Source organism: Cibotium barometz, chromosome 40 (assembly GCF_041138505.1).
Source record: "Cibotium barometz isolate CiBa-2024 chromosome 40, ASM4113850v1, whole genome shotgun sequence".
Lineage (NCBI taxonomy): Eukaryota > Viridiplantae > Streptophyta > Polypodiopsida > Cyatheales > Cibotiaceae > Cibotium > Cibotium barometz.
Genome location: NC_141085.1, coordinates 42312029 through 42456207, shown reverse-complemented (window position 1 = coordinate 42456207; position 144179 = coordinate 42312029). Strand labels below are relative to the sequence as shown.

Here is a 144179-nt window from a genome sequence, read left to right as displayed (position 1 = left end):
TATAAAACTCTCCAATTTACCATCGGGGTAATGATGGCAACCCTAAAAAGCTAGGTGCAGGGACACCCTCATCTATTGACTTCCATGTAGGGTTGATCAATTTCCCACACCTCATCTTGCTCTTCAAAAATAATCCAAAACATGTGACCATGCTATGCAGTTCCATTCTCCAAATATCCCACAAGGTCTTGTCGACATCTGTCTCCACAACATCCATACTGAATTGTCTTTGTGGCACACATGGGCCCACTCGCTGATTCATTGTTATGGTTAGGTACTCCGGCCTGTGACTATCATTCTCAAGAATAACACCGAGAGTATTCAACATGGGGCGCTTACATCGAATGCTACATTGTTCCCTATGAGAACATGCTGCATCTCATGAGAGTTTATGCATGCCTCTTCCTTTGTTGAATTAACCAAATTATCAAGCTTTTTACTAGAGGTTACAACAATCTCCCCACTGTAAAACTTTGTCTCATATGCCCTCAAGTTGCAAACTAGTTCCCAAGTGCTTTCCTATAAGGAATGCGTTGTAGTTTGAGCTTTGCAAAACTACCAAGGATAAGTCTACACCAATAGCTTCATACAAGGAACTGTGATTTTCAAATCCCACACTTGCTCTCATGCTCTCATGCTTTGCCTCAACCAAATTTGTTGTCAACACCACAAATAACATGTCCTCATTTTGCGTAAGAAACTATGACTCCCAATGGAAGGCCCTAACATTACACCATGCTAGCCAAGATTCCAAGTAAGGAATCTCTCCCTTTACGGCATGATTATTTCTCCAAAATTTTTGCAACTCTTGTTTGCACTGTTTGGTGGCCACATCCGTGGGGGGCTTCTTTCCATTTTCTACACAAAATCTAATGGTCCTCATGAGAGGATGTACATATACATTTCTTTGTGTGATTAAGCATGCTCTATTCCTATTGGAAAACACAAGACCTTGTATGACCTTTTAAGCACCACCATTGTACACAGACCGCATAGTTAGCACTAGCCTTGTCGACCCCCATGAATCCTTGAAACTCTGGAGTTCCAAAGCCACACTTCTTCACCACATTATTCAACATTTTCCAAAACTCAATTTGGGCATACCTATCCTCCACCTTGAACTCACATGTGGCTATTGTCAACAGCTCATGAATGAAAGGGTTATACACATGGGCACCCATTGTACATGGTCAAGGTGAATCCGCATCTCTTGTAGATTTCCATGAGGGCGCATTCTATTGACAAGGTCCAAGCCACTCCCTGGTCTAATAGTAGACATTTTAAATAAAAGTGGTTGTAGTATGGTGTCTAGTTGATTAGGAAATAAAATGTAGTGAATAAATGGTTATCTACATCTGTTTTTTAGATCCAACATTGCATCCAATCCCTTTGCACAAATCGACCTTGCCCTCTTTGCATCCTCTACACACTTTTGAATCCTCCTCTTATCAGAGAGTGGAGTCACTACATCCAGGAGCTCTTTAAGGTCTATGTCTCCAAACTCTACATAATTTATAACCTTATCATCTAACAACATTTGCATAATAATGTCCTGGGCCACAACAACCCCTAATTGTTTAGGAGTAGCAAAAGGATTGAATTATACATGATTTCTAATCTTCTCCTCCACACTTTTTTTTTGTCTTGATGAACCCTCTTCGGAAGGGTGTTCATGAAAACGTGAATGGATATCACATCTTCTGGTAGAAAAATGGTCACTAGGTATGCGGTAGAAGATAACAGCTAGACAAGTCCTTATACACTATGGCATTTGACCACAATGTTTGCGAGACTTCCATGTTCATTGAACACATTCTTTTAAGTATTCCTTTCCATTGTGTCAAGTTAGCGCTCATCATTCTTGCTAAGTATGGGCAATCAAGATTTAAGAATCACATATGACCACCACACCTACTAAGCCTAATGGCGCGAGCAGAACAATCAAATGTGCAAGTAACTGTCCAAACATGTCCATCGTTCTTTTGGTCCATACCAATCATTGTAGAACCTCTTCCACACAGAGGAACTTCAAAGGTAATATATCCATCATATGTAATGGGCAACTCTTCCACTTGAAACACTTCTTTTGCACTACACAGTGCAACATGTAAGCTACTATTCAATGGTAGGTTTCCTATCAAAACCAAGACACTCTGGACAATAGTAATTTGTGCATGTCCTATAGAAACACAATCATCATCAAGAATAATTGGACCTATTCTTGTGCCCTGATCAACAAACACTTTATAGAATGAATGAGCATCTGCATCAAGAATGAAACCATCTTCTCCATTTGCAAGTGTAGCAATTTCTATCTTCACCTTCTCACTACCCAAAGACAATGGTCAAAGTGTGAGGTCAAAGTGTGACAGAGCATCCCAACAACTCAAAGTGCAGAAGAATATCGGCAAGCTTTAGATAACAATATCTTGCCTCATTCATAACAATAAGATTTTGTCTAGGCACATAGCCACAATAAACAGCTATATGCCTAGCCATTCAAAATCCTTCAGTATGCAAGAACAACAAGAAATCACTTGTAATCAAACAAAAGAAAATAAAAATAGTAGACAAGAGGAGCAAATGAATGACTCTTTTGCAACTGGTCCTGAAAGGAAATTAGTTTCATAATTCAACAACTAAATTTTTATTTAATATGTAAAGGATGATGCAAAATTTTTATTTAATATGTAAAGGATGATGCAAAATTCTTGATGGAAGGTTTGAATATCAAGCTATTGAAAACTCATAAAAACTAGCGATAAATCAGAAAAATATTTAAAACATGAGGTCATTTTTTATTTTGAATCACCATAATAAAGTCTGTTAATTATTGACAATAAAGATAATGATTCCACTTTACTTCAATTCATGGGCTTTAAAAATCCCATAAAGTGCATTAATTGATATTTCATTTATGCTCATCCATTAACAATCGTACTAAATATTTGATATTTTTGTTATGACTTTCAGGACAATTAAATCATATCTCTTGTGAAAATGAAAAATATTATTAATACCTCCGTAAAGATAATGAATCCACTTTACTTCAGTAATGGGCTTTAAAAATCCCATAAAGTGCAATAATTGATATTTTATTTATGCTCATTTATTAACGATTGCACCGAATATTTGCTATTTTGTTATGATTTTCAAAACAATTAAATCATATCTTTTGTGAAAATGGAAAATCTCAATGTCAAGGTATATTTTTGGGTGTACTTAAAACCGCCAAGAAGAAAAATCCAAAATGCCATCAAAACAAGTGCTTGCCACCACCACCATATGCTTCCACTATATCTTTTGGCCAATAAGACGTTGATTGGGCAAATCCAAAATGTAGTTAAATTGGCTTCTAAGCATGCATTAGGGGTAGGAAAAGCATAAAATAACCCAAACATGCTTTGCTTTGGCCAACCTTAGAGATTGTTGTTGTGTGGTATCTTCATAGTTTGAATCAACACTTCAATAGGGCACCTTCAATAACCCGCCAAACTTGCTACATTCCCTTTCTCTATCTTCTTCTTGTAGATGCCGATGCCTTCATCACCATCATTGTGAGTGCCATCGCCTTCATCGGCTGGCTTTTCCTTCTCCAAGGTAAGCCAATCTTGCAGTTTGCCATGCTTGAGCAAAGATTCTCGATTCTTTAGTTTTCTTGTTTGCCATGGGTGTGTGTAACAATCCCATTACCATACACAGGTTGCTTCCCAATTTTTCTCCACTCCATGGCCATGGCTATGCCATGGCAATGGCCAAGAGACACAAAGCTGGCAGCTACTACTAAAAGGGTAATGTCTTGGCCATGTCTTTTTGCATGTTAATTCTCTCTGCACCACTTTGGGATTTTTGGTTTGCTCTCTTTAATCTCATAATATATTGTAATATTTTGCAATGTGATAGCTCCTGAGGTTGGAGCATGTGAAGAAACCTTGTGAAGAACATACAGAGAGGTGCCAAAGAATAGTGCTAAGATGGGGGCTGCAGGTGCACAGAAAGCCACTCGCTCCCGTGCATGCAAAAAACTGTGATGAACCTGACTCTGTTATGCCTTGTTTTGTGCAGCCTTGCTCTTGTGCCCTGATTTACTAACTTTGTCTCTTTTGTCTTGTTTTGCTGAATGTATCTCGTTGTGCCTTAAACTGCACAGTGATGTAATGTATCTGATATTTATAATGGAAAATACTTTCGTCTCATATTATTGGCATGAAACTATTCTTGTCAATCACATCATTTAGTTACTCTTTGTTTTTAGCTTGTGTCCTTTTTGATTTGTTGAATAAGTAACTTTCTTGTACAAGGTTAGACAATCTGCAATTTTTGGACCCGCCCTTTGTAAACCAGATACTTAGATGCCAAAAATGGCGAATCGGGAAGGTTAGGCAAATCCAAAGACAACATCTTCAATTCGAAAGGTGGCTTGACCGTTTAATTGTGCGCCTGCATAGAATTAATGCTTATTTGCAATATGTGGACCCATCTGGGGAGGTAATTATCCTTGATTGTTGGTACCCTCTGCCCGGCCCAATATGGGTGCCCAAGCGCTTAGAAGATGAAAGACGGGATCTAGTCCTTGACCTTAATGAGTTAATGGTCAAGGTCGTCACACGAGAGCCAATTTGGTCAACAATCACCTCCCTATAGCCAGGACTTGGTAAAACAACCCATTAATGACAAGCATTACGTGTTCTACTGAAAAGATGCTCACCGATTTTTAGATTGGTGCCTTTGCTTTTTCTATGTTTCATATGGAGTACAAGAAAATTTGCCAAAGTCAATGGCATACTCAAAATGGTGTTTTCATCCGAGAATTCTCGGTTAGCAGGTGTTTATCACAAGAGGACTGTAGTGGCAGTAATTGGCAGGTTCAGAATAAACTGGTATTTTTCAAAAGATTAAATAGATTTTGGCATCTTAACCTAGGATTTGGACCTGAGAACTCTCTAATAAGTGTGTGTCAGAACCTAGAAGGAACTTGGCTGATTGCTCCAAATTTGCAGCACCAAACTACCTTACAACGAGAACTCTTCTTGGAAGAAACATTAAAAGATTGACTATTTTGTAGTAATGGTCATGTAGATCAAGTTACCCACTATACACCTATACATAGTGGGGTCCTCTAAAAGCTCACATGTATCTACATAAAGCTTTATGTTCTGATCCAACAGCCTATCGTACCATACTTGGACAACATGTACAAGCTATACTCCCTCTATAACAACAAAATGCCATGAGGTGATCTCACCACCTATATAGCCAAGAAATACCACAACTTACCCAAATCCTTCATCTCAAACTTCCACTTCAAAAGTGATCTTGTGTGTCAGCATCATCACTCACTAGTGATAATCAAGTTATCCACATAAATGACTAATAGCATGATCCCTTTGTCTATCTTTTTCACATAAAGTGAAAAATCTACATTGGATATGTGAAATCCTCGAATCTTATTTGACCATGATGTGTGTGCCTGCTTCAAGCCATACAAGGCTTTACGTAACTTGCATACAAAATTTGGGTGTGTATCACTCTCATAACCCGGTGGGCTACATTATGTATACTTCTTCTTGCAAATCACTATGCAAGAGAGCATTCTTTATAATCATCTGATGTAAAGATCAACCCTTCATTGTAGCCATAGCAATGTCAGCTCTCACGGTTTTGCCATTCTCACAATTGGACTGAATGCCTCCTCATATTCAATGCCATAAGCTTGTACATAACCCTTGAAAACCAATCTTGCCTTATATCTACTCACTGATCCATTTGAGTTATGCTTAATCTTATACACCAACTTACATCCAATTGCCTTCTTTTCCTTAGACAAAGACACTAACTCCTATGTTGTATTTGTATTCACTATTGCCATCTCCTCATTCATGGCATCTTTCCATGTTTATTTTCAAGTGCTTGCTCAAAACAATTGGACTCTAACTCCTATATTACTTCAGCTATGTAGGCATAATAATGGGTTGTATATCCATCATATCTCAACCTGTCAACAATAGGGTATCTAACCCTCATAGACTTGCGTACACCTAGATCACTGTTAAGTGTCCTCAAAACAAACTTGGTTCTCCTTGCACTAGGAGTAACCACTAACCAAATGCTAAGCTCCACATCAAGGCTTTGCTCAGAGCCACTAGTCACCTTCAGACATATGAGTGACCTACTAGGCACAAAAGGTTGATCTACCTTTTCTTTCCCTTTATGTCTGTCCTCAACCTGCATGACCATGGACTAACATTGGATCCACTGCTTTAGAGGACTCTCTAGGTCCACTAAGCACCTATGATTGCTACTCTACATGTGGGACAACATCATTGCTTCTTGCATCTATATCTTTTGTTTCCTTCATCATTGGTGCATACCAACTACTCATCTCATCAAAGATGTTACTCGCATCTAACGAGTGGTAGGATTATAACATCTATAACCTTTTTGCTCCATCCAACTTTGTTCTCACTTCGTCATCAAGAACATGCACATATGTAATAAATCCAAACACTTTCAAGTGAGACACATCTGATTTTATGTTTATAAACTTCTGTCCAGGCGTCATACCATGAACAACTGTAGTGGGGATCTTGTTCATAATGTAAACTGTAGTTGTTGTTACTTCTATCCAAATATAATATGACATATACTTTTCAGACATCAAGGCACATGCCACTTCTACAATGTGCCTATTTTTTCTTTATGCAACACCATTGTATTACGGAATGTACCTATGTGTGCCTATTTTTCCTTTATACAACACCATTGTATTGCGGAATGTACCTATATGTGAATTGTCTCTTGATTCCTTGCTTTCTCAAGAGATCACTAAACTCGTTTACACCAATTTCTTCCACAAGAGAGGTTGAGAGAAACCGTCCTCATCTGAGGAAGATGTAGCATTGGTTTGAACAACCCTCATATAGCCTTCCGAAACAAAATCAAGGAATAGAAGGGCAACATTAATCACTCACAAAATGGACCTGTCCATGTCATTAATAAACAGAAGGGAATGTCAAAATTGAAGGGTATATAAAGCTAGTCGCAAAACTGAAACAGAAACTAGCCTGCCTAGACTCCAACACCATTGAAACACACCACCAGACAGTAAAATAGTTTTATAGCTACCCGATCGCAATTTATCTCCCACCTTTAAAAAGACCATCTGCCCAATGGGCCCAATGGGCAGGGGAGGTATCTGTAAAAGACCCTTGATCAAAGCAAGGAATATACGCCACCATCAAAACATAACAGACAAGCTGCATGCAGACCTGCACTTGGGTATGATGTTACCACTCTGTTACACCCAAAAGGCTTATTATCTAACAGCAAGGTGCAAATAATCAAAAGGATAAAAAAGACCCTAAGACATTTATAATGAATAAGGAGATGCATATTTGATCTGGCCAGCCAGCCACATCCTTTAACTCAACTGTATCTTTAAATTTAGAAAGGATCAGCCCCTGCAATACAAAACTGCAAAAAATAAAATAAAAAAAAATTGCAGTGCTGATATTGGCATGCCATGATGCCACATTATCAATGTCTAGACCACAAGCTAATGCCACATTACAGTTGCATCAACATCAGAGTTCTGACGTACAAAAGGGAGAGAGACGTTGGTCACAGCTTCAAACTACATCTTTTACACCAACCTAACCTTTTCCCTTTTGTATTGCACCAATATGTAGCCAAATTGATGGGCAGCATTAGAGAGGTGACATACCAGAATGCATGTTATGCAGGAGATTGTGAGCTATATGCTCACGCCTTTCCAAGGACAGCTGAGACCATGGTAAGCGCTCACAACATGTCTCATCATCTTGAATAGGGAAGTAAAGGTCTGGATCAAAGGGCTCGCTGAGTTGCTCACAGATGTTGTGCAACACACAACATGCTCCAAGGATAGCTGGCAGCTCTTGGACCTTGATCTCTGCTCGCTTGGTCAAGTATTGCCATCGCCCTTTCAGCCGACTGAAGGCATTCTTTGCGATCTTGAGGGTCTCTTCCACCCTTTCATTGAAGGCGTGCTGTGTCCATGTAAGGTGATCTTGAACATACGGTGCAAGTAGCCAGTCTAATGGGGGATAGCTTGGACCACCAACAACCCAATCACCATGCAAAAACCCACTGAGCCCCCTTTCATACAGGGCAGACTTTTCTAACACATGTTCATCAGTGTAAGAACCTGGCCAGCCAATGCATACATCTGTAAACAACCCATGAGCCTCCACCACACCCTGGAGAGTAAGGGAATATGAGGTTTTCTGACTCCTTTCGGTGTGTTTTCTGTTGAAGTAGGAGGTGACATTAATCTTGGGCGCAATGATGGGTATGTGGGTGGTATAGATGGCGCCTACAACGTCTGGAATGCCGGTGATGCGCTCGAAGCCTTCTCTGATGGCTTGGGCATGCTCACGGGATGGCCAAAGGATGTATTTCGGCAGCAACACATCATTTATCGCAGTGCAGACCTCAATGACAAGCTTGTGACAAGTCGAGATACCCAGCCCAAAGCGCTTGGAGAGGAGGCGGAGGGGCTCACCTGATGCAAGGCGCCATATGCACACAGCAACACGTTGCCGCACAGGGATTGCCTGGCGCAGCATGGTGTCCTCTTTGGCGACAGCATGACCAATCTCATCACAGAGCTGATCAAAGGTGGTTCGGCTCATTCTGAAGGCCTGGTGAAACTCAGCATCAGGGAAGTCAGGCTCGTTGCATCGGTCCCACCATGCCTGTGATCTGTTCTTCTTCCAAAGCCTTCTCTGCACAGTCTTGGCAACCACAATAGCACCATCAACAGCAGCAGGGTCCAATAAGTGGGCCTTCTTCACTTTGATGTCGTCTTCCTCCTCATCCAACTGTGTCATCTCTACTAACTGTGCGTTCTCTTCCACCATAGCAGCCTCATCTAAGAGTGCACACTCTTCTAGCTCAGCTTTCCCTTCCAAAAAAAGATTCTCTTCATACTCTGTCTTCTGTTCCATCTGCACATTCTCTTGAAAGTCTGCTGTCTCTTCCTGCATCTGACTGTACTTGTAGCCCCTGCCCGTGTCTTTCTGTGAAGAAAAAGCTCCTCAGTGCAGGAAATGGAGCTTCTGAAGGTCAAAAGTCGATCGCCATCCACGAAAACGATGATCCAAGACATCATGCACAAGTAAAAACCCCAATTTGAGAGCAAGAACTCAACACAGCATCATAATCGGAGCCCTAAAACCCTGAAATAGACCCTAATGCACCCCTGAAAACCATAACCCTAACACTTGGGCCTCTGACAACGCAAAGAAACCCTAATCTTGCCGTCAAAGCAACCATAATCGAGACCCTGAAGCTTCACAAAAAAGTTCTAATCCTAGCAATGCCCTGCCTGGAAGCTTTAGTGCTGCACAGAAACCCTAATCAAGCATCAAAACCCTAATCTTGCACAGAAACCCTCATTCTTGTAACATGCAAGCATGTAAAGCAGATTGAAAGACTAGACAAAAGGCTTCAAAATGAGGCAGATGAATACCTTCGGATACAGACTGCGCGGTTGTCCTCCTCGATATCCTTTCACACGCATCGTTTTGGCTTCTCTTAGGTCGGCCCGCTCGCAAGAGTCTGAATCCGAGATTGGAAAAGAAGGTGACTTTCAACATAGGTTATATTAGTACTTAATATTATTATTAATATCAATATTATTAATCATGTTCTTGAACCTACAGCATCTAGACTCACATTTAAGGTGGTACTTAATATTATTATTAATATCAATATTATTAATCATGTTCTTAAATCTACAGCATCTAGACTCACATTTAAGGTGGTTTATTAATGTCTCACCCCTTAGTCCTTGCCGTCCTCATCATTATATAGTCTTGAACTAGTACTCAACCCGTGCGTTGCTGCGGTATGTAAAAGACATTAAGAAGCAAAATGCAGGAATGGAAACCGGAATACAAAAGGTCAAATAAGGAATGGGAGCCAGAATACAAAGGGTCAAATTGATGGGATTTTTTCCTCTTATTTTTTAGAAATCCAAGATTTCTTTTTTCTCTCCTCTCGTTGTGCCTTGGTTGTCCATGGTTAATATGTAATAGATATTAGGATGGTTAAGGAGCCTACTTCACGCGTTATGGAGTTTGGACAATCAATCCATCCCTAATGCAAATGCTAATGGAGCGTAACCCTAGGGTGGAATGATGGGAGGTTTTGAATGGTAAGTAATGGTCACTTTTCTTTTTTTGAGCAATGTAGAATCACACACCCAAAGACTTTGTAGGCAAGCCTTAGCCAACCATGCAACCGATTGTGGGAGTCATAGTGCACATAAGTGGATCACTCAAGCTAGCTATAAAATTGTTTGTGTGAGTTCACACCTTGCAATCTTGCTTCACTACTTCTATGGATAAATTGGTCTTCAAAATATCTTTGAAATTGAGAAAACTTAGGGAGAAAGGAATTTCTTCAAGCAAGGCACCATCCCCAAGAAAGCCTAGGGGGAAAGGAATTTCTTCTAACACAAGGGAGGACAAGCACTTTCGTTTTTAGCATCCCTAGGATAAGTAAAGGTGCCATTTCACACTCTTTAAGCTCAGGGAGGCTATGGACTTAAGGGTGAGCAACACATGGTTCCATTAAATGCCTCTTGAATGGAGATCGTGAATGGAGAGGGGAACACATAGTTATTGCATGTCACACACTAAAAGTAGTGAAATTGGATCATCAATCAATGAAAGCAATTTAGTATGAGAGGGATCCACACTTATATTGCATAGAAGTAACAACCGAAAGGAAAAGAGAGTAGTGTGTGCAAGAATAAAATTCTACCATGGAGCTTGAAAGAGAATGAAAACAAAAATTCTTAAGTATTGGTGGCATTCTACACGCTTGCATTGGTGAAATAAGACCATTATGCTTCTCTTTGTATGTGCGTGTGTGTGTGTGCATGCGTGCATGTGTGTGTGTGTGTGTGTGTGTGTGTGTGTGTGTGTGTGTGTGTGTGTGTGTGTAAATCAAGAATGATGTAAATAAGAGCAAGATAACACTCTAAGGTTGTTGATACAATGATATTTGTCGGGTGAAAATAAAAGTTGTAAGCTCCTTGAAGATGAGCATGAGTTTGAAGGAGACCACTTACTTGCATCCATCCACCACAACAGATATGTAAGAACATGCATGTTAAGATAGGTTATAAATCCAGTTCTTCAGTTCTAAAGATCATTTTTTATCAATCTTGCTCTTAATTTTGATGCAAAGTATTTTGTTCTTTGTGACCAAGAGAGCATGTGTATGTGTGTGTACTCACACACACACACACACACACACACACATATATACATATACAATATACATATACATATAGATATACATATACAATAGATATATATATACATATACATATACAATAGATATACATGTACACATGTGTATATATGTGAATATAAGTGTGTGTATAAGTGTGTATATATATGTGTGTATATATATGTGTGTATATGTATGTATGTATGTGTATGTGTGTGTGTATGTATGTATGTATATATATATATGTGTGTGTGTGTATGTATGTATGCATGTATGTATGTATGTATGCATGTATGCATGCATGTATATATGTATGCTTGTATGTATGTATACATATATGTGTGTGTGTATGTATGTATGTATGTATGTGTGTGTGTATGTATATGTATGTATATACATATACGCCTCCTGGATGATCCTACTTGCCAAATGATTTAACCTTTTTGATCGTTGATTCTTGGATCTTGGTGGCTAACTCTTGGATGATCTCACTTTTCACATGATTTAACCTTTTTGATTTTCCACTCTTGGATCATGGTGATCAGACCTCATTGATCTCACATCTTTGATTGTTGTCTTGGAATCGCCGATTCGTGTATTTAACTTTACAAATCATTAGACCCTTCAAATTGGTTGACCCGACTTTAGATCACCGATTGGACGATCGAACTTTTGAGATTGTTGATTCAAGCTTCTTTTTTTTGCGGGTTCTTATTTTTTACAATTCTTGATATGTTTTTGGGTTTTTATGTTTTTTATCATTCTCAATGAAGGTAGTGACTATACACTTGAACAGGGAGGGTTACATTACATATGTACACATGGACTAGAGTTCAAGGCTTACCATGCATCCAGTTCTAGGTTGCGAGGTATGTGTATAACCCACACACACACACACACACACACACATGCAAGCACATGTATATGTACATACATACATACATATATACATAGCATATATATATATATATATATATATACACACACACACACAGACACACGCATGCATGCACACACACACACACACACACACACACACACACACACACACACACACACACACACACAAAAGCAGGATCTTTCATAGCACAAAACTTTAAAACTCAAATTACACAATAACATCGATAGAGAAGAATACTATATTACCATAGATGGCAAAGCCACACACCCGTGTGCTCCTACGAAGGGAGCTTTGATGGTTGATTTGGAACTGCTAAGACAAAGGCTATATGCTAGTAGAAGCTAGGGAATACACTCACAGTGATGTGACTGATGGATGGGGTTGGCCTTGTATCTTTATAGGCATGTACGTATGTGGGTCAACCCCACCACCACCTACGACATGGCCATGATGAGACCGCATAGGTCCACGATCATATTCGATGCCACCATCCGCACTGTAGAATCGACCCATTAAGACGAGCTAGAAAAAAATGCATAGCACTATGCAGTAGATGTGTCCCACCTCCTACGGCTCCCAGCTCATCTTGGCCTCGTTTGGGGCCCATAATGTCAGGACAAGATATCCAAGAGTAAAGTCTACCTATTCCATGTGGACTATTATGAGATAGTGGTCTAGTCTAGCATATAGCCTATTTAGCAAGGTGCCAAGAAAAATATAAGCAATCTCTAAACCATCTAGCCTCCTAGGCCAGCTTCCCATGGGAATACGGGGATATCGGGGGTTCCCGGGCTACTTAACCATGGCTACTCCTCATAATGGGGGATGTAAAAACATGAGCAAGCCAATACAGTATGAGAGTGGAGTATTGATATCCAACATTTTCATGGGCATATAAGTGGGGTCTACCCTTAGCACTACACATAATTTCTTGCAAATTTATCTATGCAAAGGAAGTCTTTCTACACAACACTAGTAGTAAAGCATTTTTCTAAGTCACATATACATGCATTCAATGGTCATGTGATTCTATCTCTATATCAAACACCAAATTAGCTATCTTTGTAGGGAGAGATGTGCATTACTTGTTGGTAGCTCTCTTGCCTCCTTTATCTTTAGATTTTCTAGTATGATGGCTATTCTTAGTTCATTGAAGGGCGATCATGTTGTTTACTTATTTTTCGCGTATTCCAAAGTCATATGGTACAACACCATTGATGGAGACTTTGTATTATCTAGCCAGGGTAACTCCAAGATGTTATCTTCAAATTCTGTAGCCATTTTACAATATATGCATCCAGAGAAGCTGTTAGCGATAAGAGAAGATAATCATGTATCTTTGAGTCAAGGGAATTGTTAAAGAAATAACGAGCTTAAGACAAACAAGGAGTTTAAGGTGATGGATCAAACGACATTAAAAGATGAGCTCTAGGATAAAAGTTATGAAGGATTTTGTGTATAAGCATGTGAACAAGCTTTAAAAAGTAATAAAATAATAAAAAATAACTTTTTAGAACGTATGGAAAAAGAAAACGAGGGACAAACAATCACATGAGTTGACAAGCCACACAGGTGGGGTGAGCGGCACGTGGTCATGAGTTGACAAGCCACATGATTCAAACCATGGTATGCCAGTGAGAGACACACACACAACCCTCAACACTATATGGCACGGGCATTTATGGAACTGGAGGCATAGGATCGATAGGTCGGATGGCCTATGGGAGTAAGAGTTTGAAAATGGGGCTAGGTTTACTATTTTGGTAAACCATGCCTAATAGAGGCCACTTTTGGGCAGACAATCTGTCACATCACCACGAATCATGCAAGACATACCATAGTTTGCATGTAAACCATTGTTTGAACGGTGCTAGTAAACCAAGGCAAGGGATTTGCATTTCCTTCTCTGCACCTTCTATGTTTTTCGTCCAACATCCGCATTGATTTGTGTTAACTTCTCCGCACCTTCTACCCAGCATTCTACCAATCGACCAAGTGAGATAAGCCCCAAATCTCAATCCTATGCAGCATAGAAATTGGTGTTTACCAAAATAAGTGCTTGTTATATTGTTAGATATGGCATAACTAAGAAAAACTTTACTTGTGAAAGAGGAGGGAAAAGTATACGAGGGACATATGGAGCCTCTAGGGAGGTCAAAGTAGGGATTCTTCTACAAAAGGGGAAACATCAGAAAGAACTCAAGCATATAAGTCCCCTACAAAGCGGCCTAAAAAGCGGGATGAAAAAATCCCTTTTTCCCTTATGTCACCAAGTGGACATTGCCCTCGATCAAACAGTAAAAGAGGCGAATTGTGGATAAGGAGCAGTGTTGAGATATCAAGCTCATCTAGTGAGGCAGTGGACACTGATGACCTGCCTGGGGAATAGGCCCCACACTTACACCACTGGCATGGTTGGTAAGATCATGGGTGATATGCGGCCAATGGGATGACAGGCTGTGTGACAACCATTCTAGAGACTGGCATAGTTATAGCACCAGCTCATTTAGTTGGGTTCACACTATAGAGAACCCTAGTATGTATTTGGTTGAGTACCTTTTCATATTGTGTGTACTCTTATATTTGTATATGGTGTGTTGAGTGTTGTGTGAAGAAGAAGAAGATTTTCAACCTCACCTTGTGTGCTCTCTTTTAGGGTTTTGTGAGTGTGTGTGTGCTTGCAAGAGCTCAAGCTATTCTCCCTTGCACCTTTTCATGGTATCAGAGCGTGGTTCATGCTAAGGGCTGAGCTGCAAGCAAGAGAAGCATAGGAAGCGTTACAAGGATAAGAGCTTCAACTACTCTTCCCTATTTGTGTTGGCGACTACACCCTTGTCGGGAGCTCTACGGGAGGCACCGGCAAACGATCTCTGATTGAGGAGCTTTCTTCGCGGGAGTAAAGCTATAGGGCAACTATACTGTCCTATTGGACTGTTTGTCCTATCAGATTGAAATTTTTTGTGCCAGAAAAGTTATGTATTGGCTCTCTATCAGTATACAAGACACCATGACTGGGCACATACAGGATGCCAAGTCCCCCAACAAGGAGGCGTGGGACACCTTGGTAAAACTCTATGAAATGAATACTAAGGCACGAAAGATGCAGTTGAAGAATGAACTTCATACTGTGGAGAAAAAGAGTATGTCTGTGAGAATGACTATGCATTGAAGATCAAGGGTATTGCATCTATTGGCATTTCAGTAGATGATGATGATAAGGTGGAAGTCTGTCTACGTGGTCTCGGGGCCACAATACAAGGCATTCAAGACGTCTATTCAGACTCGAGAAAACATTCCCAATTTCACAGATTTGGTATCTATGTTGGTTATAGAAGAGAAGAGCTTGGGTGAAGACCAACAGTCTTCACAAAATAAAAACAATTCAGAGCAGCAGACCTTCTACACAAGTTCAGGAAGAGGACGAGGTAGAGGAGGTAGTGGACGCGGCCAAGGAGGTGGATGAACAGGTAATCAGAATTATGGCCAGCAGCAGCAGCAACAACGACAACACGTAGGTGGAAGAGGCCAATTCAGAGGCAAGGGGAGTCAAAGAGGTCGTGGAAATTGGCAAAGGTAGTATAATGATACACGTGGATGCTTTTATTGTGGTAAGCTTGGACATGTGCAGGCAGATTGTTATAAGAAGCAGGCTGACATGTAAAATGGGAAATTACAGCAAAACAACTATGCATCCTCGAGCAAAAACAATGAGGATAATGAAAGGTTGTTTGTTATGCAGCATGTCGTTAATGCCATGTCTAAAAAATGTTGAAGCAGCACATAAAGATGATGTATGGTACGTTGATTTAGGTGCTTCGAACCACATGACAAGTCATGGAGAGTGGTTCAAGGAGATGAAAAACCTTGAAAGACCAGGTTTTGTGGAAACAGGGGATGACACTGCTCATCTAATTGCCCATGTTGGAGATGTGCCATTGTCTCTGCAGGATGGCAAAGTGAAGTACCTTGTAGATGTACTTCATGCTCCGAACATAACAAAGAGTCTGGTTTCAGTTGGCCAGATGATTGAGCAAGGTCCTTTGTAGGTTCGATTTAACCCTGATGGTTGTTATGTTGAAGACTTTAAAGACAAGTGCAGGTTGGTTGCAAAAGGCAACAGAGTTACATTGAATGTAAATATGGCTGAAGTGAGTGCTGCGATGTTTGCAAATGGTTCATGAATTGTTGCAGACACAGACATTTGGCATAAAAGAATTGGACATGTGAATATGCAAAGAATGAAGTCTATGCAGACTAAAGGAATTGTGACAGGGCTGCCAAAGTTTAAAGTTGAAGGTATGCAAAAAATATGTGAAGCATGCCAATTTGGAAAGCAAACAAAGCATGTATTTCCACGTGATAGAAATGTGACCAGAAATGCACTAGATGTTGTGCATTCAGATGTATGAGGTCCTACGAAGACCATGTCTATGGGAGGCTACAAGTATTATGTGACATTTATTGATGACCACACAAGGAAAGTGTGGGTATACTTCATGAAGGAGAAGGGTGAGGTGTTTACTCATTTTCAGAATTTCAAAGTTATGGTTGAAAAGCAAACGGGGAAACATGTAAAGTGCCTAAGGTCAGATGGAGGGGGAGAGTACTTCTCCACTGAGTTCTCTGAATTTTTGAAGAAGAATGGTATTCAGAGATAGTTTACATGCAGATACACTCCGTAGCAAAATGGAGTTGCTGAGCGAAAAAACAGGCACATTGCTGAGATTGCGCGAGCATTGATGGGAGAGAAGAATATGCCAATAGCTATTGGGCTGAGGCTGTTTCTACAACAGTTTACATCATAAACAGGACTGCAACTACAACCATACATGACGTAACTCCAGAGGAGAGGTTTACTGGCAAAAAACCTGATTTGTCTCATCTCTGAAAGTCTTTGGGTGCATTGCATATGTGCATATGCCAGATGAGTTAAGAACTAAGGTGGATCCAAAAGCTGAAAAATGTGTGTTTATTGGGTATTCCCTTGAGCAAAAGGGATACAGGTGTTATAACCCTACTACACGTGAGTTGAGGGTAAGCAAGGATGTTGTTTTTGATGAGATGAGCAGCTGGTATGCTGCTGAAAAAGAAGCTGTTAGGACTGATGTGAGTGGAAATGTGGTTGCATAGAATGCAAGTCAATAATCACAGTCTTTGAGTGGACCAGGAGAGTCCTCATCTAGTGGTTCAGTTGATAGACCATGGAGTGGTTCAGTTGATAGACCATGGAGTGGCAGGCTACGTCATAATACCAGTCCTACAAATGTGATTAGTACATCACATAAAGGCAAAGAGAAAGTGATTGAGCCCCTTAGTATGCCTGACATTTTTGCAGGGCATTCTCTTGTTGGATGGAGAGTCTAGTGGCTCAGAGATGAGCCTTGTGATGAGGATCCTGGGATACCAGCTATGAGAACACTTGGTGTGAAGAAGGCTATGGAAGCCATGAATGCAAAGCTGCGAAGATCTGGGAGAGTGAAGAATCCTGTGCAGAGATTTACCTATGATGGTTATGTGGCACATCACTATGCATACATGGCAAAAGTTGTACAGGTTGTAGAGCCCACATGCATTGATGAGGCTGTTTGAAATGTGTGTTGGGAGAAAGCTATGGATGAGGAGATGGATGCACTATATGGAAATGAGACTTGGGATTTAGTACAATTGCCTGAAGGCAAGAAAGCCATTGGATGCAAGTGGGTGTACAAAGTAAAACATAACAGTGATGGAAGCATAAGCAGGTATAAGGCTAGATTGGTAACCAAAGGATATGCGCAGACATATGGCATTGATTATGAGGAAACTTTCAGCCTAGTTTCCAAGATGGCAATAGTGAGGGTTGTGATAGCAGTGGCTGCGCAAAGCAATGGTCTTTACATCATCAGATGGATGTAAAGAATGCATTCTTGCATGGGGATTTGTAGGAAGAGGTGTATATGTTGCAGCCACCTAGTTATGAGGATGTGAGTCACCCCGAGCATGTTTGCAGGTTGAAGAAAGCCTTATATGGCTTAAAACAAGCACCAAGATCATGGTCTGACAAGATTTCTGAATATCTTGTCACTATTGGCTTTCATGTAGCTAATGCAGATTTCTCGCTGTATGTGAGATACAGTGATAGAGGGGTTGTGCTTGTTGTCATCTATGTAGATGACTTGATCATTACAGGGGACCATGATGCAGAGATCTTTGATGTAAAGATCTTGCTTAGACAGAAATTTGAGATGAAGGATCTAGGGGAGCTCAGATACTACCATTTTGTCAGAGAGAAGGTTTTGGTAAGAGACGTTGACCTTGTTTATGTCAGCACACAAGATCAGGTCGCTGACATCTTCACCAAAGCATTGGGTACAGAGAAGCTCCGCAGATTCAGGGCTTTGCTTGGTGTACATGAGATGGAGTTGAGCTCGAGGGTGAGTGTTGAGATATCGAGCTCATCTAGTGAGGCGGTGGACAATGATGACCCGCCGCCTGGGGGATAGGCCCCCACTGGCATGGTTGGTGAGATCATGGGTGACAAGCTATGTGATAGCCATTCTAGAGACTGGCATAGTTATAGTGCTAGCTCATTTAGTTGGGTTCACACTATAGAGAACCCTCGTATTTGGTTTGAGTACCTTTTCATATTGTGTGTACTCTTATCTTTGTATATGGTGTGTTGAGTGTTGTGTGAAGAAGAAGAAGATTTTCAGCCTCTCAGCTTATGTGCTCTCTTTTAGGGTTTTGTGAGTGTGTGTGTGTGTGCTTGCAATAGCTCAAGCTCTCTTCTCCCCTGCATCTTTTCAAGCAGGAGAAGACGGACAAAGAGTCAGAGAAGAAAGAGGAGGGAAAAGTAGACAAGGGAAATATGGAGCCTCCAAAGAATCAAGGGGAGGTCAAAGTAGGGTAATCTTCTACAAAAGGGGAAACATTAGAAAGAACTCAAGTGTGTGAGTCCCCTACAAAGCAACCTCGAAAGTGGGGTGAGAAAATCCCTTTTTTCCCTACATCACCAAAAGCAACCGATCAAACGGCAAAAGAGGCACACTGTGGATAGGGGCAGGAGGAGATGGACAAAGAGTCAGAGGAGAAAGCCAAAGAGTCTGAGGAGAACAAAAAGTTAGAAGAGAGAGCTTGATGGACAGGGGAGAACAACATGCTACAACAATAGATAAAGTGTTGGTCAAGGAAGATGGACAAAGAGTCTGAGGAGAACAAAGAGTTAGAAGAGACAGCTTGATGGACAGGGGAGAACAACATGCTACAGCAATAGATAAAGTGTTGGTCAAGGAAGAAGTGTAACAGTTGGTAAGATAAAAAATGAAGGATGTGTTGATTCATGAATTGCAAAGAGGTATGCATCAATATACTATACTTTACATAAAATCCTATTAGTCTTTTTTGTGATATTGAATGTAAATTTTGAATGTTTAGGCACAGTGTCCTTATACTAAAGTTCAATTGAGGACGGGAGGATAGCCCTCATTTGCTGAGTAGGTGAGCATTGGCCATCATGTGATGTGCACTTTTTTAAAAGAGCTTGCATGGAGCAACATTTGAAAGCCAAGCATGGCATTACCATAGATGTGCCATGGCAAAAGATGGGGTGGCCGTGTAAGGAGGAGAGATTAGATCTCAATCCTGAGGAGTTCTTGAAATGCTCGAAGGAGCGTTTCTTGGATGTTGATAGGAAATTTTCCAATAACTATAAGAAGTTTGGGAGAGGGCAATATGCAAAGGCAAAATCTTGTTGGGACTTCATTCCACATTTGTGTCAAACGGAGTCAAAGGAGAAGTTTCTAAAGCAGTTTGTGAAGAAAGCAAAGATCAAATACATGTCAGATTTGCCCCTAAAAATCAAGAAGATTAAAGTCAAAATTACCGAGGGCTATACAAAGTGTGTAAGTATACAAAGCATTCCACTCATTACAAAAGTCTTTCCAACCCTTTGATTCTCAATTTCTTGCTTTTCTATGGTTTGCTTTTTCCCACAAAAGGACAAAGTAATAAAGAAAGAGTTATGGAGCATAGCCAATAGGAAAGAGAAAAAGCCATCCACTAGAGAGGGAGAACAAACATGGGTTATTAAGGATGAGAAAGTTTTTGCCATCATTGCATTAGGCCTAAATAAGAACTATATCCATCACACTGTTGAAGCTTGGGACATTCTTGATAAACTCTTTGGAGAAAAAGTCAAACACTCTAAGACTAGCCTTAAAATACAATGCTTTAAATTAAAAATGAAGCCTTCTAACACTTTTCTAGTTTACCTCAATCATATGAAAAGCCTAACATCTCAAGTAGCAGATCTCAAGTAGCAGCTATTGGGGCACCAATAGCTGAAGTGGCAAGCCAAACATGTGTGTGATAATCTATCATCACTAAGCTTACAACCCCCTTCCTCTGCATGTCTTTCAACTTGTGAATGTCTATATGGCAAATCCTTTTATGGCATAAATCAATGTCTAACACTTCTTTGGAAGCTCTAGTTCAAGCTCTAGTTCCTTCCACATGTGTCACAAGAAAGGTATGTTCTTCCATGACATCATCCTTGATGTCATTGTAATTCCCTAATTGGAATCTTTCATCTTCAACGTGTCTTTTCTTTCCATAGGAATCTCTTGCCCAATGTCCTTGTTTTCCACAATAGTTGTATGTATTTATATCATGCATGCCATGTCTTTTTTCATGTCCATGTTTTTCTCTAGTGGATGTTCCTATGCTTCCCCTATGTCCATAATCTTCTTGTTTGAGCATTATCATGATCGATGTATTCGAAACATCTTAAAGTCTTTTCCTAGACCTTATAGGTAAATTTCTACCATTTCACTGCTGTCACCAACTTGATGGACCAATAGTAGTTAGTTAACTGATCACATATGAATTTAATCTTGGCCACATATTCAAATACTGACAAATCTTTCTTTTTGATATATTCAACTCACCATTGAGTTATGTTTTTCTAACTTTCAACACATTTTCAAACACGCAACAATCACCACATCTCTTTAGCAGTCTCATAGTGCTTGATGTGTGGTACCATAGTTTGGCTTTCGACACATCTTTAAACACGCTTGATAACTGTTGCCACATCTCTTTAGAAATCTCACAATGCTTGATGTGTGGTACCATAGTTTGGCTCACTCTCTACAATGATGCTCATGACTCTCATGTCTTTTTGCCTCCATGCCTTCAAATATGCCTTATATTGGCCTTTGTCTTCATGACCTTTAGATTCTACCTATGAACCTAAAGGTCATAGGTAGAATCTAAAGGTCATGAAGACAAAGGCCATGCCTTCAAATATGCCTTATATTGGCCTTTGTCTTCATGACCTTTAGATTCTACCTATGAACCTAAAGGTCATAGGTCATATTCTACCTTTGTCTTCATGACCTTTAGATTCTACCTATGAACCTAAAGGTCTTTTTGCCTCCATGCCTTCAAATATGCCTTATATTGGCCTTTCTCTTCATGACCTTTAGATTCTACCTATGAAGCTAAAGGTCATGAAAGGCGAATCCCCATAGGTTGATCGATTCGAAGCTTGAACTTCCATGTATTGAAGTTTCTTTTATCAAGCTTTTCGAATGTATGTGCTTGCCCTTTGGACATATTTCCATTCATGAGAACAAATTTTTTATGTCGCCCTATGCATGCTAGCGATTATCGCACATTGTTGGCTATTGCACTCTTCTCTTCTCTACGTACCTCCACTACGTCACCCTGTTATGCCGATGCTGCTACCACTTCTATACTAGCTTTGTGTAAGGTTTTGCTTAAGCCTTTGCAAATGTTTTAACACTAGTCTGGTAATAGGACATAAAAGTGTATGTGGACATATTTATGTCCTCATTACTAACTAACTTTATGGAATTATTTATGTCCTCATTACTAACTAGCTTTATGGAATTATTTGGAACACATGGATAGTGAAAACCAAAGGTTTTAATTTTTTATGTCATCAAGTACATACATTGGGATTTTTTGGGATCATATTGGTTGCCTCTAGGCTATTCAATTTCATAAGCATTTATAGGCCAAATTACAATCGTACTGTAGAGTTGATTGCACTATATTTGGATCAAAGGCTTTAATTAGCTAATTTCTCGTTGCTTTCCAAAGCTTTTGGATGTGCTTTGCTTCATAAACATATATGTGGTGTAATACAGTATATCTTAGGCTCAAAAATCAATTAGAACTCCAAAATTTAGGTCTTCATGAAAATTTTAAGGTATTTAGCTCTCTCAAAAAGAATTAACATTAGCTACTCAAACAATCATAGACAAGGACCAAAACTTGCACACACGTTCTATATAATGTTATGCTTTGCTAGTGCATTTTGTGAGAGCCAATCACATATATACCTATCCTTTTAGGCACTTTGTGATAAAAGCTTACAAATCTTGAACCATTTTCATTACTATAGAATAAGAGACCACTTCATACATTTTTTAACATCTCATAAGGCTTTAAGCGGAATATCTAGTCATTTTATATAATAATAACACTATTTTCATAAGTTTCTCACTAGATGATCCAAATATAAGCAAGGATTCATTGTTATCAATGCTATTTTGAAAGTTGAGACCATCACCTTGTTTTTTTAAACTAAATTGAAATGTTTAGATATGTATTCTTGATTGATTGCTTTAGTGGAGACATTCATTTATCTAGTCATTTTATATAATAATAACACTATTTTCATAAGTTTCTCACTAGATGATCCAAATATAAGCAAGGATTCATTGTTATCAATGCTATTTTGAAAGTTGAGACCATCACCTTGTTTTTTTAAACTAAATTGAAATGTTTAGATATGTATTCTTGACTGATTGCTTTAGTGGAGACATTCATTTATTCTTGACTGATTGCTTTAGTGGAGACATTCATTTATTAGTATAACTAAAGTAAATCACCATATAAGCTCACACTATTGTCATGTTTCGGATGTCAAAGATTCAATAACTAAAAAGAGATTCTAAGAAGAAAATATAATTGAATTAATTATTATAGTTATTTTTGTCATGAAAAATCTATCTCTTATCTTCTTTTAAATGCCATGTAAGGGTTATGAGAAATTTATAATGAGTCGATATCATTTTTTTTCTTGCATGTAGAAACCTACTTTGTAAATTAGTAGCCTATTTGGATGATATTATTGGTGCTTTATTAATTATATTTAAGATTATTTTTATCATTTTAATAATTTACCACATTCATGAAGACATGCCTTAGCAAAGAAATGCTAAAATACTACTCCCATTCACAAGATATGAATTTTTTAGCAAACCCCTTAAAAGACATACTTATGTCATGCTGAACTACCAAACTAGTGTTAATGCTTATGATGCCTTTTAGAAACGCTTGTGGTTAAGCGTGCTCTCTCCATACACAAAACCGACGTCGTCTAGGCCAATTGTAGATCCTAACGCACATCTAAACATAGAATGGTGGATTTGCTGAACATGGCCACAAAAATGGGCCAAGGAATGGGCCAAGGAATGGTTAGGGAACTTGGAACTGCCTTGGAATCTAGATCATCCGAGATGAAGCCACATATTATTTCAAAGCTTGTGCAAAAATTATCGGGAGATAGAGACCCGATCCAACATGTAGAGGTCTTTAAGTCTATCTATGAAACATGTGGGCCAGTAAGCGACATAACCATGATGCATGCTTTTTCTTTGATCCTAAAAGGGAAGGCTCACCAATGGTATTGAATACTAAAACCCGAGAATAAAGTCAATTTCACTCAACTTACAAATGTGCTCATACCAAGCTTTGCTCGAAGCGGTGACAGATGGAGTCCTATGGCTCAGCTCTCACAATATCAAGCAAAAGGAAAATGAGTCCATGCGGGATGATGTTTCTCGGCTCAAGCACTTAAATTCAAGATACAAGTTGAGGGAAAGGCTAATTGATGATCATTTTACTGCCTTGCTTCTGAAGAGGAGTCCAAGATCATAAGATGCATGATTATCTAGTGTTAACCCCGAACAACTACTCTAGATACTTATTATAAGCTGGCAATTGAATATGAGGAAAATATGCTTAAGTTACCGAGCCAGAAGACACCAAGGCAGCGTCAATCGTGGCAACATCGCGAGTCTCCAGTCATCAAGACATAGGAACCAAGAGTAAGCAAGTTGGCAATATGACAGTGGAAGAACTCAGTAATGCTACCTTGGAGAAATTAAAAGTCAGGGATGGGAGAGAAGTATCAGGAAATGCTCATCTCTACCCCCGGAGAAAACTGATTTGGTGCTCAATTTGTAGACAAAATCACACGAGCACCAAATGCCCTCACTTAAGACCAAGGCAAGTACTCTATTGTGCTCATTGTCAGAGATTGGGAAACCGACACTGCCATGTGCAGATATCCAAGGGTTCAGCCCTTAGCATAGCTGCCATCACCCAGAGTGCTGCTAGCTTTGCTAGCACCACCAGTGCAAACTAATGTGACTACAAGATAGCCAAATACCTATCTACCAAGAGGGAAGTTTCGAATGCAGAACATGTCACCTTTGTCACCACCTATCCTGCCCCCACAGCCAACACAAGCCAAAATCAACCAAGTGTTGATTGAGGAGCCCTTGGATGAGGGAGAAATCTTGCCGAGAGGTAGAAGTCAATAATGACGAGGAGCCCACGAAGAACACACCAGAGAATTATGTCTTACAGAACAGCATGCCAGTACGAGTGTTTCAAACCACGGTATAATGGAAAGGAAAAGACATAAACTCAACTATGAGAGGGGGACCCATACAATGTTTTCATTGTAATGGACCTCATCGAGTAGCGGAGTGTCCTCTTAAGAATGTGGCTAATGCTGGCCAAGCTCAGCCAGTTGTAGCACAGACCAACATGATACCTACACTTTCATGTGTGAAGTTTGGTGTCGATCATTTGATCAAAGACTGTAGTTCTACTTCTACTTCTAACCACACCACTATCAGGACTATAAGTGTGCAGCCTAGGAATATCACATCACTTAATGTCCTAACATAAGGGACAAACCCAGGAGGTGTTACAACCCCTAAGACTTGAAGAAGAAGAAGAGTGAAAAAAGTGGGCAAGGGGGATACCATGGGCATAATTCAATATGGATCTGAAGAAGATACCATTGACACCGGATCCACCCAATCAAAGGAGGAAGGTGACCAAGTGCCAAAACAGGATGGGCATGCCCAAGAATCTGCAAGAGAGGGACCAACAACCCCTAAGGGGATTGGAGAATATCCAAATGCTGAAGAAGAAATAAGAAAGCTTGAAGAAGCTAAGGCCCTAGTTAAGGAGTGTCAACACAGTCACGAAGATGAGAGCTAACCAAGCTAGGGATACAATGTATCCAAGAACTAAGTTGTGTTAAAGGAAAGGAGATTGGACGTGCCTATTCCAGTCCCAAAAGAATTCAAGGAAGGGACTCAAAGTGACCTTATGGCATGAATGTTTAAGGATCCCTCACTTGCTAGGGAACCTAGAGACATAGGCAGTCTTGTAGTAGCCATACTGTCCACAACTGTCAAAATGCCACTAGGACCATTGCTACGCAACACGTCGATATTGTGGAAAGATGTCAAGGACTAGGTAGAAGGAAGATTGAACCCACTGTCCACTATAGAGGGGGGAGCCAGTCACCTCTGGCAGAGAAAAACCTAGTGCACGAGGAAGAAGGAACACCCAGATTTGTCAAAATACATGTCAACCAATTGGGTCGGTATTATGAGAGTGATGATACGAATGCCACAATTCGAACCCACCACAACAAGTACCAAGTGCTGGCTATCCTGGATGGAGGCGTGGGTGTGAGCATTATTACTAAACAATGTTGGGAAAACTGGGGAAAGCCGAAATTGGAAAGAGCAGATCTAATCATCAAGATGGTAGATGGAATATCCTCAAGACCAATGGGGCTGTTGCAAAACATTAAGCTTAAGGTTTTTTCATTCCGCTACCATCATAGACCCTTCATGAGGGAAGCCAAATTGGTGCATGATTGGGCGTTAGATGAGGCATATGTTCAAAAGGATTCCCAGATTCTGAAAATCAATCTACATACATGGAAGGCACACCCCATGGTAGGTTGAGGAGAATTCATGAGAGAAGAGGAAGAGACATGTACGTTGAATCGGGAAAAATTCCTACCACCTCAGTGCGCATGGTGGATGTGCAACCAATAGAAGAGGAAACATAGGATGAAGCCTCCAACATAGAGGGGTCTGGGTCGCAAGGCTGCAAATAGCACCCAACACCTCAGGAAATGGCGTAAACAAAAGAGGTATATCACTCGACAAAATGCCCTACTACAAAGTAAACCCACTAACACCCAACGGCTAAGATATCTCAAGGTCACTAAGGTGCACGAGGAGTTTTCTAAGAATTCGGGTGAGGATTTGAGTAAGATAACCTTAGAAGAAAAACGAGAGAAAAAGGCTATGCCATAAGAGCTGAAAACGCCTAAACTCACTAAGGTAGGACGTAGAAAATGAAATAAATCTCTCGCTGAAGCTGAGCACAAGGCAAAGAAGGTGATGGCTCGGACGAATGATGAGAAGGCGACAAGCCAAACTTGCTCTCAATAAAGGACCATTTCAAAACATACGCCATTGAGATGAACGAAAGGTGGTCCAATTGACGGGCAAAAAGGGTAAAGGAAGATTGCCAATCCACATCTTACGACGGCCCAGCTAAAGTTAAGGAGGTTGATATTGCAAAGTTAGGAGAGGACACAAAACTGGTCTACATTGCTAAAGACTTAACTTCAGTGGTGGAAGAAGAAGAGCATTGCTCTCTTAAAAGAATTCAAGGACTATTTTGCTTGGAAATACACGGAAATGAAGGGTGTACCACCCGAGGTGGTCCAACACACTATCCCGATCATGGAAGGATCGAGACCATCTAGGCAAAAACCGTATCTCCAGATGAATCTAAAATATGCAGTAATTGTAAAGGAGGAAATTAATAAGCTCACTGCTGTGGATTTCATCTATGAAATCAAGCACTCAGATTGGCTTTCACCAATTGTGATTGTGCTAAAGAAAAATGGAAAATTGAGGGTCTGTGTTGATCTCAAAAAGGTCAATGCAACCACCAGGAAGGACCACTATCCACCACTGATGTATACAGAACATGTATTAGAACGGGTAGTAGCAGGTGAAGAAGCCTACAACTTCTTAGATGGGTTTTCAGGCTCTAATAGGTGTCCATAGCACCAGAAGACTAGCACAAGACGGCCTTCAATATAATGTGGGGGACATATGCTTATAAGGTTATGCCTTTTGGCCTCACCAATGCCAGCAACTTTCCAACAACTGATGTACACGGCCTTCAAGGACTACTTGCAAAAGTGGCTGGTGATATTCATTGACGATCTATGTGCACTCTCACGCTGGTGGTATTCATTGATGATCTATGTGCACTCTCACGCTGGACTAAGCACTTGGCTTGCTTAAGAAAGGTGTTTGAAAGATGTCGATTATATCGTATATCCTTAAACCCTTTAAAGTGTCAATTTTAGGTCAAGCACGGTGTAATCCTAGGGCACATTGTGTCTAAAAATGGCATTTCCACTTATGAGAGCAAGGTAAAATTGATCTTGGAATCATCCCCACCAACCAACTACAAAGGTGTACAACGGTTTATGGGCCATGTTTGGTATTACGCTTCATCATATTCTATGCTAAAATTGCCATGCCATTGTATAAACTACTCATTGTCTTTGAATGGACTGAGGAATGCCAAGAGGCCTATGATAAGTTAAAGAATGCACTGGCTCATCCACCAATCCTAAGACCACCCAACTGGGATCTTGTATTCCACATACACATCGATGCATCAGACTTCGCTATAGGATGCGTATTGGTGCAACTTGGGAAATTCAAATTGGATTACCCGATTTTCTTTGCCAGTATTCAACTAAATGATGCAGAGATAAACTACACCACCACGGAGCGTGAAGGGTTGGCCATGGTTTATGCTGTAAAGGACAACATTACTTGCTAGCCAACAAATTTATATTCATTGTGGACCATCAGGCCCTATTATATCTAGCGAACAAGCCTTGCACCATAGGAATAATCACCCAATGGTTGCTTCTACTCCTGGAATTCGACTTTACGGTCATAATGAGAAAGGAACACATGTTTTGGCAGACAAATTCCTAATGGATAACCGACAAGATGCATTGATGACGATGACCTTCTAGATGCTTGTTTGTTCAAATTTGACATGGTGCATGAGTGGAGTGAGAAAATATTCAACTATCTAGCTCATGGTTTTGCGCAAGATTGACCTTTGAACAAGGATAAAATGTGTCGGCTTATTAAGCTAGCCACACCTTATCAATTGATTGCTGGGGAATTATATAAGTTAGGCAAGGATGATATCCTCAGGAGATGTGTGCGAGAAGATGAGTTTGCCAAGATCTTAGATGAAGCACACATAGGAATAAACAGAGGACATTTTGCGGGAAAAGTTATAGCTCGCAAGGTGCTTCAAGCAAGACTGTGGTGGCCTATATTATTCAGAGACACCATAGAATTTATAAAGAGATGTGAGAAGTGCCAATGATTTGCTATTCCACAACAAAAGGACAAGATGCCACTCACCCCTGTGATTGTGAAACAACCCTTTTGAAAAATGGGGAATTGATTTTATTAGGCCCATTAGTCTAGCACATCCATCCCAAGCACGTTATGTGACCCTGGCTACGTATTATTTCACTAAGTGGGAAGAGGCAAGAGCCTCTAAAAGTGCTGATACTCAAACTACGGCCAAGTTCCTATATGAACAAATCATTTCCAAATTTGGTTGCTCACTTGAATTATTCAGTGAGATCGAGGTTCACATTTCATTAATGAGGTGATTGAACACTTACTTCAGGATTCCTTGTAGTACACTGCAAATCATCACCTTATTAACCACAAGAAAATTACCAAGCCGAGAGCACAAATAAGATATAAAACCTTGGAAGCCAGTCGCATGGATTGGTAACACAAGCTGACTGCAGCACTATGGGCGACGGGATACACTCATTTATGTCTAGCTTATGGCATTGATGCGATAATGCCTATGGAATTTTTAGTTCCCAGCCTGCGAATTGCCATACAAGAAAGGCTCACTGAAAATGCATTGGCTGAAAGGTTGGTTCACTTGGAAAAACTCGATGAAACTCGACTCATTGCCTCGCATGGTCTTATGGTCAAACTACGAAGAAAACACTAGTTTGACCATAACTTGAATCATAAAGAACTGGAAACGGGGGACCTCGTCCACATGTATGGTGTGGGAAGCACCCAAAAAAAAACTAAAATACACAGAGTTAGGGCCTTTTAGAATGTCTGAAATCACCCCTCAAGGGTCAGTTCGCATTGAAACTATCGAAGGGGTAGAAATGGGAGGGTATATGAATGGAAGAAAACTCAAGAAATATTATGGACCCATGACCCAAGAACTTCTCACACAAGAGCATCTCCTAAAACAAAAAAAAGAACTAGTCAAAGAAAAGATCAAACAAGCTCAAATCCCGGATCCACATGTAGTAGCTAGTGTGAGATTCTGAAGTTGACCGTAATCCTCATCGATCAACCAAAAGAAAGAAATGATGGATTTGACGCGCGAATCCACTTTGCTCTGACATAAATAGAGGGCCAACTAAAAGAGGCATGATGCTTTAGTATCATTGCCTAAGGTATCTTCCAAGATACATGCATGTCACGTTTGAAGACATGGTCGACACCAGGTTCTAGACTTCCCACTTAGCATTTCGAAGAACCCTTAAAAAGCTTCAATCCCGCTTCTATAGACACAAGTTCGGTGACCAAGTCTTTTGACCTAGGTAAAGGTTATGAGAACAGAACCTACATCAAGTAAGGGGGGATGTTAATCCCATTTTGGATTAACAAAGATGCTCCTTCAATTGAGAATGTAGGTTTTGAGAACAGAACCTACATCAGGTAGGGGGGATGTTAATCCCATTTTTGATTAACAAAGATGCTCCTTCAATTGAGGATAATAATAAGTATCATGTAAAGACACTATACAAGTTGTACATTTTGAGATACTGGCCACCCAAGGCTTTAATTAGTAAATTTTGGGCGCCCAAGTGCGAATAAGGGATAGTTCTATAAAAGGTGAATTCTCATAAAATGAAATGACACAATCCCCCTTTTTCTTCTTGTTTCAATGTTTTTTGTTTCTTTTTGCATGCCTGCTTCAACATGTCCGTAGTATCTTTTAAGTTTGCTACCATTTATGTAGCCATGCATCTCAATTCCACCAATGGTCTTAATGCAAGATGCAACTCTAAATGGCCCTAACCCTTGCTATTTTTGTTTTTTTCTTTTGGAAGAGCTAACTCCATACATAAGAACAAGGCCTCCCACTTCTAGCTCTTGTGTTATTTGTAACATTAACTGGCTTATCTCCCCAATTCTTAGAGAATTCCTCATGAATTTCAATGGCTTCACACTGACATATCTTAACCATTGTGCATTTGTGGGTCCTCGTTTAATAATCTTATTGCGATTGGCTCGGTAACATTTCTTCTTCAGCCATTTTTGGAATTTCAACCTTGCGCTAAATTGAGGCTTCTTTATTATCCTTAGATTTAGACTCTTGCTCTTTTGAGAGATTTCTCCTAACGGTTCATAGCTAAGGGTCCCATCATACGTATTGTGGTGATTGGCATCTCATCTTCTCATCAGGTTTCACAAACTTTGTTTTAGTTTTTCCCATGACGTCTATTGTGGCTAATATATGCATCTAAGTCTCACAAAATCATCATTCAGAAGAGAAGCATACAAGATGTTCTCTTCCTATGAGACGGTTCTAGTTATTCATGGGTTCACATAGTTGCATCGAGGTGGTTCTCTCTATAGTTTTTGAGTCTTTTCCAAACAACACCTACTATATGGGATGCATTCTCCAAGTTCGCATGCCTGCTTTCAAGATTTGCAAATCCTTCCCCCATAGGTAAATGTGATCCATGGCCCAATCGTGTTGGAATTAGGGTTGCAGGAAAGCACACAAAGCTTGGAGAAGAAGAAGCAAGAATGCACACAACACAAAGTGTATTAGATTGTGTCAATGTACAAAGATAAGTTAGCCCTAGAAGGATGGGCGTATATACAAGCCGGGGGAAAAAACCTCCTAAAGAGAGAAAAAGTGCCCCGGCGGTCCTAAGTGTGTTCACACACATCACTGCCTATATATATATGGCAACAAATCCCCCCTGGGAGTGATGGTGTGAACGAGAGCTGGCACTCATGTATAGGGGAGTGCCATGCCCGAAGTAGATCAGTCCACAAAGGGAAGCAAGCCCAAAGCTTTGCGGAAAGCTTCGAACTTCTCACGAGGAAGCGCCTTTGTGAAAAGATCGGCGAGGTTGTCCTGTGTTGGCACATAGGCCAAGCTGATCTCTCCTGCTGAGAGTCTCTCCCTGACATAGTGATAATGCACCTCAATGTGCTTTGTGCGAGCATGAAAAACTGGGTTTCTCGCAACTGCCAATGCACTCTGACTATCAGTGAAGATAGAGGTGGCAGACTCCTGTCCAACACCCAAGTCAGCCATAAGCCGTCTGAGCCACACACACTCAACCGTAGCTGTGAAAGCTGCCCTGTACTCAGCTTCACAACTAGAAGTGGCCACAGTAGGTTGCTTCTTGCTCAACCAAGATATGCATGAGCTACCGAGCATGAAACAAAAACCACTTGTGGACACTCTTGTGTCATAGCAACCAGCCCAATCTGAGTCCGAAAAAGCATGTAAATCTGGCGGCAATGATCCCCCCTTGGGATAAAACAACCCAAGATGTATGGTGCCACTTAAGTAGCGAAAGATGCGTTTAACTGCCTTCCAATGCTGAGACCCTGGGCTATGCATAAACCTGCTCACCTGTGAGACTGCAAACTGAATGTCCGGCCTCGTAATGCATACATAAATGAGGCAACCAACAGCTGTCTGATAGAGTGTGACATCAAAGTGATCTCCAGCATCATGAAGACTCAACTTCAAACCTGTCTCCATTGGAGTAGCAATAGGCTTGCAGTCTTCAAGGCCAAATCTCCGCAACAATGTCTCAATATACTTTGTCTGACACAAAGCAATACCTCCATCACACTGCTTAAATTGTATCCCCAAATAATGATGCAAATGCCCCAAATCTGACATCTCAAAAGAGGCATTCAAATCAGCCTTAAAATCAGCAATATGACTCTCATTTGGTCCTGTGAGCAGCATGTCATCGACATAGAGAGCAATGATTAGATGTACACCATCCACACGTTTAACATACAAAGTGCTTTCTGTTGGACTATTCTGAAACCCATGTGCAGTCAAATATGCATGTATTTTTTCATACCAAGCTCGTGGAGCTTGCTTTAAACCATATAAAGCCTTTTTTAACCTGCACACTTTGTTTTCCTGCCCTCTTTGAACAAAACCACGAGGCTGCGATACATACACCTCCTCATGCAAATCTCCATTTAAGAACGCAGTCTTTATGTCCAGCTGATGTACATTCCAACCATTATGAGCTGCCAATGCACAAATGCTACGAATGGTAGTCATACGACAAGTGGGAGCAAAGGTCTCATCAAAATCAATGCCCTTTTCTTGAGCATAACCCTTTGCAACAAGTCTAGCCTTATAGCGATCAACACTGCCATCTGGCTTTCGTTTCAACTTAAAAACCCACTTACATCCAATGGCCTTTTTACCAATAGGCAAATCACACAAAGACCATGTACCATTCTTCATTATAGCATTATATTCACTTTGCATTGCAGCCAACCAATTTTCTGAATTTTGTGCCTCATCAAATGAAAGAGGTTCTTCCTCTTCACACATACTAGACACAGCCAAAGCATAACAATCTGATGCATAAGAGGCATGCTGAAAACCTGAACGAGTACGACTAGGCATAGGTGCATCAATCTTACTATCACGCAAGGTTTGCACCAGCCATTTAGGCATACCTCTAGCCTGCTCATTTTCAGCCCTATCCTCATGAATTACATCCTGTAAATCTGCATCAGAAATAGGCTGATCTATGATGTCGTTTGAAATCTGCATAGGCTGAATATTTGCCTCATTAGGACTTACATTTGAATTCCCACCTGTAAACAGAGGCAACAATGTATCAAATACATCCCGTGAGCTCACACCTGTCTCTTTGGTACATGATAACAAAGGCTGCACAGCATCTTCTACAAAAACAACATCTCGACTAATCAAGATACGCTTTGACTGTGGATGATACAATCTGTAACCTTTGCTTTCAGCACTGTAACCAACAAAAATGCATTTGACAGCCTTATCATCCAATTTTCTGCGTTGTTGCACAGGCACTAAAGCATAGGCCAAGCAACCAAAGACACGCAAGTGACCAATAGAAGGCTTCCTGCCATGCCAAGCTTCATATGGAGTAATAGACTGCAAGGCCTTAGTGGGACACCTGTTGAGTACATATGCAGCACACATGACAGCCTCAAGCCAAAACGCATGTGGCAAAGCTTGGCTCTTGACCATACATCGTGCCATCTCCATAAGTGACCTGTTTTTCCTCTCAGCAACACCATTTTGCTGAGGGGTATATGGCACTGTACATTGGTGTTTTATCCCACGACTAGCCAGAAATGCATCAAACTCTTTAGACATGTACTCCCCCCCTCGATCAGTATGGAGGGTGCCCACAGTACAATTGGATACATTTTCAACCATAAGAAAAAACTGTTTGAAGCACAATAACACTTCGGACTTTGCCTTCAGTGGATATACCCATGCATGCCTTGAGTAATCATCAATGAAAGTCACGAAGTACAAGTGTTTACCAAATGATGGAGTTTGCATAGGCCCACATACATCACTATGTACAAGCTGCAATTTGCGAGTGGCCCGCACAGAACCATCCTTTGGAAACGCAGAACGCTGCATTTTGCCCAAAATACAGCCTTCACAAACATGTTTCAGTGGTGCCTCAAGAGGGGGCAATGAAGCAACCATATCAAATTTCTGCAAACGCAGCAAACTAGCAAAGTTCAGATGACCAAAACGAGCATGCCATAGTTTTGCATCTGAAACTGCCTTTTCATCAGAAACTGCATTTGCTGAATCTTCCACACACTTGTCATAAGAATTGAGCCTATACAGCCCACGAAACAAGGTTCCAGATGCAATAATCGTATCACCAAAAGTCAAATCATGAATAGTACATCTGTCATCCACAAATTTGACTACAAATCCAAGTCTAGCAAGCGCAGAGACAGACAATAGATTCTTCTTTATCCCTGGCACATACAAAGCATCTGAAAGTGTGAAAGCGCTGCCATTTGCAGCAGTAAGCATAATTTTACCAACGCCCTTCACTGGGTAAGAAGCATTATTGGCACATGTGACAGTATTCCCATTAGGGACAGCCTCAAGAGAAGTGAACATATCACGATGCGAGGTAATGTGCTTTGTAGCACCACTGTCAAAATACCAAACATGAGAGTCAACAGAAACTGCCAAACATGCATCATGTACAGATGGGTCATACTGGCAATACATGCTAAACGCCCATTCTGTATCCTGCACAACATTTGCAGAATCTGCATTTGTAGAAGCATCCGCTATTGTGGCTGCATTTGACTCTTTCTTCTTTGCCTCTTTAGCCTTTAGCTTAGGGCAATTCTTAATGACATGATCATTTGCCTTACAATAGTTGCACCTGGTCTTTTTCTTGCCTTTATCAAGAGCCTTCTCAGACTTATTGTTACTACCTGTGGAAGGAGAAGAAGTTGCAGACCTACTAATAGGAGAAGAAACAGTGGAAGGGGCTGCCTTACCACTTCTTCTCTGCTGCTGGGCAGCAATAAATGCTTGATCAACTGCACGCTGCTTGGCCCTGTTTTGCCTGGACTGCGCTTCTTGCAAGAGCTTGTTGACTAAAGTATCATACTTGACAGCATCAGGTCTGTCCTCATTAAGAAGTCTCCATGTGGAAGCAAAAGTCTGATATGTCTCAGGTAAAGCATCAAGAACAGTCTGCACAAGAGAATGATCAGGAATAATCTCACCTGCAGAAATCAACTGTTCTTTGAGATCTTTAATCTCAGCAAGAAAAACATTCATGTCATCATCTTCTTGCATAATCTTCAATTCTAGCTCTTTACGCAGGTAAGCGATTTTTGCCTCGTTACGACCTGCATACAAACCAGTTAGAATATCCCAAGCCTGTTTTGCTGTTTTAGCTGAACGAATATGTGGGGTGATGTTACGTTTGACAGAAAGTGCAATCAAGGCATGAGCCTGCGCATCTTTACCATCCCAACGAGCTTGTTCAGCAGTGGGTAAAACAGCACCAACAGTAGAGCTGCTAGAACCTGCAACATCCTCAACAGATCCTACATCCACAGAACCTGGACGTACATCCATACCCTGCACAATGTTCCACACTCCTTTTGCAACCAAAACATGCTGCATCATGTATGCCCAAAGTGGGTAGTTGCTGTCTCCATCCAGTTTGTCTTCAGCAGACAACATGCGAAATACATCATTGCTGTTATCAGCCATGGCCACTGACTGAAACTGATGCAAAAGCTGCCTGTAATGAAGCAAAGACTGAATAGAAAACAACTCGCGCTATGTAGCACAGTCCACAATAGAGTACGTATGCCTGTTTTGCAGAAAACTGCACTGTCGAAATTTCTGCAGAAAATGACGAAAACACGTGTGCAGAACTTGAAATGCAAAAACGGAGCCCGAAACGACCTCAGATGCAGAGTATAGGGACCTGCAAGCGCTCGTGAAAACTCACCTCAATCGGAGAACGTGAGTCGGAGGGTGCTGACGGTGTAGCCCTGGGAGCCGATGCCTGCTCTGATACCAATTGTTGGAATTAGGGTTGCAGGAAAGCACACAAAGCTTGGAGAAGAAGAAGCAAGAATGCACACAACACAAAGTGTATTAGATTGTGTCAATGTACAAAGATAAGTTAGCCCTAGAAGGATGGGCGTATATACAAGCCGGGGGAAAAAACCTCCTAAAGAGGGAAAAAGTGCCCCGGCGGTCCTAAGTGTGTTCACACACATCACTGCCTATATATATATGGCAACAAATCGTGTCCTAGCTTGGCACTTCTCATAAAATTTCTCTAAGAATCACATCATATGAATCTGTGTGTCCTATAAAATTCATGACCACAAATGTATGGTAGAAGATAAGACTTTCATCTTTTGTAGAGCTTCTATAGGTCACGACATGGTACCATTAGCCATTTTTACAATTCAAGATTGCTTACAATTTGAGATCACTTAATGCACTTTATCCCCTTGATCAAAAACTTTGTAAGACACACTCAAGCAAGTTACCTTTTATAGCTTAAGGCATATACATCATGTTTAGAAATAAAAAATAACTTAATGCACTTTACCCCCTTGATCAAAAACTTTGTAAGACACACTCAAGCAACTTATACATCACGTTTAGAAAGAAAAAATAACTAAATAAATAAACTGCATGTGAACAACTCTTAATAGAGTCACTTTACACTCTCTTATATTTTAAATTTTCTTTATTTTATGAAAAAACTTTATCCCCTGGTTGAGGTGGATGATGGGTGGGTGTGGCTGGTGTCATGTTGTGTTGAGTTGTTGGGGATGCTGTAGGTGTTTAAGAGGGCATGCGGGTATTGGTGGTGTGAAGAGTAGCTAGTCGACATCGACAAGTTAGGTCACAACTATCAGGGTTGATTTCATCAAGAGGCTAGTTGACGTTGGTAGGTCGGGTTGCAAGGTGTTGCTCAGGCTAGTCGATGTTTGTTTGTTGATGGCGTTTAAACATTACATTGACTTTGGTGGGGCAAGGCAAAGGAGCCTATACGAAGGTGAGGTGTGAGAGCAAAAGGATGAAAGGACCAAATGTGTAAGAGATCAGAGCAAATCAACACAACATGAAATGGATGAATGAGTGTATGTATAATGATGAATGTAATCCAATACAAAAGGCCCTCTGATGTGAGGTGACTCTGAGTAGTAGACCATCGAAGAAGCAATGACAAGGTAGAGCTAAAGCACAATCGATGAGATGAAGGCTCACGTCGATGTGAGGCAAAGGCACTCCTTGAGGTGGTAGATGTCTATAATGGGGGTAGCAGAAGGTGAAGTGGTGCAAACTCTGGTGACGGGTGCTGCAGTACCTGAGGGGTGCAGGCTTTGGTGACAAGGGTGCTATGATACCTGACGGGTGTAGGGCTGGATGTCAAAGGCACACGCTAATGTGAGGCGATGGCTCTCTGAAGGTGAGGTGATGGCTCTCTGAAGGTGAGGTGATGCAAACAAACACAAACCTGCAAATGAGTGGATTGTAGGAGAATCACAGATCTAAAGAACATAGAGGGTTGCTGTCCCGGGCAGATGGTGTGCTGCCGATAGGTGGTAAAGAGAAGAGAGTGCTACTTTCCTGATGTCGTCCAGGTGATGATGAGCAGAAAGGGCTGCTGCCCAAGTCGATGTCGAATGATGAGCAGAGAGGGCCAAGTCGATGGAGAATGATGAGCAGAGAGGGCTATTGTCCCAAGTCGATGGAGAATGATGAGCAGAGAGGGCTGCTATCCCAAGTCGATAGAGAATGAGCAGAGAATGGGTTGTTGTCCCATGGTGTGATGATGATGAGCAGAGAGGGCTACTCTCTGCTCATGGTGTGATGATGATGAGCAGAGAGGGCTACTCTCCCAACGATGTGAGTTGATGAGGAGAGAGGGCTGATGTCCCAACGATGTGAGTTGATGAGGAGAGAGGGCTGATGTCCCAACGATGTGATGATAATGAGGAGAGAGGGCTACTATCCCAATGATGTGAGCTGAAGGAGAAAATGCAGATCTAGTGGACGCAGAGAGGGCTACTGTCCCAAGGAGTGTTGGATGCAGAGAGGGATACTGTCCCAAGGAGTGTTGGAGCAAAAAACTGCAGATATGATGAAGATCCAAGCTACTATCCCAAGGTGTGCTGTAGATCAATGAAGAGGTCCTGGTTACTGTGCAGAGGTAGGCCGACGGAGTAGTAGATGGTGATATTGATGATATGATGTTGTTCTTTTGTGCTGAAAATGAAATGATTCATATATATATGGTGAACCCAGAATAGGGGATGTCGACTAGCAACCCCAACCCATACATATATATGCATCGTTTCATATTCAACAAAAGAACAACATCATATCATCAACATCACCACATGTACTGGTGATGGCCTACCTCTGTAGTAACCAGGACCTCTTTGTTGATCTACAGCACACCTTGGGATAGCAGCATGGATCTTCATCATATTTGTGTTTTTCTCCTGTAGCACTCCTTGGGACAATAGCTCTCTCTACATCCATCAAATCTACATTTTCTCCTACAGCTCACATTGTTAGGATAGTAGCCCTCTCTACTCATCATCATCACACCTTGGGACAACATCCCATTCTTTGCCCATTAACCATTAACTTGGGACAGCAACCCTCTTTGCTCATCATTCTCCATCGACTTGGGATAACATCCCTCTTTTCTCATTATTCTCCATCGACTTGGGATAACATCCCTCTTTTCTCATTATTCTCCATCGACTTGGGACAATAGCCCTCTCTGCTCATCATTCTCCACATCGATTTGGGACAGCAGCCCTCTCTGCTGCTCATCATTCGACATTGACTTGGGATAACATCCCTCTTTTCTCATTATTCTCCATCGACTTGGGACAATAGCCCTCTCTGCTCATCATTCTCCACATCGATTTGGGACAGCAGCCCTCTCTGCTGCTCATCATTCAACATTGACTTGGGATAACATCCCTCTTTTCTCATTATTCTCCATCGACTTGGGACAATAGCCCTCTCTGCTCATCATTCTCCACATTGATTTGGGACAGCAGCCCTCTCTGCTGCTCATCATTCGACATTGACTTGGGATAACATCCCTCTTTTCTCATTATTCTCCATCGACTTGGGACAATAGCCCTCTCTGCTCATCATTCTCCACATCGATTTGGGATAACATCCCTCTTTTCTCATTATTCTCCATCGACTTGGGATAATAGCCCTCTCTGCTCATCATTCTCCACATCGATTTGGGATAACATCCCTCTTTTCTCATTATTCTCCATCGACTTGGGACAATAGCCCTCTCTGCTCATCATTCACCACATCGATTTGGGACAGCAGTCCTCTCTACTGCTCATCATTCAACATTGACTTGGGACAACAACCCTCTCTGCTCATCATCACTTGATGACAACAGACCATCTGCCTGGGACAACAGCCCTCTCTACTCTTCACCATCTACATCGTGAGACGACAACAGACCATCTGCTTGTGGGACAATAGCTAAAAAAGAAAAGATTATCTCTTTCATGTGAGTATGTTTGTTGCATGGATTTCTACGTGAAATGTGGATGCAAGATTATGACAAGATTGGTAACATATTCTAAAGTTGTTGTACAATAAACCAAGGGACATGCCCTCTCGGGGATAACCATTCTGAAGTGATCAATATGGGGAAATGTATTCTCCCACCCAGGGCAAATAACTCTTAAATATTTACGGAGTTAGGGTAATTGCTTATGATGGTTAACCCACCACAACGCAGGGTGAGGGTTCCTTTGAGGATTGTAGACCCGAGCGTGATAGGTTTCATGTTAGTGTAGGTGAGTAAGGGAACATTTCACCTTACTAATATGTGAAAATTTATTGCACAATGATTACAATGCCTAGATTATATGTAATTCGGTGCGTCGAGGAATGTTTTTTTTCTAGATTGTGTTGTAATTCAATTTTATGATAACATATGTATTGTTTTCAAAATGATTTGTTGGCATTAAGGGATAAAGGTACCCATGAACAAAATTAAATTAACGAATTCTATTATGTGATTCATCTATGCCAACAAATGTGCTTAGTAATTAAAAACCTCATAGTTGACCATATCCCAAATATGGAAAGTGGGTGGTGGGGTGGACCCAATTACTTGGGTACTTTCCAAAACAAAAATATACATAAACATTAGGTAAGACTCCCAAGACCATGAATGTATTCATATATCGGATAGTTAAGAATTGGCTCTCGGTTAAGTGATCTTCATAAGAAATATTGGGGTGTTACTTACCATTGAGATCCTTCTCTACCGTGAAGGAACAAAGGGTCTTATAGGCAGTATCAAAGCCATGATAGGAGTAGAGAAAAAATTTAATTGTGACAATTGAATTACACGTACAATCCCATATGAGAATTGATTAAACAATAAAAATACTCAAATTGACCTTCGATCACTTAACAGTCAAAGCAATTGACAAACAGAGAGCTTGGGCAAATCACTTTTTAGACTTCTATTTGAACAAAAGCATCAAGGATGAAGTTTCTATAGTTTCCATGTACTCGCGTGAATGTATACTTGCTAGTAGATTCAAACTTATAGATGCCGAGCTATGCATCCTTTAGATTTTAGAGAAGCTTAGAGTACTAAAATACTTCATATTTACGGGACTCTTTTCCCATATCAAATTGTCATTGCAAAATGGGGAGACTTGTTACGTATCCCAACACATCTATGATCATCACTCAATTCATCCCTAAGAGTAGAGTTTATTGTTGTGGTAGATTTCACCCAGGATCACCTATTCCACAAAAATCTATGCCTTGGATCTTACCAAAAAACCTCCCAAGTTTGTCCTAGGGATAAACAATCTTCAAGAAAGTATTTGTAAATCAACACGTAACCTTGTTTATAAAAAGTGAATATTATCTTTTTCACCTCTTTGGGATTCCTTAAATTGGCATTAAAGTGTGTTCTCTCTTTTCACACCAATAGGATGACGAAGCTGAAAGGAAATTCTTGCTTAAGCAGATGCAACCCTCTTCCTTCTTGGGAGAAGGAAAAGATGTAGAGGCATGAATAGAGTCCATGATCGACTATTTCTCTTTTGTTGGTACTAATGAACCCAACCAATCTATGTTGGCCCATTTTTGACTAATTGGGGATGCTAACTGGATGCCTACTGCTCCCATTTTGTTAAACTCAAGAAGTATGCTCCAACTATGATCTTGGCTGAATCCATTAGCCGATTTGTGCAAGGCTTGAATCCTCCCCTCAACCATCAGCTAGAATCCATGCGGTCGACCAGCCTTAAGGATGCAGTTTTTCAAGCTAAACCTTTAGAAGAAGAACTAAAGGATAAAAATAACAACAACTTTAGGAAGAGACCTTACCCAAATCATCCAATTTAGGGGCGACCCTCTGGATTACCCTTTAATCGTGTGATTCGTGGGGTTAAAATTCATGACCGCTCTTGCCTCACCCGGAGACCCTACACAGAATGACATAGCATGGCAAAGTGGAGTGTGCTACAATTGCCCCATCAACCAGGTCATCGCCGTGTTGAATGCCCTCTTCCACCCAATGTCTCCGAGGATGGAATTTCAGTAGATCCACCAAAGGTACAAGATATAGTGGAATGGCCTCAACCATCCAACATCAAGGAGGTTCGAAGATTTCTCGGGATTACAAGGTGGTACCGTATATTTATTCAGGATTATGCAAAGATAGCCATACCTTTAACTAAACTACTTAAAAAGATAAAAAAATAGTTTGGACCAAGGAGCATCAACAAAATTTTGATAAACTCAAGGTGGCTCTCACAATTGCACCTATCCTTCAATTGCCAATTTTTTATGTAGATTTTGAAGTGGTCATCACACTGATGCTAGTGGATTGGCTATTGGTGGCGTACTCACACAAGAAGGGAAACCATCAGCTTATACTTCAAGGAAACTCAAAGATTATGAGAGAAACTATGCTACTTGCAACCTAGTACTTTTGGCTGTAATTCATACTCTGAAGTTATGGCGACACTACTAGGCAAAAGGTTCATGCTTAGTACCAGATCATAAGAGCTTAAAGTGTATTTTTACTCAATAAGATCTCAACATGAGACAAAGGCATTGGGTAGAGATCTTATCAGAATTTGACTTTGAAATCAAATACAGACAAGGCAAAGAAAATTTAGTTGCAGATGCATTGAGTAGGAAGTCCTTTAATGACTCTATCATGGTGGCAGTGGACAGACTGACAAAAGTAGCCCATTTAATTCCTGAGACAAAAAGACCTTCAAGGCAATCGACATTGCAAAATATTTATCAAGGAGATATTTAAACTACATGGGTTGCCGAAAAGGATTGTTAGTAGGGATACAAAGTTTACTTCTTGGTTTTGGACTGCCCTTTTTTTAGGGGATTGGAACCCAATTAAACTTAAGCACAGCCTATCGTCTAGAATCATATGGTCAAACTGAAAGGGTAAATCAAGTCATTGAAGACATACTCATGGCTTATTGCAATTGCAAACCAAAGCTATGGCTTCATTACCTACCATTGGTAGAATTTGCCTATAATTCAACCCATCACAGGAGTATAGGTATGTCCTTTTTCAAGGCTTTATATGGTCAAGATTGTATAACACCATTAAATTGGTATGACATGGATCAACAAATGAGAGCTATCGAGAAGGAGATCAAGTCTGCCTAGGATAGACAAAAGCATTATGCTGATGCCAGAAGAACTCAACGACTATTCAAAGAAGGAGATATGGTGTTCCTAAGGGTACGTCCAAAAAAAGGCTCTATATCTTTAGGAAAGTACAAAAATATGAGCCCTTGCTATTGTAGGCCTTATGTCATCACCAAAATAATCAATGGACAAGCTTATGAGCTATCGCTACTACCTCATCTAGAAGTCCATAATGTATTCCATGTAAGCATTTTGAAAGCCTATGTATCTAGTCTTGACCATATCCTAGATTATGAGCAAATCATTATGCCATCCCAAAGCACCTTCGAAATTCAACCCGATAGAATCCTTAGTTCTAGAGAAAGGACTCAGAGAAATGGAGTCATAGGAAACATTTATTTAGTGGTGGAAAGACTTTCCAACAACAGAAAATGCTACATGGGAAGATGAGTCTAAGTTGTATCAAGATTTTCCCTACCTACTTTTGAGATAAGAACATCTCAATTTCTTTAAGGGGGGAAGGATGTAAAATTCTACTAAAAACTACACGATTTTTATTTTTAAGATTTATTTTTTAAAATAAAGGAGGCGACGGCTAGCACCAACCACCCCCCCTCCATTTTTTGCTTCTCGACCCACTATGCAAACCATCCCTTGTCTGCCCCTCTCTCTCTCTCCCTCGTCTGTGCAGAGCAGGCAAGTGGGCTATCTACAGAGATGGTAGAGTCATTATCACTGAGCGCCGTCCCAAATAGGGACGCGGGATCTATGAGACCAAAACCCTGGGGTTGGCAGTATGGAGCTACAATGGCATGCTGTGGTCGAATCCAGGAGGCTTGAGCGAGATTCTCACAGAGGCAGGGATGTCATTTTTTATACAGAGACTCATCAGAGCCTTGAGAGGGGCTTACCATGCATAGCTAGGTATAAGTAGGAGTCAGCTTTTCGAGGCGAGACTCGCACATCAGGAGAAGTATGTGGCTCTAAGGGGTAGCTGTCCTTTTTAGATCCCATCTCCGACAGATTCTCAGCATCGTTCCGAAGGACGAGGATGCACGATATCTTTGGGTGCGGCTACTTAGCAGTGACAGAGTCATCCACATTGCTGTGAGTTATTTTGCACCACGCCACTCTCCTTACGTCACATAGCATGGCCAGTCACCGTACTTACCATTATATGAGAATATCATGGAGTTCTCATAGTTGGGGGAAGTCCTCCTGCACGGGGACTTCAACGTGAGGACGGGAAGTCAGCCGGTCCCACTACTCGATCTAGACGACCTTATCAGATTACAGTAGCTGGACATCATCACAGGACCGTGAGGAGGTCAGTGTACGGGAGATATTTCTTAGAGCTGGGAGCTGCACATGGTCTCGTTATCTATAACGGGATGTCCCGATGGCCCTTCTCCGACACCCTGACCTCCTTCCCTCGCTCAGGAGGTACTAGCATTGTGGACTACCTTATGGGATCTCCGGGTTTGGCACACCTTATCCCCGACCCCCATCTCACACTACACTCAGGTCCTCTTTGATCACGAGCTTGACCTTGTTTACTCCAACCACATCTACCGCCAACTCCAGGATGTGGAACCTACTGTCCCCCTATCCACCCTCACAACACAACTCACTACCATACTCCACACATCTGCCCACACTTCTTTTCATCTGCACACAGCGGTCTACCGCCAAGCCACCTTGCGGTTCCATGCCCCAGAACTTTTGGTATGATGACAAATGTTGGGCCACACACTCCCATCTTAAGCATGAGGTACGGATTGGGCAAATCACAAAGCGCCAAGCGCAACGAATTTCTCTCACCTGATGCAAGAAACAGGAGTTCTATGCTCAGAAAGAGGATGAGTTATACCGACTTTTCTTAGGGCCGAACTGCAGAGGCATGGAGGAAACTCCGAGAACATCGCCCTCCCACACTTGCCCAGACACATGGCACTCCTATGCACACTCCCTCTATCATATCCCCCATCAGCCACCCCTACCCCTACCCCCACCACTAGACCCCCGCCCCAGTACCTCCACCTTCTTCACAAAGGGCATGGTCCTCAAGGCCATTCGTAGACTACGCAATGGGTGAGCCCAAGATCATGAGAGGGACTTACTGCCGTCGAGTACATCTGACATGCCCATGATACCCTAGCACCTCTACTAACCTACATGTTCATTAGAGCCCTTTGTGAAGGATTTCCACCCTCTTGGTCCACCAACACCATCACCCCCATCCTCAAAGCCGCCGGAGATCCACTTGATCCTAATAACTACATGACGATCATGATTGGCCACACATTGACCAAACTCTATGGATCAGTGCTAGAGGCAGAGCTTAGTTCATTTGAAGAGAGCCAGGGATGCAGAGTCTCGTGACATGCTGGCTTTCGGAGGAGCTACTCTACCCTTGACCACATCTTCACCCTTCGTGCCATCATCGAGGAGGGAGAGCATGACACCAGAGGATTTACTGCTGCTTTGTGGATTTTTGCAAAGCTTTTGATAATGTACCCCGAGCCCCGCCTCTTACACCATCTACAAGAGATCGGAGTCCCATCTGACATGGTTTGGAGCATCATCACCCTCTATGAGTCTATCATCGAACGAGTGAGAGCCCCAGGAGGTACATCACAGGAGATTTCCAGCACTATTGGGGTGAAACAGGGCTGCTCTCTATCACCCACTCTCTTTGGCCTCTACATTGATGAGATCTCGAGCTTCATTGATGGATTAGGCGAGCTGGTCCCGCACTGGCAGGCATATTGATCCCCATACTACTTTATGTAGATGACATCATCCTCCTCTCTCAGACTCAACCGAAGGGATTCAGAGATAGTTGGATGCCTTACATGACTTTTGCACTCAGCAGGACCTCTATGCTGTTAACCTTGGTAAAACCAAGGTAATGGTCTTCAATACCTCTGGCCCCGTCACATCCAGATTGAGCTTCACATATAGAGGGGATCCTATGGAGATTGTCTCATCCTATGTCTACCTTGGTGTCACTTTCAGTGGCCCGCAGCAATTGCCAGAGTCACGTGGGGATATGCAACCTTGAGCTTACTTGAGCGGCAGTGCTTCCAGGCACATTTCCAAGGCCCAGGACGAAGGGCTAGCTTTTTGACACCCTCATCACACCAGCCTTTATGTATGGAGCAACTTTTTGGGGGCCAGATTTATCCGATGAGGATTGGCAGTAGCAAGTTGAGAGGCCCCAGGTCATGATGTTCTCCCGTATGATCCGCAGCAAACCATCAGTCCCACACTAGATTATCCAGGTAGAGTTTGATGCAGCCCCGCCGATGGTAGTGGAGGCACTCTTCCTCCAGACAGTCACATACCTCCATCGCATTAGCCACATGGATCCCCACAGGTACTCGAGGCTTGCCCTTCCTAGAGTCCTCCAGACAACTAGCACTTGAGGGGCATTCTGGAGTATGGTATACACTAGTTTCCACTTGGTTCTCAGTATATAGGCTCTGCATGGACCGCCTACCCCCCCTTCAGTACAGTTTGGACTCCCCTTTTTTCTCGACTGTCTCACGAGGATACCAACCGGGTTATCCAATCAGATCTTCTTAGCCTCTACACACATTGCACATGGATCACACCCCCGAAGCTCCCCACGAAGATGCACTTTTACAGAGACCACTTCCTCACACTCACTGAGGATGGATTCATCCAGCAACCGGGCTACTTGAGTGTTCACATGTCCCATGCCATGCGGATTGCGATTGGCTAGATACGGGTTTCTTCCCACCACCTGAGAGTGAAGACAGGTAGAGCTGAGTGCATCTTCAGAGCCGGGAAGCTCGTACGAACACCCAGAGAGGAGAGGATATGCCAACTATGCCACACAGAGGTTAAGATGGAGGAGCATTACATATGCCGTCGCTGCCCAGCATACTATGAGATCCGCGGGAGGTTTCACTGTCTATTTCGTGAGGGATTCGGTCCACTCTCTAGGATCATTGACTTCTAGGACCAGCGTTGCCTGGGCCTCTTCCTGCTTGAGCTTCGTAGACACAGGGACACCTTCTTGAGACACAGGCCCTTGCCACCCCGCCCCCTCCCTCCCAGCCAACCATCACCAGTTTCTTCTGGACCCAGGAGGTGGAGGACACCGACACAGTGGATCTTATGGACCCTCCACAAGCTGCTCCGGACCTACCTTGCTCCGAGAGGAGTTACCTCGGACCGAGCCTCTGCACTCCAGCGTACTCGACACCCTCGACCCCCCCGTCGGCCCCACGATCACCTCACCAGCTCAGATCTAAGACATGCTCCACCGCCATCGAGCTACCTTTCCACGTGACATAACTGAGGGAGACCTCTCGCCCATACTCGTTAGCCCCATGCTTGCCATTTTGGAGAGTGGTATACCATCTACTTGAAGCTGAGGTTGCTCCCATGTTTTTATGTTCTCAGTATTCCATGACGAGTTTCCATGGACAGTTTTGTATCACCCTAGTGAGATAGCTATATTTATGTTTTCATTCTGTTTTATTTTCCATTCCATGATGAGATATGTCATGGACATTATTGTATCACTTTGGTCTTATAGGCCCATTGCGTCTTTACTAGACCCTTAATATATCTTTCTTTCTCCCTCTCCCCCCCTCGTTGGACTCTTATCATGGTGGGCCTTCAATATATTTTATTCTTTTTCTTTCCACGCTAGATGATTCACTACGTAGACCCGATTGTCATCTTCTTCCACCACTAGCTTCTCCCCATCGGCCAGCTTAGTTGGTGTTCTCATCTCCTCGTGGTTGAATTTCTATTCTCCTTGTGTTGCCAGTTTTGATCCATTGTCCATGCGCCCTAGTTGCTTGCTCCCCCTCACCCTTCATTTGAGCAGCCACCTCTTGTCATATTTGTGCTCCGCTTAAGCATACCCTCCCTTTATAGCTCCTCACCACCCTTCAGGTACTCTCAGTCTTTGTAGCCTCTTCCATCCCTTTTGGGGCGTATTCCTTCTAGTTCGTCATCCCTTGTAACTCTCTCTGTTCACTTGCCAGCATACTCGCCATCCGTGTCACTCATTCCCTTAACACCTTTTAAGTGAACCCCTCTTAGCCCTTGTTAGCTCACCCTCTCTTTCACCCCACCCCCTCTCTCTCTCTCTCTCCCATGTGGCCTCACGACCTTTCCCTCTCTCTAACCAATCCCCCTCACCATTCACATACTCCCCCTCCCTCGCTCATTCCCTCATCTACTATGGACTTTTCCCTCTAGGAATCTTTGCCTTAATCTCCTCTACACGCTCTCTCAATCTCTAGTCCCTCTCTCCCTCTCCTAGTCTCCTCTCCAACTATTTTCCACCTCTCTTACTCTCTTGCTCCCATACCTCTCTCTCTCACTCAACAATAAATGTCCTTCTCTGTTCCTTCCACTTTTTCTCTCTATTAAGATTTTAAAAATAACTACAACTTAATTATTAGTTGTATATTATGCATAAAGTTTAATGGTGGGAGAATGAATTAAGAGATTAGAGGTTCTATCTTCAAGAAGGTCTCAATATACTCTACCTAAGACCAACTTCAGTATCTAGCTAGATTAGAGATTGCCCTTCCTCACCATTAAAGAATATGTAGATATATACATGGCTTCTCCATGGCACCTTCGTGTTGACCCCCTATTCATGCCAATCAAATAATGAAGGTTCACTGCCAAAGAGTTCCACGAAAGGCGTGCTCAGGACTCCCACTTAATCTATAATTTTCCTTACTTTCGAGCACAACTGCTTTGATACATCAAACCAATAGCAACAATTCATGCTTACGACTATCCATGCATGGTACGCAATTCCAAATCCAGCCATCGTGGCTACTATCACGTTCTTCAAACTCATCATTCTTCTCATTGACATTCAGGATGATTATGGTTATAGCTAAAACAAGGAGGGAATACACTTTAATCTCAACAAAGGGCCCTCAGACAATGGCAGCATGTACTATTGCCACTGCCTACCCTTATACATGTATACAACATTTGAGGACATGATTGACACAAATTTTTGAAGGTCACTCTACTTCCTATGCCACACCCTTCGTGTCCTCCATACAAGAAAGAGCCGCTATTATAAGGAATATCTAGGGCAACAAGCCTTGTGGCAATAGATTCTGAGGACAGAATCTCCAACATGTAGGGGGGAGGGTGTTAACCCCATTTTTGGTTAACTTAGCATCGCTCATTACATAAGAGAAATAAAACAATAAGTGTTATGAAATAACACTCAAAAACATTGTAATTATGAGAAAAGCTGCCTATGCCACAAAACTATATAACTTGGAAGCTTTTCGTTCATCTTTCATTAAGTTTTGGGTGCCCAAGTGTGAATAAGGGCTAGTTGTATAAATAACAACATTCTCATAATACAAGACACAATCCCCCTTTGTGCCAATTTATTCTAGAACTATCTCCTTGCTCTCTTGTGTCTATGGTGAGAGAGAGAGAGTTGAGAGGAGAGAGAGTTACATTCTTCGTGCATGTTCCTATTATGCTTGTATTCTTGAGTGTGAGAGTTGATAGGAGTGAGTGTCCTTGTATGGAGAAAGGCAACCTCATGGTGACAGCTTGAGGATGAGGTAAGAGAGAGAGAGAGAGAGAGAGAGAGAGAGATATTTTAGTTGAAGCTCATGAGTGCCCCACAACAAGACATCTTAGGTATATAAAGACCTTTATGAATGTTAAGAAGAGTTTCTTTTGGCCATTGTGTGAGTGCTTGAGTGAGTGAGTGAGTGTGTGTGTGTGTGTGTGTGTGTGTGTGTGTGTGTGTGTGTGCGCATAAGATGAGATCATTTTCTGTAGAATTGTTTCGACATGAATTGTTCTATCTAGAATCATTTTGGCTAGAATCATTTCTAGAGAAATTATTTTTGAGGAGAATAGTTTTCTAGTAGAATCATTCATAGAGGAGAATCGCTCAAGTAGGATCCTCGATCTTACTAGGATAAAATTCCAAAGGTATAAAAAAAATCAGAAAACAAGTCAATGTAAGGGATTTTGATCATAAGCTCAGACTTTGACTTGCTAAATCTTGGAGAAAAATCATAAAAAATATAAAACCTTTTAAAAATACCAAAACCATTAAAAATTTAAGAAAAATGACAAAAAAAGGTCGTAAAAAATAGAGAAAAATACTAGTATGTCAAAGTAGAGTCCTCACAAGCAATTAGATAGTGGCATGTGAGCCCTGCACCATAGCATGCAAAAGCCCCAAAGTAGTGAAGCATACCCAAGTCCAGAAGCTTACACAAGATAATCGATGTACCAAAGAGATGTGGTGAGAAAACTTAGGTACAGTAAACAATAACAATAGGCAACATGAAAGCCTTTAAAGGAATTTTTGTACAGTTAAAGACACAACAATCAAGTATTCATGTGATGTGATTGATCAATTATTTTAGTCATAAATCTATCACATGCAAGCATAAAAAATTGTATGAACGCTTTGAAAAACAGAAACCAAGTGCACCTATGTAGAAGGCGCCCCATAAGAAGCAAGTAATAGAGCCATAAGCACCAAGTAATAAGAACTAAGTGAGATATTACCCTCACCTCAAACTTGCGCCTTTAAATAGGAAAACCTCTTTGAGTGTGGAGTGTGAAATTGTCATATGAACCTGATGTGCCCCATCTCCTCCACCGCTACAGATGAGCGTCAAGCAGCCACCCGAAATAGAAAAGTTGTAGAGGAAGTTGCAAGAGGTAGATAATATCTTAGGAATAGGGTTGTCGCATTAAATGAGCGAGAAAAGGTATCCAATAAAAGCGTGACACAAGGCTTAGCCTTAAAAAATATTCACTACAAAGGCTTGTTCACACTATGACCATAGACTCTCAAAAATTGGGTATTTTTTCATTGTATGTAACTGACAATGATGTAGTTAAATGTGTTTATGTGTGTGTGTGTGTGTGTGTGTGTGTGTGTGTGTGTGTGTGTGTGTATGTGTGCTTGCATGCACGTGCATGTGCGAGTGTGTGTGTGTGTGTATGTGTGCTTGCATGCACGTGCATGTGCGAGTGTGTGTGTGCCTTTATGTGTTGATAGTGCATGTGCACACATGTCTGTGTTTAGTGCACCTTAATGTATTAAAGCCTTAATCAAGGCAGCTCTCACATTACCCTCACACTGAGATTGTGTGTATCAACGTGATGTCTCCAAACTCACGCGGTTAATCCTCTAAAACCTGGTGGACACTGACAATCAGAACTTCAAATAGGCTTCCTGTTTTTATGGATCCGGGCCCGTCCTCTTGTCTACCACATGAGGGAAAAAAATCAGGTAATACCATCTTTGTCATTCTACTTTTCACGAATCTTTAAGAAGCATGCTACTCGCCCCACGATTCTCCACCTTCTTTTGACTTACGTAGGCATATCCAGACAAAATGAATGAGTGAGTACTACTAGAATCAATCAAAAGATTAAAATCTTTACCTTGGTAGTTTCCTATAGTTTGGATCATTGAAAATTGTTGGTTATGTTCTTGGTGTTCTACTGCTGCATGAACACATCCTTTGTTAGGTTCGACCTCATCAGCCAATAGTAATAACTCTAGAAGCAACAGATTGTGCTGGATTCCTTCCTCTTTGATTTTTCCAAGGTTGAGAAAAAGATCCTTAAACTATTCTGTGTTGAAGGAATTAGCCTAGGGATATTCAAACAATCATTCATGTGATGTCCCATCTGCTAACATCAAAAACATCTATTCTCATTATATAATTGCATACATTGATTTGTCTTATAAGGAAGTCGTTTTCTAGTGTTTGTGAGAAAGGCCTCCATCCTGGCTCATTCCTTCCTATCTCTTGATTTTGAAACTAATTCTCACAACTTTTCTTCAGCTTGGGTGAAAGAGGGGCACTAGCTATTCCAAAAGACCTCTTATTGTTCACGGGTCCCTTGGCATTCTTCCTTGTATTAAAGTCAAGGAAAGCCTTTGTCTTTGGCCATTACAACAACTTTAAAAATAGATGATGTCTTTATCACAAGACCGTCCAAGGATGGGTTCAGCTTCCAAACAAATCTATTTAGTAATGCGGTCTCATCCATCAGAGGGGAAAACCTAAGAAGTCCAACAAAAACTTGATGGTACTCCTCTAGTGGGTTTCTCTCTTCGATTACCCTCTTCTCCCCGTGCTTTTCTGTGAGAGAGAGAACCATCACGAAGGACCATCTTTTCTTACCTCCATCTAGACATTTAGAGCTTTCCCTTCACCCCTTTGGCAGTAGAGCAAGGATCATTCCAATGTGACAACGGAGTGAGGATTTGATGCGAAGGGGGACAAGCTAGTGCACCTACAATGGGAAGTTGCATTTAAGAATTGAAGGTAAGACCCAACGACACATGCTTCCGTAAGGCTAAGGTATGATCTTGACTTGAATACATGGACCTTATTCAAATTAGCAAGAGCCTTCCTCAAATCAGGCACCTTCCATAGCCTTAGCCTCTTCTTCTCAGTCCCACTACCCATTGATCGACATTGCCTATATCCCCAATGCTCAATACTGCCAAACCTCTCGAGCCACAGGGACTGCCTAGCTCCATCGCAGTTATGGAAAAAGTTTGATGCCATGCATCAACAAACTAACAAACTCACTAATGCCAAATCTCTTAAGCCACAAGGCCTGCCTAGCTCCACCGTAGCTATAAGCAAAGTCCATTCCCATGCCTCAACAATCTAATAATATTGACCCCCCAAGAAAAGGAATGTTGAGAAAATGTTAAAGAAAGCAACAGAGTGTCAAAGAAATCAGTTGAGCATAGTTGCATTACGTACCCGTACTCATCCGATGAGTACCTTCCGTACTTTTCATACCACTCCATACGTACCGTACCTCGTTACGGATAAGGTCTTCGTACCAAATATGATGTTCAATGTACAATACTTATTTGGCTCATTTTTTAGTTAGTGGTCTTTGCTCAGTAGTTAATAGACTAGTTTTGTCATTTTAGTATTACCATTGTCTTTTATGCTATTTTTGTATATGGATGCTAGATATTTCTTATTTTACATACACACACACACACACACACACACATATATATATATTTGCTTAAATTTTTAAAGTAAATCTAGGAAATAATATTTTTACTTGTTAATATTATGCTCAATGAACTTCGAAAATTAAAAACTCATAAATTGAATTGAAAATTTTTAGATGGATACCCCGAATCTATATGGCATTCCTGAACTCTCCCAGAGTCAGGATATGATAGCCTTTGCATTCGAGCACCTCATCAACTCTGCTACGACCTGAGTAAGCAGAGTGAGACTCGCACGTCATTTTAGAGTCTTTACTTTCCTGATCCTCTTGAGCAACGTCGGTATATGTGGTTCTGTGGAGGACGATGTATTAATGTCAGTACTACCAGTCAACGTCAGAGGCTCAGGCAAAATATTTCCTTAGCCATGATTCTGATATATATGTGTGTGTGTGTGTGTGTGTGTGTGTGTGTGTGTGTGTGTGTAGTAAAAAACGTGAACATACTTAACGTACGTATCTTGATGTGTGTACTTTACGTACTCGTACCGTACACGTATCATACCGCACCGTACCTAAAGTACTCAACCACTTTGCAGTTGAGTTGGAGAAATCTTCAAATTAGAGTACACACAAGGACACACCTTCCACCCATTACCCATGTACATCACCTGTATATTTCACCTATGAACATCACATATTTTTCATATCTCACATTTCACTATCCATGCAAATCATTTCGTGGTGGCCTTGAAGCTCATTTCACCAATCACAGGGTGCGGACCCCTTCTACAACTACCTACTACTTCCACATTAGGAGGCCTCACATGATGACCTTGTACATCGCCTATACCCTTTATGCCACCTCAATAAGTTGCCTGGCCACCAGGGCTACCCAAAGCTTCTCCACCAATATGCCATACGGATCAATCCCAAATCATATCACTTTACCTCACATGCCAACTTCATAGCGTATCTTGGACCGTCCACACCTTTCCACCCCAGCATCGACTTAGGTGACATGAGGACACGGTCACCACCACCATTAGAAAGAGGAGTACGACTCCATAGGTTAACATGGTTTCACCTGCCTCACTACCATAAGGCTCTACTCCAAGGCACTTTGCCATCTTACCCACTCGAACATGCACTTCTCTTTTGTAAGACAGCTCTTATTATCTTTTGTAAGACAGTGCTAGAATATATAAAGCGGCCTTAACTTGTGCTTAATGTCAAATAGGGAAGTCTAAGGACTTATGTATATACTTCGTCAAGACTAATAATAGAAGCCGGACCATTTTTAAGTTTAGCCGACCTAGTGTGAAAACTAGTTATGTGTATATAAGTCATTTTTATCATAAGCAATACACAATCATTCCATGGCAGTAGAATACTTGTGATCTCTCCTTTTCCCTCTTCTTGCTTTCATACATGCTATTGAATATCGCCTACTTGATGGATGCATGCTAGATAGGATTGGTTGTAGGTTTTCTCCTTGTAATAGCTTTCACTCTTCTTCCCCCACCTTTTGTAGAGAGAACCATCACGAAGGATAATCTCTATTTTCCTCCGTCTAGTCGAAGAGATCTCTCCCTTCACCCCATCGGCAAGGAGCATTCTAGTGTGACAATGAAGTGAGGACATGACAAAGGAGGTAGCACACCCAGATAGGAAAGTTGCGATTGCGGCTCTAAGCCAAGATCCAACAACATATGATTTGGCAAGGCCGAGGTAAGCTCTTGAATTGAACAACAGATTATAAAGAGATGATCAAAACATGCAATCCACTTCTAAAGACAAAACAAATATGTAAGACTCTCATGGAGATCACACCATTTAATCCAACCACAAGAATATATCCAAAGGCTTATTCATATAATCCCAAGAAATAGCCATGGATGCCATATCCTATCAGAGCATAGAGGCCAGATTGGATTACGTAATACCCATGGTAGGAGAAGGGACCTTATGGAAAAATATGGCATATTAGCCAACCGACAAGTTGGAAATTCGCTTGGTCACATACATTTGTGCATAGCTACAAATGCTTGAAGTGTATGCGTCTTGTATATATAAGAGGTGGATATGCAAGCATTGAAAATGATGGTGTCAATCAACCACTGATGTAGGCTTTTCAAATATATCCAACATATGGAGAAAAGAGTTTCTTTATATAGCGGAATTTGTAAGAATTTATGTGCATGAAAATATGTCCATAAAAAGAAGATTCACTGTGTTGAAATTTCAAGGTGAGAAAGAAAGGAATTTCCACCTATGCTATAATTTTTCATCTTCTTAGCCAATCATGCTCGGCACATTAATCAAACAGAGATAACAAATGTTGCTATGAATCAAAGCTTGGCAAAGGAAACTCGATCCAGGAGTGATCACAACATGCAGATTTATGAAGCTAGTTGTGGTTCTTATTGACCAAAAAAAAAAAGGTGCAAAGACTAAGACCCAAAAATTCTTTGCTTTGACATGAACAGAGGTCCAACAAAAGAAGTCATGATGTTTTGTCATTGACCTCAATGCTTACCTTCATATATAAATCAAACTTTTGAAGATATGATCGACAACAATGACTTCTGGATGCCATACACTAGATGTCATAAACATAGGTGCACACTCAAAAGGCTCTAAGCATGTTGTAATCATTATCATTTACAAACTCGATTACAAGCTTTTAGGCCATAACCAAATTTCGAGGATAAAATTTGCATCAAGTAGAGGTAATGCTAACCCCATTTTAGATTAACTAGCTCTCTCTGACATACATAAGAGGAGGAATATGTGTCATCAAAAGGTACTATAAAAGTTGGAACCTTTATGAGAAAGTTGGCCACACCCAAACTTAAACAATAATGAACAGGAGTTTTAGGCACCCAAGTGTGGAAAAAGACCAATTGTATTTAAAAGGCATTATCTTATAATGAATAAATACTCTCTTCTTTGTGCTAAATGGGTTTTCCAAGTCTTCTACTTACTCTTTGCTCTTGGTTTTGTGTGTGTGTGAGAGAGAGAGAGAGAGAGAGAGAGAGAGAGTAAAGATTAGCTAACTCCTTAGTTCATGTTCCTATCTACGCTTTGTTTGAGAGAATGGATAGTGTGAGGTGAGTGAACCCTTGTAGGAAGGTGAAGCAACTTCCTTCGTGACAAAAAGGAAGAGAGAGCATGAAGGATAGGAGCTAGCAACCACTAGCTTCAAGAAGCTCAAGCTTGGAAGCAAGGTAAGTTCCCCACAATCGTTGTTGCTTATTTTATGCCCTTTGTCTATGAATGAGGAAGTTCTGGATAGAGCTATAACGGATCATAATAGTTAGCTGTCAAACCATTGCTTGCACCCTAGTTTTTCAATAGTCATTTCTTAAGCAAAATGCAATCTTTACAAATTAAATTATTCAAGGACAATGAGCCTTTCAATGAAGAGATTTCCTTGTAAGGAGTTCCTTGCTATAATTTAGAGGCTTGGGACCAAATGCTTCATAACATAACTGCATCAAGTCTGAATGCAAGGTGAAAAGTTGCAGTCTTGCCAACCACCTTATAGGTGGTGTGATAAGCCCATAGAGCAAAGGAAAGTTTCTGCTCCCATTCTTCTGCTATTAGCACACGTGATTTTGTTAATGCTTTCAAATTGCCCATTTGTTTGTGGATCGTAAGGTGTAGACTTTCTATGTATCCCAAGGAATCCTTCTAACAAGGCCACGTCATTTATAAAATATGTGTATTTCTAGCACGTGAACACATTCTCATAAAGAATCTTTGTGGTCAATCTCACATTGGCTTTCTTGTTGTTGTGGTCTCAACCCATTCGGTGCAATAACATGTGGCAACTATAATGATCCTTCAGTCGCTTTCTGACCATGTACAACCACTTATCAAATGGAAGCCCAAGTGTGAATACACGTAGTCAATATATAGGCAACTGCAACTTTTTGAGTCATCTTGCCTTCTTGCATAGAGTTGAGCAAGAAAAGGAGGAGAGGATTTGAGCTATGGCATTCATGGATCGTATTCACGTAACCACAAGACCTCGTTTTATGTTTTTTACTTAATGACTAGAGCAAATTAAGCATGAATTAAGCACTTATCATTAAGGTGTCTCGAGGCGTCCTTTGCACATTTGCATAAAAGGACTAAGTCTAGATGATGTCGCCAACAAGTGTACTTTTAGAGTTTACATACTTGGCTTGCCAATCATGAAATGAATACATTTAGGCAAACTTGCTTGTCCACCTCTATTTCTCAGATCCACCATTAAAGTTGGGGAAAGTAAAGCATGATTAATCTATCAATTTTCCATGCTTGGGTGTGTCTTATGCCATGGGCTTTCCGATCGTGTTTCATGTAAGATATCCTAAAGAAAGCTCTAATCCTTAGAGTTCACGAGGAGCGCATGAAGCATGAGCAGAAGAACCACTTAAAAACAGACATTAAAACAACAAATCAACCATTACATCAACGCCTTTCCCCCTCCTGGCCCCCTCTTAAGAGAGAATTACTTAGCCTCTAAAGAATTACATAGCCTCTAATAACAAAACACCCATTACATTAATCATGCCAAAGCAGCTTCTTGCAAAAAAGCAGCTTGTCTTTCCCATAAGGACCGCTCTCAGTCTCCAAGACACGAGTTTTCCACCTTACCGACCTCGCAATGGCTTCGACTTCTTGTATTGCATCTATAGAGTCGCGAATCAACGCGGAGCCACCAGGACGCAAGATGCGATCCATCTCCAAAACAATGCGTGCGACACTACATCTGCAAAAGGAAGGTCGCAATTCAGCATGAGGGTTAGTTGGGGTCTTTAACTTCTTGAATACAACCCACCATGTTAGTGGGCCTTTGCCCCCCAAATCTACTCCTATTTCAACATGCCCTGATTTCATCTAGTCCTTGTCGTAAATTTGATGCTAGTGGAAAGGGCTTGTGAGCCATCTTTTGGCAGGTGCATAGAATGCAGACAGGCGGTGGGCTTGATGGCCCATTCATGAGTGAGCAGCCGCCCCCTCACCTTCCCCAGTCAGATGCTCTGACAGCAAAGATGGGCAGGTTGTGTAAAAACTTGAAAAGCGTTGAAAAAAGAGGTCATCCATGGGGTCTATAGTGATATCTGCACATGCTAAGGCATGCACAAACGCGCCCCTAAAGAGAAGATCGATATTTCACTGTTAAAGAACTCTTTACCTGCTTTTTTCCAACTTAAACAGGCCGGCTGCATGGAGAAGATCATATGTACGAGGATACGTATCAAATGACTCACACCTGCAAAAGTCTCCCATTAGAAAACATGTGACGTACAACATACACATTGCAACACACTGCAAAATCAAACAGCTTTATATATGAAATATGATCACATGTCTTGAAGCAGCCAAAACCATGTGGCCATAAGGTGGGAACGGTACAAGCTTGCATCACTTACCAATCATGAGCGACGCCTATCAGCCCACGGTCATATATAACAGGCAAGGTGTTTGGAGCATTTATTGGGACTATGTTCATCACCCACCAATCAACTTTCGAATCTGCTATAGCCGCAGCAAATCTGTGTGCACAAATCAGCGCAACAATGTTTTCCATAAAGAAGCCGATGTTTGAACAAAATAAATCACCAAAGCAACTCTGAACTGCAGTGAGCCCAATGATAATGGTCCAAAAAGGCTAGATTCGTATGTACTGGGTTTTGCGTGTCCCATGCTTTACCAGCATGTAACTAGAGGAATTGTTACAATAGAACCTTTTGAACGCACGTGCTATTGTCACATGCACCCATGCACTGAGGTGCCAAGTGACACACTAGCTCTTCATCAGTGCTATACTTGTACAGATTTAGTACCTTTTTAACTCAGTTGCGAGTATATTCAACAGGCCGACAGCATGCTTGCAAAACCAACCACCATCAGATGAGCATATATAAGCAGCCCTTCAGTCCCAAGCTTGAATCATCTCATTCAGGCTTAGTTAGTACGAAAGGTACGATACGGTACGGTACGATAAAATACGGTACTAATTGGTACCTTAAAATTTTTTGAGGTACGGTACGATATTAGTACGTTTTTAAAAAAAAAATACTTCCTAAACTTAAAAATTGTAGACAAGAAGTTACAAAATAGTAGAACCATGAACATAATGTCATCATGCCATTAGAGTACAAAATTGCTACAAAAGGATAGGCCAAAAACTCATGGCATGGGCGACCGCCAACATGCGTACATACATGATACTACATACTACAAAACATCATCAATGGCCTAGAAGGAGATAGATGCCCAATGCCTAGAGAGCTATAACATATCAAAAGTCTACATCATCACCAACATCTGCATGATCATCAACATGATCACTACTAGAGTGTCCATCAAGAGAGTTCTCTGAAGAGGACTCTTCGAAGGTGGACGAGACACTCTGGGGATCATTCTCGCTAAGTAGATCGCCTTGCATGGGGCAACTTGTCCCCCAATCTTTGAAAGGTGCTGGAGAAGCCTTGTTGCACCACTGGTGTATGACTTGCCGCAATATCGGCATGTCCAATGATGGGAGTTGGACTTCTTGGTGTCCTTCTCCACATTGAGGCAATGCAAATCAAAAGCCTCATGCTTCTCCCGAGGCATGATGGATAAGAGAAGGGCTAAAGCGTGTTGTAGAGGAGAGAGCGTAGAGAAGATGAACTATGGGAGGAAGAGAACTTGGAGTAGAGGCTCAAGTGGGATGGAAGGAGCTTGGAGGAGGGTGGAGGAGGGTGGAGGAGAGGCTTGGAGTAGATGGAGGGTGGTGGAGGAGAGGCTTGGAGTAGATGGAGGAGAGGCTTGGTCCTTGAGGCTTTTATAGAAGGACTCAAGAGAGATGAAAGGAAAACAGCCAAAAAAACGGGCAGAAAACGGTCAGAAAAAACGGGCAGAAAACGGGTAGGAAAACGGCTATTTCCAACGGGCAGAAACAGGGCAAAATCGTACCTGATCGTATGGATATGTACGGTACCGTACGGAACGAATTGTACGTACGATCTGATCCGTGCGACGTACGAAACTAAGCCTGATTCTCATTCACACACAATTCAGCAGTCAAACAATAGCAGAATTATGAGTGGTCAAGTCTTTTGGCTTGTGTATACATATCTATAGCCGAGCACTGATGTATGGTCTACATCGTTCATCCTCAGTCAACCGTCATCAGTAAGTTTTCTACATTGTAAAGAAGTTCTCCAAAGCAATAAAGCAAAAACTCCTGCTTGCGCGAGGGGGGCCTTAAGTGGATAGATTGGGACCCAATCTGGTGTCGACTCTACATTGATTAAAGTGGATTGCTTCATGCTCACTAACATAAAGGTATAAAAAAGGCCTTGCTTAGTGTTACACATCATACCAGTTGCATGTTGCATTAGTATCAGAGCTTCTGGTTGTGACCCAACTTGGCTATCTATAGTGAGAGCATTCCGTGAATGATAAAACTGAGGTCAGGAAAAACCACCTAGCCATTCACCATGTTAGGGGAAGAAAAAGAAGCTTCAAAGAAGACACCACCACAAAAGAGTGTCCATGAAGACACCACTGCAGAAGACAGTGTCCACAAAGACACAACAATAGAAGAAATGCTTTCGCAAAGCTCTAAGTTTTCCTTCAAGAGCTGATGGAACAAAATAGGCTACTAAAGTTACAACTTCAACAAGCGAAAGAAGCACGACAACCTAAAGAGCAGCCTAAAGACCGAAGCCCCCCCAATTTTGAACACATGCTTCTTCTAATGGAGCAGCAAAGACGATGGGGACTTGCTAAGGAACGAAAGGCTGAGGAAGCTAAATGCAGGGATGATGAAGACCAACCAAGCAAAACGCGTAGCTTTGGAGCATCAACATAAGCTCAATCAGAAAGCCATGCAACTCCAACGTCAACAGATAATGGCAACCTTACAGGCCAGTCTCTGCAGCACTCCCCAAATTGACACCTGGTCCTAGTTCATCCACCACCATCATCCCAACTCAACCAAACTTCAGTAAGTATGATGGTAAGTGTGATCATTCTACATACACTCAGTTTATACATCAATTTGTTGCATATTTTCCGTTGGCTAAGATTGCAAATTCTCAAGACAAAGTCCATATGGCGGCTCCACACCTCACTAGGGAAGCCGTTACTTGGTGGAAGCATTGGTCAAATCTTCATATAGATCCAACACCCGGCACGACTCATTATGTATGGAATACTTTTGTGTTTGACCTCAAAGCTAGGTTTCTTCCACCCCAGTAAATGACCAATTTGGAGGATGAGTTTTACAAGCTCTCACAGAATGGGTCTCTAGTGCTGACCTATTCCAACAAGGTCATTACCATGTCACAACAATTGGGAAAGTCAAAAGAAGAGAAGCTGAAATGGTTTCTCGAGGGGTTGGATACGAACATCCACTTTCCTGCATGGAATTTCGAGCCTCAATCATATGACCTCGCTCTGACTCTGGCTCAGAATTAGGAGATGATGTTGAATGGAGGCAAGCCCAAGCAGATCCAGACAATCCCCAAACCCCAGTTGCAACATTCCTCATCCTGATCGAGTAAGGGAGCACAGAACAACAAAGATGATAAGGACAACAAGTCTCAGATCACCTCACACAGGAAGAAACACACAAAGGCCAAACCTAAAAGACACCTAAGGAGAAGGCCAAGGAGGGAGTTACTAGAGGTTATCTCCAACCAGACGAGCCAAAGCAGTACCAAGCAGAGAACCGATGTTTCTTTTGCCATCAAGTAGGCCATGGTCAAGAGGATTGTTCCAAGTGGCATACCGAAAAAGCCACCATCGTCCAAAACAGTGACTACCGTCGAAGCTACCCCTACCCCTCCACCCTCAATTGCAAATGCCAGTCAGCTATTGCCCACTTTGAATCTAGTACCACCAGTGGTATTTGATGATAAGCAGGAGGGCGAGGTTGAAGGGCGGACAAACCCTCTTATCCGTGCTTATGGCACAACAGCGAAGGGTTAACAATTCATTGTCCTTTCCGATATGGCCAGCTCTAAGGAGGCCATCTCTCCACAATTGCTGCTAAGATGGGTTGTACCTTAGTATCACACCATCTAGTTGTGGACAAGTTTACACCTAGTCCCCGCACACACATTACTCACAAAGCTCAACAATTTGAGTTGCATGTTCAAAAGGCCACATTTCAGCCAAATTTCATTGTTTCACCACTTGTGGGGTGTAACATGATTCTCCACATCTAGTGGTTTCGAGAATTTGTGTCCATCCCTTATTGGTGGCAGGACACCTTCACCATTGTTGACGGTTTACCTAAGCCCGTCATAATTCACGAGGATAGGAGCATTCCTAGAATCCCACTCATTTTGCATGTCGAAGCCCAATGAGCAATCAAAAAAGGAGCTAAGTGTGTGTTGCCGTGCTCAACAGTCTCCTATTCAATCAACACCCTTAGAGAAAATTGGATGGGTCTTTCCACGGTTCCCAGACATCACGTTAAGGAACGACCTCCCACCCATTCATCTTAAGGATCATCACATTGAGTTGGTCCCCGGACTGACCCACCCGGTAAGTCTCCCTCTCGTATGTCCAAGGCATCGGAGGGTGAGCTAGAACAACAGTTATTCCAGTTACTCTGGGCTGGATTTACCCGCCCATCATCCTCACCGTTTGTTGCGCCCATCTTATTTGTGCAGAAGAAAGAGAAGACCGCACGTTTGTGTGTGGACTACAGGACATTGAATAAACTCACCATCAAAGATAAGTTCCCAATGCCCAAGATTGAGTACATTATGGAGCGTCTCAATGGTGCTAAGTATTTTATCTCAAGAATGGCTACCATCCGGTTTAGATCTTTGAGGCCAACATTCCAAAGACAGCTTTCCGAACCAAGCGTGGCTATTATGAGTTCGTAGTGATGCCATTCGGACTCACCAATGAGCTAGCAACATTCAATACAATGATGTCCGAGAGTTCACGGAGCTCGTTGGAAAGTGTGTATTGATCTTTTTGACCAAGAGCCAAAGTTAAGTGCAACTTTTGTGGCAAACTAGGCCACATAGAGAAAGATTATTGGTACCAAAAAAAGACTCAAGCCAACACTCAAGCAAGCATAATGATCAAAGAAGAACCAAATGAAAGGGCTTCCCAAGGAGGAGGCCAATCATCGGAACATTGCTTCTAATTGATGGAAGAGGACACCTCTCATACCTTGTGTTTAACCATTGTATTCCTACCCTTGTGTTAAACTTCCAAGTCCTAAGCCAACATTGTAGTCTATGAGGCACCTGATAGACCACTCTAGCAAATTACTAAGAGTATAGATCCAATGTATGTATGGTGGTAGTAGTAAATCACTTGCGGGGGAGTGTTGAAAATAGCAACTGATGTTGGGTAAATGTTAGGAGCAAGGAGGAGTGTCATGCGACCCTCAATTGAATGTATGAGTTGCATAAGTCATAGACTATGGCTCAAAGGCTCAAAGGAAGCCTAAGTATGAAGGAATGTACGGAATGTCCAGCCCATATGGAGGCCAAAAGGAGGCACCTATGGTTCAAAGGAAGCCATGAGAACGACATCATCTACAACCTCTGGATCCTCCAATCCTTCTCTCCCAAATCTGACCAAGCTTCACTATAAGATCCCTCTCCTCACAAACTGAAGTGCATCCAAGTGTCTCCACATCCCCTCCATTGAATCTGAAATGAGGACTATTTTATCTGTGTATAGAAGAATAGGCACTACTGTGCTGGTCAGCCATGATCATGTGCCCTCCAACCTGTCAATGAACTGAGAGAGAGAAAGAGAGAGAGAGAGATACTATGATGGGAAAGGAAAGGTGCAAGCGAAAAAGAGGTGAAAAGATTCAATATGCTATGTATGACGAGGAAAAGCAGAGCCTAATTGATATGCTGTGCTGAGAAAAGTGAAGCCTTTTCTTGCAGCCTAGAAAAAATGAACCTCGACCGCCAAATATTTGATCTTTTTTGTTACATCTCTTATTTTTTACTATGTTAGATTTTTGATAACCCTAAGACCTTCCTTTTGCAAAGGCAAGACAAAAATGTATGAACTTACCCTCCATAGCCAGCATTCATGTCCATTACATTCCGGATTTCATCTAGTTTTAAGCCCAGACCACGTTGATATCCACTCACAATCTCCTTCATAAATCGCTCTTCTGATATGAAGGCCTCCTGCTTAGCTTTCTTTGCATCAGTCTTCACTCCAATCAACCTTTTGGGCGGAATGTGCAACCGAGCAGGCCAATCAGATACATTGTGTGGTGCCGTATCCTGGGGTAATCGCATGATGCATGCTGACAGAGAAACATACCTGCCAAAAACATACATCAATTTATTACTTTATCGAGTAAAAGTTTGAGTTACGTGAGCTGGCAAGCTACAACCTTACCACACATTATCTGGATCGTTATCTGTATCACAAAGGGGTGGTTCAGTCCCCAACAACCGGTTCTCATAGCAAATATTATCACGAGGTTTTTGCCATATAGCAAGATAGCCTTCCTTTGACACCAAGGTCCAGCAGAGGCGCTCGGTAAGATTGACCATTTCTATCAAAATCCGCCAAAAAAAAAAAAAAAAAAAAGAGGTTAACAGTTAGGCTGCACCATCAATCAAGTAAGCTGTGCTACTAATTTGTCATCAAAAGGCAGCTATGGACAGCAAAACCATAATGCATCAGGCTCCAGCCTGGCCCAAACAATGGCCATTAACTACAAGAAAGGCAATTACTGTCCCAAGTTGACCAATTTGCAAATGTACAGATCACCATACAGCAGTTAGTTGAAGCTTTATAGACTTGTTTGGAAACCTTCACCTCACTCAAATCCAAAAGAAAATAGAAAGCTCACCATGCCACTCTTCCGGAAGGTTCCCCTCATGCTTGTAAACTGGCTGAGCAGCCCATGCAAAGAAACCTCCGCCTCTCAAAATGCGGTCCACTTCAACCAAAAGAATTCCTCCTGAAAGAGGGTAAACACTTGTAGCTTCAGTTGTGAACTGGAGCATACTTAAAATGAGGGACAACACCTCATAAAGAGTAAGGCTACTAGTCTGTTAACAGAGATGATTAGCGCAACAGAAAACTTAACAAAAACACAGGCACACACCAATAAACTACAACTATTACTTTAGGGTGAGCAAACGCTCTATGTACAAAGCATCTCAAAGTGACTCCAGACCGAGAAGTGGAGAGAAAAAACCTAACTACTGATTTTCCCGCTGAGCCCAAGTTGCACGGAAAGAACCTATTCAAACTGCAGTCGCACACAATGTAAGAGAGGGGCACATCGTCATCCATGGGTGAGGAAAAAGGAAGAACTTGCTTATTTCTTTTGCACAAAGGGCTGCTCAGGCTCAGGAGAGAAAAAGGCGGCACTGAAAGGCTGGGGCACCCTTTTATAGGGAAGCAAGGGCCCCTCTCTGCTAGTCGGCTGGTTGTGAGAGCAGATCAGCCTGGGCCTTTTGGCCCCCAAACCCACCTTGTTCACATTTGGCTGCTGTCTAGCTGGACCACATGGTAAATGTCCTAAGGATGATAGCCTCTCTCCCACGTTTTTCATGAGTTTTTGGGATGGCATTGGGAATGAGATCACTGGGGCATTATAGGATATGTGGAACATGGGCTCTATGCCTCCTTTCTTACTGAGGGTCTTAACCACCTCATTCCTAAGGGTAGTGATAAGGCTAACATTGCCCAGTGGATACCTATCACATTGCTTGGGACAGCATACAAAACTCTCTGCCAAGGCAGTGAGCATGAGATTGCAGCCAGTGTTACGGATGACTAGTCATTCATGACACACAGAATGGATTCCTCCAAGGAAGAAGCATCTTTGAGAACATCTTTTCCTTTTGGGAGACAGTAGAGTGGGCAAAGCAAGTAATCAGCTTTTGGCAATCTTGCTACTTGATTTTGAGAAAGCCTATGATATAGTGTAACAATGCTCTAGAAAGATGATATTGCACAACTCAATATACTTTGATTAGATTGATTTGAAGTATACCAAGTACATGCTTTTATAGGTTGCAAACCTCCTCACATAAATATGAAGACATGACACATGGCACATGTATCTTATCCAGATATAAGGGTGTGTTCACACCTAGGCACATGTTCACACACATACATATGAACAAGGTCACACACACACACAGGGTGGTATACATAGTCCCTTTGGAAGCAATTCACACACAAACACAAGCGGGTACACAAATAAGGGTACATACAGAAGAGATGGACACACATACGAGCTCCGAAATACCCAACAAAGGAGTTATCCCCCTCCGCTACTTTGTTCTTGACCTTCCTTTCTTCTTCCTTGAAGGAGGTTATGACCCCTTCCACGGTAAAGTTTGGCAAGTTCTTCAGTGTAGTGATGAGATTCCTGTAAAGCTCTTCAAGCATATACTTTATGAGTGCTACTAGGGCCACATCTTCTTCCACATTAGCTTTAAGACCTACAAACTAGTTCATTAAGGACTTCATCCTATTCACATGAGCATCAAAGCTCTCATGTGGTTTCATTACAAGACCATAGAACTCTATCTGCAAAGAATCTTTAGCATCAAAGCTCTCATGTGGTTTCATTACAAGACCATAGAACTCTATCTGCGAAGAATCTTTAGAGTTCCTTGCCTAGGCCCCACCTAAACTTTAGCTTAGTTTGCCATGTGTGGAAATTTTCTGCATTGAACATATAGGTAGCCACGATATACTATGAATCTGGGAAGGTCTTAACAAAGGAGAGTTTCCAATGCCAGTGTCTAATCCCATACAGATAATGCCCGGAATAAAATTAGGGTTTTTAAACAATGGGGGTTTAGATCAATAATGCTTTGTCATGCTATAGCAACACCTTAATGCTAGATTTGCACCCTCAATTGTGAAAATTAACAGAGTAATTTTGGCTAATTACTTTGATTAAGGACTTACAGAAATTGAAAAAAGGCCAAAATCGACTTTACTTTCCTAAGGTTGCTTCATGGACTAATGTGTGTGCTGGTTTGTGCACCCTGTTGGTTTCTGCTCCGGATGTGTGCACAGGACTGGGCTGCCTTACAACTGCTGACATAGTGCAGAGGCTGTACGGACTGTTTGCGCTTGTACAGCCGTTGTACGAATGGTGGCACACGGGTGTACGGATGGCAGCATAGGGCACTAATGCTCGAGGTAGAATCAACCTATAGCTCTGATACCAAGTGTAGAAAACAATGAGGTGGAGTCTATGGTGGATCATAAAGGAACGTGGCTATGGCTATGGCATAAACACAAAGAGAGAGAAAGTTGTATTAACATCTTCAAAAGGCCAAAATGATCTATGAGACCAAAATGTTACATCATGCCCATGGAATATATCATCATGGTACTGAAAGTAAAACTGAGAGAGAGAGAGAGAGAGAGAGAGAGAACACGACAATGCCTTTAAATAGGCTCCATACATGATGCTAATACAACTTAACATTTGTGATTAGGTGTGAGTGGGTGGCTTCATGATTCTCTCCAACTTTTCCTCTAAATCAGCTCCTTGATTCTAGCTAAGGTAGATGCCCCTTTGACTTTTGCCTCATGTACTTTCTCGATTTTATCCACTCTCTTTTACAGGAGTGTGTGCACATGCCTTTATGCTTTTGTACTTGGATACGGCTTGTTCTCCAACACCTGAGAGCAGTCATGAACTGGAGGCACAACACACGTTTTATTTTCTCCGAGACAGATTACCGCCCTTTTCTTCCCACTCGTTTCTTCCATTATCCAAGCTTGGAGCACGTTTTATTTTCTCCGAGACAGATTACCGCCCTTTTCTTCCCACTCGTTTCTTCCATTATCCAAGCTTGGAGCACTCTGCATATAATTTTTACGTCATAGATCCCCAAGCTCAGTAGATGAGTTTGAAGCCCATTATGTGAAACGACGTTATCAGAGATGATCTTGGTAGACCCCTAGGTGCAGAAGGGTATATGTAGTGGCTGCACCTAGGGGTCTGGCAACCCACATACTGGGATCTTATATGTGGAAAACTTGAAGGACACATTCCGGGATGTCCTTTCACTTCTTCTCTCATTATTGATTGGAAGGAAGTTACTTCACATATGACATGGCATGGTTCCCAATCTTTGATGGGCAATTCCTTGCGGCTAGAGAGTTTGCATTGGAGTCGTGTATTTTCTTCCACTTTGGTTGACCGTTCACCTCGTCAGGCATATTTTCTATCTCAAAAAGGAATTTGTCAGATACATCAGGTGGTGGATGACACTGGTCAGGTTCTTTCCTTCTCTGTTGCGGCGGATCGTTTTCAATTGGGATCCCATTATTCTCATCTTTGGACAGAAATTCAGCGGATGATTGCTGATATTTCTCCTTTACCTCGCTTGAATGTGGATTCCCGTCTATCTGATTGGAATCTTGGAACCACTGCTATGGAATGTATTTCAGCTGGGACAGTTTATGCCCTCTTGCAATCGGATGCATGGATAGTCAGACATGGTAATCAGCTATGGTCTCTCTCCAAATCTTCAATGTGGTGGAAATGTACATTGTTTCGCATTTGGAAAAGTCATCTGCCTCTTAAAGAACGCCTGTTCTTGTGGCGCTGTTTGGTTGGTGCTCTTCCTGTTGGTAGCTTGTTACATGCACGTCATATTGCGCCTTCACGTTGTGTCCGATGTAAAGCTACTGAGGAGACTGTCCCACATTTACTATGGGGTTGCGTATGCTCCAGATCGTTCATTCGCCAGGTCTCGACTGCTCTTCGCCTTCGTTTCCCTTCGGGCATTTTTCACAGATGCTTTTGGCTTTTTGGGGTGTTACAAGCATCACAGTCTCAGTTTGCAGTATTTTTCAGCTGGGTCCGATTCTGGGTCTTTTGGACCATATGGCATGTTCGGAACAACCTCATGTTCCAAGCCAATGACATTGTTCCCTTCCATTACTTCAAGTTCTCGCTTGGTCACGCGCTTCATTTTGCTTATGATGCTGGGGACATCACTCTTGATGCTTATAGGATTTACTTTGATTGCTTCTAGGTGGTGGAACCTATAGTTACTCTTCTTTTTCTGGGTTTTCCTCGCTTACAGGTTTCCCACTTGTAAATAAAAAGTGTGATCTTTTTGGTGGGTTTTCCTCGTTTTGAGGTTTCCCACCTGTAATTAATGACATTAAGCTTTACAAAAAAAAAGTATATGTAGTGGCTAGTGAAAGAATGTGCACAAGCGCAAGCAATGAACATGAGAGAGAGAAAGATTGCAAGCAAGAACTGAGCTTTATTAGCTTGAGGTTACAGAGTACAAGAGCCAGCAAATAGGGCAAGGAATGATATGATAGAATGAATAAAGGGAGCACCTCTTATATACTTGTGCATGAAGCAGTCGGCTGTAGGAAAACAGGCCGACAGCTCCACGACAACATAAATAGAAGGATGCAATATTTTAACACCCCCTCTGCATCTTGAAGTGTGCAAAAAAGTCAGAAGAAAACTGAAGACGAAGGTGCGACCATGGACACCTTAGCATGGCCAGTACTGAGTACAGCTCGGAAAATGCACATGTCAGCTTGTTGTCTTCAGAGAACATAATGCCACTATAAAGAGCAAAAGAAAATCTGCTTGGCTCCAAACTCAAAGTAGAACTGTGAACACATCACACCCAATAGCCTCGAACAAATGAACATGGAACACATCCTGTCCATAGTCTCTGCTAACCAATAGTTCTGGAACTCATCCGAACCATGAAGGAAACTTGGTTGATCCTGGAACTCATCCGGACCATCAAGTGAACTTGCCTGTCTTTATACTTGGAACTCCGACACACAGGTCCCATGCTCCAGATTTAATATAAGAGAGCTTTTGAAAAGCCCCCTCTCCTGCCCACAAGCCGTTTCTGGAAGACAGCACGCGGGGGTATGCCCTTAGGATCCGAGCAGGACACCAGTCATGTTCTCTCCAAACTGTAAGGCCTTGGGAGAGCTGGGGTTGTCACTAGACGAGTCTGTGTCAGTGTCATGTGACTTGTCTTTGCCCTTCTTTGAAGACTTGCCCTTGTCCTTGGCTTTGCCTTTGTACTTTGACTGACAATCCTTTGACAGGTGGCCTTTCTTCCCACATTTGTAACACCGACTCCGAACTTTCTTCTGCACCGTCGAGAGTGCCTGATCAGGTCCAATAGAAGATGAAACTTTCAATTTCCCATGAGAAACTAGGATGGATTCCTCTTCCAAGAGGAGAGTACACAGATCATCAAACTCGAGGGAACGTGTTGTGATCTGAACCCGCAAAGCTCGGGAAACCATGTCATAATCTGCAGGAAGCCTGATGAGGAGGAGAGCAGCTAACTGAGAAGAGGTCAGGGCAGTACCCATTGCCACTAATTGGTCATGAATTACCTTAACCTTCATCACAAACGACTGCATGGAAGTCCCTGCTGTAAACTCCAGAGAAAAGAGCTGACCCAATAGGTTAACAGATCGCATTGTAGAGTCCCGTGCATATAGGTCTGTCAGCTTTCTCCAAACAGAAGCAGCACAATCCAATGTTTGCACGGCGGGGGAGACCTCTGGTGAGATGGCTCGTACAAGTGCAGAGTGAGATTTTGAGTCTTGATTCTCCCAAGCTGAAAGTTCGGTGAGAAAGGCATCCTCCTGGTCCTGAGTCCACTTGCTAGAGCTGGCAGGGCGTTCGGGCTTTCGTTCGTCGCCCTGAACAATCTCCCAGAGACCCTTGTGTGTGAACCAGACCTTCATCTGTAGCTTCCAATGATCATAGTTTGTACCACTGAGCTTGTCCTCCTTGTTCGTGCAGGGGGGACCCATGTCTGCCTCAAAGAAGCTATGTCTCAAACAACCTCTATAGCTAAGCAATCCACGTGCTCTCTCAAGAACCTTTCCACAAGATCCAACTAGGGACTAATAGCACCCTCTGAAGATGCAGGCTGGACAGCTGCAAAAGAAACCCAAAAAACACACCACTGGGAACCTCCTACCAAAAGAGGGAGGGGATCTTGGAGGGAGAAGAGCTGATGTGCCACTTGTCTGAAGCACTCACTGAATCTGCAGCTAGACTTCCTCCACTTGCCTCTGTAGAAGAAAACGCAGCCTGAGAGCTGGCCGATAGCAGTTGGAGAGCTTGTAGAGCAAAAAACGCAGCTAAGAAAGAGAAACGCAGCCACTGTTTTGAAAGAGCTTAGCCTGGAGAATCTACGGAAGCAGAAAACGTAGAGGAGCAGATTGTGCAGCAGCCAGAGCCTAGGCCAATGATACCATGAAAGAATGTGCACAAGCGGAAGCAATGAACATGAGAGAGAGAAAGATTGCAAGCAAGAACTGTCACCAGCCTGGACATTTCCCAGTATGAAAGGGGTCTGGTGGACTCCAGGATGTCTAAATATTTGGAAAGTACAAGCTTTGGGAATGGAAGATTATCCTAGAATACAAAGGACCACACTCCTAAAATTTAGGAGAGTTGCTATTTTTGGCCCGACTCCGATGGAAATTCTGTTCGCGTCATTACATCTGGAATTGAGCAGATACTAAGAGTTGGCAAAGTGCCTTTGACAGTGTGTCTCCCAATTGGGATATTTTTAGAGATAAAGTTTATGGAAGGACCCATCTCTTAGATTGGGACATGTGGCAAGAAAGTGGACTAAAGTGAGACAAGTGGCCTGACACTTGTTAGAAAGTGGATCAAAGTGAGACAAGTGGCCTCACACTTGTCACTTCAGCTATTGTGTGGCTCTCCACTTGTCATTGTAGCCTTCTCTTGCCATTTTAGCTCATGGGAGGCCCAAATCTATAAATTGGAGCCCTCTCTCTTCATTAATAGAGGCTCTCTTGCTGCACACTAGCCTCTACCACCGTTACAGGCTGCCCTAATGATGGCTACTCTCTTTCTCTCTCTCTTGAAGGCTGCCCATGAAGAATACCGGCTGTTGGGGACTGTTTTGGAGGCTTCCATCGTGAAGAAATACTGAGGGCAAGGGCATTTAATCATTTATTTTGATTTCTAGCCATTGTACTTGTTGTACCAGACCTTGTACCGACTGTACCAACTTTTGTACTTGCTGTACCTGCTGTACCAACCATTGTGCCTACTGTACCAGCCATTGTACCTACTGTACCGGCTGACTGGAGAGTTGTACTTGCTGTACCAGCTCTAATGCATGAAGACCCGTGGTTTTTGGGGAAGAATCAGTACCCACACGGAGGTATATGGATTATGTTGTTGGCTCGGCATTTCCACAGCCTATGTTCCGGCTTGGTAGCCTCGTGTTGGGCTGTGTTATTGCATTTGTATATGGATAATCCGGCATCTCCCGTGGGGAGAGTAAGGCCCTCAAAGCTCGTACATGATATTATTCTCCTTGGGTCATAAAATACTCCAAGGCGGGGGGGTCGGCCCATTCCGGCCTCTATGTGGTGTCGCACGTGCAAGCTCCACTTTCAGCATTTGTGGATGTTTTGTCCAGCTTTTATGTTTTATGCAAAGTGATGATGGATATGTGTTAAGGCTGTGGCCATGTTTAAGTGTTTTAATATGCATTGATGGTATCAACAAGTGTGTCAAAGGCCCTAGTCCCCCGGGCACTCACCGCCGCGAGTTTCATTGGTATCAGAGCATAGGCTTCCTTGGAAGCAGAGGCTTCCTTCTATCAATAAGGAAGAGAAAAGATCTCAAGTGGGGACCACACTTACCATCATTGCTATTAAGCATGGCCAGCCACTTCAGAGCCTATCAAGCAAGAGCATGAGCAATAGACAGCTTGGTCTAAGGATTTATGAATTCACAAAATTTATCTTGGAAGTATGGAGTTGACTTTATGTGCACACGTTTAGCACTCTTTCCATATGGATATTGTGGATTATATTATCAAGCTTACAGGCAAGCTATATGGAGATATATCTCAGGATATCTTAAGGATATGGTGACGAGATATTTATTTTGGCTTCATGATCAACCTGGCAAAGAAAAGCTAAGTATACTTTGAGTTTGCAAAGTTGGTGCTTTTGCTATTTACTATGAAGTGTTTTTGACGTTTACTAATCCTTGTATAGCCATGCAAGGAGAAAGGTGGTGTTGTTTGCCTTGAGATGGTTCAGGGAAACATTGTTTATGACTCCCTTTATTGGGATGGATTATATCTATGGAGATTTCTTTCTTGGACAAGATTATGGACGAATCTGTCCCAGTTTATAAAGAAGGAATATTTGGATATCTCATGGATATGATACTTTTATGGATAAAAGTCCACCTCTACTCCAAGGTGTGTGGCTAGCACGGAGTATGTGGTAAGAGTTATGGTATACAAGGATTATGGTATACAGGTCTATGGATTCCTGGTCTTCTTTTCTAGGGATTTGGATCCATCCTCAGGTTTATGGATTATTCTTTATGGCTCCCTTTATTTGGGATGCATTGGACTTATGGAACTCATGGTTCACATACCTTGTGTAGTGTTCTCTTGTCCTACGTGCTCTCTTGAAGATTGTTTCTACCATGTGTGGGTGGAACAATAGAGAGCAGATGGAAGGGAACATGGGTACTTCAGAGGGTAGTGTCGAGCACAACATGCCGTGTGTAGTGTTCTCTTGTCCTACGTGCTCTCTTGAAGATTGTTTCTACCATGTGTGGGTGGAACAATAGAGAGAAGATGGAAGGGAACATGGGCACTTGAGAGGGTAGTGTGAGTTGGTGGCCAAAATGCCTATAAACTATGTGTAGCAGAAATGCTTATGGAACACCAGGCTATCTATGTCTGCGAGTGATTGTTTTATCTTGTTACTTGAGCCCACCTCTCATCCAAGGTGTGTGGTCAGAGTACCAACACGGAGTGCAAGTGGTAAAGTGGACATGACGCCTGGTTGGCACGGAACTTATGTCTATGCCAAGGGTCATGTGAACTGATGCCTTGTTGGCAGGAGACTTATTTTGTCTCGTCCATTTACTTGGAACATGATTATGATATCTGGACTTATGGGACTGTTTTGTCTCGCCCGTTTATTTGGTACATGGATTTATTTATCTTTATGCCATATTAGAATCACTATCTCCCCATACAAAGGCCAAGAGGTTCATTGTTCATCTCACCATGCATGTGGATTCATGTTGGGATTGTGAGAGGACAATTCAATGAACACTCCACCATACACGTGGATTCGTATTGCGATTGTGGAGTGAGTGTTTTATTGTTTCCACACCATGCTTGTTGATCAGAGTTGGGATTGTATGGGAGAACATGGGAGCTGTTGGGATTGGGAGAAAGGATTGCCAAAACTATGGAGAACCAGCTTTTCTATCACCATGGTTTGTGCTCTTGAATGGCACCAGTTTGTGTGCATAGCACATGTTTCTGTGCGAGGCACTAGTTTCTTGTGCATGGCACTTATTTAAGTGTCTTAGCACCTGGTTGGTGATTTTCATTGGCATATGATTATCTCATTGATATTGGTGATTGAGACACAATTGGCTCTTGTGCCTGTGTCTAGCATATCTTCCATGGAATTCTCGCCCATTTATTTTGGGACATGATTTTGATATTGGTATTATGGAGACTTATTTAGTCTCACCCATTTCTTTGGGACATGTTATATTGGATTTTTGAGACTGTCTCGTCTCGCCCACTTGATGGGACATGATTATATCTTGAATATATGACTTGAAGCTTAAAGTTGCAGACAACTTTTAAGAAGCTTGGGAGGATGTCACCAGCCTGGACATTTCCCAGTATGAAAGGGGTCTGGTGAACTCCAGGATATCTAAATATTTGGAAAGTACAAGCTTTGGGAATGGGGGATTATCCTACAATACAAAGGACCACACTCCTAAAATTTAGGAGAGTTGCTATTTTTGGCCCAACTCCGATTGAAATTTTGTTCGCGTCATTACATCTGGAATTGAGCAGATACCAAGAGTTGGCAAAGTGCCTTTGACAATTTGTCTACCAGTTGGGATATTTTTAGAGATAAAGTTTATGGAAGGACCCATCTCTTAGACTGGGACATGTGGCAAGAAAGTGGACTAAAGTGAGACAAGTGGCCTGACACTTGTTAGAAAGTGGTTCAAAGTGAGACAAGTGGCCTCACATTTGTCACTTTAGCTATTGTGTGGCTCTCCACTTGTCATTGTAGCCTTCTCTTGCCATTTTAGCTCATGGGAGGCCCAAATCTATAAATTGGAGCCCTCTCTCTTTATTAATAGAGGCTCTCTTGCTGCACACTAGCCTCTACCACCGTTACAGGCTGCCCTAATGATGGCTACTCTCTTTCTCTCTCTCTTGAAGGCTGCCCATGAAGAATACCGGCTGTTGGGGACTGTTTTGGAGGCTTTCATCGCGAAGAAATACTGAAGGCAAGGGTATTTAATCATTTATTATGATTTCTAGCCATTGTACTTGTTGTACCAACCCTTGTACCGGATGTACCAACTTTTGTACTTGCTGTACCTGCTATACCAGCCACCATACCATCTGTACCAACCACCCTACCGGCTGTACCAGCCACTGTACCGGCTGTACCAGCCATTGTACCTGTTGTACCGACTAAATGGAGAGTTGTACTTGCTGTACCAGCTCTATTGCATGAAGACCCGTGGTTTTTGGGGAAGAATCAGTACCCACACGGAGGTATATGGTTTATGTTGTTGGCTCGGCATTTCTACAGCCAATGTTCCGGCTTGGTAGCCTCGTGTTGGGCTGTGTTATGGCATTTGTATATTAATAATCCGGCATCTCCCGTGGGGAGAGTAAGGCCCTTAAAGCTTGTACATGATATTATTCTCCTTGGGTAATAAAATACTCCAAGGGGGAGAGGGGGTCGGCCCATTCCGGCCTCTATGTGGTGTCACACGTGCAAGCTCCACTTTCAGCATTTGTGGATGTTTTGTCCAGCTTTTATGTTTTATGCAAAGTGATGATGGATATGTGTTAAGGCTGTGGCCATGTTTAAGTGTTTTAATATGCATTGATGGTATCAACAAGTGTGTCAAAGGCCCTAGTCCCCTGGGCACTCACCGCCGCGAGTTTCATTATCAGAGCATAGGCTTCCTTGGAAGCAAAGGCTTCCTTCTATCAATAAGGAAGAGAAAAGATCTCAAGTGGGGACCACACTTACCATCATTGCTATTAAGCATGGCCAGCCACTTCAGAGCCTATCAATCAAGAGCATGAGCAATAGACAGCTTGGTCTAAGGATTTATGAATTCACAAAATTTATCTTGGAAGTATGGAGTTGACTTTATGTGCACACGTTTAGCACTCTTTCCATATGGATATTGTGGATTATATTATCAAGCTTACAGGCAAGCTATATGGAGATATATCTCAGGATATCTTAAGGATATGGTGACGAGATATTTATTTTGGCTTCATGATCAACCTGGCAAAGAAAAGCTAAGTATACTTTGAGTTTGCAAAGTTGGTGCTTTTGCTATTTACTATGAAGTGTTTTTGACGTTTACTAATCCTTGTATAGCCATGCAAGGAGAAAGGTGGTGTTGTTTGCCTTGAGATGGTTCAGGGAAACATTGTTTATGACTCCCTTTATTGGGATGGATTATATCTATGGAGATTTCTTTCTTGGACAAGATTATGGACGAATCTGTCCCAGTTTATAAAGAAGGAATATTTGGATATCTCATGGATATGATACTTTTATAAATAAAAGTCCACCTCTACTCCAAGGTGTGTGGCTAGCACGGAGTATGTGGTAAGAGTTATGGTATACAAGGATTATGGTATACAGGTCTATGGATTCCTGGTCTTCTTTTCTAGGGATTTGGATCCATCCTCAGGTTTATGGATTATTCTTTATGGCTCCCTTTATTTGGGATGCATTGGACTTATGGAACTCATGGTTCACATACCTTGTGTAGCGTTCTCTTGTCCTACGTGCTCTCTTGAAGATTGTTTCTACCATGTGTGGGTGGAACAATAGAGAGCAGATGGAAGGGAACATGGGCACTTCAGAGGGTAGTGTCGAGCACAACATGCCGTGTGTAGTGTTCTCTTGTCCTACGTGCTCTCTTGAAGATTGTTTCTACCATGTGTGGGTGGAACAATAGAGAGAAGATGGAAGGGAACATGGGCACTTGAGAGGGTAGTGTGAGTTGGTGGCCAAAATGCCTATAAACTATGTGTAGCAGAAATGCTTATGGAACACCAGGCTATCTATGTCTGCGAGTGATTGTTTTATCTTGTTACTTGAGCACACCTCTCATCCAAGGTGTGTGGTCAGAGTACCAATACGTAGTGCAAGTGGTAAAGTGGACATGACGCCTGGTTGGCACGAAACTTATGTCTATGCCAAGGGTCATGTGGACTGATGCCTTCTTGGAAGGAGACTTATTTTGTCTCGCCCATTTACTTGGGACATGATTATAATATCTGGACTTATGGGACTGTTTTGTCTCGCCCGTTTATTTGAGACATGGATTTATTTATCTTTATGTCATATTAGAATCACTATCTCCCCATACAAAGGCCAAGAGGTTCATTGTTCATCTCACCATGCATGTGGATTCATGTTGGGATTGTGAGAGGACAATTCAATGAACACTCCACCATACACGTGGATTCGTATTGCGATTGTGGAGTGAGTGTTTCATTGTTTCCACACCATGCTTGTTGATCAGAGTTGGGATTATATGGGAGAACATGGGAACTGTTGGGATTGGGAGAAAGGATTGCCAAAACTATGGAGAACCAGCTTTTCTATCACCATGGTTTGTGCTCTTGAATGGCACCAGTTTGTGTGCATAGCACATGTTTCTGTGCGAGGCACTAGTTTCTTGTGCATGGCACTTATTTAAGTGTCTTAGCACCTGGTTGGTGATTTTCATTGGCATATGATTATCTCATTGATATTGGTGATTGAGACACAATTGGCTCTTGTGCCTGTGTCTAGCATATCTTCCATGGAATTCTCGCCCATTTATTTTGGGACATGATTTTGATATTGGTATTATGGAGACTTAGTTAGTCTCACCCATTTCTTTGGGACATGTTATATTGGATTTTTGAGACTGTCTCGTCTCGCCCACTTGATGGGACATGATTATATCTTGAATATATGGCTTGAAGCTTAAAGTTGCGGACAACTTTTAAGAAGTTGGGGAGGATGTCACCAGCCTGGACATTTCCCAGTATGAAAGGGGTCTGGTGAACTCCAGGATGTCTAAATATTTGGAAAGTACAAGCTTTGGGAATGGGGGATTATCCTAGAATACAAAGGACCACACTCCTAAAATTTAGGAGAGTTGCTATTTTTGGCCCGACTCCAATGGAAATTTTGTTCGCGTCATTACATCTCGAATTGAGCAGATACCAAGAGTTGGCAAAGTGCCTTTGACAATTTGTCTACCAGTTGGGATATTTTTAGAGATAAAGTTTATGGAAGGACCCATCTCTTAGATTGGGACATGTGGCAAGAAAGTGGACTAAAGTGAGACAAGTGGCCTGACACTCGTTAGAAAGTGGATCAAAGTGAGACAAGTGGCCTCGCACTTGTCACTTCAGCTATTGTGTGGCTCTCCACTTGTCATTGTAGCCTTCTCTTGCCATTTTAGCTCATGGGAGGCCCAAATCTATAAATTGGAGCCCTCTCTCTTTATTAATAGAGGCTCTCTTGCTGCACACTAGCCTCTACCACCGTTACAGGCTGCCCTGATGATGGCTACTCTCTTTCTCTCTCTCTTGAAGGCTGCCCATGAAGAATACCGGCTGTTGGGGACTGTTTTGGAGGCTTCCATCGCGAAGAAATACTGAAGGCAAAGGTATTTAATCATTTATTATGATTTCTAGCCATTGTACTTGTTGTACCAACCCTTGTACCGGCTGTACCAGCTTTTGTACTTGCTGTACCGGCTGTACCAACCACCGTACCTGCTGTACGGCTGAATGGAGAGTTGTACTTGCTGTACCAGCTCTATTGCATGAAGACCCGTGGTTTTTGGGGAAGAATCAGTACCCACACGAAGGTATATGGATTATGTTGTTGGCTCGGCATTTCCACAGCCTATGTTCCGGCTTGGTAGCCTCGTGTTGGGCTGTGTTATGGCATTTGTATATGGATAATCCAGCATCTCCCGTGGGGAGAGTAAGGCCCTCAAAGCTTGTACATGATATTATTCTCCTTGGGTAATAAAATACTCCAAGGGGGGGTTCGGCCCATTCCGGCCTCTATGTGGTGTCACACGTGCAAGCTCCACTTTTAGCATTTGTGGATGTTTTGTCCAGCTTTTATGTTTTATGCAAAGTGATGATGGATATGTGTTAAGGCTGTGGCCATGTTTAAGTGTTTTAATATGCATTGATGGTATCAACAAGTGTGTCACATGCCCTAGTCTCCCGGACACTCACTGCCGCGAGTTTCAAGAACTGAGCTTTATTAGCTTGAGGTTACAGAGTACAAGAGCCAGCAAATAGGGCAAGGAATGATATGATAGAATGAATAAAGCGAGCACCTCTTATATACTTGTTTATGACGCAGTCGGCTGTAGGAAAACAAGCCAACAGCTCCACGACAGCATAAATAGAAGGATGAAATATTTTAACAGCTAGGCTGGGAGCGATGCATAGTGACCAAACGTGACTGGAAGAACTTTAAGTGTCTTCTAGATGATGACGTGATGGGGGCGGGGGGGGGGGGGGGGGGGGTGTGAGGGGGGAATTAGTAAACATACGAAAAAGATAAAATAATGCTTCCTAGCTAAAGCCCCAAGGCTTTCGGCCTTGGAGCATGTGTACATCATGTAGCTAGTGTGTCCATGCCATCCACATCTACATCTATGAGGTGAGACACATCCACTGCTAGGGAGGCGGTTCCAATACCGCTCAAGTATGTCCCAAATATGGAGCTACTATGTCAAGGGTTTGAACCTGGGTGGGCGTGGACGTCGGACCCGTTGGATCTAGCATGCTCTCTCAATGGTGACCCCTCGCTGATGGGTGCTCTGCGTAAGGCGCTGCCGGGTCTGCCTGAGATAGGGCTCCTACTGCTTGTGGGTACCACGTTTGGTCACCTCACGGGTTGTCTGAGCAAAAAAATTGTGTGTGGACTCTATGTGACGTGTCCCATCCTGGGCTTTGTGCCCAGAATAGTCTCTCTCTGTGGCGACGCATCTCTTGTAGAAATAGGCCTAACTTCTAAGCAATGTTGATCCTCGTAATCCATCACGATGGAGAATGGGCCAAATCCCTCCCTAAATAGGCAATGGTACCAGCCCCGAATCTCATAGTATATTGGGCATCTATAGATATAGTGCTCCACCTCCCCAGAGGTACACATCTAACAAATCCTCTGCTCCTCCTGTATGCCCTCATATCTCCCTGTCTCTATCTTCAGGGAGTGTGATGAGACTCAGATCTGGCCAATCGCCATCCTCATGGCATGTGACATGTGTCTTAGTAGGTAGTGTGGGCGCTGTATGAATCCATATGGTGTGAGCTTGAGGAAATGCTCACTGTGGAACCGAGATTTGATGGACAGCTCTTGAGGGTCTAGCCATGTAATATGGATGTCTAATTGAGTGAGATCTGCGTGGATGAGCCACTTGATCTCCTAGTGCGTGAGGGGAAAGGGGGAGACATCGAGGCTATATTGAAAGGTGGTAGACCATCAATGCTTAGGGAGTGTGAGGCAAACCATCTCCTGGCATGAGCATACCATGAACAAACTGCTCCCTATGTCTTGAGTCTCATCAAGGACTCTAGGGCTAATTTGGGGAGGCGGTCTCTACCTAGTGCATATACCCGATGTAAGTATATCACGATTCACTATCTGGAAAAGAGGGCAGCTCCAAACTCTACTTTGATAAGCTCATGTGGTACCGATGCTTTGCTCTGGATCATCCTAGACAACATCAAGATCTGTATCCTCACAAAATTTTGCCAGTCTTTTGCCCTAAATCTAGTCCTCAAAAAGCTATCCCATAAGATATTGCACGAGTGACCAAGGTATCAGAGAGAGGCATCTACCCAACACCCACCCAGAGAGTTCCCACTCTTAGAGGCCTCACTGGAAGGCCTATGACATTACACCCCCCATTCAAAGGAGATTCTAGCAGAGACTCTAGCACAATGTACCATAGATACCAGGAAACGAAAACGGGGGAATGTTTTGGCCTCTGGCAATGAAAACGGGAACGGGAATGGGGGAATGCCACGTCAGCAAACAAAACTAACGGAATTATAAAAAATGTCATTTTAAATGATGAATTTTAAGTAGGATAGGCTAAAACATTGAAAATTTATGTTATGTATGCATAGTTGAGTGGAAAAAATAGAGGGAATTTTTTTTAACATTTTGCTCTTTTTTTAAAGAGTTTTTGGGCTTATTACCATGGGGAACATTTCGAAATGTTTCGCAACGTTCCGGAAAGTTCCCCCCTAGCCGTTCCTTGTGGGGGGACGTTCCGGAACGTCTAGGATTGGGAAACTTCGTTCCCCCATTCCCTAGAGGGGAACAACGTTCCCCAGTAACTATACAATGTACACGAGGAGCCAAATTGCATCCCTGTTATCCTAGATGCCAGCTCCATCCAAGACTGTATCATTGCTTATGGGAGTGTAGAGGAGCATAGAGAATTTGGGTATCTATAGCCCATCTCTTGCACAGATTGAGGAGTGATCTTATCTATATTACGTGGGGTGCTATTCCGTGGTTAACTTAGTCTAGCCCACAACTTCTTTTTGAGGTCCTGTTATACTTGTCCGTAGAGGCATAGCTCAGAGAGGTTTTCTTCAAGATATCACATGGCAGCATCATCAATTTATTGGAGATTTAAATACACCTAGTTGAGTCACTTGTTGACATGTGCACCAAGAGATTCTTTTGTTTTTAACTATAACGCAAAGAAAGTAATCTTCAAAGGAAGTTTAGAATTTTTAGCACTAGCTCCAAAAAGTACATCAAGTTTAACCCAAGCATCAACAAGTGATTCAAGGTCAAAAAATACGATGTAGACATGCCAAGAGCAATAATGGTAGATGCTCTTTCATCTCTAGAAAGATCGTGGCTTCTTCTTACTTCTTCTTCATTAGTGGAAGAAGAAGAGGTTGTACCATTAGTATTTTTCACTAAACCCCATAAGTTTTCTCTCATCAAATGAAACTTGATTTTCATTTGCCAGTACGAAAACCTTGCCCATTGAATTTAGCTATGAACATGTGAGAGGTCATAATAACTAAGAAGGTCTTACCACTTGGTTAACACCCAAGGGCAATGTCTAATCTCAATTTACAAGAAGATTAGCATAGATATTCATGTGAGATGAATTTCTTCATTTTTCATGAAAAGCCCTTTAAAATTTTTGATAGGAGAGGCTTCAATTTGGTAAATTTTTGTCCAATCTGAATACCCCGAATTTTTGTTAAAGTAATTGCATCAATTTGACAATTTCACCTGATTTTTGAAAATGCCCCAAACCTTGGAATGATACTGATGTGTAGTGCACTACAAGTCTGCAGGTACAAGCTGTGAATGGTGAAGTACTAGCAAGTGTGCTTTTGGCACAGCAGCTAGTGGGGGGGAATGGGACAAGAGAGCTGAATCGTGTAGTTGACGACAATGGATGGTGAAGACAAACTGACGGCGAGCTGCAACAGCAAATGGTGAGCTGCTAAAAACGGCGCAAACAAACTGTCGACAACTACAACAGCAGCAATGTGGCACAAGGCATGGCACACAGGTGGCTGACGATGTTACTGAACAAGTAGGCAGCAGCGTTGGCGAAGAACAGGCATCGTAGAAACAACTGATGATAACTGTGATGGGCGGCGACCAGCAATGAAGCAAGGCAGGCACAGATGCAGAAACCCTAAACTGACAAAAACTCTAGCTCTGATACCAACTGTTGAAATCTAGGGTTAGGGTTTATAGAACAGACAAGCTATGGCGGGTGGAAAATGTCCATGGCGTGTAGAGAAAGAGATAGAGAGAGTGATTCGCACGACTCAATGATTTGATTGATTGATGTTGTGTAAAGTTTCCCAAGTACAATGCTTTTATAGCCTTAGAGGCTCATCTGAATGGCATCACTGCTTATGTCAAACAAGTCAAACAAGTATAATGTCTAGATATTTATTCTAACCACTAAGAGTGGGTTCACTCACACATATACACTCATAAGAGAGTGTTCACACACACACATGGACAAGACCTTGATCCCAACATTTTGTTTTGAGATCTCCCTGTGTGATTGTATGATACTTAATAGAAGTCACTTTTATATTTTTATTCTTATTTTTAAAGAGGGTAAATGTTGCTTCTTGGGACACCTATTTGTATCCACATGTACTTCTTGGATATGCATGCTCAGACCAACATTCACCAATTCCATATTGGACTTAGGGCCGGTTCAAACAAGGCGGAGGATGGGGAGGGTTCTGAGCATTCCAAATCTGCAGGTGTGTTGTTACGCTCAAATCTGCACTGTGCAGGTGTGTTATGCTCAAATCTGCAGGTGTGTTCAGACGAAGCAGAGGATACATGATAGTGGTTCTGACAGCCATCCTAATCAGCAAGTGCTTCCAGCCCAACTGGCAAAGGGGATTGGCTTGGGGCTGTAGTGTCATGGGTTCAAGCCCCACCAGCTGCAAAAGTAACTTGTCTTCTTGCAAATTCCCAGAGGTTTTGTCTGGCGCGAACATCTGAATCGGCTCTTAGATGCTCAGTCCTCTCAACAGGTAGAAATAATCTCTGTGACTTGTTGAGTGACTTGTTAATTTGCATGACTTCTTCCTTTCGGAAGAGTGGCCAAAGTCTAACTCAATTGTGCAACATTGGCCGAGGGACCAGGATGAGGAGTGAGAGATGACCAATAAGACATCCCTTCCAGGGTGGCGAAGGATACTGACCGCGGGGGGGGGGGGGGGGGGGGGGGGGGGGTTTGGGACCTTGAGCGACTTGACCAATGGTTCGCCACTAAGAAGTTCCCTAGTGGGAGACCCTACAGAGTAGGTGTTGGAGTATTACCCTCTCTTGACCGCCAATTTGGCGGCATTGCCGCCACCTTGGTTGTTTTGACGCTTCGAGTTGTTGGTGTTGGGGTTGGTACCTCTATTTTCCCTGGCTTTGATGCCACACCATCATCAACATGTCCAGACATCTGGCAATGAAAGCAATATCTATTATTTTTAGGAATATTCTGCCAGTAGGGAGTGGGTGTCGAGGCAGTGTTTTTGGGATCACTGTTGTTGCCTTGTTTTTTTCCTTGATTACCTAGATTGCCTAGATTGTTGTTCCCTTCCCTTGCTGCCCTTTGCGGGCAGTGGTGGTATTGGAAACAAGGGCCCCCTCTTGGGTAGAGGAGGAAGAAGATGACTTCTTGGAATGAAACTGGTCATGCAACCGAGCGAAGCATCGAAGTTGGCACTCACACTCATACAGGTTAGGTATACGTTCTAAAATGATGGTTTGTGTGACAAAAGTAAAGAAACTAGGTGGCAACTTGTTTAATAATGTGATGACCTGGTCTTCCTGAGACTTGGCAGAGACAATAGTGGCCTGCTCCGCATTAAGGCACCGGTACTCAACAACCTTGACTTTCAGGTCATCCCCCTCTTTAATAGTGAATTTTTGGATTTGATGCTCAAGATCAATGCGACGCGTGCGATCACGTGCTACATCTCTCTGTGAAAGGTGTGCCCATCTGTCAGAAACATAGGGGAACCGCTGGAGTTGCGAATTAAACTCCGACACAAGGCCTTGCATGAGCTCCACTATGGTCCTGTGCAGGACAATGCACACCTGACCTCGGACGACTGGGATGGATCCCTAGCTGACTCGTCCCGGACTGGGCTCACATGGGACCAGTTTACCATCCCAAGTCCTGCACCTTCTGTACATATATGTCTACGTAGCATCCAAGTGTGGGATGCACGTGACATCCCCTTCTACTTAACTTGACGGAAGCTGCATAGCCTCCAAATAATCCGTTGTCAGGCGTTTTTCTGTAAAGGTGTTTTGAGTCCGTGTACATATGGGATGCGTGGTGTAAACTTTGCCTTGAATGCCCTGGCAAGTGTACAGACGGAATGGCTTTGGAGTGATTTAGTTTATGCACGTGTTTTTTTGAGAGCAGATGCTGGAGTCTGGGAGTTTTATGGCAACAATATGGTGTGCGGGTTATTACTAAAAGCAGGGCACCGACTGAATTGGTCATGTTTGGTAAGTTGAGATGCTGATGATGGTGGCCGTGGGCAGCTCTTGTACTGGATGTATGGGCGCCGCACGTGAAGTTGAGGAAAATAAGGTAATAAAGAAGAATGTGGCCATTCTTGAAGCTTTGAAGCTTTAAAAAAATAAAATAAAAAAACATAATACAAGTGGCCAATAAAACCAATGGCCACTTGGAAGCTTTTTTGAGCCGCCACCTCGACGTCTAGAAGGGAGGAGAGAACGTGAGGATGGCCACTTCGGAGCTAAAGGGTCGCCAAGTAAGAGAGGGGGGGCTCTGGAAAAAAAAAGGGCGCCCGGGTGTTCATGAGAGGGAGTGTGTAAGAGAAGAGGATCTCACGACTGTTGGCAGCTACAGCGGGAAGTGCAGAGGACGCCTGGTGGAGTTGCTGCAAAGGGAGAGGTAAGGCGCCGCCTTGTGAGAGGGCAGAGTTGGTGCTGGAGGTCGCCACGAAGCTGGAAGCGCCCAGATGATCGAACAAAGGAAGAGGCGAGCGAAGGAGCCGCCTTGTGAGATGAAGGCCTGGAGCGAATGAACTGCAGAGGCGCTGGGGACCAGTGGACCGCCTTGCTGAGGTGAGAGAGTGTAAGAGAAGAGGAGCGTTGGAGTGCAGCTCGCAGGTGTAAAGGGGTGTAAAGGGCCAGTGGGCCACCTTGTGAAGAGCGAGAGGGAGGCGAGTTGTCAACCGTGGCTGTTTAGCACAAGGTTGCCGCCTGTGAGTAGTGGAGGCGCTTGAGAGGTGCAGGCCTTGTAAGAAGGTGGCCTTGCGAAAGGAGACCTCCTAGTAGCAGAGACTGGCAGCTACAGAGACTCTCTGGTAATTCTGCAGAGCTGAGGTGAAGTTTGATGTGGCTTGGGCTGGATACAAGAGCAAGGTTGGTGATGCTGTGTGAGCTATGAGAGGGAGTGTGTAATGTGTTAATAACGGAAGTGGTGGCAGTGGTGAACTTGTTTTTGTGTGATTGCTCGCCTGCTCTGATGTGATCAGGCTGGAGCTCGACAAGTTTCTATCACTATTTTCTGTGTTTGTGTTTGAACAATTGTAAGTTTCCCTCTGTACTCCGCTGATTGAATTGCAGATTAAGCAATAGAGGTGTCTTGTTTTTCCGATTTGAGCCTGTGGTGTGTGATAGTGGTGAATGGATGAGGGTATAGGAGTAGGGATATGGGGAAAGGTGTGGTCTACTGTTAATTTTCTTTCCAGCTAGAGAAGCTGGTGGTGCCCCTTGTGCTTGTGAGTGTTCCGAAGGTGGTGAGTCGGCGAGCTATAGTGGCCTTCCTGTGTTCCTGAGCTGCCTCACATCTTTCTGGTGCCCCCACTGAGGAGTTGCTCTGGCATTGTTTGACTGAGGATAGCTCTGCTAATTTCTTCAGTTTACTAGGGTGTAGGCCCTAGAAGTTGAGAGTTCCAGGGAAGGTGTTCTTTTTGGGTTTCGAGGTGAAGTTTGGGGGTTAAAATGATGTCTTATCCAGAGTTTTATGGTAGCCCTAATGAGGATGTGGCAGACTTCTTGGAAAGAATGGAGGTTGCATGCATAAGCAACCATATTAATGAGTCGGTACAGGTGTTGCGGCTACTGAGCATTTGCTTGAAAGGGGATGCAAGGACCTGGTACAGAGCTTATGAGGAGTCATTGAGGGTTGCTGTTCCACATCTTGATATGACTGAGAATGGATTAAAGACAGCACTTAGCAACAGATTCAAGAAGGTAGAAGACCCCGACAAGGTTTGGCATGAGGTGCAAGCTCTGACACAAGGTGAGTTGGAATCATTAGATGATTATATGAAGAAATTTTCTTTGCTATGGGAGACTCTATGCAGGGCTTTAGGGGAAGACCAGGTACCGCCTGACATGATGAAGAAAAACAAGTTTGTAGCCGGGCTTAAGAGGAGTATTCGCTGGAAAGTGGAATTGAAGAAGCCCAGGTCTTTTGAGGATGCGGTAGAAATTGCTAAATCAAAAGATTGGAAACTGCAGCGGATGAATCAGCTGGGGATGATTCCAGTTGCAGCACAGCCGGAGATTCGTAGAGTGGAGGTTACACCCATGAATGCAGTGATTGAGAGGATGAAGCCCACTGAAGCCCAAGCTATGCAGATGATGCCACAAGCTAGTCAAGGAGTACCTATGGTTCCTGCAGGTTCTGATGAGGGATTGCGACAGGATATGAAACAGATGGTTGGTCTTATGAAGAATTTGAGCTTAAATTTAATGGGAAGTACAGGTGGTGGACGTGGTAGAGGCCGAGGCAATAATAATGAAGGGGGAGATGGACAAGCAGGATATGGACGTGGTCGCGGTAGGGGCCGTCGTTTCATCCCTACATGCTGGAACTGTGGTGAGCTTGGTCATCTGAGTACAGATTGTGATAAGCCTCAGCGGATGGGTGGTGATATGTACCCACTACCTTCACAGCTACCTGACAGGTCAAATGACTATGGTATTGATATCAGGGATCAAGCAAGCCCCAGTGGAATCACAGCTGAGGAGAAGGGGAAGGCAAAGGTCATGAATGTTGTTACTCTGGAGAATGTTCAGGTGAGAGAAGAGGGGGATGTGATGCCTATTGGCAAGCGCACAACAGATGAAAGAGAAGGAAAAGGGGTGGCTGGACCCAACCGTAAGAAGGGGAAGCAGCAGGAAGGAGAAGATGTGAAAGCCAAAAGGAAACGGAAGCCTCGTAGAAGGTTCCAGGTGTCAGACTTCCCACTGGGGGATGGGCAAACCAGCTATGACTTGAAATCTGATTTGGTGAACAGGAAGGCAAACATCACCTTTGGGCAGTTGGTGGAGATGGTGCCAAAATTGAGAAGGCGATGGAAGGGACTTGTGAATCCAGTGGAAAAGGAGTCAGAGAAGAGGTCAGTCAAAGTACTATCTTTAGAAGAGCTTCCAGATATTTGCCCTATTGTGGAGGTGTGGAGTAAAGGTAGGAACCTTGATCAGGCCTATATAGATGGAGGAGCTCAAATCTGTGTGATTACCCAATCATGTGTGGAACAGTCAGGCTTGAGGGTGTCTGGGGTTTCTGGTTTCCGAATCAGGATGGCTAATCATCAAAAGGTAAAATGTCTTGGTATGATAAGGGAATTGGAAATTGAAGCTTTTAATGTCAAAGCTACTGTAGATTTTCATGTGATGCCTGCGGGTCTTGGTGCTTTTCCAATTATTCTTGGACGACCCTGGTTGCGAGTGGTGGGTGCAGTACAAGACTGGAGGTATGGGACCATTTCTTTGCATAATAAGCAGGGTAATAAAAAATCTTTTGAGATGCATAGTAGGAGATCTTTGAATGATGTGTGGGAGAGGCCACAGGGTTCGAGTGAAGAGGAAACTACCACCACTACTTCTGAATCAGAGATGGATTTATCGACTACTGCTTCTAGTGAAGAAGAGGCAGATGTGGCTTTCCTAATATCAGAGCAACAAGGTGATGAAGATAAAGAAGTGCATAAAGTGGGTACTGAGGAAGAAGATACTATGGGGTCGTATGAAGTGATCGAGGAATTAATGCAGCCAAAAATAGAAGTGAAGAAGAAGCAGGAGCTGATTGAAGGAATGCTGAGTCCGGATCTCTCGAGTGGAGAAAAGGTTAGATATGTTAATATGCTCTCTCATTTTCCAGAATTGTTCATCACCTCTTATAAGGAGATTCGAGGATTTAAAGAGCCAGACTTGAGGATTGAATTGAAAGAAGGTGTAAAAACAGTTAGGCAGAAGCTTCGCAGGATGGGATGAGAACAAATGCAGGCTCTGAGAGAGGAAGTTGATAAGCTGTTGAGTGCAGGTTTCATTACACCAGTGGACACAGCTGAGTGGGTAAGTCCTACGGTGGTGAGTCCAAAGAAAGATGGCAGATGGCGTATATGTGTGGATTTCAAGCCTTTGAATGCTGCTACGAAGAAGGACTCTTACCCCTTAACCCTTTTGGATGAGATTTTGGATACTGTAGCTGGATATGAAAGGTACAATGTTTGTGATGGGTATTTAGGTTATTTTTAGTTAAAGATTGCAGAAGAAGATCAACGCAAGACGACTTTCATTACACCGTGGGGGTGTTTTTGCTACAAAGTTCTTCCTTTTGGATTGATGAATGGACCAACTTACTATCAGAGAAGGGAAAATTGGGTATTATCTCCTTTTTTGAACAAGTTTGTGAAGGATTTTATTGATGATTTTTGTATATATAGCTCCAGGCAAGAGCATTGTGATAGACTGGCTACAGTTTTTCAGCGTTATGATGAGTGTGGTGGTCAATTAAATCCAAAAAAGTGTTTTTTAGCTCAACCGAGGGTGAAGCTCTTGGGCCATGTTGTTTCAGAGAATGGTATTGATCCAGATCCTGATAAAGTCAAGTCTCTTATTCTTCTTCCTACACCAAAGAATACAAGGCAATTGGCTACTTTTGTGCAAAAGGTGAAGTATATGGCTCGATTCATCTCTTTATCTTCACAGTTGTTATATCCTTTGCAGCAAGCAGCAAAGCATGATCCTTTGCATTGGACGGAGGAGTGTGAGGTAGTTTTCCAAAAAGTGAAAGAGGTGTTGGGAGCTATTCCTACAATGCAGGCGCCTAATTGGGAACAGGTATTTTATGTCAATCCTTCAGTAGGTGAAGATGCTATTGGAGCTATGTTGTTACAAAAGGGGAAAGAATCACATTATATGCAACCAGTCTACTGTGCTAGCAGGGTAAAACTTGCCAGAGAAAGGTTGTTATCAGAGATGGAACTTGTTATGGTTAGTGTACTATATGCATGTAGGCGGTTCCGCCATTACTTGTTGCCTCGCCCCTTTGTGTTTTTGACAAGCTACACTTTTTTGCCTCAGTTGATAAATGGCACAAATTTATCTAAGGCTGTGATGAAGTGAGTGATTGAGTTGCAGGAGTTTACTTTCTCATTTTTGGTGGAAGAGAGTACCAGAGCTACTTTAGCTGATCTACTGACATATAAGGAGAGTCCTCTTCTTATAAAGGAGGAAACCATCAAGAAGCCAGTTGAGGATGCGGCTGAGTTGGTGAATGCATACTTATTATATTTTGATGGTTCTTACAGGAAAAGCCATGATGCAGCCTCAGGAGGTTTGGTGCTTTATGATCCACATGGTTGTCTTGTTTTTAAAAAGGGTGTTAAAGTGGATGCACATAGCAACAATGAAGCGGAGTATCTGACTTTGGAAGTTGGATTGCAAATATGTTTGAAGCATGGTGTACACAAGATTCGCATTCGAGGAGATGCATTGCTTGTGGTAAAACAGGTATTGGGAGTTTGGAAGTCAAAGAATATGTTACTCAAAGAAATGTGTTTCAAGATTAAAGGTCTGTTGAAGGAATTTGAAGCTTGGAGTCTTAAGCATGTGGATCGAGGCCATAATGAGGAGGCTCATGAAGCAGCCCAGGGAATGATTGGTGAAGTTTTTGTTCTTAAAGCTCATGCATCATTTTATTGTGGCAGGGAGAATTTACAGGATGTTGAAGAGTTCTTGTTAACAGGGATGATTCCTAATGGTATTGAAAAATCAAAAAAATATGGTTTCATCAGGAAAGCTGCAAGGTATGTGATGGTTGGTGATGCTTTGCATTTGAAGGGAATTGATTTGATAATGCGACGGGTACCTTGGAAGGAAGAAATCTACAAAATTCTTAAGGAAAACCATGAAGGAGCATGCGGTGGACATTTTGCCTCAAAGATTACTTTGCATTAAGGTATTGCAGGAAGGTTATGTATGGCCAAGTGTACATAAAGATGTTAATCATTGGTGCAGGTCATGCAAACAATGCCAAGCTCACAGAAGACGGATATTAAGGCCTGAAATGAGGAAGACAATTCTTGCTTATGATGTTTTTGAAAAATGGGGAATTGATGCTGTGGGACCATTGCCTATTACTAGCCGAGGGAAGTGCTACATCTTGACTGCAGTTGATTACCTTTCTAGATAGGCGGAAGCGAAGGCAGTGAAACAAATTACTGCTAAGGAGGTGGCAAAGTTTGTATATCAGGACATCTGTTGTAAATTTGGTGTGCCATTGGAATTGCTTTCTGATCAGGGTCCAGGTTTCAGAGCAGAGCTTATGGATTATTTGTGTACAAAGATGAAGATCAGTCGCAGTTTTACCACACCTTACTATCCACAGTGTAATGGCTTGAATGAGCGTTTCAATGGTGAATTGATCAAGATTTTATCTAAGGTGACAGAGCAACAAGGCAAGAATTGGGATCTGGAGTTGCCTGCTGTCGTGTGGGCATACAGGACAGCAATTAAGACTCGTACGGGTTTCACTCCATTTCATCTTGTTTATGGGAAGGAAGCCTTATTGCCTATTGAGGTGGAGATACCAGCTGTTAAAATGTTGGAAAAGCTTTTGGAAGAGCCTAAAGATGCCCTTAAAGAGCGGCTGTTATATTTACAAGAAGCACAACTGAATAGGGATAATGCTTTGAAGCATTATGAAGATATGCAGGCAAGGACGCTGGAGAAGTTCAACAAGAAAATAAAAAGCAAGGGAATTATGAGAGATGATTTGGTATTACGTTATAACAGCAGGCTGGATAATTCCTTTCATAAGAAGTTCCAAATTAAGTGGAAAGGACCCTTCTTGGTGATGCAAGGATTTGCAAATGGCACCTATCAATTGGCAGATTTAGATGGGACTTTACATGCTTCCAGGGTAAACGGATACAGGCTGAAGAAGTATTATGCACGTTTGATGGTGATTGTACAGGATGCAGTGTCTGAAGATATGATTTCAGATGAAGGGCAGTTTTTGGATATGGATTTAGGTCTTGAAATGCTTTTTACTGCTGATCATGAATGATTCAGCAGGCTGGGGGTTGGGCAAAGTATGTCAGGCGTTTTTCTGTAAAGGTGTTTTGAGTCCGTGTACATATGGGATGCGTGGTGTGCAATAAAACTTTGCCTTGAATGCCCTGGCAAGTGTACAGACGGAATGGCTTTGGAGTGATTTAGTTTATGCACGTGTTTTTTTGAGAGCAGATGCTGGAGTCTGGGAGTTTTATGGCAACAATATGGTGTGCGGGTTATTACTAAAAGCAGGGCACCGACTGAATTGGTCATGTTTGGTAAGTTGAGATGCTGATGATGGTGGCCGTGGGCAGCTCTTGTACTGGATGTATGGGCGCCGCACGTGAAGTTGAGGAAAATAAGGTAATAAAGAAGAATGTGGCCATTCTTGAAGCTTTGAAGCTTTAAAAAAATAAAATAAAAAAACATAATACAAGTGGCCAATAAAACCAATGGCCACTTGGAAGCTTCGGAGGTAAAGGGTCGCCAAGTAAGAGAGGGGGCTCTGAAAAAAAAAAGGGCGCCCGGGTGTTCATGAGAGGGAGTGTGTAAGAGAAGAGGAGCTCACGACTGTTGGCAGCTACAGCGGGAAGTGCAGAGGACGCCTGGTGGAGTTGCTGCAAAGGGAGAGGTAAGGCGCCGCCTTGTGAGAGGGCAGAGTTGGTGCTGGAGGTCGCCACGAAGCTGGAAGCGCCCAGATGATCGAACAAAGGAAGAGGCGAGCGAAGGAGCCGCCTTGTGAGATGAAGGCCTGGAGCGAATGAACTGCAGAGGCGCTGGGGACCAGTGGACCGCCTTGCTGAGGTGAGAGAGTGTAAGAGAAGAGGAGCGTTGGAGTGCAGCTCGCAGGTGTAAAGGGGTGTAAAGGGCCAGTGGGCCACCTTGTGAAGAGCGAGAGGGAGGCGAGTTGTCAACCGTGGCTGTTTAGCACAAGGTTGCCGCCTGTGAGTAGTGGAGGCGCTTGAGAGGTGCAGGCCTTGTAAGAAGGTGGCCTTGCGAAAGGAGACCTCCTAGTAGCAGAGACTGGCAGCTACAGAGACTCTCTGGTAATTCTGCAGAGCTGAGGTGAAGTTTGATGTGGCTTGGGCTGGATACAAGAGCAAGGTTGGTGATGCTGTGTGAGCTATGAGAGGGAGTGTGTAATGTGTTAATAACGGAAGTGGTGGCAGTGGTGAACTTGTTTTTGTGTGATTGCTCGCCTGCCGACAAGTTTCTATCACTATTTTCTGTGTTTGTGTTTGAACAATTGTAAGTTTCCCTCTGTACTCCGCTGATTGAATTGCAGATTAAGCAATAGAGGTGTCTTGTTTTTTCGATTTGAGCCTGTGGTGTGTGATAGTGGTGAATGGATGAGGATATAGGAGTAGGGATATGGGGAAAGGTGTGGTCTACTGTTAATTTTCTTTCCAACTAGAGAAGCTGGTGGTGCCCCTTGTGCTTGTGAGTGTTCCGAAGGTGGTGAGTCGGCGAGCTATAGTGGCCTTCCTGTGTTCCTGAGCTGCCTCACACCGTCAATAACACCGGATAGTCTTCGAAAAACTCTTTGTCAAGCCATACCGCTTCATGGGTCCCTCGGTCCTGAAACTTCGTCAGGAACTGTCTTTGCCTTCGGCCAGAGCCATGCTTGAAACGGTGCAGAAGGATCTAATCTGTAACCATAACTTCTGCTTCATCAATAATTTCTGGTTCCGCCTCGTCTTTAACTTCTGAAGGGATAGGACTTGCATATGGCTTTAACCAATTGACGTGAAACACATTGTGCATAGTCCAACTCGGAGGTGGCTTTAACTGCATGGAAACCTCATTGATCTTCTTTTGGATGGGAAAAGGTCCGAAGCTCCTGAAAGACTACTTTGGGCATTGCTTGCCCACCTGCTTCAAGGCTTCAACCTTTGCTTCATAATTCGAAGATAAACCCAATCCCCTTCTGAAAACTTCATATCCCTTCGGTCTTTATTGGCATGTCGAATGTAGGCCTCTTGCGCTTTAGCCAACCTCTCTTTTACTAACTCTAAAATCTCCTGGTAAGACTCCGTCACTCTGTTCGCTTCAGGTACTAAAGACGAGGTCCTGGTCAACAATGACTGGAAAGGTCTTCCAAACGTTGTCTCATATGGAGTCCTGCCAATAGCTGAAGAAAAAGAATCATTCAAAATAGATTGAACTAAAGGCAAATAAGATTCCCACTTACCTTGTTGATCGTGGATATAACACTTCAGCACATCAAAGGCCAACTGGTTGTATATCTCTGCTTGGCCGTCCGTCTGTGGGTGGAATGCACTATAAAAAATCAACTTAGTACCAAAGTTATCAAACAATGCCCTCCAAAAATGACTGGTAAACTTGGCATCTCGGTCTGACACTATGGTCCTAGGAATCCCGCCAATCGGATACCGATGCCGAATGAACAACTGGGCAACATCCTCGACGGTCACATTGACCCTGCAAGGAATAAGCATAACAAATTTGCTAAATCTATCAACAATAGTTAAGCAGTGTGTATTACGCTTACTCGGACTGGGAGGCAGATTCGTGACAAAGTCCATTGAAATATCTTGGAAAGGACCCTCAGGAATTGGCAAGGGTTGTAACAACCCTATCTTCTTTCCACGAGGAGCTTTCACCTTTTGACAAATATCACAGCGTTGTACATATGTAAACACATCTCGCCTTATCTTTGGCCAATAATATTGTCGTTCCAATTTTTCCAAAGTCGAATTCATGCCCCCTATGACCACCAGTAATGGCGTCATGGGCATCATGGAGAAGAGCAGCCCTAAACGACTTCATGACACACAGTCGGCCTTTGTAGAAAAGCCAACCATCGCGTATCAGGAAGTGGCATGGTCCTGTGGCATCCAATGCCTGTTCCCACTGTGTACCGAATTCCTCAGAATCCGCGTACGTGTGCTTCATGTCATCTAGTCCTGTACCAACAAGATCGAGTCTAGTGGTCTAAATCGAAGTCACTTGTCCCTTCCTGCTCAAAGCATCGGCCACTGGATTGGCAGGCTGCCCCTTCTGGACTAGCTCCAGAGAATGTCCATGGCATTTCTTGCACATGACAATAAATATATATTGTTGATGGAGGGTGACGCATGCGGAAGCTTCTGTGGCCAGATCATTACTCAACGGAAACACACAGCACTCCCACTGGATGCTTGATGCACAAAGAATTGGAGAAAACTCAAGAGAGAAAGCAGTTCCTAAACTACGCGAAATCTTATTCAAATACTTGTCTGTTACAATGCTGAGCTTCCCTTGAAAAGGTAACTTGTACTTCTACCTATGACCCAAGTCCCAAGTGGGAACTTGAATGAATAACTAAAAGATCTGGCCCTCTTTATATAGGCCCTTATAAATCTGCCAGACTGGACCAACTCTGGCCGACTGGACCAAATCTGGCCGACCAGCATTTAATGCTGCCGACCAGCACAATCCTGGCGTTTTCCTCCGGTCGGGCTGCTGCTGGCTGCCTACCGACTGCTGGCTGCACTAATGAAAGCTCCAAGCTGCCCTTCACAGCATTGTGCGGCTGCCGCCTGGTCCATGCCTTCTCATCCACTGTTGCTGGTCACTAGCTACAGCCCTCTTGGTCCCACTCAGCCCTAAAAAGGTGTCTGACTCTGTCCTACTGCCTGTCCAGATCAGAAGAAGCATGTCCACGTGGCATGCACGTGACATCCCCCCCCCCTGCTAAACTTGATCCAACCTGCCTCTTTGGATGACTGTCATCATCCCTCATTCCCTGCCGTGTCTCCTCACTATCATCGTTGGACGTCTGGCAACTTGACTTGACTTGGAAAACATTGCTATCCTCCGCGACTGCTCTTGATCCACTGAGTCCCCCTGCCTTCATGCCCTGTCCCTTGAACATGGGGTCTTGGTGTCCTTCCTTGAGGCTGATCACTGGCATCTTCGCTCCACCCTTGGATGACTACCATCCCTTGGAACCAGTATTCCTACGGGCTCACCGGTATGCCCTTTGGCATCCACCCACGGACTGCCTTTTCCCTATGGCTTTGCTGAACACCGATCATCCTCCTTGGAGATCTACCCTTAGCTGTGTTCCTTGCCTCGGACTGTGCACCTTCTCTTGGGACTGCTCTTGGAGCACTGGAAATCTTGCCAAGTGCTGGCGCTCTGATACCAATGACACATGCGGAAGCTTCTGTGGCCAGATCATTACTCAACGGAAACACACAGCACTCCCACTGGATGCTTGATGCACAAAGAATTGGAGAAAACGCAAGAGAGAAAGCAGTTCCTAAACTACTCGAAATCTTATTCATATACTTGTCTGTTACAATGCCATGATGGAAGCTGAGCTTCCCTTGAAAAGGTAACTTGTACTTCTACCTATGACCCAAGTCCCAAGTGGGAACTTGAATGAATAACTAAAAGATCTGGCCCTCTTTATATAGGCCCTTATAAATCTGCTAGACTGGACCAACTCTGGCCGACTGGACCAAATCTGGCCGACCAGCATTTAATGCTGCCGACCAGCACAATCCTCGCGTTTTCCTCCGCTCAGGCTGCTGCTGGCTACCTACCGACTGCTGGCTACACTAATGAAAGCTCCACGCTGCAGCCCATACAGGCTGCCCAGTCCCCAAACAGCCTAAAGACAGTGCCCAGCCCCTTTGTACTCAAGCGCCTAGTGCCAACCAGCCAAAGGGAAGAAAAGCGCAGCTTTTATTGGATTTTATCCAGCATTTAATGCTGTTTTATTCCAGTCATGGGCAGAAAGAGACAGCCGCCTGGATTAATACTGGCCGACTGCTTATTTAAGGAAGTATAAACAGGTGAGCCACAATCCATTTGTGTTATCTCATAATTCACCAAGTGCTAAGGCAATCAAGGGCCAGGACAGCCAAGGAGTGCTAACGCAAAGGGGTGAAGGACTACAAGTCAAGGGCAGAGTTATCTCAGCCAAGAAAGGTCAAGTTTTCCTCAAATTTTTTTCAGATTTACATCATTCTAATAAAGCAAATACACCATTCGTAGTGGGGGCCCTACAGAGGGTGTTTGGGACCCAATACTGTGTCCTCTCCTCTCTCTCTCTCTCTCTCTCTCTCTCTCTCTCTCTCCACACAGGTACACTGATATGTCTCATAGGCCGAGTTCCGTCTTTTGGAAGACGTTAATAAAATCTCTCTCTCTCTCTCTCTCTCTCTCTCTCTCTCTCTCTCTCTCTCTCTCTCTCTACTGCCGCCCACCTGCCGCCCGCTAGCCCTTCCACTCGCACTGTGCGCCCGCTGTTCGCTACTGCCGTTCGCTATTGCCGCCCGCTAGCCCCTCCGCTCACACTGTGCGCCCGCTGCCCATCACCCCCTGTTTCGCCTCGCCTGTTGTGCCCAACACACCCCGCCATCTCTCTCTTTCCATCTCTCTGTTCGCCGCCCGCTGTTCGCTACTGCCGCCCACTAGCCCCTCCGCCTCGCTGCCCACCCCTTGTTTCGCCTCGCCTGTTGTGCCCAGCACACCCCGCCATCTCTCTCTTTCCGTCTCTCTGTTCGCCGCCCGTTGTTCGCTACTGCCGCCCACTAGCCCCTCTGCCTCGCTGCCCTACTGGCGCTACGCTGGCCCGTCTGCCTGTCCGGTAGCCCCTGTGCCTCGCTTTTCCCACCCACCCTTCCTCAAGCCCCCAAGGCAGCAGCCGTCAAGAACACCGAGAAGGAAGAAGGGGAGATCAATGACAACACTCTCACGGCCATCAAAGAAGAGATCTCCAAGGAGATCACAAAGGACATGGAGGGAAAACTCGAAGCCAAGCAATCAGGATGGGTTGAGGTGGTGAAGAAGAACATCCGTAAAGAAGTGAGGGAAGAGACTCAAAGGGAAGAACATCAAATCATTCACACCACCATTGAGGAGGAGGAGATGAGGCATGCCCGCCGCCTCAACATTCGAGTCACAGGTATAGCCGAGACACCCAACTCCACTCCCGAGAAAGATGGACAGCTTCTATGCATGAAGCTAGGCTCCAGGGAAGAGGACCCTCTCCCCTTCACCAAAGCATGGAGAGCCGGGAAAGACTCAACACGCAAGCAAGCCCTCATCCTACAGTTTGCAAGAGAGACGGAGAGGGTCACCTTCATGAGGAAGAGGGTCATACTACGAGGCTTAGAGGGAGCTCCTATTTTCTTGGATGATGATCTCACGAGGATGCAGCTAGAGCATAGGAGAGCTTGCATGCCACGAGTCTTACACGCAAGGAGAGAAGGCAAGAAGGCCTTCTATCGAGATGGTCGGGTCATCATTGATGGCCGGCCCATGGATTAGCCGTTTGGGGCCTATGGGACACAGACCAGGCCACTGACAGAGATACACATGGCAGTATGGAACTGTAATGGTTCACTATGGGTGCAACCTGGATGACTGGAGCATGTTATGGTGAGGAGAGACATCATACTTCTGACAGAGACACATCAGAGCCCAGAGAGAGGGCTACCTCGAGTAGAGGGATTCCAGTGGGAGTCAGCATACAGGAGGACCACATGCCAGGGTACCTCGAGAGGGTCGGGGGGAGTAGCAGTTCTATTCAGACGGGAGCTACAGGGAGACTGAGAGTGGTAGCACAGGATCCAGAGGCCAGATACATGTGGATCAGCTTACAACTCTCACAGGACAGGGTTATATACATAGCCCTATGTTACTTTCCTCCATCAGGATCCTCCTATGTCATTACAGAGGACATGCCACAGGAGGAGGAGACAGGAGCCTCGCAATACACTTGTCGTCTGTCAGAGGAGATTATGCAATATTCTACACTAGGGGAAGTATTTCTTACGGGTGACTTCAATGCCCACACACAGGGCAGACAGTGTGAGGTGTATGACTATGATGACATGGAGATCCTCCACCCTGTGGATCCAGAGGAGACAGAGGCTAGTCGGGCATCAGAGGACCCTGGACCAGACAGAGGACATTATGGGAACCACTTACTAGAGTTGGGAGCCAGGCATCGTCTCGTTATTTATAACGGGATGCTACAGTGGCCGGGATCAGGAGAGCTGACATGCTTCCCACATGGGGGTCATACACGGACTCGAGGCACGGTGGTAGACTACATTATGGGGTCTTTAGAGACATCACAGCTTGTCACCTCATTCTCCATCCCACCTCGTCCTATTGGGGGCAGATCATACATACTTGGCATTTTCACTAGCCGGATCACCGGTATCACCAGCCCCCCACATACTGACGCCACACACTACCATCTACTTCACACATGACATGGCAGACATATACACTAGCAGAGTAGAGGATGGGCTCCTACTCATGGATCCCCTGGCACCTATGGATACCATTACAGCCCAGCTGGCATCACTCCTACACACGGCTGCATTACAGAGCTTCCCACATCGTGTCCACTCAGGAGAGCCTGCGAGATCTGGGACTATGCCCCAGAGCAGATGGTATGATGACGAGTGCAGAGCCCTATACTCACGGCTCCGCATACAGAGAGCCTTGGGAGCCATCACAGAGCAAGAGTCGAGGGGAGAGATGAGGAGACTTACTCGCCGCAAAAGGCGGGCCTTCGCAGAGATACAGGAGCTAGAGATCTTCCATTTCTTCATGAGTAGAGATAGCCCTATCTCATGGCGGCACTTCAGAGAGCCCCAGACACCGACACCCATTGCAGACCCACAGACATGGCGCACATATGCAGAGGGCCTATACCACGCCCCACAGCAGCCACCAGCCAAAGGAGCCTCGACCTACCACAGCTAGCTTCTTTACCCACTCGATGGTAAAGGAAGCTATCCGCTGCCTGCAGCATGGACGGGCTGCCGACCATATGGGCCTACAGGGTGAGCCTGCGGAGTGGACGATGCACACCATTGTGCCGATCCACAAAACAGGGGATATGCTCGATCCGAGCAACTACAGGACGGTGGCCAAACTCTATGGTGCAGTGTTGGAGCAAGAGCTTAGCTTATATGCTGAGCGAGCAGGTTTACGCTCATCAGAGCAGGCAGGCTTCAGGAGAGCTTTCTCTACCAATGACCATGTATTCACTTTGAGATGTATGATTGATCAGGCCAAAGTGAGGAAGAGAAAGCTCTATTGCTGCTTTGTGGATTTCCGCAAGGCATTTGACACAGTACCACGAGAGAGGCTCTTTCAGAGCCTGCAGCCTCTTGGCATACCAGCAGATATGACATGGGGCATTTATGCATTATATGAGCAGGTTTTTGGGCAAGTCAGATGCCCAAGAGGTATGTTCGAGACTATTGCTAGCACCATTGGTGTGAAGCAAGGATGCCCACGCTATTTGGGTTATACATTGATGAGGTGGCTGACTTCATTACACGGGGAGGCGGAGATGGAGTTGATCTAGCAGGTACCTCAGTACATATTATGCTTTATGCTGATGATATTGTATTAGTGTCTGAGTCTCCAAGAGGTCTACAACAGCATCTACATGCACTCGATGATTTCTGCACACAGAGGGGTCTTACTGTGAACCTTGGGAAAACCAAGGTTATGGTCTTTCATACATCGAGACAGGGCAGGAGTCAACTGACATTCACTCTCGCAGGACGCCAGGTGGAGGTGGTGACATCATACGTGTACCTAGGGGTTACCTTCTCTGCAGCAGCCACGCGCTTCACCATGGGTTCAACAGCCAGAGCTAGATTGACACGGGGATATGCAACATTGCATACCATGATCCCCTGTCTCCTGCCTCAGCCAGCTGTCTAGATGCCTCAAAAGCTTTGTATGACAATCTGACCTCTGGCATCTCTCTGAATCTGTCTAGCAGGCATATAGTCTGGAATATGGCCTCTACCATCATAGGAGGCGCAACAAACTCTGCTCGGATAATGTCATGAGGTACTGACGGTTTGCTGCGTATCATGCGTGCCATCATGAGGGCCTGTGGTCTCTCTATCTGTGTCCACCAATGGGTAGCAAGGCCTGGCGCCCATACCGCTGCTCCATACATCAGTGCCGGTGTGACTAATGTGTCAAATAGCCACCCCTTCGTCTGGGGCTCCTGAAAATGCGCCTGGTGGCATTGTCTCTCTAGCATAGCCACAGGTCACACATTGGTTCTCACAGCATGGCCTAGACATGGATCATCTACCACCATTCCAGTATGACAGGGATGCAGCACATATCCGTCTCTCATAGTGAGAGGAACAGAGTACTGAGGCAGGACCTATGGCAGCTCTATACACGAGAGACATGGATATCGCCTACACAGCCTCTTCCACCGAAGATGCTATACTACAGAGATCACTTCATGAGTATCACTGATGATGGATTTATAGAGAGGCCTAGATACACAGCTCCAGAGGGGGGACGACAGACACAGATTACTACATTTTTTCAGAGATCCACCCCACCCCCAGCCCCTACACAGCAGGGAATTACTCTCTAGAGAGCAGAGACACTCAAAGCCCGCAGGAGACAGAGGACACCTGGCTTTCGGACACCACGCCTATACCAGAGAGAGATGACAGAGATCAGAGCAGCCCAGTTTCACAGAGAGGGTGCGGAGCGACTGGCTCGCTTCAGAGGAGACCCAGGCATGTTCTTCAGGGAGCTGTGGACATCCCCTTCATTGATGTATACCATTTTATACCCCCAGTATGGTACAGGATGGAGCTAGCTAGGTTGCATATCATGATTGTATACTCCATGCATATAGCTTTGCATTCTCCTAGTAGTAGAGCTCCATCCCCTCCCCCACTCATTGTACTTACTGCATACCCAGATTCAGCTTTTTAGTTCAGTACTTTTTCATTTTGTTGGGATGACAGAGGATACCCCACACAGGTACACTGATTTGTCTCATAGGCCGAGTTAGTCTTTTGGAAGACGTTAATAAAATCTCTCTCTCTCTCTCTCTCTCTCTCTCTCTCTCTCTCTCTCTCTCTCTCTTGGTACACAGGCAAAAGTCTCCTATATGGACAACAATGAGAAAATAGCAGTGATGAAGCAAACAAGGTCTCTCCAAGGGACAAAGGTATGGATAGCTGATGAACTCACCCCGCTACAACTCAAGAACAAATCGGCAGAGCTGAATAAAGTTAAAGAAGCAAGAAAGAATGGCAAATGGGCAATATACAGAGGAGGACAAGCAATCATTAAAGAATTCCGTACCCCAGCCCCCTCAAGAGCAAATCCATCCATGGATGAAATATAGCTATTTTTATTTTGAACCTCAATTTCGAACTAGATGCAATAGAACCCATTGTAATTTAAACTCTTAAGAGTATTAAGAGTTCATTTTGAGTTATTTTTTTTCCAGTTTTATGCCTCTTTGGCATCGATACCCAGAGTGGAATGTAAATGGATGTACCTGATCTCTCCCATAGGTCGGATTCGGCCTCCCGTGGACGTTAATATAACTCTCTCTCTCTCTCTCTCTCTCTCTCTCTCTCTCTCTCTCTCTCTCTCTCTCTCTCTCTCTCTCTCTCTCTCTCTCTCTCTCTCTCTCTACACAGGCAAAAGTCTCCTATATGGACAACAATGAGAAAATAGCAGTGATGAAGCAAACAAGGTCTCTCCAAGGGACAAAGGTATGGATAGCTGATGAACTCACCCCGCTACAACTCAAGAACAAATCGGCAGAGCTGAATAAAGTTAAAGAAGCAAGAAAGAATGGCAAATGGGCAATATACAGAGGAGGACAAGCAATCATTAAAGAATTCCGTACCCCAGCCCCCTCAAGAGCAAATCCATCCATGGATGAAATATAGCTATTTTTATTTTGAACCTCAATTTCGAACTAGATGCAATAGAACCCATTGTAATTTAAACTCTTAAGAGTATTAAGAGTTCATTTTGAGTTATTTTTTTTCCAGTTTTATGCCTCTTTGGCATCGATACCCAGAGTGGAATGTAAATGGATGTACCTGATCTCTCCCATAGGTCGGATTCGGCCTCCCGTGGACGTTAATATAACTCACTCTCTCTCTCTCTCTCTCTCTCTCTCTCTCTCTCTCTCTCTCTCTCTCTCTCTCTATATATATATATATATATATATATATATATATATAGTCGCGAAAAGTGTGCTGATTTCTGAGCATTGAAGTTACCGATCTCCCCCGAAGCTTCCGCGTGTTACATTGGTATCAGAGCATCAGGCTCAGCAAAGCTAAACACTGATTCAGTCCCATATGATGGTGTACAGGTCCAAGGTACAGGAAAGTACACGGATACGAAGCCCAAGGCAAGGAACAGAGGAACGGGAAGAGCTCCCAGGAGGTTTGTTGGTGGTGTTCCACAAAGCCAGATGGGATGGCAGTCCTGTGAGCCAAAGGTTCTCGGGCAACGGTCCCAAGGGAGGATTATCCTCCAAGGGGTGATGTGAGAGTGCCAGGCTCATTTCTCAGGAATGAAGACCAAGACAGTGTTCAGTGTCAAGGCAGGAATGGATTGGGGACTGGATGGAACACATGCATAGATATTATGTAGAGTCAGAGTGGTTTTGGAGATGGGGCCGGTTTCAGAGAAAAGGGTTGCCAGAGATGGATGGATGACAGAGGGACTTCGGGAAAAGAATGGGATGATGACAGTCATCCAAGAACAAGTTGGAATCCCGTAATCAAGTTTAGCAAAGGGGGATGTCATGTGCAAGAAATGCCATGGACATTCTCTGGAGCTAGTCCAAAAGAGGCAGCCAAAAAAAGAGCATTAGAACCAAAAGTTGGAGCATAAGGTGCTGAGGTGGCAAGTTTGGACTTGGAGAAGGACTTGGGTGTTGTCGGCTACATGACAGGGTGTTGTCGGCTGTACCAGAGAGCAAGGCAGCTGAAAGCGCATCATTACATGGCAAGAAGACCAGACGGCGCAGCTTTTATGGATTATATGACCAGTCGGCTGGCCGACCAGCCTGCTGGTCGGCCAGCACTCCAAGAAGTCCAAGAGCCTATAAATAGGCATGTGTGCTCATTGTGATAGTCATTCATTCCCTTATGGAATGGGTCAAGTACTAGGAGTAGTTTTGGGTGAATTCCACCTTTTATATGAGGCAGCCTAGGGCTGTAGATTAGGGGTGCCTTTTTGTACCATATGAATATACTGAATTTCCAGCTATCTCTCTCTCTCTACTCTCCCTTCTGTCTGCGTTTTTGCATCAGCATGTTCTCAGTGGTGTTTAGGGCTGAAAGAAAACTCCCAGAGCTTCCGCGTGTTACATTTATATTTTTAAGTATTTTTTAAATGAACCGTACCTCCACCGTATTTTTATTTTTAAAATTTAGCGGTGCGTTCCGAGCCCATATTTGAACGTACCGTACCGAATCGAACTTTTCGTACCTGACAACTATGGCCCAGGTGGTGTAATTAGTGGTGTAATTAGACCCATTGAAACGAGTCTTTTCTGTAAAGGCATTTCTGGACATAGATACATGGAGGGAAGGAGATGATGGGGTCCAGGATGGGTGGTACCCATATCCGGAGTGTAGAGGGTTAGGTGGTACTCCAAAATAACCACTAATACCCGGCACAGGTGTAGACCCTGGCAAGGGTAATCCATAAGACAGGATATACGGCTAGGCACTCGGCGCAGGTGCAATACCTAGCTGAGGCACAAATCCTTGATTAGGCACATAAGCTGAAACTGGTGTAGTGCCTGTGATGGGTTGGTAAACTACTTGATACCCCGGAATGCTAGGTGGCGACACAATGCAGGTAGGCATAGTGCCGAGAGATCCGTGTTGGGTAAAACCCATACGCAGGTCCCTATGGAGGTGCTGCCAGTAATGGCTGCATGCCAACACTAAGAAACATGGGTTGGGTGGGAGGGTTTTGTGCTTGAGGTAGTGGAGTATTCCAAAACACATTAGGAGCACAAATAGAAGGTGAACCAGAAGAGAAAACAATGTTACCTCCTTGTACACCAATAGTCTGGGAGCGTACTCTGCTCCTAGATGCTCCTCTATTCGGGTTCACATTGCTCCAGGGATCGAGGGTAGTAGTTGGTACCATATGCTAAACCTGTGCTGCAGAAGTGGACACCCAGGTAGTGTTAGGCACATAAGCACTGAATGGTACATACGAACCTGACACGGTCTCCAGCTGAGTTGGTGGCAATGGATCTCTGGACGACCATGGTGCTACCTGTCCTCCCTAAGAGAATGAACCAAACCGAAGTCCAAGCTATCGGCTAGACTACGCAGCAGGGCTCTCCAGATGAGGCTGGATACTGGGGTCCAGTACCAGCACACTGGCTGTAGGCATGTATCCCCCTCTGGAAACGAAGTCTAATAAGCTCGGAGAGGAACGTCGAGATGCCAAAGGTGTAGAGGGTGAGTAGGTGTAGACAAGCTAGTCGTCTCCCAATGTAAGACCTCGAAAGGGGCTCTCCAATGAGTAAGAAGTCCCATCCTCCGTGTGGTCTAGATTTGAGTAAGGAGAATCAACTTCTCGTGACAAAGGCTAGTCCTCTGGAATCATGGGTAGACGATCCATGCTGCATGCTCTCGAGGTCTTTGTTCCCTTTGCTTACGATAGCTCTGATACCATGTGAGGGCAAAAGGACGAAAGGACCAAATGTGCGAGAGATCAGACCAAATCAACACAACATGAAATGGGTGAATGAATGTATGTATAATGGTGAATGTAATCCAGTACAAGAGGCACTCTGATGTGAGGTGACTCTAAGTAGTAGACTGGCGAAGAAGCAAAGACGAAGTCGAAGCAAGAGGCTCGGCCGGTGAGACGAAGGCTCATGTCAAGGACAGCGGTGGCACTCCGTGAGGCTGCAAAATGCAGAGCTGCTATGGATGATGAATGTCGAATCCTCTTGCAGCAACAGGGCGGAGCAGGGCCTGACCTGGTTGTGTGCTGCTGTCGATGGTGAAGCAAGGAGCTAGGCGTCTGCCAAAGTAATGCTGCACTGGAGGCAAAACGCTGATGATGATCTGCATTGATGGCCGGGCTGCTGCAGTGGTAGAGGGTAGAGCCGACGGCTTGATGGTGTGCTCAATCTGATGCGTGGATATTCAGCCGGGCAACTGCAGTGGTGTGATGCGCAGGTAGTAGAGCCGGCTGCTGATATTCCTTGGTTGATGTAGATGATCGTCGATGAGAAGGAGACGACGTGTGCAGAAAAGCTGCTGCTGGATGCTGTGTGGGCAGAGCCTGCTGCAGGTTGCGTGTGTCGATCGAGTTTCAGCCTGGCAACTGCAATGGTGTGCTGCGCGCGTTGATGAAGATCCCGTTGACGATTTGTGTTGGTTGCCGGGCTGCTGCAGTGGTAGAGCATCGGCTGCCGATGTATCGTTGGTAAGGTTGATGGGAAGGAGGGGCAGCTATATATTGTGCTGGCCCCCCCAGCCGACCAGGTCGGTTGGCCTTGTCGACCAGCCTGGCTGACTTGATAAGGCCTTTGTAAGGTCATTAATTGAGGGCCTTTTGGGCTGGTTGTCACACACAAGGCACACGAGGAAACCAAGCAACACGGCCTTTGGGATTGCCCACAGGCCCACAAGGTTGGTGGCAGATCCTTAGGCTCGTCACCTTGGAGCGCCATGAGGGTAGTACAGCAACAACCCCCACCCACCTGTTTAGAGGGTTGGTATCTGCTCTTATGTGAATGTATATATTTTCTACAGAGAGAAGGATCTCTTTCTTCGGGGAAAACAGCATCATCTACTTGTGACAAAAATAGTCGTTCACAGAATCATCACACATACAACAAATATGAAAAAATGTGCTGACCAACAAATAGGAAACCTGTTATTTAATGTACCATCGCGAGTCCACTCAATACGGCATCTCGAACAATGTATGATGTCAAAGGCCTGGCTTGGATACAAAAGGCGGTGTGTGGCTAGGACGGCCACCATAGCTGGAACACCACGTTCAAGTGCGAATTGAATTTGATTCTCATGCACATCCTTGGGGGCTACTGAAAGCGGAAGGACATTCCGAGACATTAAATAAGCCCCCCAACTAGCCACCCCGCACCCTATATCCAAAGCAACACGGGAATGACGCCCAAAAGCGATATCCGGAACCATCTGTAAAATCAACAAGGATTTGAGCCTCTCCTGATTGATTTGACCCATCATGGAGTCTGAATCAAAATAAAAGGATTACCATTCCCAGACCTTCTCCATTTGGTCCAAATACTGGTCAGCTCCGTGAGCAAACTGTGTCCCACCTCCTGGAAAAACGAACTTGTCTTCTTTGATTGCTATCCAATTCTGTCCGCCCTTGTCTTCTACCAATCGTGTGTGAGGAACATTGCTGTACCATACCTGGAAAAAAAAAATTACGAACGTACAAAATCCTCAATATGAATTCCTTTTTTTTTTAATCAAAGGATGCTTGCAAAAATTAACCCAAATGGAAACCCTCCACCCCCCCGTGTGTCCAATGAATGCCCTCAATCAAAAGCATGAACCTTCACACCCATGTAAGCATCTGCCTGTGCATGAGGATTTGTCGGATGTAAGTTTTGTGTGTGTGTGTGTGGGGGGGCGGGGGGGGAGGAAAGAAAGTGAAGCAAATAGAAAACACAAATGTAGGCCCAGGTACAAGACCTGTAAATGCTGGAAACTGATGTTTATTGCTGAAAACTGAGCACGCGAGAAGCCCGTAGGTGCTTTATAATGATACGAAGCAGAAGCAGCTGCTAATGACCTCATCAGGATGCAAAAGAATGAGATGAAATGGGGGAAATACTCCCCAAGAGAGCTAGTCGACGCTGTTGCAGGCCGATAGCTCCACAATAGCATAAAAAATGCTATAAAAGCATTAAAAAATAGGGGAAAATACCTAAATAAATATGCACATGCAAGGCCTCATAAATGGCAAGTACAAGCATGAAAATGATGCAGTAGACCCTCTGGAGATGATATATAATCCAACACCTCCTCTTCAGCGCCACAGGGGCGGTCCAATACCAACACACTGAAGTAACACCTCCATAGTAGCTTTCAGAAGTGGTTTGGTGAAGAGATCGGCCACATTGTCCGTGGTAGAACATTAGGCCAACCAAGGAAGTCCCAACTCGATCCAGTCGCGTACAAAATGATAACGCACTTCAATATGCTTGGATCATCCCCGTATCACAGGATTCTAAGCTAGAGCAATAGCACTTTGAGAATTCAAGAAGATAGTAACCGGGGAAGTGTTGGCACAGCACAAATGCTCTAGAATCTGATGAATCCAAAGTGCCTCAGTGGAGGAGAGAAGGTAGGATTTATACTCAGCCTCGGTGAAAGAAGCAGAAACAGTCCTCTGCTTTTGAGCCTTCCAAGAAACCAATCCAAAACCAAGCATGAAGCAATATCCAGAATTAGACCTTTGAGTAGGTGATGCCATAATCTGAAGTACCTTGAAGATAACGAAGAACTCTCAAAGCTGCCTGCCAATGAGACCTTCAAGGGGCTGAAGAGAACTGGCTGAGGACACTCATAGCATAGGAGATGTCTGGACGGGTGTTGGCAAGGTAAAGCAATGAGCCAACAATCTGTCGGTACTCTATGGAATCCACCAAGGGTGTATGATCCTCCTTGGATAACTTGGCATTGGAATCCATGGGACGAGAGAGGTGTACAATCTCACAACCCATAAAGTGAGAGCAGCTTCTTCACATACTTCTGCTAAGAAATGAAGATACAGTCATCTTTCTGCCAAACCTCCAACCCAAGAAAATAATGTAGAAGGCCAAGATCAATCATCTCAAATGTGTCTGAAAGCTTGGACTGAACCTGTGTGACCAACCCAGTATCTAAGCCAGAAAGAATGAGGTCATCAACATACAAAACAATGACACAAATATCTCCATCAAAAAGAAGCACATAGAGATTGCTATCAGCATATGCCCTCTCAAAGCCAAGTGATAACAAGAAGGCATCAATCTTCTAATACCAGGCACAGGGTGCCTGTTTTGAGACCATAAAGAGCCTTCTGCAGAAGATACACATGGCTGTCCTGTCCCTGAATCACAAAACCAGGAGGCTGCTCAACACAAACCTCCTCTAAATCTCCATTCAAAAAAGCAGATTTGGCATCCATCGAGAACACGGGCCATCTGAAGTGTGCATCCAGAGCCAAGACAATCCTGATGGTGGTATACTTGGCTGTAGGAACTGTTGGGTAGGAGGGCAGCTAGTCTGCACACACACACACACACACACACAACCTCAAGCACAGAGAAAACGTGAGTGCTGGAAAAGATGTACTCAATAATGATATGAAATGAAAGTACAAGTGAGTACTAAAAAGCCTAGGGCTAAGTGCCCAACACACATAAGTGTGTTCACACGGGGAAAAAACCCATGTCTAGTCACAGGGAAAAACTGAGGATCTGCTTCGCCCCCGTCCCCCCCTCCCGCCTCGCTTCCACCTTCGCCTCCTCCCGTTCCCGCTCCCGTTTTGTCAGCGGCTCCTTCCCCACCCCCTTCCCCCCCCCCCTCCCCCTCCACTCGCCTCAACTCCTCGGGAGGATCTGGCAGTACCCTGGCGCTCACCTACTGTCCGGCGGGCACTGAGCACCGATCTTGCTCGAGCACCGCAGAGGAGACCTACCATGCCGATTCGGGCTTCACGGATATCCTCTATCCGCAGTCGGCTGAGTAGGCTCAACACTAGACAGCGCTCGGAGGCTTTTGACTACTCCTTCACACGGCTTTTTGGAGCGGAGGGCCCCCATGAGCCAGCACCCATCAGAGTTCATGTGGTGATACCTCCGGCCCGAGGGGAGGAGGCACTTGATTCAGCAGTGGCCTTCTCCTTCCCTCTCTGTGGCACTAGCAACCGGGAGTGGTGGACTCTGGATCTCGCTCTTAGCATACTGAAGACTCAGGCAGTTGAGTTTTCTCACCATGTGAGCGATCTGGAGGTGACAGACGTGATAGGCCGACTCTGGGAGCTGGCTCACTTCTTTGATTCCCGGAGTGCGGATGCCTCCGGGGTTCGCCACTTGGTGGTCCGCATAGTGGCAGACCTAGCACGCGACCCTGGATATGTATGTATACACGAGGTTGCTCTCTCTAAGCGGGAGGCAGTCGCCATGGGACACAGCCACTGGCGCCTGATCCGAGATTCTTGCAGCACACCGGGTGGGCAGATTCGTAGCCGCTCGGATGGGGACTATTCTCCATCCAAGCCGCTTGCGAAGGCCCGCCGTATGGCTGAGACAACCTCCACCTCAGCAGGTCATCCATGAGGATCATCTCATGGAGTGTACAGGGCCTTGGCGGCGCACACTATGTACGCTATCGTGGTTGCTTGAGGCAGGAGCTTCAGAGATGCCTGGTTGGGGGCAGCATTGATATTTTGATGATGCAGGAGCACCATTTGAGTGAGAGCAGGATTCGGAGATATGGTTCCGTGATGCCTGGTAGATGGGACACATTTTGGTCTGCAGGGTTTGGCCCCTTGGGTGGGCAGGGAGGAGTATGTATGGTCATTGCGGATGTATGGCGGCAGGCCATTGTGGATCGCGGGGTCATTGTGCCTAGTAGAGCACAGTATGTTATTCTGAGGATGCACGATGAGCTCTTTGGCGTGCTCAATGTCTATGCGCCCAACCATGCTAGTGCCAGAGCAGAGTTCTGGACCCTTGTTACAGATGCATTGCCCGAGGTCGCACATTGGTGTGTCGGAGGAGACTTCAACATGCTTGAGGACCCAGCCGATAGGGTGGGAGACAGTCATGTTACAGTGCACAGCACGGAGCTTGCAGCTTGGGAGCGATTTTGCATGACACTGCGGATCACTGATGTATGGCAGCATGAGGCTTTCTCCCGCTCTCAGGACAGTCTTAGTTTTTCTCGGTCGGATCGCCGACAGGGAGGGACTAATCTATCACGGATTGATCGCTTCTATGTGGGCGACAGTTTCGGGGAGCGTGGGGGCTCCATTGGCATTCTCGCTGGCACTTCTTTTTCAGACCATGCGCCAGTTATTTTGACACTTGAGGAGGGGACACGGGAGACCAGCTTGCAGTTGAGGATCCCAGAGAGGATACTTACAGATTCCAGTCTTTCTGAGGACATTGAGAGGATATGGCATGATAGCCAGAGCTCTGACCTGGATGCAGCAAGCCAGTGTGCCCAGGGACTCATCGAGCGCAGCTCTTTTTTGCACGCTGTAGCCTTGACATGGCTGGGAGAGACACGAGAGCGGGAGCGCCGCTTGAGACGTAGCCTTGCTTCGCTCCAGCGCCTTCACGAGCAGTAGCCTACATGTGAGTGGGTGGCATCCCAGCTGAGCCAAGCACGCCAGGAGGTTAGAGAGGCAGACGAGCAGAGACATGAGTTCTACTATCATCGCCAAGCCTCACAGTGGACGCAGCTTGGTGATAGAGTGACTGGGGAGTTCTTTGAGATTACCGGACCCCGCCATGCTCGAGCAGGTGTACGCCAGCTCAGGAGACAGGACGGCTCGTTAGCCACTGAGCCCGGGGAGATTAGAGCCATTGCCACTGAGTTCTATAGAGACCTGCTCTCAGCGGAGCCAGCCACGGAGGCACGTGATGCTTGCAGACAGACTGTGTGGGCCCATGTGCAGAGGAGGGTCACAGATCGTATGCGCACAGTTCTGGGTGAGCCTCTTTCAGAGGATGAGCTTGTTGAGGCTTTGAGGGTCCTTCCACGCCATAGTTGCCCTAGGGAGGACGGATTGACGCCTGCCTTTTTTATGCGCTATCGGGACATTTTGGGGCCAGGCCTCCGCAGGGGCTTTCAGTATGTTTTGGACACTGGGGTGATGCCACAGAGCTTTTCAGAGGGCTTGATCTTTCTTATCCCTAAGGGGGAGGGAGTGTCTGATGATATTCGGCAGTGGAGACCTATTACGATCCTCAATACTGTCTACAAGGTCCTGGCCAAGGCCTTGAGTTTGAGGATCCAGCCCTTCCTTGGGGAGTTGATTCATGCTACCCAGACAGGATTCGTCAAGGAGCGCAGTATCCTTGACAACATTTTCACCTTCTGGGAGGCGACGGCCCGAGCTAGATTTCTCCGCGAGGACCTGGTCGTTATGCTTCTCGATTTTGAGAAGGCATATGATAGAGTCGATTGGGGTTTCCTAGAGGGCACTATGCTTCGCCTGGGTTTTGAGCCAATCTGGATTCGGGGGTGGCGGCTCTATATTCCACAACTCATAGCCAGGTGTTGATGCCAGGAGGACGGGGGCTGAGTTTTGAGTTGACCAGATCAGTCCGTCAGGGGTGCCCTCTCGCCCCGTTTCTTTTTCTCTTCTTTGCTGAGGCTATGAGCATGTATCTGACAGCAGAGGAGGTTGGTTTGAGAGGACTCCGGCTCCCAGTCCGGGGTGAGGACCTGCTCGATTCTGAGTTTGCTGATGACACGGGATTGTTTTTGCATGGCAAGGAGGCCAATCTTCAGAGGGCAGAGCAATCGCTATACCGGTTTTTGGTGCAGCTTCAGGAGCATTGATCAATTGGCGCAAGACAGTGGCCTTTTGGATCAGTAGCGCTCCCACTCCGGCATGGAGCCCAGACCCGGGTTTTAGATGGATTCCTCCTGGCACAGCAGTGCGGTATTTGGGATGCCAGATTGGACTTGATTTGTCACCTGAGCAGCAGATCGCCCCGCTTCTTCTGAGCATTCGAAAGAAGCTTTTGTATTGGAGTACAGCTCGGCTATCCTTGGCTGGGAGGGTGGTGGTGACAAATCAGGTGCTTTTAGCCACCATGTGGTACATCACGTCTTGCTGGATCTTCTCGAGCTCTTGCATCAGCCAGGTACAGAGGCTGATCAGGAACTTTCTTTGGTCTGGGCGGGACGGTCAGCCAGCCCGGGCTAAGGTTGCTTGGGCAGTTATTACTCTTCCGCTGGCCCAGGGGGGCTTGGGCATTATAGATCCAATTGATCAGAGTAGAGCCTTATTGGGGAAGCTTATTGTTCGGGGGCTGCTTCCAGGCGCTCAGCCTTGGAAGGAGCTTCTTTTTCAGCGACTGCAGGCTAGGGCTCCTCCAGCAGGGGGCACTTGGGCACCAGAGATACGATGGATCTTCATAGAGATGAGGAGGACAGGCCTCAGTAGGGGATGGGAGGACAGATTTGCCTTGAGCATCCTGCGAGCTTGGGAGCTGCTGAGACCGGGGCTTTCTCAGAGACCTCCTACTTGTGATGAGGAGCGGGCCAGACAGCCGCTTATCTGGAGCCCCGCGGTACGCACTGAGCAAGGTCATATGCTGGGTTCTCGGCCTCGTCTAGCCTGGGGACCATTGGCGGCAGGCCCAGCACGCAGTTTTGGAGACTGGCATGCCTTCTGCAGTCTCCCAGAGGAGGTCCAGGTGGAGAGGCTGAGTCACTTCAGAGGGGGGCTGATTATGAGGGATGACATTCAGGAGGCACTCACTGAGGAGTGGTTCACGCCTTTCAAGCCAACGGCCCCACGGTGGATGGGAGCCTTTACACAGATGGAGATCCTGATTGCTGTCAGAGCTTGCACTGAGGATGGTAGATGCCTCTACTATGAGATCCAGGATGAGGGCAGACTTCAGAGAGTGGAGGCGGAGTCGCCTTTGGTTGCAGAGTGCATCTTTCAGAGGATACGGGTAGTGGCCGCCGCTTCCCGAAAGTGGCATATTGATCCAGACCCTGCAGATGTGGACTCTGATTGGCGCATTTGGGCATATGCTGCGCGCCCCTTGGCCTGGCTCCAGTGGGGGACCCTGGCGAGTACGAGTGGCATGATCCTTATGCGTCCCCCGAGGCCACAGAGATTACCTTTTTCCAGTACATTGTTCGGTTGGGGAGGCATATTTTGCGAGGAGGATGGTCTCTCCAGCCGCATCGGAGCATTGGCGGCTATTACAGGGACTCTCACAGGAGTTCCTGGAGGATTTTTGGGCCAGGCTCTAGGCTAGTCGACAGGCACGCAGGATCTCGACTTTTCAGTGGTGGCTGGTTGCCCACAGGGGCTCTGCAGTTGGCACCTGGCTTGTCTACAGTGGTCTTCCGGCGGCCTGTGTCCGATGCAGCCACCCAGTGGAGACACAGAGACACTGCCTATGGGACTGTCCACAGGCGCAGCAGATTTGGCTGAGGATGCTGCGCATTTTGGCCCCCCTCTCTCCAGAGGGTATGTATACGTGGGGTGCCGCTGCTTGGTCGACATCGTCAGGGCCTGCTCTAGGATACGAGACGGTGCAGGACAGCCACGCCATCAGATTCATTAGGGGCCAGCCTCGCCTTGTTCCTTCACCGGATTTCTCGTCCGCCGTTTGGACACAGGAGAGGGATTTACGATGGGAGCTCCTCAGCAGCTTCACCATCTGGTTCACCTGGAGAGCCCGGTGTTTCAGGGCCTTTGAGGGGAGACTGGAGCCTCCAGCAGAGACTGTTCGAGGGATTTGGCAGGAGCTGATCCACACCCTGCGAGGACAGTATGACCGCATCCGGGGCGACTCGGATGCGGCGATCTTGCAGTGCCACCTCCACACCACTTGGCGCAGCGGCCCCTTCTATACACTACACGCGGGTACCCCCGCTGGCATTACAGGCCACCTGTTTGGCTTTTCCCCCCTCCTATTGTATGATATAGCTCTCAGTTATTTGTACTGATCTTTGTACATTTTTGCACCTAGGGAGAGTCTCCCTAGCTGCCTTGATTGGATCTCTGCTCTGCCTTCTTATGCGCAGGAGAGTTTTTTGTAGCCCAGCGGGCGTTTTTTTAACTAATGAAAGGATCTTTTCTCGGAAAAAAAAAAAGAGAAGAGTTATACGCCTATCTCTCTCCTTCTCTTGTGCTGTCTATTTTCTGCACTCTACTTGCTCTTGTGGTCTCAAGTTTGGTTATCATTTCCGCTGCGTATTTTGACAAAAGGCCAGAACCAGACGGGGTCTTCCCAGGACAGATCCCGAGAGCCTCTGGCTCCAAGAACTCGAACAATGCGTCTAAGCTTACTCCAGACCAAAAAGTGGAGGCAGGCAAGACAGGTGGCAAGTTGAATGCTGAGGAGCTTTCTCAATACAAGGAGGAGGGTAGATGTTTCTTTTGTCATACAAAAGGACATACTTCTCGGGATTGTCCTAAGAAGCCTCCAAAGCCCGCCGCCGCTGCCTCCACAGCTTCTGTGGTGAGCTCAACTCCCACACAGACCCTAGCGGCTACCCCTAGTTCTTCAAACCCCAGTGCTTCAGTTGGAGCAATTATTAACCGAGAGCTCGAAGATAAGCAGCAGGACGCCCATGACCAAGATTATGAGCGCAACGAATTGCTCAAGTCCTTTGGCTGCATAGGTGGCCCAGAGAGTCATCGTCTTGTTTGACAACGGCAACACGGAGGATGTGGTCACGGAACACGCCGCTAGGCGTGCCCATTTCAACCTGACTTCGGTGGACAAACAGGTTGAGGGTTTTAGTAGAGCATGACAACGAGCCTCAAGTATGAAGCTCTAGGTGCTAAGTTAGTTATTCAGGGCATAGAATTTGTGCGTGATTTTATGGTTGCCCCTCTTGTAGAAGCAGATATAATTTTGGGCATTCAGTGGTTTCACAAGTTTCTTCCTGATGTCAAGTGGGACAAGCACACGTTCCAGATCAATCAGAATGTGTCAAACGCCCTAGTGACCATTAAGTGTGAGCCAGGAATTCCGAACTTTCCGCTCATAAGCCACTTGCAGGCTAAGCGAGCAGTCAGGAAAGGCACACTGTGTGCGATGATATACATCCAGACAATCCAGACGGTGGGCAGTGCTTCCGAGAAGTACTCGGTTCTCCATGAAAAGTTCCAGAAGATTTTTCTTCAGAACAGCCTCCCTCCCCAGCCCCCCCCGTCCAGACCAGGGGACCACAAGATTGACCTCCTCCCAGGCTCGGAACCCCCGAGCAAGTTTCCGTATCGCCTTTCCAAGGCAATGGAATCGGAGTTGGACCGCCAACTCCAAGAATTGTTGCAATCTGGCTTCATCCGCCCCAGCGTGTCGCCATTTGCAGCACCGATCTTATTTGTCAAGAAGAAAGATGGGTCTTCCCGTTTGTGTGTCGATTATCGTGCACTCAACAAGCTAACTATCAAGAGCAAATTCCCGATGCCTCGAATTGATTATATTCTCGAGAGGCTGAATGGAGCAAAGGTGTTCTCGAAACTTGATTTAAAGAGTGGGTACCACCAGGTGCGGATTGTGGAGGGGGACATCCCCAAGACAGCCTTTCGTACGGAACGGGCCCACTATGAATTTGTGGTCATGCCATTTGGCTTGACGAACGCCCCAACTACATTTAACCGCATGATGATGCGTGTTTTCCGGGATTTGATTGGAAAGTGTGTGTTCATATTTCTGGACGACATACTGGTATTTTCAGCTACAGTTGCGCAGCATGACATTGATGTGGAGAAAGTCCTTAAGTCGCTGGAAAGCAACGACCTCTACGTCAATGAAAAGAAGTCGGAATTTTATCTGTTCCAGGTGCATTACTTGGGATACATAATTAGTGCAGAAGGCATTCGACTTGAACGGCTAAGGTGGCCGAGATTGTCAACTGGGAAGTACCTCAAACAGCCTATGACATCAGATCATTTGTGGGTATATGCCAGGCATACTCCACCCACATCGACAGATCTCACCGATCTGCTAAAGGGAGTGAAGACAAGAAGGCCAAAGATTCGAATGACTCCACGAGCATTGGAGGCATTCAAGAACCTCAAGGTGGCTTTATCAGAAGCACCTTGTTTAGCACTTGCCTCGTGGGACGAACCATTTCAGGTGATCACCGGTGCGAGTAACATCGCAATTGGAGATGTATTGCAACAGAATGGTCATCTAGTAGCTTAGATGTCTCGTAAGTTACTGCCCGCAGAGAAAAACTACTCAGTCTATGATCGTGAACTCCTAGCAGTTATACAGGCCTTGAAATTGGAAACATTTTCTTTATGGCCGTGACTTTGAGATTCGCACTGACCATCAGGCATTACGCTAGATTTAGACAATGCCAAGTGCACAGTGGAGTGATCAACAACACCGCTGGAGTCAGATATTCCAACAATTCGGTGGTATGATTGAGTACCTTCCAGGAAAGGCCAATCCAGTGGCCGATGCTTTGAGCAGGAAGGGACAAGTGACTACGATTCAAACCACTAGACTCGATCTTGTTGGTACAAGACTAGATGACATGAAGCACACGTACGCGGATTCCGAGGAATTCGGTACACAGTGGGAACAGGCATTGGATGCCACAGGACCATGCCACTTTCTGATACGCAATGGTTGGCTTTTCTACAAAGGCCGACTGTGTGTCATGAAGTCGTTCAGGGCAGCTCTTCTCCATGATGCCCATGACACCATTACACGTGATCATAGGGACATGAATTCGACGCTGGAGAAATTGGAACGGCAATATTATTGGCCAAAGATGAGGCGAGACGTGTTTACATATGTACAACGCTGTGATATTTGTCAAAAGGTGAAAGCTCCTCGTGGAAAGAAAATAGGGTTATTGCAGCCCTTGCCAATTCCTGAGTGATGGACTTTGTCACGAATCTGCCTCCCAATCCGAGTAAGCGTAATACGCAGTGCTTAACTATTGTTGATAGATTTAGCAAATTTGTTATGCTTATTCCTTGCAGGGCCAATGTGACCGCCGAGGATGTTGCCCAGTTGTTCATTCGGCATTGGTACCCGATTGGCAGGATTCCTAGGACCATAGTGTCAGACCGAGATGCCAAGTTTACCAGTCATTTTTTTAGGGCATTGTTTGATAACTTTGGTACTAAGTTGAATTTTTCTAGTGCATTCCACCCACAGATGGACGGCCAGGCAGAGATATACAACCAGTTGGCCTTTGATGTGTTGAAGTGTTATGTCCACGATCAGCAAGGTAAGTGGGAATCATATTTGCCTTTAGTTCAAGCTCTTTTGAATGATTCTTTTTCTTCAGCTATTGGCAGGACTCCATATGAGGCAGCATTTACAAGACCTTTCCAGTCATTGTTGACCAGGACCTCGTCTTCAGTACCTGAAGCAAACAGAGTGACGGAGTCTTACCAAGAGATTTTAGAATCAGTAAAAGACAGATTGGCTAAAGCGCAAGGGGCCTACACTCAACAGGCCAATAAAGACCGAAGGGATATGAAGTTTTCGGAAGGGGATTGGGTTTATCTTCAGATTATGAAGCAAAGATTGAAACAGGTGGGCAAGCAATGCCCAAAGTTGTCTTTCAGGAGCTTCGGACATTTTCCCATCATGAAAAAGATTAATGAGGTGTCTATGCAATTAAAGCTACCTCCGAGTTGAACTATGCACGATGTGTTTCACATCACTTGGTTAAAGCCATATGCAGGTCCTATCCCTTCAGAAGTCAAAGACGAAGCAGAACCAGATATTGTTGATGAAGTAGAAGTTATGGTTCCAGAACATATCCTTCTGCACCGTTCCAAGCATGGCTCAGGTCGAAGACAAAGACAATTCCTCACGAAGTTTCAGGACCGAGGGACCCATGAAGCGGTATGGCTTGACAAAGAGTTTTTTGAAGACTATCTAGCGTTATTGACGGATTATTTGGAGGCTATGCAGCTTCCGTCAAGTTAAGCAAAAGGGGATGTCACGTGCATCCCGCACTTGGATGCCACGTAGACATATCTGTACAGAAGGTGCAGGACCTGGGATAGTGAACTGGTCCCATGTGAGCCCAGTCCGGGACGAGTCAGCCAGGGATCCATCTCAGTCGTCCGAGGTCAGGTGTGCATTATCCTACACAGGAGTCCAAGCCTCAAGGTCAGGTGTGCACTGTCCTGCACATGAAACAGTGCCAGTCCGCGCTGTAAGTCTCCCTCTGGAATGATGTCAGTGATTCTGTGTACCTGGTATGGTACCGGATGCCAGATCACTGAGTAGTTAGTCAGGGTTTGCTTTTAGAACAAGGGGTCAGCCCATAGGGCTACCCCGGGTCTTTGTGTGGGCATGGGGATAGTGTGAAACCACCCCCATGAGGGCCAGGAAGGCCCTGGCTGAACCCACCAGCCATGGAGGGGCTGTAGGACAGCCCTAGGGGCAGGCTAAGGGCAAACACTCAGGAGATACAGTCTTTGTATGGCTGTAGGGCAGGTATGGGGCAGCCCATGCCCAGCCCCCAGACTGTTTGCAAAACAGTATCCAGCCCATCCTGAATCAGGCGCAAGATGCCCAGCCATCTAGGGAATGATGCGCAGCATTTTATGGGATTTTTTCCAGCATTTAATGCTGCATTTACAGTCGTGGGACATTTTGTGGCTGGCTGCTTGGTTTAGAACTCGCCGACTGCTATTGCTGGAGTAGTATAAAAGGGTGAGACCACAATCCCATTAGTTCATCTCATTTCTCACCAAGAGCTCAAGCATAAAAGGGGCTAGACAAGCCAAGAAGGTGCTAAGCAAAGGGGTGAAGGACTGCAGGTCAAGGGCAAGGATTTTCTCAGCCAAGAAAGGTCAAGATTTCTGTATTTTCTTTTCAGATTTACATCATTCTAATAAAAACAAATACACCATCCGTGGTGGGGGCCCTACAGAGGGTATTTGGGACCCAATACTGTGTCCTCTCCATCTCTCCCTCTCTCTCTCTCTCTATTTTCTGCTCTGATACCACTGTAACATGCGGAATCTTCGGAGAAGATCGGTAACTTCAAAGCTCAGAAATCAGCACTCTTTTCGTGACGGAATTAGCGCACAAACTGAATGAAGATGAACACATTTTATGACATTTTTTATGACTTTTTATGGCTTGAAAAGTGAAAACCGAGCTGATTACTGTTAGCACATTCATCCCCAGTTTCTGCCCATTTCTGGTGTCCTTTTGGTCCCTTTTGTATGGCCCTTGATTGTGAGCTCCACCCCTTTTTTCCATATTTTTCTGGGATTTTTCCTAGCCTATTTGGTATTTTACCAATCGGCCAGCTCATCTGCTCCAGTCGGCCAGCATATTCAGCCCCAGTCGGCCAGCACTACCCACCTATAAATAGGTGGGGCTGGCCTCTCACTTTTCATTCAGTCTTGTACATATTTTGCTCCCTCGCTTATGAGACTATATGTGTCTCTTGCTTGGGTCTGTTTTGCTTCAGTATATTCAGCATAGTTGCTCCATATCTCTCTCTCTCTTGCACTCTCTATTCAGCACACTCTAGTGCCCCTTTGCTTCCGCTCTATGCACTCTTTCATGGTATCATCGCTCCCGGTTCAGCGACTCCTCTGCTGCCCCAGATTCAGCCCTATTTTCAGCACCCTCTCCTCTGCGTTTTTATCAGATTTGCAGCCTCTTTGTTGCTGCGTTTTCTGGACAGCACCTGCTGATCACTTCCTCTTCAGATTGGCTTCATCGCTTGCAGCCATCAGGTAATTTTCTGATCAGCGTTTCCTTCCACGTGGAGTTTGGACATAGGCTACCTGTTTTTTCAGGACAGCAGCCCTCTTCTGGCTGCGTTTTCCTCTTCGGTGGTCATTCCCTTTTGCAGAGGGGGTTTGTGGTGTTTCGGGCTTGTGGCACACTTGGTACCTGTGGAGGACACTTCTTCTTCTGAGATTGTGCATATTTCTGAGATTGAGCCCGAGCTTTTGTGATGGCTGCTCTGACTTCTCTTCATATGTTCTCTGAGTCTGCAAAGTTGGATGGTTCCAACTACACCTTGTGGAAGGTGAAGGTGAAATCAGCCTTGCGTGGCGTGGATCTTTGGGATTGGCTTGTTACACCAGCCAATGCCACCCCTCCCACCCTTGCTTCTAGTGGTGTGACTCAGGCACAGATTGAATGATCGTTGCGTTTTCTCCTTTCTGATATTCTGTTCTCTCTCATGTGCGTACAGTAGATACTGCACCTGAAGTTTGGAAGGCTTTTGCAGATCTCTACGAGATTAAGTCTTCGGGCCGGATTTTGGCGTTGGAAAAGCAACTTATGAACTTATCAGTTTCTACCTTTCCATCTTTATCTGCTTTCATCTCGACGATGAAAGATCTCCGGGACAAGCTTGCTGTTTGTGGCAAGGACATCTCTACAGAGGACATGGCTCTTCGGCTTCTCTCCAAGCTTCCAAAGAGGTTTGATGCATATTTTCAGTCTCTTGTTTCTTCTCCTCGTCCTGTTCCAGTTACTTGGAAGGAAGTTCTTCCCTCCATTATGCAGATTGAGTCTCGCTTTGAGGAACGGACTGGCACCTCTGGTGGCCTTGATGGAGCTTTGGCAGCGCGAGATAAAGGGAAGAATCAACAAAAGAAAGGGAAAGGGGGTTCTGACAAGAACTCCAAGGATTCCGACAAGGATAAAGACAACACCAAATCTTCTAAGAACAAGGACATTGAATGTCATTACTGTGGCAAGAAGGGTCATAAATCACCCCAATGTCACAAGAAGAAGCGTGATGAAGCAGCAAAGAACTCTTCCTCTACAGCGGTGTTCCAGACCAAGAAGGATGATGGCATTCTTCTTTTAGCGGGTACTCGTCGTATACTTGCTCTTGTGACTTCTCAATCACGGTCGTGGATTGTGGATAACGGTGCTACTGCTCACATGACACCCTGGTTCGAGGACTTCACTGCCAAGTCACGCGAGATCACTTTGGGTGATTCTTCTTCCGTGCCAGTACATGGTCATGGCACCATCCCCATCTTCCGCTCTTCCGAGGACAAGAGGTACTTCACTGACGTTCTGTATATTCCAGATTTGGCTTTTAACCTTTTGTCAGTGAGTGCTCTTACAGCTCAGGGTGCGGAGGTGATCTTTTTTGATTATGAGATTACCATTCGTGATAAGGCGATTGGTAGCATCTTGGCTCAGGGAGTCCAAGATAGTGGTCTGTACAAATTGACCGCTCTGCTTTCTTCTGGTGCTTCTTCTGCTCTTTGGCATGCTCGGTTTGGCCATTTGAGCTATCAGCTTCTGCAGCGAGCTTCGAAGGATGGGTTGGTTGAGGATTTACCGACCATCAAGGCTCCATCTTTTGCTTGTTCCTCTTGTTTACAAGGGAAGTAACACCGAGCCGCCTTTCCGAAGGAGGCAACACACAGATCTTCGACATCACTTGCTCTCATTCATGCAGACTTATGTGGTCCTATGAGTACCGCGTCTTTGAGTAAGGCGTTGTACATGCTCATGATGGTGGATGACTTTTCCAGATATACTTGGGTTTTCTTTCTGAAGACCAAGGATGAGGCTTTTCAGCACTTCTGTGATTGGAGAGTTGAGGTGGAAAAAGAGACTGGTCGTTCGGTCAAGGCTCTCAAGACCGACGGAGGGGGTGAGTTCACATCCCAGGAGTTTCAGCAATACTGCAAGACCCATGGCATTCGGAGACAGCTTACTACAACATATACTCCATCACAGAATGGAGTTGCAGAGAGGAAGAATAGGACCATTATGGAGATGGCCCGTGCTATGCTTGAGCATTCTTCATTACCTCGATGTTTCTGGGCTGAGGCGGCTTCCACTGCTGTCTACATTCAAAACAGCTCTCCTACTGCTGCTCTTCCCGATAAAACTCCATATGAGGCTTTCCATGGTGAGAAGCCCTCCGTTGTTCATTTCTTCAGAGTTCTTCAGTACTTGCGTGGCACTCTGGAATTTGGTATCTTCTATGGCCAAGGATGCACTCTTGTTGGATGGTCTAATTCAGATTGGACTGGAGATCCAGATACTCGGGGTTCGACCACTAGTTGTGTTTTTACACTCGGGTCTAGAGCCATTTCATGGAGCAGTAAAAAGCAGCCTACTGTGGCGCTTTCCTCTACAGAGGCGGAGTATCGTGCGGTTTGTTATGCTGCATGTGAGGCGATAAGGTTGCGGAGATTATTGGAGGAGCTCGGCTGTTTTCCTACTAGATCTACTCTTCTTTGGTGTGACAATCAGAGTTGCATTGCCATCGCAAAGAACCCTATGTTTCATGCTCGTACGAAACACATTGAGATACACTATCACTATGTTCATCAACGGGTTCTTGCTGGAGATTTGCGTTTGGAGTATTGTCCTTCAACGGAGAATGCTGCCAATTTGTTCACCAAGCCAGTTTCTTAGGCTTCCTTGGCTCCTCATCTTCGGCTTCTCGAAGTTTGTTGAGCATCTGGTGCTGAGAGGGGGTGTTAGCACATTCATCCCCAGTTTCTGCCCATTTCTGGTGTCCTTTTGGTCCCTTTTGTATGGCCCTTGATTGTGGGTTGGCCACCCCTTTTTTCCATATTTTTTTGGGATTTTTCCCAGCCTATTTGGTATTTTACCAATCGGCCAGCATATTCAGCCCCAGTCGACCAGCACTACCCACCTATAAATAGGTGGGACTGGCCTCTCACTTTTCATTCAGTCTTGTACATATTTTGCTCCCTCACTTATGAGACTATCTTTGTCTCTTGCTTGGGACTGTTTTGCTTCAGTATATTCAGCATAGTTGCTCCATATCTCTCTCTCTCTTGCACCCTCTATTCAGCACACTCTAGTGCCCCTTTGCTTCCACTCTGTGCACTCTTTCAATTACGACTTGCTATCACTTTACTATATAAAGGCAGGTCATGCGTCATTCATAATGATTCAAAGCATGGTTGTCACGGTACGAAAATACGATACCGTACGGGAATTTTTGGTACGATATGAAATTTTCGGATACCGTACGATAAAATACGGTTTTTATTTTTTACACTTACAAGCTATGGAGCTTCAAGCTTGAATGTGAGGGAAGGTTGGGAGGGGAGGAGTCTACAGTGCTTGAGAAACCAGTACATGGATATGTGTCTCTCCCGGTTGGATCTCCCGATTGTCTCCAAAAAAGAACCTGGATGGGTAATGCAATACCAAAGGTCTCCCAGTGTAGCGTTTATGACTAAGGGACCGTCCTTGCACAAATACGAGGAGTGCATCTAGGGTGATAAGTTTAGGGACTCCTCTCTAGATCAAAATGGCCATGTCCAAATGTTCGACCTCGTGCATAACTTGAGAATCTAATTGTCTAGCCTACCTATACCAGGGATCCCCAAGTGATGTAGCTAGATTCTCTCATCCTACCAATCAAGTGTACACTACCAGTCTACCTCGCCAGATTTTTTAGGTCTCTCCACAACCCCATATGGAATACTGAGTGGACACAAAAGTTGCGAAGTATTGCGAGCATTTGGGATCTTCGTAAAGCAGGGTTTCTATTTTTTTTAAGCATTTGGGAAAAAAAATTTCAAGGGAAAAAAATTTTGAAGAAAAAAAAAACCCAACTCGTACCGTACGAATTCGTACGGTATCGTACCGTACGACTCGTACGTACGAACCTGTTCGTACGCGTACGAGAAACAACTATGATTCAAAGACAGAGATTGCAGAGCCAAGTCCAAGAACATGCAGTCTAACAGTTTGGATCAACCAAGTATATCTCGAAATCAGTGTTTTCCATTAACGCACATTGAAGTAGTAAGCATAAGTTCATTCATAGCATTCATAGTCTAGATCTACATTGGATCTATGACAATCATTATAATTACTCATTCATTCAGTAATATATAGTAGGAGTAGGTTACGTAAAGAGTCTCTCTCCTCCTTCTCTCTACTTCTCTATGTCATGAGCATGTGATTAGCGTTAATCTTTATTGCTTTGCGTTAATCATCATTAAGCACGCTTCCGCATAGTAGTCATGTTAGATTAAGACCAAAGCCATCCAACAAGATTCCCAAAGCCAACCGCATGGCAAAATCTAATCTGGAGACCATGCAATTGGTCACTGTGAAGTCCCAAGCTGACCGATAAGCAAAATATGCATATAATGGTGGAGCATAAACCATATAACCCTAAAGCCTAGCCTCAATTAGAGCTCACCCCCTACCTATGGGATAGGAAATGCAATATTAGGATCCTGGATTGACATCCTTGGCATCCCATACCACCTAAAGGTCCAGCTAATTCATGCAACCTCATGGTCCAGCTAATTCATGCAACCCTGAGGTTAAGGCCTCGACTCAATTAGACCTCTCCCCCTACCTATGGGAATAGAACTGCATATTAGGATCCTGGATTGACATCTTTGCCATCCCATACCACGTAAAGGTCCAACCAATTCATGCAACCCTGGGTTTAGATCATGTTAGATATTACTAAGGTCAAGTGCAAAGCTCAAGGTGTGGATAGGCTAAAATTAGAAATAGAATACACACTTTTTCTTGTTTATTGTGTGAACCCCCTCCACTCTAACTGCCCGCCACTCAACACCCCCATCCTGCCCGCCGTCACCCATCACCACCGCCATCTTTTATGCCCTCATTCCTGCCCCCACCCACCTGCACATCAGTGCACCTCCAGCCCTCCTGCCCGCCATTCACCTCCGCCCCCTCCTCTTTGGCTGCTAGCCCGCCCATCGCCACCCTCTCCTCTCTCCTACACTTCCAGCCCTTCCTCCTACCTATTCTGTTTCTTTGCCTACATCAACATATTCTTAGTGTGTCCAAGTACTTCTTTCTTGTAAATAATATTAAACAATAGTTTTAGGAATCTTGCATGTGTTGTGTGTGATTGATTCCAATGCACTCTACTCTCAAACCCTAGCACATAGGTACGAGTGTTCTACACTCAACTAAAGCCTTCTTGAGGGCTTGAAAAGCCTACAATCCAATGCGTGGTGTCATCTGCATGTGTTGCCTCTCTGTCTTGAATTTCTCCAACACATCCGTGAGAGCTACTAAGAAGAGAGTCTTTGTGGGTTTAATATGCCTGAAAAATACCCACAAACGAGCGAACATCATAAGCAATGGTTGTGTACAACACTTGTGCCTATGTGCTAGGGTTTTCCAACGATCGAAAGAAAAGTGCAACGGAATCACACATACAGCACACACAAGTCCTAAACTATTGCTCTGTATTACGTACAAGAAAGAAGTGTGCTACATATGTTTTGAACACATGCCCTACAAAAGCATTGAAAACCATCACTCCATATGAGGCTCTTTGATATGATAAAGAGACTAAAGTTGATTACTTCAAGGTTTTTGGTTGTCTTGACTATGCCCATGTGTCTCAACAGATGAGAAGCAAGCTTGATGACAAGGCAACAAAATGTATTTTTGTGTGGTACAACAGTGGTACCGTCTCTATAATCGACTCAAGCAGAGGATTTTTGAGAGTAGAGATGTGGTGTTTGCTTTAAAAATGTAATCAGCCTACGGCTGAATTTGGTAGACAGCTGTACGGGGGTCGTCAACAAGACATGTTTGAAGGGCTACCCTCACTTGCAATTGATGGTGCAACAGTACAACCTGCAGTGGAACATTTGTTGAGGCCAAATAGACATCATGTGGATGCTGAAATTCAGCAAAATGAACAGCATGTTATGCATGATGATGTAGAAGAGGTTGTGAGAGAAGAGCGGACAACTTTACAGGAGGCTAGATCAGTCCCTAGATGGCTGGTCCAAACTTTGTAAGAGAGCAAACTCTCAGCTCCTCTCAGTAGCAGGACACGGGCTGGTTCTAGGAATGAAACACATCATGCAGATGTTGCTTGGTTGAGTAGCACGTGTGATGTTGGTGAGCCAAGCTCATTTGAAGAAGCTCACAAATATGAGCATTGGATGGAAATTATGTAGGATGAGATGAATGTCTGTCACGTGTGTACCCGTGCCATGGCTAAACCTTAGCATGAACAGTCTTAATCCCTGACTAGCGCAACAGTTAGGAAAAGCATTTAGGTCACCATCAGTAGCATATGCATTAGCATCAGCAGTCACAGTATCAAAACCATCATCATCGTAACCATCATCATCGTAAGCATCAACATTAGAACCATCAAGCATCAGAACCATCATCATCGTAAGCATCAGCATTAGAACCATCAGCATCATCATCGGTTACAGCAGCATCAACATCATCATCATCACATGGAGGTTAGGGCTTCTGTCGGCTGGCTGTAGACAGGCTGTCGGCAGCCAGCAGAAGACATAGCAGCAGGCGGCTGATTGCCCAAGACACTTGCCGACAGCAGGGGACTACAAAGCACAGCATTTAATATATTAAAGGTGGTTTTGTCCATCAGAAGTGGCCGACAGCTGGCCGACCAGCACTCCAGGAGCATATAAAAGCATCTCATCGTTTTCAACATTTATCAAGTCATTTTCAGTTCATCATTCATCATTAGATAGCAGCATAAATCATGTAGAAGGGCCAAGGTCACCCCTATGGGGCTGACCATAGCCCTAAGTCATGCACAAGCATCATGTAATCTTTTTGTACCGTATTAATACAGAAAACCCTGACACCCAATCTCTCTCTTCTTCTCTCTCCTTTGTCTTATCTCATTAATTAGCATCAATGTTCTCAATCAAGCTTAGGGTTATGGATTAGTACAGAAAGGCTTCCGCGCATGCAACAATGCCATACATAAAAATGGCACTTGGGATTTGGTGGATTGCCTCTTGGCAAAAAGGCAATCGGCACTAAGTGCATGTATGAAGTGAAGAGGAAAGCTGATGGTGCTATTGACAGGTACAAGGCAAGGCTTGTGGCCAACAGATATGCACCACAAAAGGGCATACACTATGATGAAACTTTTGCACCTACTTCCAGAATGTGACCACCATTAGATGCGTGATTGCATTGGTTGCAAATCATGGTTGGAAAGTACGTCAATTGGATATTAAGATGTCCTTCCTTAATGGGATTTGCACGAAGAAGTGTCTGTATCTCAGCCCATTGGATTTTGAGGCAAAAGGTCAAGAAAGAAAAGTATGTAGATTGAAAAAGGCATTGTATGGCCTTAAACAAGCTCCCTGAGCTTGGTATGAGAAGATACGTGCTTATTTGACCAACCAAGTGTTGAAATTTGAGCATTGTGATGTGCTATGGTGGATCAAACACTAGAATCAATATCATTAACAAAGTGATTAGCAAATAATTAAGACGTAATTAGTGGGTAATTAGCAAATAGATTAATGTAAGCATGGATACTCAAAAACCAGCAAATTCTCATTAGAGCAATGCCTCAATTTATAGAGTTTACATCAAGCATCAAATCCCACTAATTTCTCCATGATTCACTCCACCTCTTTTCCCTGATTCTCTCCACCTCTTCACTTTTCCCAGAATATCTCCACACTTCCCAGAATATCTCCACACTTCCTAAATCTTCTCATGCTACCCTTTATTCTCTTCCAGTAGATTCTTCTCACCTTTTCACAGGTTCTTTCACATTTACACATCCTCTTTTACAGCCTCTAACCAAGGGCTTGTTCCCGCACACACCCTATTCACTTGTATTTTCAACACCTCCCCTCAAGTGAATACTCTCTAGCACACCTGGACCCTATACCAAGTTTCCCTCTTACTTGATAGCCAGCGACCAGTGCCTCAAGTCCCTAAACTCCATAGTCCTTGACACTCTCTCTCTCTATGTGTCCAAGGCTACTATAAGTGCCCGCGACCTTGACTAAAGTGCTCACACATACATCTACCACGTGGCCTACATCATCGGTGGCTCAGAGGTGGTTTTACTTTGTTGGAGCAGGTTACATTGGGTTGTGGGGTCTCTCTCTCTCTCTCTCTCTCAGAAAAGATGATCCGACTCCACTTCCTTTGGAGCCTCCATGAAGTTTGCCGATGTCGTTCCTTCTCCACTGGGTTTGCTGTAGCAGTCTCTCGCCATGTGTCCTGGCTTTCCACATTTGTGGCAAGTGAAGGTCCTTCCTACTCTGCCTCTTCCTCGTCCTCGTCCTTGAGAGAATCCTCCTCGGGTGAAAAATGCTTTTTCTTCTCCTGCTGTTGAGTCGAGCCATTTCTTCCCGACGATACTAAGATTATGAAATTGCTATCATAGGTTAGATTGCATAAAGGATTGATTCCCTTATGTTTTTCCATGATAATTTGTTAAGTACCATATTACATGGAGGTATAGAATAAGGAATTCGAAGGTTCATATCATATGAGAGGTATTTGGATGCATGAAATTAGAATAATAAGACCAATTAACTTTAAAATAATAAAGAGCTTAAGGAGCTTTTGGAGGCACTTTAAAATAATAAAGAGCTTTTGGAGGACGAGCCAAACACATGAAATAAAAGACTCTTTAAGAACAATGTTTAGATAAAAGAAGATTTCTACCTAGTGGGGACACCACTTTGAAAGAGACAGGAGGATTTACTTAGATACTACCCCTTTTTGCCAATAGTAGCTGCCAGCTGTTGTTTAATGCTTTTATATTTGTTCAAGTGTGTGATTAAAGGTTCACTTTCCTTCATGTCCAATTTATAGAATTGCATTAATAGATTTATCTTTGAATTTTTTGCTTGTGTACCAAATAATTTATTGAGTTCATCCCATGCATCTTTTGCCCATTGTATCCCTGTGATGTGATGAATGATTTCATCATTTAAACTGAGTGCAATAAGTCCCAATGCTTTTTCATTCCTGCTCTCGGCATTCATCTCTCCCTTCAACTAATCCCCACAGATTTTTCCTCATGAGCAAATACATGGTTTTTGTCTGCCATGTGTAAAACTGCTCTCCATTAAATTTGGCTATTTCCTGTGCTGTACTCATGGTGATGTGAAGGGGGTCTTACCTCTTGATCCAATTTCAAGATTCAAGGGCAGTGTCTACCCTTTTACAACTCAATCTGGTGTTTAAGAGATGATTACAACAAATTTATCAACATAAAATCACCAGAAATTACATTAAATCAAGGGTAACCAATTTGTACGGAATGGTTGGAGTATCAAACCAACTCCGAATTGCAATCTGAAGTTATAGGGATCTGTATCAAATACCTAATGGTTAATTTGAACCCTCAATTGTACCAAAATACAGTGATTAGCACTGATTAATCACTGATTAGCAAATTAATCCACTGTTTTGTGTACAGAAAACAGAGTATGCGGGGAGTCCAGATCTGGTGCCTTAGACTTCAAATGAGCTCAAATGCTTTCAAAGGCATCAATAGCAATGAGTCTAGTAGAGGATTAAGCCAAGAAACACAAGATTTGACCAAATATTGAAAGCTTAATCTCTGTTTTACCAAAGTCACCTGCAGATTTGATGAAGAGCTTGGATCTCACTGTAGACTTGATGAAATTGAATTCTGTCTTCACCAGCTTGTAGAGCATGCTTGAAAACCCCCGGGACTAATAGGAATTAGACTGATTTGACTTGTGGAAGAGAAGATCTCAAATTCCTCTACGAAAATTGGCGCCTGCAAATCTACGAAAATTGAGAGCTAGCGTGGGCGGTTTGCGCTTTTGATTGCATAGGCTGGAGCCCCTTTGGGTTAGCTACCTTGGGCTAGAAGGGTTTGGCCAATGATTGAGTATGCAAGGAGCTAGAGCTCCTCCACCAGCTGGGGGTACAGAGGTGAGTTGAAAAAAGAGGAAAAATTATAATTTTCTACTAATCCTAATTAGCAAAATAATTAGCAAGATAATGGGCTCACAAATTAGCATAGCTCTGATACCATGTTGAAATTTGAGCATTGTGATGTGCTATGGTGGATCAAACACTAGAATCAACATCATTAACAAAGTGATTAACAAATAATCAAGACGTAATTGGGTAATTAGCAAATAGATTAATGTAGGCATGGATACTCAAAAACCAGCAAATTCTCATTAGGGCAATGCCTCAATTTATAGAGTTTACATCAAGCATCAAATCCCACTAATTTCTCCATGATTCACTCCACCTCTTTTCCCTGATTCTCTCCACCTCTTCACTTTTCCCAGAATATCTCCCAAAATATCTCCACACTTCCTAAATCTTCTCATGCTACCCTTTATTCTCTCCCAGTAGATTCTTCTCACCTTTTCACAGGTTCTTTCACATTTACACATCCTCTTTTATAGCCTCTAACCAAGGGCTTGTTCCCGCACACACCCTATTCACTTGTATTTTCAACACAAGGCTATCAAAACAGTTCGGCTGAAAGTACCCTCTATGTCAAGGTGGACGAAGAGGATTTGATTGTGGTCATACTCTGTGTGGATGACATGATCCTCACTCAGACAAATGAGGATAAAAACACAACATTTAAGGATGATTTGGAGACCTCATTTGAGATGTCAGATCTCAGCGTATTGCACTTTTATTTGGGCATACAGTTTATGCAAACAGATGAGGGCATTGTGCTACTTCAGTCCAAGTACATAAAGGGACTGTTGTAAAGGTTTAAATTTCAGGATTGCAAGCCTATTTCTATTCCAATTGAGCCCGGTCTTAGGCTGAGCATGTATGATGCAGGAGAGCCTTTTGATAGCACATATTATAGCCAAGTTGTGAGGCCAAGTTGTGAGACAATGTGAGCTGCCTCATATATTTGTGTAATACAAGGCCAGACATACAGTATGGGGTGTCTCGATTGAGTAAGCTTATTCACAGCCCACGGTCAAAGCATTGGCAAGCTGTGAAGCAAGTGTTTTGGTACTTACAAGGCACCCAAGATCTTGGATTGTTTTATCCCAGGGTGAATGATTGCCATTTACTTGCTTACACTGATTTAGATTGGGGACACCAGTGTCCACAAGTGGGAATTGATTTTTCCTTGGCAGCTCATGTATATCTTGGTTGAACAAAAAGCAACCAACTGTGACTACATCATCTTGTGAAGCTAAGTACAGGGTTTGATGGGGCAAGGAAGCACAATATAAGGTGAAATGAAGAGAACCCATATATTCACTTTTACCGAACCTGAGCTTGTGCACTCTTTGAATCTATGAGCTCTACCCTAACCAAGCAATCAACATACTCAGGTGCCAAAAAAGAACAAAATAATTGCCAGTTCCCTAGGCTCTAATACCAACTGTAGAACACTCGTGCCTATGTGCTAGGGTTTTCTAGAGATAGAAAGAAGAATGCAGCCGAATCACACATACGGCACACACAAGAGTCCTAAACTACTACTCTGTATTATGTACAAGAAAGAAGTAATACAACTGAAATTCAAGTACAAGATGTGGCTGAGAATAAAGATGTCAAATCACAGCCCTGTCACCTACTTTACACTCCTGGCTAGCACTTCACCTGCAAAGAAACAGTATGTGAAGTCCAACACTGAGGAGAGCAGACGAATATGACCATTTGGCTACCCACGTGTGTGTGTGTGTGTGTGTGTGTGCACCAATGCTCCTAGTCAGCCAATAGTATTGTTGTCAACCAGTTGTACCACCAACTACCACGTCATCAATGCCACATCACCACTGCCACATCATCATTGCCATGTGGCAATGCCATGCATCACCTGCATCGTCCAACTCTGCCCGTCAGCTACCATCTAATAGCTCTACCCTACACACTGCATACTCGTAGGTGTGTCACAGATTGGGACTTCCAAATTAAGAATTTTGGAGAACCTTGCGGGGTCCAACCTGATACCCTCCTAGTTAATGATATAAACAAGATAATGAACCTCAATTAGAGAAAATTCAAACTTCTTATCGTTGATATAGAGCTCGTGGTTTTCCAACAACTTCAAATTGCTCCACATCATGCTCATGCTGCTCCAGCTCACCTTTAAGAGGGGTGACCATAAAGTCTCACACAAATTCAGTACCTAATGACCAACTTGGTGTGGTGGACCTCTTGCTTGGTGCTAGTGATGATACCGGTGTCAAAACCCTCGACTTTTCTCAATGGATGTCAAAAGGAACCGGGCATGACAAGTGGCCACGAGTAGCCTACTCGGAGATCACATCTTCAATGTTGCCGCTATCAAACATAACAACACGATGTCCACCAAGTTGAACCAGCACACCCATAGCATTTGTGTAGTTCATGTCACTCATACTCGTAACATGTGGAAGACTTAATGATAAGATCAATGCAATTAATCACAAATCAACGCAAAGATTATTATCAACCACAGTAGACAAGAGAGAGATATATGCCCTTATCTACTGTATATTCCATTATACATGAACATGTATGATGAACTGCATTATGGTTAACACAAAACCTGATAATGGGGGCATTTCCCTGCTAACGATAATGATGATGATGGCACTTGTTGACGTAAGCTCCCGGTATGTTGGGGAACCACGGGCTGCCCTCTGTCTCTGAGCTCACTACTCAAACGCAGGTGGATGCAGAGGAATACATTCTAACATGTAAGTAGTTTGGCTGGAAGGTTGAAGGCAGCTGACTTATTGCAAATGTTGCACATTCTCCTAACTTCAGATGTAGTGAATTAGTAATGCCAAGTGTACAAAGAATTAAAGTTCAGTTGAGTCCACCCGGAATCTGATGGCTGGTACACAGATCCACCAATGTTACTAGGATTTAGTGAGATATTAAAATTTGGAATTAGTAAAACATTATCATGGGTTATCTTTAAGGAGAGTAATTAAGTATACCTTTCATTCCTAACGATCACCAGCGGTGCGCCGTAGTATACAAGTTATCCATGGGATAAGGTGGGCCTTACCAGATTGGCTAATCAAATTGAAACTTCCCAACTCAAATATAATTCATCTGACCTTTCCTGTTCATAGACTAAAATCTAGCTTGCACGCAGAAGATTCACTAGTTCTTATGAAGAACTCATTCAACTTCTGTCAAAGGGAAAGGTTGAAGAACCTTAATTAATACTAGAACGAAATAAGAAAAAGGACCCTCTTTAAGTTTTGAGTCTTGAAAAGGTAAGACAATGTATAACAAGACTTGATTAAGTAAAGCAGCACTTTCCTTGTTTTATTTTTTAAGGCGTGAACACTTAAAGAGGGGACATTCTTCTGTGAGATGAATTTGAGTTAACCATTATGTGTAGTTAGGAGCTCAAGAGACACTAACTATGAGAGAGAGCATAGTGGAAAAAATGCCTAAAAAGGCCAATGAGGTGATAGCCCAAGTGGTGGAGGTGTTTACCTAGGACCAGGAGGTCCTGGGTTCAAAACCCCACAAGGTGCTTCCTCGTCAGCACTGCCTACAGGCGAGTCGGCGACAGGCAGTGAAAAACGGTAACTATGGGAGGATCTTCGGCCTAAGGCTAGTCGGGAAAAAAAATGCTTAAATAGCTTACAACTGATGTTAAACAGCAGACAATGACCATCAATTGTGCATGGCTGACCTCCACCATCCTTTCGCAAAACTACTCAGGCTTCACCTCTGGCACCCCCTCCTCAGCTTTATTGATGCGCTCAAAGGAATACAGATCAGCTGGAAATCAGGACATGCATGGGGAGGCTTACTGTTAGATTTTTGCTTAGCCAGATCAACAGGGTAGAGACTTGGCCAGAGCCTATGGGCTTGGAAACATTAGAGCCGTGAAGCATTGGATTGCAAATGAATGCTGTGAATTGGAGTAGCTGAGGCTATAGGGGCCACTTGCATAAGTTGTTCATACTGATCAATTATACGTAAGCAGTGAGCCACACATTTCAATCTAGGCAAGTCACAGTTTCATACGTGGCAATAGACATCCTGTAAAAGCTCCCTTGTGTAGAGAACCATCCGCAAGGCACGGGCGAGTGGGCTATGGAGACGCTTGATTGTGGATCCATAAGCAGTCCGCAAGACGTGGGCAGGTGGGCTGTGGACAGGCATGATTGCCGATTCATAACAGCACACTCCCCCTGGGCAACCATCCTCAGATGCTCTGACAGCAAGGATGAGTAGAAGAACTTGGCAGTGTGGGCAAGTCTCAACTACCAGATCAACTAGAACAGTCACTCTTCTAAGCTAGACCACCGAAGCAACTCAAAAGGTCACAAATAGAGTCAACTGACACCAGTACACTTCTATCATTTGCCTGTATCCACTTAATCATCAAGAAATGGCAGTGATTCAATAGAAGAGGATAGCTTGATGGTGGAAGAGCATACCTCATCTCTGCTTTTCGGCCATCGTATGGGATACTGATAACCAGCCGGGGCTGAGATTAAACAGCCCGAGTCAGCACCTTCATCTTGCGGGCAATGCCTCTCCCATTTCTCACCCTTTTCGGTAGAAGGAAGCTGTTTGATGGCAGCTGCATCGTCCAGGCATGGGATGTACTCTTTCATGCTGGAAGGGCATACTCTAAATTTTATACTCTTCTTGGTACCATGTGAATCTGCACCTCCATCCAGCGAAGCGGTACTGTCAAAATCAATGCTTTCGTCTCCACTGGGCGCTCTGTCACCATCATCCATGGGAAACTCTTTAGTGATGATGGACCCATCTTCCTGCAAGACACCAGAGGGTGAGACCACAACATGGGAGGGAGTACTGCTTTTTGATGATGGGTCTTCTGTTTCTTCATGGTAATCTGTAACAAGAGTGACATGGGGCTCAGATGGGGGTGAGCCTGAAGGTGATGTAGTGCCGTAGACCACAAGCTCCTCATATCTGCTCGCCCATCTCTTCCCCGTGTAGAAGCACAGACAGGAGAGAGCCAACAGGGCCAGGACTCTGAAGAGAAGGGGCCTCCTTGCAAGCTCTTCTCGAAGGTTCTTCATAGTAGGTGGTATTACAGACATCCTATTTGCGCTAAATTTGAGTGAGATTTCAGATCCAAATAGGCGCTTCCACCGTCATTTTGCCTCCTCCAGATGCTTGCTTCAGTTCAATTGTCTTGCATTTGCACATAAGAGCTGGTTAAGTGTGCAAACCAAGAAAAAAAAAAAGCAAATGGCACTGCGAAAATTCAGCTCAGAACAGTGATGCGGCCACTCTTGCATTTTAGAACCTTGCTCCAACTCCAAGCAAGGTAAAATCTCGCAGTAAATTGGAATTACTTCGGCTTCACGCACACATCTCCGCCAGGGCCGGACACTCTGCATGTGAAATGGCTTTCAAATGCGGGGATTGCATTTCTCCACCAACTCGATGATAGTCAACCCCCACGCTTGTGTGGCACTACACTGCTGCCATGTGGCACTACACTGCTGCCATGTGGCACATGGCCAGAGATGAGCTCTCAGACTTGCCACGTGATAGATATGGGATTAGTTTCGTGCATTGATGCTCGAGCGGATGTGCCGCCTACAATGCTTCCACGTGGTAGCTCTCCCCCTGTCTTGCCACACAAGCACCCCCATGCCATGCTCTCTCCTCCTGCCATGTGGTAGAAGAGATAGCATGTGGCAGGAGAGAGCACACAAGTCATGGACCTGCACATAAAACAAAACTCTGCAATCACCTCGAAATAATATTTCAATTGTACTATGTACCAACTTGTGAGCTTATATTCAAACGTGACTAAATGTGTGAATACTCTCGTAGTGTGAGATGTGAATATGTTTTGTTGGGACGAACACTACTATAAATATGTACTAGTGGGCAGCCCGTGCTTCACACGTCTTTTGAGACTCCAAATTCAAATTCTACCCAAACCTCCTCCTCCCCTTCCCGAAACTCCAAATCCTTGCCAAGTGGCAACTTTGTGAAACTCTTCCTTGAGATAATATAGAGATGTGTACATGTGTGGACACATTCATGTCTGTAGGTTCCCACCTCTCTCTCTCTCTCTCTCACACACACACACACGCACACACGCACACGCACACACCCCACAGACATGCACCCGCACATGCAAACTCTCCACACACTACTACAGGTATAGAGCCTTGTGCTCAGATAGTGTATGTGTATTTGTGTGTGTGTGTGTGTGTGTGTGTGTGTGTGCGTGTGTGTGTGCATGCATACACGTGGACATGTATGTGTGTATTTTTTACATTGTATTAGATCTTGTTGAAAATGTTGAGACAATGTCTCAAACTATAATACAATGGTTTTATAACGGAAAAAGAACCTAACAACATTCGTTTTAAGAAGGCAAGTCCTATTATCTGCATCCATACAAACAGAGAAACAAAGATGTTAATCCAATTGCGTATTATAGGTGTCAGAGGACCCTACCACATGCTACAGATGTCACCCAAAAAGAATGTCTATCATTTTTGAGAGGTTAAGAAAGAATCATTCAATCCAGAAATTATCTTTGCAAGTATGCAATTATATTCCAAGTATTGAGCTTAGCCAACCAGTCCTTAAAGAGCTTCTTCTATATACATAACCAGATTGTGTTCTATGGTTATAAAACCATAGTTTATCTAAGATAAACAACTTATATAACATATAGAATGAATTCATCCGGCCCTATTGGAAGAAAATACGGACACTTAATTCCATACAGCTCCAAGGCTTAGTATGCCAAGCTAAAACATGCAAGATATGCAGGCAAGATCCTAGACAAGTAGAAAACTAATCAGAAACTTTTGTTTGCTTTAGAGTCAATAACAAGAGTAGCAGTTAAAGCCCATGCTCCATATTTAAATGGTTGCAGGCTCTTCCTACACCGTAGGAAAAAAGCCTACATAATTCAGAATCATGGCTATCATAGGTAGGGAAGGAGTCACAATAACCTATATCAATGTTGCGTAACCATCTGTACAAAGAGCTGAACAGGAGACAGCCCTATAGAGCAATAGAAAGACATATATTTATGTCTTCCAAACCTGAGATATAAAATCACGGCTAAGGAAATAGCCATATAGAAAAATGCTCAATTTGTTGCATGGTTTAGACCCAAGCTAATACCTACAGAGTTGTGTAAACAGCTGAAAACCAAAAATGTGCACCAAAAAAAAAAAATTTGCAAATGAGAAGCCAGCCCTTCAGCAAATCCAAAGAAAAAACCTTATTTTCAACTGTCAAAACTGAGGTATACAATCTAAGCTAAAACACCATCACATAATGCAAGTCAAACATAAGGAAAAAATATGTTATGCCTTCATACTCTAGGTCTAGGCAGCATCTTTAAGTCCTTTAATATCAAGTAGAGGTATAGCAAACCAAGCCAAGCTATGTGATAGCTACAAGGTATATCCCTTAAAAAATTACCACAGAGTTGTATATGAGATATGGTATTTTAGAAACTGGTTATGTAACAAGTTGTGAAGGGAAACAATAAAAAACCAGCATATCAGATCAACAAAGAGAGATAAGAAACATATATTAAAAGCAAAAAAACCTGATCTTAGAAGGCAATCCCTATGCAAACCATACAGAAATATACTCAGATGTTATGCTTTCTACCAGTATTCCAAAGGATATAAATGACCAAACTCTATATGGTGAGAATAGTCATTTCTCAAAGCACATCTCTAAGGAGTCTGCCTTGACCATAATTAAGCCAAGATATCTTAAGCCATCATATAACCCGTACACATGAGAGTCCAAACCATGTAGAGAAAACTTAAGTGTCAAAGCCCAGTCACATACAAACCTCAACCATAATCATATTTTAGGGTGGATTCTACTACAAAAAGAAAATAGTTTATTAAAGCATCAAAAGTAGTGCTATCATAAACAAGAGCAGTGCAAGGTACAGCTAAGCATACCTTGATAATCAATCCCAACCCTACTAACAAACCAGGCAATGTATATCACCAGTATGTCAGAGTAGAGTCCTAACAAGCAATTAGATAGTGGCATGTGAGCCTTGCACCATAGCATGCAAAAGCCCCAAAGTAGTGAAGCATACCCAAGTCCAGAAGCTTACACAAGATAACCGATGTACCAAAGAGATGCGGTGAGAAAACTTAGGTACAGTAAACAATAACAATAGGCAACATGAAAGGCTTTAAAGGAAATTTTGTACAGTTAAAGACACAACAATCAAGTATTCATGAGATGTGATTGATCAATTGTTTTAGTCACAAATCTATCACATGCAAGCATAAAAATTGTATGAAAGCTTTGAAAGACAGAAACCAAGTGCACCTATATAGAAGGCACCCCATAAGAAGCAAGTAATAGAGCCATAAGCACCACTAAGTGAGATGTTACCCTCACCTCAAACTTATGCCTTTAAATAGGAAAACCTCTTTGAGTGTGGAGTGTGGAGTGTGAAATTGTCATATGAACCTGATGTGCCCATCTCCTCCACCGCTACAGACGAGCATCAAGCAGCCACCCGAAATAGAAAGTTGCAGAGGAAGTTGCAAGAGGTAGATAATATCTTAGGAATAGGGTTGTCGCATGCCTAACGTAGTACTCTCATTAAATGAGCGAGAAAATGTATCCAATAAAAGCGTGACACAAGGCTTAGCCTTAAAAAATATTCACTACAAAGGCTTGTTCACACTATGAGCATAGACTCTCAAAAATTGGGATTTTTTCATTGTATGCAATGATGTAGTTAAATGTGTTTATGTGTGTGTGTGTGTGTGTGTATGTGTGCTTGCGTGCACGTGCATGTGCAAGTGTGTGTGCCTTTATGTGTTGATAGTGCATGTGCACACATGTCTGTGTTAAGTGCACCTTTATGTATTAAAGCCTTAATCAAGGTAGCTCTCACATTACCCTCACACTGAGATTGTTTGTATCAACTCGATGTCTCCAAACTCAAGCGGTTAATCCTCTAAACCCTGGTGGACACCGGCAATCAGAACTTCAACTAGGCTTCCTGTTTTTATGGATCCGGGCCCGTCCTCTTGTCTACCACATGAGGGAAAAATATCAGGTAATACCATCTTTGTCATTCTACTTTTCACGAATCTTTGAGAAGCATGCTACTCGCCCCACGATTCTCCACCTTCTTTTGCATTAGCAATTATAAAAGAGCACCAAAGCCTTCCAATTCCCAATGGACAAGACTTAGGGGGAAGTCTCAAAGGGAGTGCGAATGCTTCTCAAATATTCTTCTCAAAGTATCCCTAGCTACTATTCACTCATGGTTTATATAGCATGCTCAAGCCTTTTTGGTTCTTCCTGCTCTGTTACCTTTGTCATATACACAAAATGTTTAACCATAAAAGAGTCATAGGTCAACCTTTGAACCACATGCCTTGCCCTTGTAGACCTTCAAGCTTGAATTTCTTGAACATCTTCACTTCCTTAATTGATTTGAGGAATCACTTCTTCAGTACAACTAGTGCTTGGTTCACTAGTAATGCTGTGAAGACGTCCTTTCTATGGAGATAACTTTTTCTCTTTTACTTCTTTGTGTGACAACAATTGAACCTCACTTGGCTCATATCTAATGATGATCTCTTCATGCTTGTCATACCATCCATGCTTCTCGTCAAAGTCAACATCTTTACTAACATACATCTTCTTGTTTTTGTAGGATCATAGCATTTGTAGACACCCTTTTGTAAATCAATTACAATGAACACACATTTCAAAGCTTTTGGCTCAAGCTTTGTTTGTATCTCATCTTGCACATGTGGATAACATACCAAAGATCTTCAAGTATGACCCATTAGGTTTTTATCCTATGAACTTCTCTTCTGGAGTTATGTTTGGATCAATCAACATTGGAGATTGATTAATCAAGGAAACAACATAATTACATGCCTCTGCCCAATGGTATTATGGCGTGTTTTTCTCATATAACATGGCTCTTGCCATCTCGGTAATGTGCCTATTCTTCCTTTTTGTCACTCCATTCCTTGGTGGACATGTATCTTGGTGTCCATTGTCTTTTGATACCTTGCTGCTTAGGTATTTGTCAAATTGTCAAATTCCCATGACATATACTCTCCTCCATTGTCACTTCTCGAGATTTTGATCTTGAGAATACTTTTCTTTTTCACCTCTGCTTTAAACTGTTGAGAATACTTTTCTTTTCCACCTCTGCTTTAAACTGTTGAAACTAATTAAAATCTTCACTTTTAGCTTTCAAAAAATATATCCATACCTTCCTTGAACAGTCAATAATGAAGGTTATGTAATATCTTGCTTCTCTAATGCTTTGTGTTTGTGTTGGACCCCTTAGATCCATGTGTATAAGCTCCAAAGTCTTTTGATGAATATATCCTTCTTTGTTGAAAGGCTTTCTTGAGGACTTTTCTTTTTCACATGGTTCACATAATCCGGATAATGATTGTCCTTCTTTGAGAGTTGGCAATCCCTTTACTAAACTTTAATTGAAAGATACTTATGTGACAAGTCTTTTGTGCCAAAGCTCAACCTCTAACATAGATGAGATTCTCGTATATGTACATGCTTCCAACATAGGCATCCCATCCAAAATAAACATCCTTCTAACTTTTTCACCTCTTGCTAGAAACTTGAGTGTGTTATAGTCTTGCATAACACACCCATCTAGATTTATTGTTACTTGCATATTTTGCTTCACAATCTATCCAACTGACACTAAGTTCTTTATAATGCCTGGAACATAAAGAACAATGTTGAATGCCTCCTTTGGGGATATCCAAAGGTATACTCCCAATGTGACTAGCAAGATGTGGTGTATTATCTCCACTAGATACACTCATCTTCTTATTGACTTCTTGTTTTGAGTAAACAAGTCCTCTCTTCCAATCATGTGAATTGTACATGCAGAATCTATGTACCATTTGTCTTTTTCCAAAGACTCTACCATTGACTAATGACTTAACAAACAAGTTATGTTTGTCTTCTTCTTTTCTTTCTCCTTTTGTTGAGGCCTTGCTTCAAAGTGTGATTCCTAATGTTTGTCTTCTTCTTTTTTTTCTCCTTTTATTGAGGCATAATTCCCTTGCCTCAAAGTGCCATTCCTAATGTCTCTTTGTTTTGAATAGCAATCTCGAGCCCATTTTCCTATCTTGTCACAATAGCATCTCTATTGTTTTGTCCTCTTTGGCAATTATAGCTTCCTTGATTTGAGGATTATCTTCCATCTCATCCTCTTTGAGTGTTCCTTCGACTCCCTCTATTTGTGGAGTCATGATCACTATTGTTACCTTAGCCTCTTTCAAAGTTACCACCTCTTTGGCCTTAATGTCCTCCTCGACCTCTTCCTATGGCTTTTCCATCACCAGTATATAGAGCACTTTTATCACTCCAGTATGATTTTAATGACTTCCCCAAGTATTTATTCTTCAAGAATCATCTTTGCCACAATTTCCTCAAATTTTGACAACCTATCTCGAGATAAGATATATGTTTTGAATATCTTGAAGTCTCTTCCAAGACCTCTAATTCATATCTCTACCATCTTCATCTGCAACTGGCTCACGACTCATGGCCAATTGATCACATATACCTCTAATCTTTACAACACAATCAAACGCTGACAAGTTCTTCTTCTCAATCATATGTAACTCTCCTCTGAGTTGTATTTTGCAAGACTTTGACAAATTTTCAAACATGCTTAAAAGTGTTTTCCACACATTAGTAGTTAATTCACAGGGTTCGATGTGTGGAATGATTGCTTGACTCACTATCTAAGCAATAATACTAATCACCTTCTTCTCTTTCAATTGCCATGCTTTGACATCTATTTCATATTGTCTTCATCATAAACTCAGTTGAGTCTCATGAACTTGATCACCTCTTCCTTTGACTTCTCTCCTACTGCCTTTTAGTAGTTTTGGAGGCATGTTTGGCATTGCATTGGATTGTTACAAGCTACACCATCCCTGTACAATGGTGGACAATGCTTACCTCAACTTGTTGTGGGTGGGGAACTTTCTAGTGTCCATGCTCGTATCTTGATAGATTCCAAGCTTTACTACTGGTAGCTAGCACCACTCTCTTACCACGTCCTCAAGCTGTCACCATGAGGTTCCAAGCTTTACTACTGGTAGCTAGCACCACTCTCTTACCACGTCCTCAAGCTGTCACCATGAGGTTGCCTTTCTTCATACAAGGACACTCACTCCTATCAACTCTCACACCTAAGAATACAAACATAAGAGGAACATGCACCAGGAATGTAGCTCTCTCTCTCTCTCTCTCTCTCTCTCTCTCTCTCTCTCTCTCTCTCTCTCTCACCTCGTCCTCAAGCTGTCACCACCATGAGGCCGCCTTTCTCCATACAAGGACACTCACTCCTATCAACTCTCACACTCAAGAATACAAGCATAATAGGAACATGCACCAAGAATGTAACTCTCTCTCCTCTCAACTCTCTCTCTCTCTCTCTCTCTCTCTCTCTCTCTCTCTCTCTCACCATAGACACAAGAGAGCAAGGAGATAATTCTAGAATAAATTGGCACAAAGGGGGATTGTGTCTTGTATTATGAGAATGTTGTTATTTATACAACTGGCCCTTATTCACGCTTGGGCACCCAAAACTTAATGAAAGATGAACTAAAAGCTTCCAAGTTACATAGTTTTGTGGCATAGGCAAACTTTGTCATAATTACAATGTTTTTGAGTGTTGTTTCATAACACTTATTGTAATATTTTTCTTATGTAATGGAGCGATGCTAAGTTAACCAAAACAGGGTTAACACCCTCCCCCCTACATGTTGGAGATTCTGTCCTCAGAATCTATTGCCACAAGGCTTATTGCCCTAGATATTCCTTATAATAGCGGCTCTTTCTTGTATGGAGGACACAAAGGGTATGGCATAGGAAGTAGAGTGACCTTCAAAAATTTGTCAATCATGTCCTCAAATATTGTATACATGTATAAGGGTAGGCAATGGAGGCGATGATAATAGTACATGCTACTACTACTGTCCGCCGAGGGTCCTTTGTTGTTGAGATTAAAGTGTATTCCCTCCTTGTTTTAGCTATAACCATAACCATCCTGAATGTCAATGAGAAGAATGATGAGTTTAAAGAACCTGATAGTAGCCACGATGGCTGGATTTGGAATTGCGTACCATGCATGGATAGTTGTAAGCATGAATAGTTGCTATTGGTTTAATGTATCAAAGCAGTTGTTCTCGAAGTAAGGAAAATTATAGATTAAGTAGGAGTCCTGAGCATGCCTTTCGTGGAACTCTTTGGCAGTGAACCTTCATTTGATTGGCATGAACAGGGGGTCAACACGAAGGTGCCATGGAGAAGCCATGTATATATCTACATATTCTTTGATGGTGAGGAAGGGCAATCCATTTGATGGAGGTCCAATATTTGTGGTTATGGGAAGGTGAGCTGGTCCTCCAATTCCTTGGAAAACATTTGTAACTACCGCTATTTGAGGTTCGGTTGTATCCTCATCACAGTCAACTACCCTTGGACGCCCACATCCTTGGCGTTCTGCACGTCCTCCATGAGCCATGATTCTTTGTCGTTGTTGAACCTTTATTATAGCTGAGAAGTAACTCACACAGATTGGGAGTCAAGTGGATACCCTCTCTTAGGTAGAGTATATTGAGAACTTCTTGAAGATAGAACCTCTAATCTCTTAATTCATTCTCCCACCATTAAACTTTATGCATAATATACAACTAATAATTAAGTTGTAGTTATTTTTAAAATCTTAATAGAGAGGAAAAGTGGAAAGAACAGAGAATGACATTTATTGTTGAGTGAGAGAGAGAGAGGTATGGGAGCGAGAGAGTAAGAGAGGTGGAAAATAGTTGGAGAGGAGACCAAGAGAGGGAGAGAGGGACTAGAGATTGAGAGAGCATGTAGAGGAGATTAAGGCAAAGACTCCTAGAGGGAAAAGTCCATAGTAGATGAGGGAATTAGCGAGGGAGGGGGAGTATGTGAATGTTGAGGGGGATTGGTTGATGAGGGAGGGGGGGTGGTCTACTCTAGTAAAGGAGTGTGAGATTGGTGTGGCGAGGGGCGAGAGAGAGAGGGGTTGAAAGAAAGCAAGTGAGATGTCGAGGGTTTGCCAGAAGGGGAGAGAGTGATTGCTATGAGGGGGTTGATGGGAAGGTGTGATAGAGAGAGGGAAAGGTCATGAGGCCACATGGGAGAGAGAGAGAGAGAGGGGGTGACTGGGTGAGCGGGTGAAAGAGAGGGTGAGCTAACAAGGGGGTGAAAGACGAGGAGATGCTAAAAGGGGTCCACTTAAAAGGTGTTAAGGGAATG

At 43.8% G+C, this 144179-nt stretch overlaps 2 protein-coding genes across 2 annotated transcripts; both read right to left on the bottom strand.

Moving 5' to 3' along the window:
- Nucleotides 1-7419: 7419 nt before the first annotated feature.
- On the bottom strand, nucleotides 7420-9621 carry LOC147615517 (protein ANTAGONIST OF LIKE HETEROCHROMATIN PROTEIN 1-like). The gene is made up of 2 exons (XM_086779617.1): nucleotides 9512-9621; nucleotides 7420-9098 (listed from the first exon to the last, which is right to left on the bottom strand). The coding sequence occupies exon 2, from the start codon at nucleotides 9024-9026 to the stop codon at nucleotides 7707-7709; it is 1320 nt and encodes a 439-aa protein (XP_086635743.1). The 5' UTR covers nucleotides 9027-9098; nucleotides 9512-9621; the 3' UTR covers nucleotides 7420-7706.
- Nucleotides 9622-57127: 47506 nt separating this feature from the next.
- LOC147615516 (putative methyltransferase PMT12) lies at nucleotides 57128-135186 on the bottom strand. Its single transcript, XM_086779623.1, has 9 exons — nucleotides 134312-135186; nucleotides 106723-106872; nucleotides 106362-106632; nucleotides 64530-64640; nucleotides 64070-64229; nucleotides 63734-63991; nucleotides 58111-58233; nucleotides 57873-57950; nucleotides 57128-57446 (listed from the first exon to the last, which is right to left on the bottom strand). Exons 1-9 carry the CDS (start codon nucleotides 134945-134947, stop codon nucleotides 57239-57241), a joined length of 1995 nt encoding a protein of 664 aa, XP_086635749.1. The 5' UTR covers nucleotides 134948-135186; the 3' UTR covers nucleotides 57128-57238.
- Nucleotides 135187-144179: the final 8993 nt, after the last annotated feature.

Excerpts from the sequence above, each read along its gene's own strand:
- LOC147615516 (XM_086779623.1), bottom strand. The coding sequence starts at position 134,947 with ATGTCTGTAATACCACCTACTATGAAGAACCTTCGAGAAGAGCTTGCA. Across the intron at positions 64,230-64,529 it reads CCTTCCGGAAGAGTGGCATG|AAATGGTCAATCTTACCGAG; the intron begins GTGAGCTTTCTA and ends GGATTTTGATAG. Across the intron at positions 58,234-63,733 it reads ATGAATGCTGGCTATGGAGG|ATTTGCTGCGGCTATAGCAG; the intron begins GTAAGTTCATAC and ends TTGTGCACACAG.
- LOC147615517 (XM_086779617.1), bottom strand. The coding sequence starts at position 9,026 with ATGCAGGAAGAGACAGCAGACTTTCAAGAGAATGTGCAGATGGAACAG.